Here is a 141,017-nt window from a genome sequence, read left to right as displayed (position 1 = left end):
TTGGTGCAATTAAGCTAGGATAGGAGTGAGCATTGGCCCTCACACTACCCTTGGCTTTTCTTGCCCCCAAAATGTGTTGGTCTCACTCTGGGCCTGTGGCTGTCATTGGCCACTAGCCAGAAGGGAGGAGAGGGCTGGGAGAGACGGCTGGCTTGGCTTGTTAGTGATAGAAACCTGTGGCACCTGAACCATGGCCTAATCATAACAAGAGTGAGCTGATTCATCCTTTCTAAGCCACCTGAGTGTTTCGGAGACCAGGGTACTAGGAGAGGTAGAGGCAGGGCAATGTGGCCTAAGAAGACTGACCTTAGATGACCCTTCACGGATCACTGCATACCTGCTGCCTTGATGCTTGACCTCTCTGGGCCCGGCTCCCAATCCTTGCTTGGCCTTGCTTCAGGACTTTAGTCTTGTTCTGGCATTCAGTTTTTCTATCGGTACAGTGGGGGTAGTTGCCAGCTAGCACTCTGTGGCCCCTGGGGACTCCTTCCCTGGACAGTCACACCCTCCCACCTCCCTACCTGCTTGTCCCTGGTGCTGTGCTGCCCTCATGTGCCTTGGAATACCCAACTGCAGCTTAGGGGCTGGGATGCACACAAGGCTGTCCTTCTGGACACTTTTGGGACCTTCCTGCTGGTGTCACAGCACCATCTACTGGACAGCCTTGGCTCTCCAGCTGGGGGCAGGGCCTGTACAAAGCTGTGCACCCCACTGCCTCTCCTGGGGGAATAGCCCTACCCTGTGAAACCAGGCCCAGTGTCTGTGTCACTCTGGGCTGAGGGACCTGGGTTCCAGGCTTAGCTCTGACATTTTTGATAAGACTGGCAGGTCAGAGAGTGAGAGCTGAAGAGTGTCTCAGGAAGTCTGAATTCACAGACAATGTCCAATTCCGCATCTTGGCTGCAGTGGGCACCTTGAGAACCCTATAGCATCTGCAGTGAGAGCTATAGTGGGAGGTAGGAAGCCTACCTCTTGTCCCATCTCCTTTATCAGTGACGTTGGGATGAATGCGTTTCATCCCAATATGGGGAACAGGGGTAGCCAAGTGAGCTGATCCTCAGACTGTGCTCTGTAAAGTCTGAAACCCCAAGAAAGGGGTCTTGGGAGTCATGTGGAGAGAAGCTGAACAGAAGGAGGCTCCTGGGATGGGGGTGGGGAGTATACATTGGAAATCTCTGTGTTGTATGACTCATGCGTTCATTCATTCATAGTCTTTATCGAACATCTACTAAGTGCCAAGTTCTTAGGTGTGGCAACAAGCCAGTGAAAGCAGCAGTCCTCCGTTGCTTGTCTGGAACCCGTTCTGACAGCCCCTCCCTTTCTCTCTTTCTCTTTCTCTCCCCCAGGTCAGCAGTTGAGTAGCTGGGGCCTCTGAGGGCTTGAAGCCTTCACAGTGATGGCGGAGAAGCGGCCACTGGGGACCCTGGGGCCTGTGGTATATGGCAAGCTCCCCCGCCTAGAGGCAGACTCCGGACCCGGGCACAGCCTGCCCCCCTCTGCTGGTAACCAGGACCCCTGCAGCTACAAGGGTGCCTACTTTTCCTGCCCTATGGGGGGTGCTCCCAAGGCAGGGTCTGAGCGGTTGGCATCCTGGACCCCATACCCACCCTTGTACCCTACCAGTGTGGCAGGACCCCCTCTTCGGACAGACAACCTATTGACCAGCTGCCTGCTCTACCGCCCACCAGCAGAAAGCTCTGAGAAGGTGCAGGACTCTGGCCCCGTTGAGCTCCTGCCCTTCGGTCCCCAGTCTCATTCCTACCCAGGCCCACCGTTGGCGGCCCCCAAACCTGTCTACCGTAGCCCTCTGTGTTATGGGCTCTCGACTTGCCTGGGCGAAGGGGCGGTGAAGAGGCCACTGGATGTTGATTGGACAATGGTGACTGGACCCCTGTTACCCCCGGCTGACCCGCCTTGTTCACTGACCCCAACTCCTGGCAAGAGCCAGTCTCTGGATGGCACCTTCTTGCGTGGGGTGCCGGCTGGGGGATCCGGCAAAAACTCCGTGGGCTTCTCCCCGTGTCAGGCATTCCTGGAGAAGTATCGGACCATCCACAGCACAGGCTTCCTAGCCTCCAAGTATGCGGGTCCTTACTCTGGGGACCCCAAGCAGGCATTGTCTGAGGGACCCCCAAGTCCTTGGACCCAGCTGGCCCAACCCTTGGGGCCAGCCTGCCAGGATACGGTGCCCACCCACTACCCGCTCCCTCACCCTCACCCTCCACAGGCCCTGCCTTGTCCACCAGCCTGTCGCCACCCAGACAAGCAGGGCAGCTACAGCTCAGTGCTCCCACTGCAGCCTCTGGGAGCCCACAAAGGGACTGGGTATCCAGCTGGTGGGCTGAGCAGCCCCTACCTGAGGCAGCAGGCAGCCCAGACACCCTATATGCCCCCAGTGGGCCTGGACACTTTTTCCTACCCCTCTGCCCCGCTCCCAGCACCCTCACCAGGCCTCAAGCTGGAGCCGCCTCTTGCTCCCCGGTGCCCGCTGGACTTTGCTCCCCAGACACTGGGCTTTCCTTATGCCCGGGATGACCTCTCTCTCTATGGGGCATCCCCAGGGCTCGGAGGGACGCCACCTTCCCAAAACAGTGTGCAGGCTGTGCCACAGCCCGGTGCCTTCCAGCGAGGATGCCAGCCTCTCCCTGCCAGCCAGCCATGCCCAGAGCCCGGAAGGCGTGCAGAGAAGCCGGTGCGGGAAGCAGAGGAGAAGATGTGGCTGCCCAGCTGCAGGAAAGAGCAGCTCCAGCCCCAGCTTGATGAACACCCTGGAGCGCCTATTGTCATCGAAGATAGTCCGGGCCCTCGCACCCCACCGGCACTCCCAGCCTGTGCCCAGGAGCGCCAGTCTCTTCCACAGAATCAGGGTACGCTGCCACCCAGCTCTCCACCCATGCCTGTTATTGACAATGTCTTCAGCCTGGCGCCCTACCGTGACTATCTGGATGTGCAGGCACCTGAGGACGCGGCCGAGCCTGACTCAGCCCCTGCCCCCAGGGAGAGCCCTGCCAAAGGCTGTGGGGAGCCCCTGCCAGCCCGGGAGACCCCTTCGAAGGCACGATGCTCGCTTCGAGAGGAGGTGGCACTGGACTTAAGTGTGAAGAAGCCCATGGCAGAGGCTCCAGTCAGGGTTCCTAGTCCTGCAGCGCATGCCAAGCCCCCGGCCCTGGATGCCCCCGGTGTGGGAAACACGGTCTCGGATCTGCCTGACCTGGAAAAGGTAGTCCCAGAGGCACCCGGGGTGCCAGCGACTACAGAGGCCACCCCTAGGACCAACTTCCATAGCTCCGTGGCCTTCATGTTCCGAAAGTTCAAGATCCTCCGGCCGGCACCCTTGCCTGCAGCCGTGGTCCCATCTGCGCCTACCCCGGCCCCTGCGTCTGCCCAGCCTGTACCCACGCCCACATCTGTGCCCCTTGGTCTACAGATTCTCAGCCAGCCCTTGCCCGTGGCCTGCTTCAACCTGGCGCTGCCCAGTCCTCCAGCTGTAGCCATGACGTCCCCGACCCCAGCCCCTGCTCCGGCTCCATCGCCGGCCCAGGCCCCGACTCCGGCTTCTACCCCCGCCACGGCGGACTCCCCAGAGCAACACTTTACAGGACTGCATGCGTCCCTGTGCGATGCCATCTCGGGCTCGGTGGCCCATTCCCCACCCGAGAAGCTGCGCGAGTGGCTCGAGATGGCCGGGCCGTGGGGCCGGGCAGCATGGCAGGACTGCCAGGGCGTGCAGGGGCTGCTGGGCAAGCTGCTGTCACAGCTGCAGAGTTTCGTGTGCACCCAGCAGTGCCCCTTCCCCCACGTGGTGCGGGCCGGTGCCATCTTCGTGCCTATCCACCTGGTGAAGGAGCGGCTCTTCCCACGGTTGCCCCCTGCTTCCGTGGACCATGTGTTGCAGGAGCACCGTGTGGAGCTGCGGCCCACCACGCTGTCAGAGGAGCGGGCGCTGCGCGAGCGGGCCCTGCATGGCTGTACCTCGCGCATGCTCAAGCTGCTGGCGCTGCGCCAGCTGCCCGACATCTACCCTGACCTGCTGGGCCTGCAGTGGCGTGACTGTGTGCGCCGCCAGCTGGGTGAGCATGGGGCAGCCCCAGTAGCCACCGGAGCCGTGTGAGCGAGTGACAGGTGTGTGGGCTGTGTGAATGGTCACGGCTAGGGGCTGAGGGATGCCTGGACCTTGGAAAGGGCAGGGAGGCCCAAGAACTCATGCTGGGGAGGGGGCTGGCCATCCAGGGTAGGCTCTGTGGACCCCTCACCCCAGCACCGAGAGCCTTCACAGCCTCCTCTGTAAGCCTCTGAGCATGCCAACCGCTCTGTCCCTATGGAAACTTTCTCAGCCTTCCCCGGTGCAGCACCTTCCCAGGTTCCCTCCTCCTCCTCTGCTGTGCCTTCTCTGGCTTTGGTGCAGGCTTCTCCTTTGGGTTCTAGGGCTCTGACCAGGCTGTGTTCTCTATCTGACGTCTTGCCCCACTGTGTCTGTGTCCCGCCCGGCTTCCCTTCTGGGCTTGGGCCGCAAAGAACTGAATGCATGTTGGCCTGTTGCACCTGATGTCTGTCTGACCCTTAACTCCTCCCAGACCCACGCTCCTGAGCTTCCCCCTAAGTCCTCTGCCCCCCGCCTTCTCCATCTCAGTGAATGGCACCTCATCCCCGAAAGTGGGCAGGAATCCCCCATCCCCTCCAAAACACTGTTGCCTTTTGAATGTGTAGTGTTTCAGTCCTCCCGCGTATTTATGGGTAGTGCACCCATAAGTCGGAGCAGTGTTTTGTGGTTTGCTTTTCCCCTACTAAATGATGCCTTGTGCATATTGTTCTTCAGCTCGCTCTTTTTGTGTCCTGGAGCATCATGTGCATTGGTGTGGGTAGCTTGGCCCCGCTCTCGGGAGCTGCTGTGGTGTTTCATGGTGTGTACACTCACTTCTTCGGCCAGGACTTTGGGGATGGTGCCAGGCGGTGTCCATCGTGGCCTCTCATGCATGTGGCATATTGAGGCCTGAGGCCTGTGACCCTCTCGATAGTCTTTCTTCCCTTGCTGCTTCGCCATCCCTGCCACCAAGCCTGTGTCTCCACAGGAGACTGTTTCTTGTCCCCTTGCCATGATGGCAACCTTGGCCTGGGCCCTTACCTTGTCCAAGTTTCAGGTCAGGGTGGAGAAGACCCTGAGGCAATGAGGCACAAATGTGGAGCTTGGGGTCTGGGTGACAAGCATTGCTGTCCCCTGAGCACTTAAACAGTTGGGACATTTGCCCTAATGGGTGCAAAGACCGTCTTGTTTCTGTACAATTGGGCTGTTAGGCCTAGAGAGGACAGGGCCGTATTTCCTGGACAGCTTGCTGGGCAATGGGGCCCAGGCACTTCATAGTCCCCTCCTGCTCTGACTGAGCCTGCTGGAATCTGGGGCATAGCGCAGAGTTGACTGGGACCCAGCTTCCTGCCGCTGGCTGGATTTGGCATCCCAGTCCCCACTCCCTCCCTGGGCTGTGGGTCCTCCCCTGATCCTTGGGGGGGTCCACCCTTCTGTGGGTGTCCTTAGTATTACCCTGACAGCCTCCCTTACTAGTAGGTGTGTTCTTGGTCAGAAGCCCCCCCCTTCTGTCCCCTCTGCTGCTTCCTCCACTCCAAGCTCTGGGGTGGTATGATGGAAAGATGATGGTGCTGATGTATAGCAGGGCCCTCTCTCATACCTCAGTTTCCCTGCCTGTACAGGCCAGTGGTTCCTGGCCTGTTGGCCCCTTTCCTTTTGTTCTTGCACCAGACACTTCTCCTGAGCGGTACCCTCATCAGACAGAGCTCTGGTATCACCAGGGGAGAATCACACCCTTTAGTTTGGTGGTCTGGCCTCCAGCACGTGTGGGGAAGGGTCATGATGTCTGTGACCCTGCTGGGGCCACCCAGGCCCGAGCAGAGCGGAACCACTGGTTTAGGTGGCTGGGAGGCCAGGAGATGGAACCTAAGGTGCTGGGGTCTGCAACCTGACTGTGTGTTCATTTTCCAGGTGACTTGGACACTGAGGCTGGATCTGTGCCCTCCTCAGAACCCACCATGGCCAGAGATGAGCCAGAAAGCCCAACCCTGGCCTGGAAGTCACCTGCCCCCAAGGCCAGGAAGCCGGGGAGGAAGCCACCAACCCCTGGCCCGGAGAAAGCAGAGGCAAATGCTGGGGAAGGGTCCCGCGGTGCCTCACCTACCCCTGCCACCAGCGCCAGCCCACCTGGCCCCACACTAAGGGCTCGCTTCCGCAACCTGCTGGAAACTGCCTGGCTCAATGGCCTAGCACTGCCCACTTGGGGCCACAAGGTCTCAGGGCCGGATCGGCCCGTGCCCCACCCACAGGTGTTGGGTGGCCAGAGCCATCACCTGTAGCACTGGTTGCTGTTTGGACAGCTGCTGTGTGGGGGTCACTCTGTACCCTTATCTTATAGGCCAGCGGCCCAGGGCCATCAGTGGATACACCCTTGGAGCTTCTCCAGCTCTTGCTGCCCCCACTGGGCTGGAGACCCCGCTTTTAACTTGAGGGCCTTCGTTAGAAAGAACTACTTCCTGTTTTTTTCCTTAGAGAAAATGTGTGGGCTTTGGAGCTCAACAGACTTGGGCTTGAATCCTGGCTCCTGTGTTCCTTGCTGTGTAACCAGGCAAGTCACTTCCTTCCTTGAGCTCCCAGTTCTCCATTTGTAAGATAGGACAACGCAGCCTACCTCACAGGGTTGTTGTGGGGTGATGCCTGACACACACCCATTAGGGTTTGCTCTCTGCTCCCTCCCCAGGACCGGGGCCTAAATCCCAGCCGGGGCCTGGAGTAGGAGGCTAAGGCAAGCAGAACCTTCTTCTAGAAAGTCTTTGTGTGTCATGAGACTTGGTTATTGTACAGTGTGTATGACTTACACTTTCTAGAGTCATCCCCAGGAAAGCCTGGGGCTATACCCCCTCACTTGGTGTTGGGCCCTGACCCCCCAGCCTGGAGCACTCTGGGGAAGCCTGCTTCTTTCCTCCTGCACTACAGGGGGTGCAGGGATACAGCCTGGGGCTGACATCCTTGTGTGTTTTCCCAAGAAGTTGTGTTTGCTAGAAGTCATGCAGCTGCAGGGACTCAGGGACTAGAAGAGACAGGCTGAATGACAGCTCAGTCCTGGGAGGTCTCTGAAGATATGGACTGGGGCCCCTGGCCCTCCCAAGCTAGAGCCCCATCCGTCATGCCTGCTATGAGTTACCTCCTTGCAGAGTGCTAACCTGAGCCAGAGGCTGGCAGGCTGGGCCCTTGGCCTGGCTAAGGTTTGTCATAAGGCTGTGGGCCCTGGAGGCAGGCCATTAAACATTAAAAGCAATTGGGTTGTTTTTGGACCTGGGGCCTGGCTGTGTGTTTGGCGGGGCGTCCACAGGTTTAATAGGCCATCATCAGGTGCCTAGTCCTTAGCAGTTCTCCCTGTTCCCAGCCCAGAAGGTGCCAAGGCTCTCTGGCACCACTGTGCTGGCTTGCTCTGGCCATGTGGGTCCTTGTCACACCCACTGGGCAGCCACTTCCTTGCTCGGGGAAAGCCCGTCCCCTTGTGGGTCCTGGTGGCTTTTGGTCTATAGCACACCACCCGGTGAGAAATGCTAGTCACCACACACCCCAGCACCAAGGACGTGCCCACCAAGGTGTACTTCATCTTTCACACGTGAGCTGGTGTGGGGAGACCCGGCACGCCCTCCAGAGACCCTGCCTCTGCTGGGCTCTTCCTGCAGAGGTTCGTCCTCGGGGCTGCTGTGGTGGTGTCTCACTCCATCTAGACTGGAGGCTGGTCTACTAGGGCTGGTCAGACCTGCCAGTGTCAGTCCTAGTGTTGGTGAGTCTTTCCTGAGCCCGGCTACAGGATCCCTCCTGGCTCTGCTTTGCCCCAATGGCTGAGCCCAGGCCTGTTTGGTTAGGCTTCTCTCTGACTCTGGTGGCCTCACTAGGCAAGACACTAGGTGCGTCTCTGGCCTCAGTTAATAAAAGAAAGATGGCACTCAGGTGAGCCTCCAGCTTGAGTGAGGCCCTGCCTCCTGGCTGCCCCACTTGGGGCTCTAACAAAAGGCTGAGGAGCCCGACCCACTAGCTTTGCCACCAGGAGTTAAGCCTTCAAGGTAAGTGATGGGGCAGCTTTGTCTCAGAGCTGGTGTTTTGGAAGGAAGAGAGCAGAGCTATGCCTGCCAAGGGGATTATGAACCGCCCCCCCTTGGTAATCAGGTGCTTCCTGCTCTGCCTTGTTCTCACTAAAGGGGTTGGGGTGAAAGGGCTGGGTCTCCCTAAACCCCCAGAGGGGAGATGGAGCAAGGCCCAACCCTCCTGCCTGAATGTGCCTCTTCTGACCCCACAGTCCCCCTCCTAGAGTAGTGTCTCCAGCCCATGGGCTACCCCCTAACCCGGCCCGCTGCCCCTTCAGGCCCAGCCGCAGCTGAGGAAGGCTATAGCGACATCCCAGCCAGTGAGCACCAAGCCCTGCTGTAGGCTGATCTCTGCACTCCAGACCTCTTCCCAAGCAGTTCCTTCAGCCCCCAGCCCAGCCTAGTGCAGCCCTTCCAGGCCCCAAGTCAGGGGAAGGTCCTGCAGACCCCCTCCTATCTCTAGCAAGACAAGCCCCTGGACTGAGGCTGGCAGGGAGGTGGGCTCTTCAGGGACATTGTTGCCTCCATAGGGACCCTGGCCCTGGGTGTTCTAGCTGCTGCCCCTCGGAGGTGTCTACATCTGTAGAGCGATCCATCCCATTTAACACTCCCATCCCAAACCCCCTGCCTCTGTCCCAGAGGGACCCAACTCCCAGGCTCTGTGTCTTCTTGAGGCAGTGAAAGCCTGGGCTCCTGGGAAGAGGGTGCTGGCTCCCCTGGAAGAACCTTGAGAGGCACCTCCTATGATTACTATGACTGGCAGGGGGTCCCTTGCTTCTTTCTCCACTAGCCACCAGATCAAATCCTCTGTAGACCTCTTCTCAGATGAGGGTGATGGGGCCAGAGAACGCTCCACTCCTGCCTCTAGTTTAGAGCCTGGGACTCCAGGCTTGGCAACTGCTTCTCAGACCCTATAAACCTCCCAGACCCAAGCATCCTGTCAGAAGAGCCGAAGCTTCAGCTCAGCACGGAAGCTAGAGGCTTCTGTCAGCCTCTGCCCTTCCGTTGAAGTGTCCTTGGGTTTGGGCTTGCTTGCATCCACTCTGAGTGGGCAAGAGATCCTGAAGAAAGCCCCTACTCAGAGAGGCCTGGGTCCCCTGACAGACTTGGGCCCTGCCTGCCTTCTCTGTCCCTGGTGTGAGAGAGCCAGGGTTGCCCTCTCCAGCCTTCACTGCCACCCCTCCACTTGCCACCTGCTGGCCCTGAGGACACACTAGGTGTTCCCAGCCCTGTCCACTACCAACCTACCACCCTTGGCATCACCAAGTCAGCAGGTGGCAAGGGTGTCCAACTGAAGGACTGGTCCTTGCCAGATCTGCCTGGCACTTCCTCAACACTGCCTTGCAACTCAGGGGCATCCTAGGACCCCAGCTTCTGGTAGCCTGGTCCTTTCCAGTTGTCAGCTTGGAGCCACCTTCTGGACCTGTGAATGCTGTTGCATCTGGAGTTAGCTTAGATCCCCCTCCTGGCAGCCTGGTCTCCCAGCTTTCCTCAGGACTGGTGAGGAGGCCTCTCCTGGCTCAGCTGATGCCATGCTCTGTACACCAGACTTGCTTTCCACGTAGTCCCAGCAGGTAGCCCTTTTCCCATGTGGCCCCTGCCATGTAGACCCTAAACCTCCAGCTGGGCCCACCCTTGCAGAGGAGGTACCCATGGCTTCTGTAACACTTTCATGCTGGGCTCCATCCCAGGGACCTCTCGGGGGTCTGGTGCCATGGACCCGACACAGTCCAGGCCCCCTTCCTACTCACACATCAGGGGCTCTGTGTCCACCGAGGCTCCTGACTGCTGCGAGACCCACACAAAGGCCTCACAACCACAGGCCCCTTTCTGACTGATGGTCCTTCCACAGCCTGGATATTCAAGCCTCTGGGCAGAGGTTTAATGACCTCCAGCATATTCTCAACCAGAGAAGCTACTTGGCACCAGGCCTTGGCTCTCTGGGCTGAGCTGGGTAGTGGGAGTGTCTCTGAGGCCACCTGGGCAGAGGGGCTCAGTCCTAAGCAACCAGCACTCACAACTCCCGCCATGTTCCTGTCAGCTCTCCTACCTTGGCTGCTGGGTTGCTATCCCAATTCAGCCACTGGTCATGGAGAAACTACCTCAGGAACCCACAGCCAGCTGGGAGGGTTTCTGCACCCCTTTATATGGTGTCCACTTGGGTGGGAGGGGCTTTGGGATCTGTTGGGGGGCATGGGCTACAGGTCCTCTCTTCTCCACCCCAGCTCAGAAGTCTGCCCCAGAGGATGGGACTGCCCCCCTCGCAGAGGTGATCTGAATCAGCCAGTCCCAGCCCTGCCTTCAAGCAGAGCCCGTCCAGGTTTGTTTTTCCAGCTGGCCAGCAGACCCAAAGTCCCAGTGGTGTCTGGGTGGCCTATGTCCTATCCCACTGTGTCCCTTGCCCCTGGAGAGGAGTCTGGCTCCAGTCCTGGCCTGGAAATCGGATACCTTTGGGTTGGAGGCCACATCTGGCAGGTTCCAGTACAGCCTGCCATGGCCAGGGCAGGTACCATGTCTGAAGCCCCAGGCTTGCCTGCCAAGGCTCCCATGCTCCTCTCCACTTCCATGCACATCATCTATGCACCACTCCTGATGAATCCAGGCTCTGTCTGTGTTCACCAGCTCAGCTGGGAAGTTGCATTGACAGTAAGGAGAATAGTACCATCCAAGTTGTTGACCGAGAAGGGAGAAGCCTGGTTTGGAGATGGGTGGAAGAGGGGCTGTGGCACAATGTCTGCAAGCTCCTCTCTGCTTAGCTTCCTTTTTCCTTGGCCCTCAAAGAAAGCAGTTTTCTCCATGTCTCCTACCCTGCCCCAAGCACACAACACTGCCCCTGGTCTTTCTTTCCCTAGAATGTCTTCTCCACCTCCCTGTGGGACTGACAGCTTTGTTTTGCCCTGGGATCCTTGTGAGATGTGGTTATCCCTGCTTTCCTCAACAAAGAGGGCCAACCGAGGCAGAGAGGTGGAAGCCCCCCCCCCCCCATGGCCCCAGCCCTTCTCTGGGTGGTCATGCCTAGTGGGTGCTAAGCTTAGAGGCCTCCCTCTTACCAGCCTTCTCTTAGCTCAGGCACATGCTGTCCTCACACCCAGCTTCCTAAAAGAGTCTGTTTCTAGTAAGTCTTCTTGGCTCCATGAGGCTGGATGAGGCTCTAAGCCTCGGGTTAAGGCCCTGCCCTGTCTGCCTCTCAAGCCCCTTCCAGGCTAGGGAGAGACCTGGGCCTCCATTGCTACTGATACCCACTAGCTGTGCCCTGTTCATGTCCGCTCCCTGCAGCGAGAGGTCAGTCTGGGTGCAGAGTCGGGTGGAGGCCTAGGGGTACTTTGTGCCCACTAGCTCATATCCGTGCCCTGTGGTAGCCAACATGTGCCAGCTTGTGGGCCTGGCCTCACTCAGCCCCAGTGGTGAATGGAAGGATGCTCACTATCTTCTAGAACATGCCCACCACACCTTTGTGCCTCCTGGATTCCTTGGCAGACCTGTTACCTACCCCTCTGACTGCCCTGAGGCCCAGCTCAAACCTTCCCTGCCCACAAAAACTTTTACCTGAAAGGACATCCCCACCCCTACACCCCCTCACTTCAGAGCTTTTGGTGGGAGTTCATGTTAGGGGTTGGATATTAGGGGGTAACATTTAAGAGTGGAGAGTAGGACCCAGATAGCTGTAATTCCCACAGGGCCAGGCTCTCATCTGCCGTGGCCTCTCCTTCCAGGACAGCTCAATGCCCTGCTTCCTTTGGTCTGGGGCTGGCTGGGAGCTATGGTTACCCTTGCTCAATTTGACTTCCAAGGCGGTACTGACATCCCTGTGAGACAGAGGGGAAGGCTGGCCTAGCAGGGGTTGTCAGGGGCACCACAGCCAAACAGGCTTTGGGTCTTGGCACAAGGTGGCCTAACACCCTTCTAGTTTTGTGCCCTGTAGGGTGTACCTGGAGCACCTGGAGCCCAAGAAGCTGCCCATCACTTTGGTGGTCCTGAGATCAACGCTCTGCCCATGATGAAGGCTGAACCTGCTGAGCAACCCAAAAGCAGGTGCTGTCCCTGCACCTTCCACAGCCCTGGTGTTGGGAGGGTGTTGTTCCTAGAGGCTTAGGGGATGGGAGCAGATTACAGATCGAGAGGACAGGGTATCTCCATAAGCTGTCATCTGGGCTCCTGGGTGGGACCTCTGAACCTGACCCTTCCCCTGTGAATCACATGGCTCCAAAAAAAAAAAAAAAAAAAGAGGAATTGTCCAAGGTTTACCCCGCAGTGAGGGGCAGAGTGGGACCTTGGCTCTTCCTTACTCAGATACAGCTTTCTCACCCCTCTGCAGCCAACAGAGAAGATGGGTGGGTGGGCATGTCCAGCGAAGACTTCACCTTCATTTATATCTGGAAAGGATAGGAGGGAATAGGGGGCTGGGGCTCTGCCTTCACTGCCACCTCTTCTTCCATTTGAGCACAGATGGCATCTGGGCAGTAGCTTGAGTGGCTTAGACCAGACAAGGCATCCCCCAGGTCCACAACCTGGCCTTGGGCAGAGTGCTTTTTTCTGTGTCTTGATCCAGAAGCCCAGGACTTTGAGTCTGTCTCACTAAAGGTCCTCAGGCCCCCAGACCCTGGGCATTCTCCTCTCCCAGCCCTGGAGGATCCCGGGGCATTGCCACCCCCATGGCTGCCACACCAAGACAGGCTTTGGCCACTGAAGTTTCCCCCTGGAGCCTCAAGCCATTGCCCTGCCGTCTTCCAGCCCCTGGAGGGACACTCAGCCTGTAGCTCCTGGGCCCTGGACCAGACCTGCGGCTACTTCTGTCTTGTATGACTCATCTTGGCAGATTCAACACAGCATTGCCAGATGTGCTAGGCTGGGCTTGGCCCCTTCCCCACTGCAGTGGCATCTATTTGTAGAGGTTCAAGCAGGCTGTATTCTGAGGGTGGGGGTAGGGTCTGACTTAAATGGACAAGATGTCCCAGGACATCTGCTTAAGTTCTTGGCCCCTGTGGCCTCTTTTGGGCATGACGCCTTGTCATGTGTGGGTTCCTGCATATGGCCACAGGAGCCTCCCCTACCACCCTCCCTACCTCAGGCCAGTGTCAAGGCCCCTGTGCTTCCAGGCAGAAGCCCAAGTGCAGAGCCAGGCCTGGTGAATGGTCCCCAGGTGCTGACGGTGCTGACCAACGAGCCACGGGCCTGAGCTCTCTCACTGTGGCTGGTGAGTGACACCTCTTCTTTTCCCACCCTGCTGTTCCTCCAAGGCCAGGTGTGGGCCCACCTGGCCTTTGTCTGCTTCTGGCCTCTCCTTTGCCTACCAGGCTCTCAGCTGAATGCAACAGTCTTGCCTATTCCCTTGACTGTCCTCAATAGGAAACTTATAGAGCTACTCAAACATTATGTCTGTTGTCTGCCAGGCCCTTACAAGAGACATGGCCACCCTGGTAGGCCTAGGGCCAGCTTGAGGTACCCAGAGGTCATGCTCTCCTTCTGGGACCTAGCTCCAGTGGCTCCCAGAGACCCTTCCCCATCTGAGCAATGGCCTAGTGGGCAGCTACCACTTCTCCCATGCAGGGCACCTTGCAGGAGCAGGAGACAGGGGAGGAAGGTCAGGCAAGAGCTCTGTCCCTGCCTCCACCACTTAAGGTTCATTGGAGGTGAGGTGTCCATTCCTGCCTGCCTCCCGGCTCTCTGAGCTACAGGTTTCATCTTGAGGTTCCCGGTGAGTGTCAGGGGTGGGAGGGAGGTGAGCCTCAGCACTCCTCCCTGATCTTCAGGGCCTGGGCAACCACTGGTCCAAGAGAGCCTTGGTCAGCTGGTTTCCCCATTGCCATCTCCCAATACCTGGGGCTGCATGCTCTGTCCTCTGGGTGGGCAGAAGGAAGAAGCAGTATTCCTACCTTCCACGTTCAGGTCCTAGTAAAGCCCCTGCCATGGGGATGTGGTGGTCAAGAATGCAGGCTCTGGAGTCATTCACACAGCTGGGGTTTGAACCCAGCCCTGTTACTTTGTGACTTTAATTTTTTTTAACGTTTATTCATTTTTTGATAGAGACAGAGCGTGAGTGGAGGAGGGACAGAGAGAGAGGGAGACACAGAATCTGAAGCAGGCTCCAGGCTCTGAGCTGTCAGCACAGAGCCCGACGCGGGGCTCGAACTCACGGACTGTGAGATCATGACCTGAGCTGAAGTTGGATGACTTAACCGACTGAGCCACCCAGGCACCCCACACTTTGTGACTTTAGACAAGTCACTTAACTCGTAAGCCTCCCTTTCTTCAGATGTTATATGGGGACAATAGCACCTGTTTCACAGGTACTTGATGAGCACCCAGTTGTTGGCAGGAATGGAGTCCAGAGGTGGTGACAGGTGGAGTGATTGAGGCCAGATTGCATGTCCGTCTCTCTGAACCTCTTATTCATCTGGAATAAGATGTGTGGCGCTAGGGTTGCTGCGAGAATGGTCTGTGTGCTGCTGGTCACGGGCCCTGGGAAGTGATCCTAAAGCCCCATCCTGCCCACAGGAAAGACCTGCTTAGGAAAGACTCACTCATCTGTATGGGGGAGTGGGTATTCCCGGCCCAGGCCAGACCCCTCCACCATCCTGCTGACCCTGGTGGTGACTGTCCAGCCTGACGGCCATCTGGCTGACTCACCTCCCCAGGTGGACCCTTTCTCCTTCCATGTTGCAGGTTTATCTATCACCTCCAAAGAGGTCATGCCAGGCATGAGGGTTCTCCTCTTGTGCCCCCACCGAGGGTGTGTACTGTCTGAACTATATCTTCACGCAAGGCCTCACATGAGGCTTGACACAGCCTGTTTTGTAGAGGGCCAGAAAACAAAGCCCAAAGAGGGGAGGGGCTCAGCTCACCCTCAGGCTCTGTCCCTGTCCATCCCACTGCTTTGCTCCCAGGTCGCCTACAAGGACTCCTATGGTAAATGAGGTGACTCAAGAGAACAGGGCTGCATAATCCTCCCTCCCTAGGACAAACCCTAATGGGGAAGTTTTAGATATCCTAACAGTCGGGGGAGTATTTCCCAGGGTACCCTCTTATACCCTGGCCTGCCCCGGCCCTTTTAGTCAGAAGTTGTGGGTACATGGAGAGTGGAGACTGGCTGAGGGTATGTGCATATATCAGGCTGGTCTTTGAGGGGCTGGGGTAGAACCTTGGGGGGCAGGGGCCCCTCAGGGGTATGAATGAAGGACAGAAGAACATGTCACCGACTGTAGTCAACCCGTATATGGTGACCTTCTTGCTGACCCTCTCTGGCATCTTGGTGTTGGCTGTCATCTTTGTCTAGGTCCTGGGCTCCTGGGGCACCTCATGGGGCCTGTTGGCTCTTCTGTAGGTGGGGAGCCTAAAGTAGGACTACACCTGAGTCTCTGTTTCCTTCCAGGTCACAAGTTCCAAGACCATCCCCCCTCTGCTGCCAAATCTCTCTCGTGTCCCAGTGGGCCCAGGAGCTGTTGGAGTTTTGTGAATCAAGGCCTTTTCCCACCTGGATGTCACCCAGGAGGTCACCAAACCTGCCTGCAGAGGGCATGATGCTATACATAGGAAACCCTAAAGACTCCATCAAAAAACTATTAGAATAAATACATTCAGTAAAGTTGTAGGATACAAAATTAATATACAGACATCGGTTGCATTTCTATACGCCGATAATGAAGTAGCAGAAAGAGAAATTAAGGAAACAATTTATGATTACACCAAAAAGAATGAAAGACCTGGGAATGAACTTAACCCAGGAGAGGAAAGACCCATACTCTGAAAACCATAAAACACTGATGAAAGAAATGGAGGATGACACAAGTAGGAAATAGTCCATGCTCATGTATTGGAAAGACATTAGTCAAATACAGTTAAAGTGTCCATACTACCCAAAGCAATCTACAGATTCAGTGTAATCCCTAGAAAAATACCAATAGCACTTTTCACAGAGCTAGAACAAATACTTCTAACATTTGTATAGAACCACAAAAGGCCTTGAATAGCCAACACAGTCCTGAGAAAGAACAAAGTGAGAGGTATCACAATTCCAGATTGTAAGATATACTACAAAGCTATGATAATCAAAGAGGTATGGTGCTGGCACAAAAATGGACACAAACATCAATGAAACAGAATAAAGAGCCCAGAAAGAAACCCACAATTCTATGGCCAGTTAATCTCTTACAAAGATGGTAAGAATATACAACAGAGAAAGGACAGTTTCTTTAAGAGGTGCTGGGAAAACTGGACCGCTTTCTCACACCATACACAAAAATAAAATAAGTACCTAAATGTGAGACCTAAAACCATAAAACTCTCGGAAGAGTGTTTGTCTTAGCAACAAAACATTGGTCTTAGCAACATTTTTCTAGATGTGTTTCCTCAGGCAAGGGAAACAAAAGCACAAATAAACTATTGGGACTAAAATGAAAACCTTGCACAGTGAAGGAAACCATTAACAAAACAAAAAGGCAAGTTATTGAACGGGAGAAGATACTTGTCAATGATATACCTAAAAAGGAGTTAATGTCTAAAATATATACAAACCTTCTACAACTTAAAACCAAAAAAACACAAACAAAAACAAGCAAAACCAGTTAAAATTTTAAAAACAGGGAGGTGGGGAGGTGGGGCACCTGGGTGGCTCAGTTGGTTGGGCCACCGACTTCAGCTCAGGTCATGATCTCACAGTTTGTGAGTTCGAGCCCCGCATCCGGCTCTGTGCTGACAGCTCGGAGACTGGGGCCTGCTTCAGATTCTGTGTCTCTCCCTCTCTCTACCCCTCTCCTGCTCATGCTTTGTGTCTCTCTGTCTCTCAGTAATAAATAAACGTTAAAAAATTAAAAAAAAAAACAGGGAGGGGACCTGAATAAACATTTTTCCAAAGAACACATACAGATAACAACAGACCCATGAAAAGATATTCAGGTCTCAGTCAATTGAGCACCCCACTCTTGATTTCAGCTCAGGTCATGATCCTGGGGTCTTGGGATTAAGTCCCATGTTGGGATCTGTGCTGAACGTACAGCCTGTTTACAATTCTCTCTCTCCCTCTCTCTCTTGCTGCCCCTCTCCCCCACTTGTGCGCTCTTTTTCTCTAAAATAAAAAAAATTAAAGGTATTTAACATCATGAATCATTGGGGAAGTGTAAATCAAAACCACAATGAGATATCGCCTCACAACAGAACGGCTAGTATCAAAAAGCAAGAGATAACAAGGGTTGGTGAGGATGTGGAGAAAAAGGAACCCTCATGCACCACCATTCTTGGGAATGTAAATTGGTGCAGCCATTGTGGAGTGGAAGTTCCTCAAAGATTTAAAAATAGAGATATCATATGATTCCCTTATTCCACTACTGGTTATTTACCCAAAGAAAATGGAAACACTAATTTGAAAAGATATATGCACCCATGTGTTTATTGCAGCACTATTTACAATAGCCAAGGGGCACCTGGGTGGCTCCATCGGTTAAGTGTCTGACTTCAGCTCAGGTCATGATCTCATGGTCCGTGAGTTCGAGCCCTGCGTCGGGCTCTGTGCTGACAACTCAGAGCCTGGAGCCTGCTTCGGATTCTGTGTCTCCCTCTCTCTCTGATCCTCCCCCCCATTCATGCTCTTTCTCTGTCTCAAAAATAAATAAACATTAAAAAAATAAAAAAATAATAAGTAAAACACAATCTTACAATAGCTAAGATATGGAAGCAACGTAAGTGTACATTGATAGATGAATGGATAAATATACATGATATATGTGTGATATAAATGTGATATATATGCATACATACACACAAGGGAATATTAGCCATAAGAAGGATGAGATAATCCCATTTGTAACAACATGGATGGACCTAGAAGGCATTATAATAAGCAAAATAAGTCAGAGGAAGACAAAACTATATGACTTCACTTGTGTGTGGAATGTGAAAAACCAAACAAAGGAAGCAGAAACAGGCCCAGAAATACAGAAAACAGCTGGCAGTTGCCAGATGGGATGGGTTGGGGGCATGAGCAAAATGGGCACAGGAGAGTGGGAGATACAAGCTTCTGGTTGGGGAATGTGAAAGTCATGGGGAGGAAAGGTACAGCATAACGAATACAGTCAATGACACTGTGATCGTGTTGTATGGTGACATGTGGCAGCTACACTTGCCGGGGGGCATAGCATAATATACAGTTGTGGATTTACTACGTTGTACACCTGAATCTAATGTAACATTGTGTGTCAACTGTAATTTTAAAAAAGTTTCTGTGAATGTGGTCTCCCTGTCTCTCAGAATAGCCTTTTGTACTATACTCACCCTTCTTGTGATGATATGAAATGATAAAATGCCTACATAATGACATGAAGTGAGGTGATTGACGTAGGCACTGCGACGTAGCATTAGGCTGCTTGTGACCTTCTGACATATGGCAGGATCATCTGCTTCCAGACTATGACTGACGACAGGTAACTAAAACCACAGGAAGTGAAACCACAGATGGGGGTGGAAAACCGCTGTATACATATATAAACCCACGAACATCCATCTAAATGAGTATTTTTACCTCCTTTTTATGGAAAGTTTCTATCTATATGGAAGTAAAGAAAAAAACAATCCCATCACTCACTTTCAATAATTATCAAATACAGATAATCTTGCTTCCTCTATGCTCTCCATACTCTGCTTACACTGGATTAGCTGAAGCAAATCCCAAACTTCATATTACATCATCTATAAATTCTTCAGTATGTATATCTTCAAGATAATGATTCTGTATTTTGGGGGCACCTGGGTGGCTCAGTCGGTTAAGCGTTCGACTTCAGCTCAGGTCATGATCTTACAGTTCATGAGTTCGAGCCCCATGTCGGGCTCTGTGCTGACAGCTCAGAGCCTGGAGCCTGCTTTGGATGCTGTGTCTCCCTCTCTCTGCCCCTCCCCTGCTAGCACTCTGTCTCTGTCTCTGTCTCTGTCTCTCAAAAATAAACAAACATTTAAAAAAAGTAAGTAAAATAGTATAGTGGACCTAATGGGAGATGGGGTAGGTAAAAGGGCTCTATCCTCTATATACTGGAGATCTGTGCTTTGATTGCTGATGGCTGCTTTTGACTACAGAGGTGCAGACAGAGAGGAGGGCAGCCTTTGTTGTGGCACCTTCCCCACTGTAGCAAGCCCCTTCCCTTTGACTGAAGTGACTTCCAGGAAATTTAGAGTGCTGGAGCTGTTTGCTTGTTTTTCATTTTTGGCTTTTCCCTTTCCAGAACCAGACATTCAAAAGCAGCTAGAAGATAGGGACGCCTGGGTGGCTCAGTCAGTTAAGCTTCCGACTCTTGATTTCAGTTCAGGTCATGATCTCACAGGCATGAGATCAAGCCCTGATCTCTTGAGCTCTGAGCTGAGCATGGAGCCTGCTTAAGATTCTCTCTGTCTGTGGCGCAAAAACAGGCAGATCAAAGGAGATCCCAGAAATGGACCCACAAACGTATGGCCAACTAATCTTTGACAAAGCAGGAAAGAATATCCAGTGGAATTGAGACAGTCTCTTCAGCAAGTGGTGCTGGGAAAACTGGACAGCGACATGCAGAAAAAAATGAACCCGGACCATTTTCTTACACCGTACACAAAAATAAACTCAAAATGGATGAAAGACCTCAATGTAAGACAGGAAGCCATCAAAATCCTCGAGGAGAAAGCAGGCAAAAACCTCTTTGATCTTGTCCGCAGCAACTTCTTACTCAACACGTCTCCGGAGGCAAGGGAAACAAAAGCAAAAATAAACTCTTGGGACCTCATCAAAATAAAAAGCTTCTGCACCAAGGAAACAATCAGCAAAACTAAAAGGCAACCGATGGAATGGGAGAAGATATTTGCAAATGACATATCAGATAAAGGGTCAGTATCCAAAATCTATAAAAAAAACTTATCAAACTCAACACTCAAAAAACAAATAATCCAGTGAAGAAATGGGCAGAAGACATGAATAGACACTTCTCCAAAGAAGACATCCAGATGGCCAACCGACACATGAAAAAAATGCTCCACATCACTCATCATCAGGGAAATACAAATCAAAACCACAATGAAATACCACCTCACGCCTGTCAGAATGGCTAACATTAACAACTCGGGCAACAACAGATGTTGGCGAGGATGCGGAGAAAGAGGATCTCTTTTGCATTGTTGGTGGGAATGCAAACTGGTGCAGCCACTCTGGAAAACAGTATGGAGGTTCCTCAAAAAATTAAAACAAGAACTACCCTACGACCCAGCGATTGCACTACTAGGTATTTATCCAAGGGATACAGGTGTGCTGTTTCGAAGGGACACATGCACCCCCCTGTTTATAGCAGCACTATTGACAATAGCCAACGTATGGAAAGAGCCCAAATGTCCATCGATGGATGAATGGATAAAGAAGACGTGGTATATATATACACAACGGAGTATCACTCGGCAATCAAAAAGAATGAAATCTTGCCATTTGCAACTACATGGATGGAACTAGAGGGTATTATGCTGAGCAAAATTAATCAGAGAAAGACAAATATCATGTGACTTCACTCATATGAGGACTTAAAGATACAAAACAGGTGAACATAAGGGAAGGGAAGCAAAAATAATGTAAAAACAGGGAGGGGGACAAAAACATAAGAGACTCTTAAATATGGAGAACAAACTGCGGGTTACTGGAGGGGTTGTGGGGGTGGGGAGGGGTTAAACGGGTAAGGGGCATTAAGGAATCTACTCCTGAAATCATTGTTGCGCTATATGCTAACTAACGTGGATGTAAATTTTTAAAAAATACATTAAATAAAAATTTAAAAAAAATTTACAAGGTATACAAAGAGACAGGAAAGCATAACCCATTCAAAAGAAAAGATAAATGGAGAGCCTGGGTGGCTCACTTGGTTGGGCATCTGACTCTTGACTTTTAGCTTAAGTCATGGTCCCCCAATGCAGGGCTCAAATTCATGACAGGATTAAAGTTGGCACTGGCACCACGAGACTCACCATGCCATCATGGCCCTCCATTGAGAGTGGACCTGTAGAGGGCTGGTAATAAGTGAAGCCCTGGGCAAGGTCAATCTCATAGTGGATCTAAGGGAATCATAGCTCCACCTTGTTGTCACCTCTCTTCTTTCTAAACAATTGAGATAAGTATGCCTAGAACTAAGAGTGCTCTCTTTTATTCTCTGACCTGTGGGTGGGAGCCATTATAGTAGGATGGGCCAAGTTAAAGTCTGGGACTGTCCCCTCCCCACTGCCAAGAGCAAGACGCTATTCCAGGTGGGACTGGAGAGGTTACTGCCACCCTCAGCAGTGATCCCTACTTTACGCAGCATACTTCCATTTCCCTGCTCCTGTCCTTTATACTATCCTTGCCACTGCTTTACTTCTATGCTTGTTACGTAAATGTAAAACCCACAGCATATCGTTATTACTTTTGCTTTAAACTGCCAATGTTTTTTAGAGATCAAAAATGAGAAAATGTTATCTTTTACATTCTCCCATGTATTTGTAATTTCAGTGCCCTTCATTCCTTTGTGTAGATTTCCATCTGGTATCATTTTACTTGTGACTGAAGAACATTCCTTATATGCAGGTCTGCTGGTGATTATCTCTGCTTTTGTGTGAAAAACTTTGTTTTGCTTTCATCACTATTTTTTATTTATTTTTAAACTATTTTTTAATGATGATTTATTGATTTTTTTTGAGAGAGAGAAAGAGATAAAGAATGAGTGGGGGAGGGGTAGAGAGAGAAGGAGAGAGAGAATCCCAAACAGGTGCACACTCAGCATAGAGCCCAATATGACCTGAACCGATCAAGAGTCAGGTGCTTAACCGACTGAGCCACCCAGGCGCCCCTTGCCTTCATCTTTATGTTTTTTAATTTTTTTTAGAAAGAGAGAGTGTGCTAGTGGGGGAGAGAGGCAGAGGGAGGGGAAAAGAGAAAGAGAACATTCTCTCTGAATGTTGAGCAGGCTCCACACTCAGCGCAGAGCCCGACATAGGTCTCAATCCCACAACCTGAGCTGAAACCAAGAGTCAGACACTTAATCAGCTGAGCCACCCAGGCACCCCTTGCCTTCATCTTTAAAATATTTTTTTTTTTTCTGGAGGTGCTTGAGTGGCTCAGCTGGTTAAGCGTCCAACTTCAGCTCAGGTCACGATCTCTCAGTTTGTGAGTTCAAGCCCCATGTAGGCTCCGTGCTGACAGCTCAGAGCCTGGAGCCTTCTTCGGATTCTGTGTCTTCCTCTCTCTCTGCCCCTCCCCTGCTCGTGCTCCATCTCTCTCTCTCTCTCTCACTCACAAAAAAACAAACACTGAAAAAAATTTTTAACATTTTTTTCTGACTATAGAATTCTAAGAAGATTTTTTTTTTCGCAGCACATTAAAGATAACATTAAACTATCTTTTAGCTTACGTAGTTTCTGAGGGGAAGTTTAATGTCATTTTCATTCATCTGTGCATTATAGGCCTTTACTCTCTACCTTGTATAATGAGATTTATTACTTTTTTTCTAAGCAATTTTACCATAATATGCCTTGGTATGTTTCTCTTCTCCTTGGAGTTTATTGAGGATCTTGGATCTGTGTGATTACAGTTTTCATCAATTTGGGGAAATTTTGGCTATTTCTTTAAATACTTTTCTCTGCACTCCCTCTTTCTTTCTTGGATTCCAATTCAATGTATGTTAGTCCACTTGATATTGTCTCACAAACCACTGGTGTTGTCTTCATCATTTTCAGTCTTTTTTTTTTTTTCTATCTTTCATTTTGGAAAGCTTCTATTCAAGTTCACTGTCTTCAGCTTCATTGACTTTTTTTTTTTTTTTCTGCAGTATGAATCCATTAATCCCATGTACTGTTGGGGCACCTGGGTGGCTCAGCCGGTTAAGTGTCCAACTTCGGCTCAGGTCATGATCTCGCTGTTCGTGAGTTCGAGCCCCACGTCACTCTCTGTGCTGACATCTCAGAGCCTGGAGCCTGCTTTCGATTCTGTGTCTCCCTCTCTCTCTGCTCCTCCCCTACTTTCAGTCTGTTTCTCACTCTCTCTCAAAAATAAATAAACATTAAAACATTTTTTTTTAATCCTGTGCACTGTTGACTTTTTTGTCTCTAGAAAACCCTTTTTTAAAATGTATTTTTATTTTTATTTTTATTTGAGAGAGAGAAAGTGCAATCAGGGAGATGGTACAGAGGGAGGGAGGGAGAAAGGGAGAGAGGAGAATCCCAAGCAGACTCCATGCTCAGTGCACAGCCTAATGCAGGGCTCGATCTCACAACCCCTGGGATCATTACCTGAGCTGAAATCAAGAGTTGGACGTCTGCTCACCTGACTAAGCCACTCAGGAGCCCTAGAAATTCCTTTTTAAAATATCTTCCATTTATCTCTTCTCATCATGTGTAGGTTTTTCTCTACCTTCTTGAACACATGGCATATATTTATAACCACTACTAAAATTTTTTTAATGTTTATTTATTTTTAAGAGACAGAGTGCGAGTGAGGGAGGGGCAGAGAGAGGGAGACACAGAATCCAAAGCAGTCTCCAGGCTCTGGGCTGTCAGCACAGAGCCAGACACGGGACTCAAACTCACGACCGTGAGATCATGACCTGAGCCGAAGTCAGACGCTTAACCGACTGAGCCACCCACGCGCCCCAATATAACCACTATTTTTGAATGTCCTGTTAATTACATCTCAACCATTTCAGGGCCTATTTCCATGGACAGATTTTTCTCCTGGCTGTAGGTCGTATTTTATTCCTTCTTTGCATTCCTGGTAATTTTTAACTAGATGATAGATGTGATTTTGATGTTGTGGATGCTGAATTTAGTAATTTTCTTTTAAATAGTTTTGGACTTTGTTCCCACATCATTGAAGTTACTTAACATTAGGTCTATTCAAAGCTTACTTTCAAGCTTTGTTAAGACAGTTTCAGAGCAGCCTTTATCCTCCTGTAAACTAAAGTTAATTAAAGTTCTCCTTTATCCTCCAGGCATTCCTGTTAAGATAAAACTTCTGTTTAGGGGCGCCTGGGTGGCGCAGTCGGTTAGGCGTCCGACTTCAGCCAGGTCACGATCTCGCGGTCCTCAGTTCGAGCCCCGCGTCGGGCTCTGGGCTGATGGCTCAGAGCCTGGAGCCTGTTTCCGATTCTGTGTCTCCCTCTCTCTCTGCCCCTCCCCCGTTCACGCTCTGTCTCTCTCTGTCCCAAAAATAAATAAACGTTGAAAAAAAAAATTAAAAAAAACTTCTGTTCAGTGTCCTGTGTATTAGGAGGTGTTTCTATTCTGGTTAGTGAAAATAGGAATTATTTCTAGTCTCTTGTAAGCTCTGGGAGTTGCTTGGGCTTCTGCTTTCTAGTTTTTTATCTTACACTTGTTTCCTCTCACATGTGTATATGTCAGTACTGAGCCAAATACTTCAAGAATTTTTGTATTTTTCCAGAATATACTCACTCATGCTATCTTTCTGAAGCACTGTTCTCTCTGGTATTCTGCCTCACAAATTCTATATTTGTTGACCTTCCTAACCTCTAGTCTCCCATCTCAACTCAGCAAGAGAGTTGGGCATTACTTGGATTCCCTCTCCCTGGGTGGGAGCCTGTTAGTTGCTTTCAGCAATAAACTGAGGAAGCTGTAAGTTTCACCTTCTTTTAGAAATCACAATTCTGATCTATTGTCTAATGTCTAAAAGTTGTTGTTTTATATATTTTGTCCAGTTTTTCTCATTGCTCAAGGAGGGAGGGAGTCCTAGTACCTGTTACACCATAATGGCCATAAGTAGAAGTTTCTCCATTTAGTTTTTTTTCAATTTTTTATTTTTAATTTTATTTTTAAATTTTACATCCAAGTTAGCATATAGCACAACAATGATTTCAGGAGTAGATTCCTTAATGCCCCTTACCCGTTTAACCCCTCCCCACCCCCACAACCCCTCCAGTAACCCGCAGTTTGTTCTCCATATTTAAGAGTCTCTTATGTTTTTGTCCCCCTCCCTGTTTTTACATTATTTTTGCTTCCCTTCCCTTATGTTCACCTGTTTTGTATCTTTAAGTCCTCATATGAGTGAAGTCACATGATATTTGTCTTTCTCTGATTAATTTTGCTCAGCATAATACCCTCTAGTTCCATCCATGTAGTTGCAAATGGCAAGATTTCATTCTTTTTGATTGCCGAGTGATACTCCGTTGTGTATATATATACCACGTCTTCTTTATCCATTCATCCATCGATGGACATTTGGGCTCTTTCCATACGTTGGCTATTGTCAATAGTGCTGCTATAAACAGGGGGGTGCATGTGTCCCTTCGAAACAGCACACCTGTATCCCTTGGATAAATACCTAGTAGTGCAATCGCTGGGTCGTAGGGTAGTTCTTGTTTTAATTTTTTGAGGAACCTCCATACTGTTTTCCAGAGTGGCTGCACCAGTTTGCATTCCCACCAACAATGCAAAAGAGATCCTCTTTCTCCGCATCCTCGCCAACATCTGTTGTTGCCCGAGTTGTTAATGTTAGCCATTCTGACAGGCGTGAGGTGGTATTTCATTGTGGTTTTGATTTGTATTTCCCTGATGATGAGTGATGTGGAGCATTTTTTTCATGTGTCGGTTGGCCATCTGGATGTCTTCTTTGGAGAAGTGTCTATTCATGTCTTCTGCCCATTTCTTCACTGGATTATTTGTTTTTTGAGTGTTGAGTTTGATAAGTTTTTTTATAGATTTTGGATAGTGACCCTTTATCTGATATGTCATTTGCAAATATCTTCTCCCATTCCATCGGTTGCCTTTTAGTTTTGCTGATTGTTTCCTTGGTGCAGAAGCTTTTTATTTTGATGAGGTCCCAAGAGTTTATTTTTGCTTTTGTTTCCCTTGCCTCCAGAGACGTGTTGAGTAAGAAGCTGCTGTGGACAAGATCAAAGAGGTTTTTGCCTGCTTTCTCCTCGAGGATTTTGATGGCTTCCTGTCTTACATTGAGGTCTTTCATCCATTTTGAGTTTATTTTTGTGTACGGTGTAAGAAAATGGTCCGGGTTCATTTTTTTCTGCATGTCGCTGTCCAGTTTTCCCAGCACCACTTGCTGAAGAGACTGTCTCAATTCCACTGGATATTCTTTCCTGCTTTGTCAAAGATTAGTTGGCCATACGTTTGTGGGTCTGCAAGTGGTCTGGCCTAGAGCATGGCCTCATGGGGACAATTGTGCATTGGATGGATCAGTGATAGTCATGGGGGCGCCTGGGTGGCTCAGTAGATTGGGCGTCTGACTCTTGGTTTTGGCTCAGGTCATGATCTCATGACTTGTGAGGCTGAGCCCCGCATCGGGCTCTGCAAGCCTGCTTGGAATTTCTCTCTCCCCACTTCTCTCTGCCACTGCCAGACTTGCTCTGTCTCTCTCTCAGTAAATAAACAAACATAAAAAATTATTTTAAAAAAGAGATGCTCAGTCATTTACTATGTCAAAATTGCCAGACCTTCATACTGCCAAGTACTATTTTTTACTAAATCAATTCTTTTTCATCTTGAAATCATTATAGATTCAGGAGAGATTTCAAAGATAGTGCAGGGAGGTTTCATGTATTCTTCACTCCATTTCTTCCAATGGTTACATTCGACAGAAACATAGCTCAATATGAAAACAATGTCAAATGTATAGTTCTACATCATTTTATCCCATGTTTAGGTTCATGTGACCACCTGTAATCAGGATACAGAACTGTTCCACCACCACAAAGAGTTCCCTCTGCTACTCCTTTGTAATCACACCTCCCTCCTCCCTCCCACCACCCCTTCCCCAGCAACCACTGCTCTGCTTCCCATCTCTATGATTTTGTCATTCCAATACTGTTATATAAATGGAATTATATCCTATGTGACCCTTTGAGATTGGCCTTTCTCCCCTCACTCTGCATAATACCCTTGAGATCTATCCAAGTTGTTGCATATATCTATAGTTTGTCCCTTTTTATTGCTGAGTAGTATTTCATAGAATGGATGTCAAACAGTTTGCTTGACTGTTCACTATTTGAGGGATATTTGGTTGTTTCCAGTTTGAGATTATTACAAATAAATCTGCCATGAACAACTGCGTATAGGCTTTTGTGTAGACATAATTTCTCTTTTTTTCCCTTGGGATAATTGCCCAAGAATGTAATTGCTAGGTCATATAGGAGGTATATATTTATTTTTTAATGTTTATTTTTGAGAGTGAAAGAGAGAGTGTGAGAGGGGGAAGGGCAGAGAGATGGGGAGACACAGAATCTGAAGCAGGATCCAGGCTCTGAGCTGTCAGCACAGAGCCCGACACAGGGCTTGAACTCACAGACCAAGAGATCATGACCTGAGCGGAAGACAGATGACCAACTGAATGAGCCACTCAGGCACCCCAAGGAGGTATATATTTACCCCTTTTTTTAAGGTTATTTATTTATTTTGAGAGACAGCGAGCAAGCACAAGCAGGGGAGGGGCAGAGAGAGAGGGAGAGAGAGAGAAAAACCCAAGCAGGCTCTGCACCATCAGCACAGAGCCCTACTCAAGGTTGGAACCCTTGAAGTGCAAGATCATGACCTGAGCCAGTCAAGAGTCAGTCGCTCAACCAACTGAGCCACCCAGGCGATTCCAGGTACATATTTAAAGAAACTGCCAAACTATTTCCTAGAGTATCTGCACCATTTTACATTTCCAACAGAGATCCATTTTTTAAGTTTATTTATTTATTTATTTTGAGACAGAGAGAGAGAGCATGAGCAGGAGAGGGGCAGAAAGAGAGAGCGAGAATCCAAAGCAGGCTCCCTGTTGCCAACACAGAGCCCGAGGTGGGGCTCGAACTCAGGAACTGTGAGATCTTGACCTGAGCCAAAATCAAGAGTTGGCTCCTTAACCAACTGAACCACCTGGGTGCCCCCCAGAGATCCAGTTTTAATGGCATCTGCACCAGGATTTGGTATTATCACGACTTTTTAGTTCAGCTGTTCTGATAGATATGTAGTAATATCTTACCATGGTCTTAATTTGTATTTCCCTAAAAGCTAGTGATGTTGGACATCTATTTGTGTACTTTAAATCAACTCATTTCTAACACCTAAACCAATGTATTTAAAAGGCAACCAAATTTGTGGTTCTCCATGTGTGATCTCTAAGCTGCCAGCATGGCAGTTTGCTTGACTATCATTTACTATATACAGAAGGTATCATTTACTATATATAGAAGGTAACTGTAAATATCAATTATTTATGGTTTACCACCTGAAACCATCTTGCGTACCTACAGATTCACACACCACATTCTGGGCAGGGCACGTTCATTGCCCAGTTCTGGGGGTTCCATGCCCACAGATTATGATGTGAATTCCCCTCCCCGGAATTGTGCAGTACACAGCCTATACAGCTTTATGTGACAATTCTGACTCACAGACACTGATCTACTCCTACTCACACCTCTTCCTGCCCTTAATTTGACACACACACACACACAGTAATACTACTCTTCCAGTGCTCTCACCCCTGCTAGGACTCAGGGCAGGGCTAGCACAATTCCTAGTGCGTTCAAAGCCTGCCCCTAGTCATTGCTGAGTGAAAAATCAGGTTCCAAAACAGAATACAGGGTAAGATACCATTATGAAATTTATATTAATAGTTGATAAAACAGACAATACACTGACATCAAAGGTGTTCCTCCACCAATCAATTCTCCAACACTGGCTGAATGCCCTTCAATTCAATTCAATTCAATTCAATTCTGACAGTGTCTACCTAGAGTTAGCATCAGAGCCCACAGGTTAAGGGCTCAGTCCCACAAGACTGCCCGCACTTCAGACAGCAATTGGAAGCAGTGGGTTCTCTGGTTACCCCCACTTCTGTCTGGTTTGGCAACAAATCAGGGTTTTCACCACCCTCTCAAGTTAATTTGCTACAACAGGTAACAGAAATTAGGGAAACATGCCCACCAGTTTACTATATAATAAAGGGTACAAATGAACTGTCTGATGAAGAGATACTCAAGGCAAGACCTGAAAGGGTCCCGAGTGCAGGACTTCTGTCTCCATTGAGTTGAGACATGCTACTTCCCAGCACATGGATGTGATCACAACCCGGAAGCTCTCTGCAGTTCAGAGGTTTTTATGGAAGCTTCCTCATGTAGACATGATCAGTCATTAACTCAGTCTGTAGCTTTTCTCCAAGCTTCCAATCATGGCTTGGTCTTCCTGGTGACCAGCCCCATCCTGAAGCTATCCAGGAGCCCACCAAGAGTCAAGGGACTCCTATTACCTAGGAAACTCCAAGGGATTTAGGAGCTCTGTGTCAGGAACTGAGGGCAGAGACCAAATATATATTTCTTATTAGGTCACAGTTGTGTACGTATGGAAAAAAGCCAGAAAGGGCTGTTAGAGAAGTTACCTGGGGAGAGAAGGGCTTTGCTAATTTTTTGTTGCTTTAACTTTTCTGTATTTTGTGATTTATTTACATGCCTTTTTGTGTTTATTTCAAAATGAATTACTATTTTAGGTTTTTATGTTAATCACCCAGTGCTCATCATGACAAGTGCACTCTTTAATCCCCATCACCTGTTTTACCCATTGTCCACCCACCCACCTCCCCTCTGGTAACCATCAGTTTGTTCTCTATAGTTAAGAGTCTGTTTCTTGGTTTGTCTTTCTTTTTTTTTCCCTTTGCTCATTTGTTTTGTTTCTTAAATTCCACATGAGTGAAATCATATGGTATTCGTCTTCCTCTGACTTATTTCCCTTAGCATTATACTCTCTAGCTCCATCCATTGTACATTGCAAATGACAACATTTCGTTATTGTTTATGGCTGAGTAATATTCCACTGTGTATGTGTGTACACACATTTATACACACAAACACACACACACATCCCACATCTTATCTGTTCATCAATCGATGGACACTTGACACTTGGGCTGCTTGCATTTGGATGCTTACAATTTGGCTATTGTAAATAATGCTGCTATAAACATAGGGGTGCATGTATCCCTTTGAATTAGTGTTTTTGTGTTCTTTGGGTAAATACCTAGTAACGTGGTAAATTGTAAAGCTAGTTCAAGTAACATTTTGAGGAAAAGTATTTCTAATGTGTGTTGAATTAGAGAGAAACCCTGTCAATGTTTGACAGGGTGATAAAACTGTAATCTTTGGGGTTATTTTTTCTACTAGATGGAAATCTGTAAGTTAACATATAACCTTTCAGGTACATTTTCCTACATTAGTGGTTTTCAAAGTATAGTCCCCAAAGGGGAAGCATCAGTATCACTTGGGAACTTGGTGGGAATTGCACATTTTCGGGTCCCATCCCAGACCTGTTTAATTAGAAACTCCGAGGGTGGGCACCACCTCTGTTTGCCCAAGCCCTGCCAGTGATCCTGATGCACTGTAAAGTTTGAGAACCACTGCTCTAAATAGTCAAATAATCTTTACTTGTGAAAAAAATCCGAGACAGTGCTCCAGTATGACATTAAAAGGACACACCACCCACCTTTTTGCCTTGTTTCCAGATTTAAATAATTTGTCTGATGCTAAATTTCATATTTGCTCTTTCGTTTTTCAAATACCCTATCAACTTAAGGCAGTTTCCACCTATTCCCAAATTTTCTTTTTAATCAAAACTGGTTTTGATTAAACAGTCTATCAGCTGTTTTCTTCTGTAACCTACTGATATGATGAAATAGAAACTGAGCCAGTCTTATAATGCTTAAAATGTAAGTTTTCTTTGACATCGTGTAGTATTTTAAAACACTATTGACTTAAACATGCTGACGCTTATGATTTTCAAAAAGCTCTTTATAAATGAGATCGATTTTAGCATGAATTGGGAAAGCTTTCCATCTTTTTCTATTTATGGAGAGTTTAATTGCGATGGGTTGTCCTTTGAAAGTTTGAAAGGCTGCAACAATAAAACCAGCTGGGCCTGGCTTATGGGGGCGGGATATGTCATTGAAGAGAGCTCTCAAATTGTTCAATTTCTTCTTTGGTTATTAGTCTATTCTCTAGGGTATTTTCGGTGCTGTTGCTGTTTTGTTTTTTGCTTTTACCTCTTTAAGTGAATGTTGGAAACTGTTCCTAGTTCATCCCTTGCTCAAACTCACCAGTAAGCGGACTAATGCAACTTCAAACAACTTATTCTCTTCCCATTAGAAAAACTAAGGTATAACATCTAACGTTGGCGAAGCCACAGGGGAAGTTCTGAGCATGTCAATTGTTACAGCCAATTGTAACGAAGGCAATTAAAGGGAATTCATCAAAATGAAATAAAATACGCAGGCACTCGAGGGAGCTGGGCGGGTGCTGGTGACGTGGGCTGTACAGTTTATGAAAATTCATTAAGCTTTATACTTACAGAGTGTACAATTTTCTTTATGTGTATCTTATTTCAGTAAAGTTTTTAAACTGTCTTTTGCCGCAGCCCACAGCTACCTATAACGGCACGGCTTACTGGCGGCATACACGGAACGACCTGAACCCCCCCCTTCTCAAGAGTATCATCGCAAGTGCCAAAAAGGGCTCCCGGACTCCTGCTCTCTTAAGTTGAACACATTCAATGGCTCCCTGTCGCTCTCTTCTAGCTAAACTGGGGGCGGGCGCCGGGCAGTTCCGGGAAGAGGTTCCGGGGAGACACGGAACTCGTCGCCAGCCCCCTGCAGCTCCGGACGCGCAGACGCGCGCCCGTCCCCGCCCCCGCCCGCAGAGGCCCCGCCCCGCGTCACGTGAGCGCCGCGTCAGCTGACCAGGCGCGCAGGGAAGAGAAAGGCCGGGCGGCTTTCTGGCGCGATGGTGAGGGCCGCGGGGTGTCGGGAGGCGGGGCCCCGGGGCGGGCAGGCGGGCCCCCGAGTCTCTTGGCTGCGGCCGCGGGCGGATGTCGGGACGGGCAGGTGGAGACGGCCCCGGCCCCTCGGCAGACACCTGGGTGCGGTCGTGAGGGCCGAGCGTCCGGCTGGCAGGGCTGGCTGGTTGGGTGGGCGGGCGCCCTGCGGGCTTGGTGTCCCGGGTGCTTCCTCGGCGGAAAGGAAGGGCCCGCACCCCCCGGACAGAACTGGGCTTGCCTGCGGCGGGAGGTGCCCGCTTCCCGGCCCTCCTGTGAGACCTGGAGAATAATTTGCTTGGAATTAGGCTGAGTCTTCCGCACTGTTAGGAAGCCCCTTCGCCCTTCCCAGAACCAGACAGGAGTGGAGGCTTCTCCACTCCTCCATCCATTCATTCCTTCGACAGACTTCGAGTGCCTACTCTGTACCAGGCAGGGTGCCAGGCGCTGGGACTTCAGCTGCAGGGGGCTTGAATTGGCGGTGATAGTTAGGACTTGAGGGGACGGGACCTAACGTGTGTAGTGTTAGGAAGGCTTCCTGAGCCTGACAGCAACCTGAGGAGGCGGGGGCAGGGAAGAAAGCTGGCTGGCTGCAGTGCAGTTTGTGTACCAGAGGTTAGGAAGCTTTGCGGGTGGGGGCTGTGTCTTCAGACAGAGAACAGCATGTTTAAAGACTTCAGGGGAGAGAGAGCAGGGCTGTCTAGGTAGACGCACTTCACCTATCTGGAAGGGGACCAACTGGAGGTTAGTGAAACATGAGGCTCAACAGGTAAGCAAAGACCATATCTTGCTGGGTCTTGAGAGCTGGGAAAGGAGTTTACTTTAAGAAGAGAGCACTGGGGCGCCTGGGTGGCGCAGTCGGTTAAGCGTCCGACTTCAGCCAGGTCACGATCTCGCAGTCCGTGAGTTCGAGCCCCGCGTCGGGCTCTGGGCTGATGGCTCAGAGCCTGGAGCCTGTTTCTGATTCTGTGTCTCCCTCTCTCTCTGCCCCTCCCCCGTTCATGCTCTGTCTCTCTCTGTCCCAAAAATAAATAAACGTTGAAAAAAAAAAATTAAAAAAAAAAAATAAATAAGAAGAGAGCACTGAGAAGCTAGGAAGATCCTTTCCAGCAGAAATTAGAGATATTTTCCTATTTTCGGCTGACTTGTGGTGGGAGCAGGAGGGGAGCAGAGGGCCCCAGTTAGGGCAGCAGACCCCCCAGGAAATGGTGGTGACCTGAGTTAGGGCGGAGAGAGTGGAGAAATCATCAGGGCCTAAGGACCAGAGGCTTGAGGGAAAAGGGAGAGGCAGGTGTCTGGGCTTGGTTCCCAGGTGGCTGTGCTCAGTGGGATGGGAAACCCAGGAAGGGGAGCAGGCTTCAGTGGGAAGAGCACGTTTTGCCAGGCGCTGTGGGAGGTGTCTGTGGGCCACCAGGTGCAGCTGGGAGAAGACCGTCTAGATTTCAGGGGCTAAAGCTCAGAAGAGAATCTACAGTGCAGTTATAAATTTAGGAGTCATCAGCACCAAGGTGATCACGGTAACCCTAAAAACAAGTAACCTGAGTGATGTGAGTTGGGAAGAGAGGACCTAGAGCAGAACCTTGAGAAATGCCAGCATTTTAAGAAAAGAACTCAAGAAACACGTTCTTGTAGTAAAAAAATGTAAATAATACAGAGATGGTGGAAGACTTCTGTGGGTAGAAGTCAGGGGCCCATGAACTTAGGAGAAATCTCACATCTTAATTTTCACCAACTTCAAATTGAAATTCAGCATTGCCTTCAATCATGAATGTTGGCAATAAACCCCAATATTAGCACCTCTGACTTTGTCACCAATAGAAATGAGAGATATATGCCTATCACATCACAGTTGTTGACATTGTTCATGTATGTATTTATGTTTATTTCTAAATTACAGTGGATATCAGACTTGAAACATACACTACATCACCAATTTATTTGAAGATTTTGATAACTTAGTTTCCTTTGCAATCCTATGTATTTTATGCATTTAAAAACATTGTTTTGAGGGGCGCCTGGGTGGCTCAGTCGGTTAAGCCTCCAACTTCGGCTCAGGACATGATCTCACAGTTCATGGGTTCACGGGTCCAAGCCCCATGTCAGGCTCTGTGCTGACAGCTCAGCCTGGAGCCTGCTTTGGATTCAGTGTCTCCCTCTCTCTCTGCCCCTCCCCGCTCATGCTCTGTCTCTCTCTCAAAAATTAATAAACATTTAAAAAATTAAAATTAAAATAAAAACATTCTTTTGAGAAAGGCCTGTAGGTTTTGCCAGATGCCAAATGAGTCTATGGCACCAAAATGTTAAAAACCCCTGAAATAGAGACGAGTGCAAGCCTGTCACTGCCCTTAACACCCCATCACCTCACCAACTGGTCCAGGCTCCTGCCCTGCCCCAGAGTAATGACAGCAGGTGATGTGCAAAGATCACTATTTGGGGGCGGGGGGAGGAGGGTGAGCCAGCGAATGAGACCAAGGCCAGGACCGGGAGAAGTCCAGAAGAGTATGCTGTTTCACCAGGGAGGACAGGTTTGTGTCAGATGTCACTGAGGAGTTGAGGAAGAGGAAGGCCAGATTTAGTGACAGTCATTTGTGACCATGGCTATGGGACTTCACTGGAGGCCCATATATAAGCACCAGTGCAGTAGGGTCAGGTGAAGAGGAGCAAGAGGGTTGGAGGTTGGAGGTTGAAGGGTCGTGGAGCAGGTCTGAAGTGTCTGAGAAGGTGACGGGGGGCCAAGTAGAGGACATGGTGTTTCCAGGCTGCCTGAGGGTCCAGTGGGATCAGGAGAACATGGGTTTGCGGTGTCCTCAGTTTATGCGGTTTTGTTCCCAGCAGCAGGAAGCTGCCTACAAGTAAGAGGCATGGAAGGATGGACGTGGATGTTGCTGTGCACTAGAGTCCTGCCAGGCGGACAGGAGCTGGTCTGGGGAATGGAGGGTATGGGCAAGATGTGGTTGACAGGGTGGGTTTGCATTCTAGCAGGAGACAGACCTCAAATAGATAATAAAACCTGTCTGCTGTGATAAATACTGTGGAGATCAAGAAAGAAGGAAAGAGCAATGCCTTGGGTGGCTCAGTTGGTTAAGCGCCTGACTTGATTTTGGCTCAGGTCACGATCTCACAGTTCCTGAGTTTGAGCCCCACGTCGGGCTCCATGCTGAGAGCGCAAAGCCTGCTTGGGATTCTCTGTCTCCCTGTCTGCCCCTCCCCCACTCATCCCCCCCCCCCTTCACAAAAATAAATAAATATGAAAACAAAGTAATAAAAAGGATAGGGGCTAGAGTATGATGGAGAAGAGGTATTTTATTTATTTGTTTGTTTTAAGTTTATTTAGTTTGAGAGAGAGAGAGCACGAGCAGGAAGGGGCAGAGAGAGAGAGGGAGACAGAATTCCAAGCAGGCTCCACAATGCCACAGAGCCTGAGGGGGGGGCTCAAACTCAGAAACCATGAGATCATGACCTGAGCCGAAATCAAGAGTCAGACGCTTAACTGACTGAGCTACCTGGGAGCCCCAACTATTTTATTAACAGCTTAACTGAAGTAAAGTCAGCAATATACATCTGTAAATGTACAGTTCAATAAGTTTCAACACGTATATGTTCCTGAAAACTTTACCACAATCAAGATCACTGGGGCACTGGCCCCCAGAATTGCCTTGTGTAAGGGGCTGTTTTAGAAAGTATGGTCAGAGAATGCCCATTTGAGCAGAGACCTGAATGAAAGATGAGAGAGCAGGGTGCGTAGAGGGGGTGGCAAGGACACGGGAGAGTGCCCGTTGTAACAGGAGTAGCAGGGAGGCCAGTGTGGCTGGAGCTGGAGAAGGGAAGGAGGAGGAAGTGAGAGGTCATGACTCCCTGACAAGGACTTTGTTCTATGCTGTACCCCCAGCACTTAGAGCAGGATCTGCCACAGAGAAGTTTGCCACAGTCACTGCTGAGCACATGAACACCCAGGACAGGCATCAGAACTAGGCTTGGTGGCGGGTGGGGTCAGTGAGAGGGTTCCCTAAATGGCCTGGTAATCGGAGAGAACAAGTGGCCAGACGGCATCCATCTTGGACAGGGAGCAGGGGTCCCTAAAGAACAGAATGTGGGAGACACCTGGCCACACCTCGGCACCCCCCCACCCCCTGCCCCAGCCTGACCACCTGCCTCACTCTTGTGCAGAGGTTCCGGTTCTGCGGTGATCTGGACTGTCCTGACTGGGTCCTGGCGGAGATCAGCACGCTGGCCAAGATTGTTGAGTGCATGGGATCTTTTTGAGGGTGGGAGGAGCAGGGATGGGGGATGGGGGCTTTGGGGATGAAGGGTGGTGAGGTCACTCAGAGGTTGGGGCCTCAGTGCCCTCAGCTTGTCCTAGCCTGCTGTATGACTCTGATCATGTGGCCAGTCCTCTCTGAGCCCGCCCCCCCAGCATGGAGGGGTGAGGTGGGACACTTTGACTAATGCAAGGCCTTCCCCTCCAGTCCTCCGTGAAGCTGAGGCTGCTGTGTAGCCAGGTGCTGAAAGAACTCCTGGGACAGGGGATTGACGTGAGTGCCGGGCCCAGCACCCCACTGTCCCATGAGCCTGTGACCTCTACTGCCCTGAAAGTGCACCAGACCCAGGGAGGCGGGTGATCAGGACCCTGGCTGGGGTGCAAGAGGCTGGTGAGCAGGGGTCTGGCACCCCCTGAGGGCCTCCTTTCCCCATAGTACGAGAAGATCCTGAAGCTCACCGCCGATGCCAGGTTTGGTGAGTACCCCACTGAGTCCACAGATGTTTGGGCCACTCTAGGTACTAGGCCTGGGGGTTAGCACAGAGGCCCCTCCTCCCAGCAGTCTGCCCTGATGCACTTGCCTCAGCAGAGGCGCATGAGGGGAAGAAAGGTGTTGACATCCCCCCCGCTTGCCAGTGTCCTCTTCCACTTCCTGGTGAAGCAGTAACAGTGCTCATGGGCTCAAGCAGGCCCAGGGGCTCCGAGCTGAAGATAGTAGGGCAACAAGGAGCTGGCCGAGGCCACAGTGACACCCCCTACCCCACCCATGGGTCCTCCCAGAGTCGGGCGATGTCAAGGCCACGGTGGCAGTGCTGAGTTTCATCCTCTCCAGTGCAGCCAAGCACAGCGTGGATGGCGAGTCCTTGTCCAGCGAACTGCAGCAGCTGGGGCTGCCCAAAGGTATGGGTGTGCAGGCAGCGGGCAGGTAACCTGTGTGCCAGAGGCTGCTGGGCAGCAGGCAGGGCCGGGTGGCCCTGAGAGGTTCCCTGTGAGCAGTCTGAGCCCCTACCTGCTACTTCAGGGGACCTCTATTCTGCCCCCAGAGCACGCGGCCAGCCTCTGTCGCTGTTATGAGGAGAAGCAGAGTCCCCTACAAGAGCACCTGCGGGCCTGCAGCCTGCGTGGTGAGTGTGGGGGGTGGGGTCTGGCTTCCACTCTAGAAGGTGCCTGCTGCCCGAGAGGTGCTTGACCTCAGGAAGGAGACTTGACCCTGGTCACATGTGGAGGAGTTACAGAGCTCAGGACTCCTGACTCCAGCCCAGATTTCTTTCCTCTGAGATCTGTGGATAATCTATCTAGCTTCTGATTGTGGCGTGTCTGCCCTGGGTCAGAGGGATGAGAGCTTCTCAGAGATCACGCAGCTTTGAAGGGTTGAGAGCTGATCCAGGTGTGGGCTAAGGGCTGTGTGGCTCACCAGCCTGTGATCCTGAGAGCCCCACCCCTCCCCGCAGTGAATAGACTGGCGGGCGTGGGCTGGCGCGTGGACTACACCCTGAGCTCCAGCCTGCTTCGGTCCGTGGAAGAGCCCATGGTGCATCTGAGGCTGGAGGTAGCAGCTGCCTCGGGTGCCCCGGCCCAGCCTGTGGCCATGTCCCTCTCAGCAGACAAGTTCCAGGTCCTCCTGGCAGGTGAGACTCAGCTGTACCCGGAGGGGGAAGGGCCCCTCCCAGATCCCACCCCAGTGCTGCCCACCTACCCCCGCCTCTTCCTCCCGCAGAACTGAAGCAGGCTCAGACCCTGATGAGCTCCCTAGGCTGAGGAGAATGGTGTTTGGGGCCCCTGTGGAGCCGCCTTGCCCGTGTCGAGTTGCTGCCCCCCAAACTCTTGAGGGGTGGCTCCAGCTCCAGGACCCTGGAGGCCTGGCCTCCCAGATCTCTGGCTTGCCAGGTTACCACTTGAGAATTCAGCATAAGGATTCTGAGGATTTTTCCAGCATTGCCCTCCCTCCCCCACGAGAGGCACTTGTCAACAGTTTTCACAAGCAGGAAGAATAAACAGAAGTGTAAAGGAGTGTGTGCGCAGGTTTCTTTTTGGGTTCAAATGAAAGGTTTTTGTGAGAGAAGCCAAGCAACATACAGATGTCCCCGGCCCGTCACTCTTTTTCTCTTTCTGTCTGCTGGTTGAGGCAGGTCAGGGGTGAGGCAGAACAAGGACCAAAATGAAACAGCTTGTCGGTAGACCAGAAAATCAGGGTTCTGGTTCCTAGTCCCGTGACACTCGTGGCACTGCCCTCTCAGGCTGGCAGCAAGCACGTGGCCATAGTGCCAGATGCCCCAAAGAGAGAAAGGAGAGAGCCCTGCTCTTCCTGCTGTGTCCATTTAGAAGAGAGGAAGCCTGTACCCCCTCAAACCACTCATTGTCAAGAGGAGTGGGGTAGGGACTGAATGTATGTGTCCTCCCCCCCCCCCCCCAGATGAAGCCTTAACTGCCCAATTAGATGGTTTTAGGAGATGGGGCCTTTGTAGAGTGATTAGGTTTAGATGAGGTCATGAGAGTGGGACCTTCATGATGGGATTAGGAAAGACAGAGGGACTCTCTCCACAAACATGTACAGAGAAAAGGCCACATGAGAACAGCAAAGCAGGAGAAGGCCCACCAAGAACCAAATCTTCTGGCTCCTTGATCTCAGACTTCCCAGCCTCTGGAACATGAGAAATAAATGTGGTTTGAGCCACCCAGTTTGTATTTTATTACAGCACCTTAAGCCTAAAACATCTTAGGGTGCAGGAAAGCCATCAAAGAATAGTCCTGTCAAAAGGATCCAGCATGTCCCACTGGCCAAAAATGGTTCCATTTAAGCATCAGAAAGTTTAAGGAACGACTCCACTCCTGACTTCTGCTTCTGGGAAAATGGAGCATTTTTTCCTCCCACTAAGTAGAGCTGAAAGCCTTGGACATTACTTACGAAACAAACATAAGACTCTAAAAGGTGAAGAGAAGGCAGACTGGCTAGGATCCTCAGGAACTGAAGGATCACAGCAGAGTAGGTCTTAGATTGCTTTGTGTGTCCCCGCCTGGAGGCGGGAGACTGGCAGCCTGGGACACACCAGCACACAGAAAACCCTGACAAGCATCCTCTCTTGAGCCAAAGGACCAGGAAAGGGGCCAACCAACAAGACGGGGAAACTACAGATACTCACTGCTGGCCTCCAGTCACAGCACAGAGAAACTGCAGTCCCTTTTCCACCCCTGCGCCGCACCCCCCCCCCCCCCGGAGAGGCTGAGTGGGTGCCTAGATTCCCACCCCACATAGCAACAAAAAAGTGGCATTCCCTCCTCCTTTCCTCACTGGTGCTGTGTCTGGGGAGCCCTGCTAAAAAAGAGGATCTAAATAAGATCCAGAGTCTCAATACCCCAAATGTCCAGGATTAAAAAAAAAAAAAAAAGCCAAGAACAAAGAAACTTTCAGTTTGAATGAGAAAAGACAACAGATGCCAACACCAAGAAAATACAGACTTGTATGCCAAAGATTTTATTTTTTTTAATGTTTTTATTTATTTATTTTGAGAGAGCATGTGAACAGAGGGAGGGCCAGAGAGAATCCCAAGCAGGCTCCATGCTGGCAGCACAGAGCCCAACACGGGGCTCGATCCCACAAACCATGAAATCATGACCTGAGCCAAAATCAAGAGTCTGACACCCAACCACCTGAGCCACCCAGGTGCCTCTATGCCAAGAACTTAAATTTTTTATTTTTTTATTAAAAAAATTATTAACACATCCATTTTTTTTTGACAGAGACAAGAGTGTCAGTGGGGGAGGGGCAGAGAGTGAGGGAGACACAAAATCCGAAGCAGGCTCCAGGCTCTGAGCTGTCAGCACAGAGCCTGACGGGCTCAAATTCACAAACCTGAACCAAAGTCAGCCCCTTAACCAACTGAGCCACCCAGGTGCACCTCTGCCAAGGATTTTAAAGCAGCCAATGTAAAAATGCCTCAAGTCTTAATAGAAGATACAAGGAACCAGATATAAGTTTTAGAACTGAAATCTGTAGTAATCAAAGTGAGAAATCAATAGATGGACTTATTAGAAGAAAGAATCCATGGATTTGAAGATAAATCCTAGAAATTATCCAATCCGAACAACAGAAGATAATTTGGAAAATAAGCACACAGAAACCAATAAAACAGAGTCTCGGACCTGCAGGACTAACATAAGCTCTAATATTCATGCCTTCAGAGTCTCAGAACGTGAGGAGAAAGAGGCTAGGACAGAAAAAAAATATGCAAAGAAATAATAGCTGAAAATCTCCCCAACATGGCAAAAGTTCCCTAAACCTACAGAGTCCAGAAGCTGAATGAATCCCATATGGGTTGGACCCAAAGAAATCCATGTTGAGCTACATCATACAATCAAACTTCTGCAAGCTAAAGAAGAGAAAAAAAATCTTGAAAGCAGCAAGAGAGAAATGACACTTTACCTTATGGGGGGAGAAACTGTTCGAATGATCGTGGACTTCTCACCAGAAACCATAGAGGCCAAGTGGAAGAAGCACATTTTTCAGGCCCTGAAAGAAAATTTCAACCGAGAAGTCTATATTCAGCAAAAGTCACCTCGAGAGTAAAGGGGGAAATCAAGATATTCTCTGATGAAGGGTAATTAATATAAGTTGTCACCAGCAGACCTAAAAATAAAAAGGCGAAAGGAAGATCTCTAATCAGAAGGGAAATGATGAAAGAATCTTGGAACATCGGGGAGTAAGAGCAATGGATACGGTTAGACTTGAGCATTTTCGGTTCCGTTTGACAGTTGAAGCAAAACGTGGAACACTGACGGATGTGGTTTTCAGAGTATGTAGAGGGAATATTTCAGGTTATTATAAACAGGAGAGGGTAAGGGGAGGTAAGGTTTCTACATGGCACTTAGACAAAGCGTCGATACCAGTGAACCATGACAAATACGTGTATCGTATCTAGAACAACTAGTTCAGAGGCTGTGCAATGTAATACACTCAAAAGCAACACCAAGTCAAAGTGGAATTCGAAACATTCAAGTGGCCCACGGGAGAGCAAGAAGAAGACAAAAATGGAAAAATCGAATAAACAAAAATAAAGTGGCAAAAAGTCACAAGGAAGTTCAAAGTCTCCTCAAACGTTTAATATAAGCTTGATTTCCCAGGTAGCATTCCATCCTCAGTGGGGTCACAGAATCCCACAGGTACTTCTCTCATGGCCTTATAACATGGATTGTAATTTTGTGTTTAGTCATTTGCCTCTTTTATCATTCTGAGTTTGTTAAGGATGGGAATTGTATTCCCATGTTTGTATAGCCCCAGTGCCTAATAAAGTACTCCTCCAATAGATGGGGGAAAAGATAAAGACTTGAACGGATTTAAAGATGCTGAATGTAAAAAAATCCTTGAGTCTGTAATAGAAGAATCTATAAAAGATGCAGTCCATCCCCCCAAAAGCCAAATCAGTCCTGATTTGTCACCATTGGATGTTATTGGACCAAATTTTTAGCCTGAAAATTGATAGTTAAAGGGAAAGAATTCAGATCTCTCCTGTGTTTTTAGCATTTCAGGATAACCAGATAACCTTAGTCAATGAGGTCCAGCTCTTCTTTACAGGAGATTTCTAGCTGAGGTAGAAGGAATGACAGAAAACACCATTTTGTGACTCCCAGTTAAATACTTGATTGAAGCAAGGATCATCAAGGATAATAAAGCCATAAAGTGAAATGTTTATGTGATGTGAAACTGGATATTTTGTGGTGCTAAAGAATCCCCTCCCATAAACAACCCAACCTCCTCAGTTGGTAAATGGTTGAAAACACTGGCCCAGCTACACAGTGGAATACTACTCAGAAAAGAAAAGAAAAGAAAAGAACTGATAATCATAATGACACAGATGGATCTCAAATGTACTATGCTAAGGGGCACCTCGCTGGCTCAGTTGGTGGACCTTGTAACTCTTGACCTCAGGGTAGTGAGTTCCAGCCCCACGTTGCACGTAGAGCCTACTTAAAAATGAAGTAAAAATATTTTAAAAATGCATTATGCTAAAAAACCAGACTCAAAAGACTACCTACTGAAGATTCCATTTATATGGTGTTATGGAGAAGGCAAAAACTATAGGGACAGAAAACATCAGTGGTTGCCAGCAGATGGGGTGGAAGTGTTGACCAATAAGGTTATAGGCAAATTTTGGGTGATGGAAATGTGTTATCTTTTGACTGTCGTGATGGTTATGTGAGTGTATGTATTTGTCAAAACTCACACTTTAATAGGGTGAATTTTACTATATATAAATTATACCTTAATTTAAACAAAACAACCAACAAATAAATCATCCCGTAGATTGCTCAGTGGGCACAAGGTGTGAAACATACCTTTACAAAGCAGAGGTCTGGTGACCACCTCACCTGTGATCAATTTCAGCTGCACTAAAGTGGGACAACCAGATGTTGGGTGCCTCCTAATGTGAAGCAATTTTGGAGTACAGAGCAACACCTAAGAGAGATCTATCTAAGAAAACGTTCAGACAAATCCAGAATATGATGGGGCATCTCAACTGGCTTAGACTCCAGGAAGATCAAAAAAGAAAAAGAAAAAAGGGTGAGGTGGGTGGAAGAGGGTGGTTCAGTCCAGATCAAAAATGATTAAAGCTGGCCTCCTGGGTGGCTCAGTCAGTTAAGCGTCCAACTTTTGTTTTCCGCTCAGGTCATGATCTCGAAGATCGTGAGTTTGAGTCCTGCCTTGGGCTTTGTGCTGACAGCACAGAGCCTGCTTGGGATTCTCCTTTCCCCCTCCCCTCCCAGCCCTTCCCCCACTCCTCTCTCTCGTTTTCTCTCTCTCAAAATAAATAAACCTTAAAAAATGATTAAAGAGTCATATAATCCTTGATCAGACTCTGCTTTAAGCAAACTAGCTATACAAGTCATTTTGGGGACAATTAGGGAAATCTGAATGTGGACTAGGTATTAGATGGTACTAATTTTATTAGGTATAGTAAATGTATTGTGGCTTTGTAGGATATTGCTTTTTAGAGATGCCTGTTGAGGTATTAGGGATGAAATGTCGTATTTTCCCCAGTTTACCTCAGAATACTTCCACCAAAATAAATGAGTAGATGGAGGAGGAGGAAGCAGAAGTAATAGGCAGGGGCAAATCAGGGCTATGGGTCAGGCACCTGTGCCTGCTCCACTGACGATGGAATGCAGGCTCCTTACAGAGGCCTCTTGAGACCAGACCTGACCTCACCTTGCTGTGTGTCTGTCCTCACCTCCCAGCCCTCCCCCCAGCCCCACCCCAGCCACACATGCCTTCTTTCAATGGGCCAATCCCTTTTCTGCCCGCAGGCCTTTGCAATGGCCTGTCCTTCCGTCTGGCATATCGTCCTGTCCCCCGCCAGCCAGCTGTCTCCTGAGGACTCAGCCTAAGCGTCACCTCAGAGAGTCCCTCCCCCACAGAACCATCTGAAGTGGGTTCTGCTTCTCTGCCCGCATTTTGTTGCTCGGCTGCACTTCCCACCGGGCAGGTGGTGATGATGTTTCTGTTTATGTGTTCTGTCTGTACGTTGGCATTTAGGGGCCACCACCGGGTCCCCAGGGTCTGCGTTTATCACGCACGGGTGCGCGCCCAGCGCCCAGCTGCAGGCGCCTCGGCCTCGGGCCATTGCTGCTGTTTCCTGCTGGCAGTGTCGACCCCGTCCGGGACTAGCCGGGTGACTCTCCCCGCCCCCGCCGGCCACGGAGACAGCTGCAACCCGAGACATCAGACCTGACCCCGCTGCTCGGCGCCGGCGGGAAGCCAGTTTTCCTCCTCCACCTCCCAGCCAGGTGACTGCCCCCAAACCTTTCCCGCACCCGGGGCCCCCAGCCCACCCCGCCCAGCCTCTGCCCTGCCCGAGAAACTACACTTCCCAGCAGGCGCGGGAGCGGAGACCTCAGCTCCCAGCTTGCTCTTAGGCGCGGCCCGGCCCCCGCGTTAACCCCTCAGTGGCCGCAGGCTGGCGGGAGCGGCGCGGGGCGCAGGTGTCCGGGGGCGTGGGGAAAAGCGGAGCTGAGGAGGGGATGAGATTAGAGGCCCTTGGGAAGGAAGGGACCTGGGGTTAGCCGAGGACGGGCAGCGAGGAGGAGGGTGAAGGGGAGGCGAACACTGCGGAAATTAGGAATCTGGACATTCACCTTTTCCCGAAAAACGAAACTTTTCTTTTCGGGTGCCAGCCCCTGACAGCGCTGAGGAGGTAAGGGAGTGTGCCCTAGCTAAACGGCCGCCTCTGTCCCACACACAACTTCGCCTTGATCTCGGCACGTCCAGAAAGAGGAGAGTGGCCATCTCCACTCCCTCGGCCCGGCAGGAGGGGGCGAGGGTGGGCGGGTGGAGTTTGCGTCCCTCCGCCCCGGGAGCTGACCTGGGCGTTTTCCTGTGACCCTCCTGGACCATGGCCTGGAGCTCGGGAGCCCTTCTTGTCACCCCTGTCCTCCCTCTGAGTCGTGGGGACCTGGTTCCAGCGCAGATGTGCCTGGAGATTCCTGCCTTCCCTCCTCCTTGTCCTCGCTCTGGTCCTGACCAGTAGGTGGTGGCAGGCTGGCCAAGCCCTGCCGGGGGGGGGGGGGGGGGGGGGGGGGGCTGCTCTGGGCCTCTTTATCCCAGCCCTGGCCTCCCAGGAAGGGTCAGGTTCACTCCCTCAGTAGTTGTGGACCAGATGCAGGCCAGGTCCTAAGAAGCGGAGTCATGGGCGAGTAGAGCTTGCACTCTGGGTTGGGAGTGGAGGTAGAGCCAGACAACAAGCAAGATAACTTCATATTCTGGGAGTGCCATGAAGAAAAGAACACTCTTAAGTGTCCCAGACAGAAGGGCCAGCAGAGGCAAAGACATGGGGATGGGAAGACAGTGTGCTTGGAGCAAGCGAGTGAGGGGGAGTCTGGGAGGAAGTGACATGACCGTGTGGGCCCAGGAAAGATCCGGACTTTATTCTAAAAGCGGTGGCAGCTCATGAGAGCCCCGGGAGAGTGTTAAATAAGGCAGAGTCGTGCTTCCCCAGCCTGAGCTCCATCCACAGCGCCCAGGGCTTCCCCAGCGCTTTCAGGTGGGGCCCCGGGCCAGTCCTAGCTGGCCGCCGCCCGCTCTGACCCCCACGGCTCTCCTTTGCAAAATGGGCTGAGAATGTCCACCTCACAGGGGGACACTTGACCCAACCTGCTGTCATCCTCCCCCACCCACAGGGCCCAGCCACCCCTCCCACAGAATGCCTGAGGGCCCCGAGGTGCATCTGGCCAGCCGCTTCGTGAACGACGCGTGCAGGGAGTTGGTGTTCGGCGGGTGTGTGGAGAAGTCACCCGTCAGCCGCAACCCCGAGGTGCCCTTTGAGAGCAGCGCCTACTGCATCTCATCCTCAGCCCGTGGCAAAGAGCTGCGCCTGACCCTGAGCCCCCTGCCTGGTGCCCAGCCCCCACGGGAGCCACTGGCCCTGGTCTTCCGATTTGGCATGTCCGGCTCCTTCCAGCTGGCGCCCAGCGAGGCACTGCCCGCCCACGCCCACCTGCGCTTCTACACAGCCCCACCTGGCCCCCGACTCGCCCTCTGCTTCGTGGACATCCGCCGCTTCGGCCACTGGGACATCGGGGGCGAGTGGCAGCCAGGCCGCGGGCCTTGTGTCTTGCTGGAGTATGAGCAGTTCAGGTAGGCCCAGCACCAGGTGTGATGAAGTCTTGGGCTCTGGGCCTGGCTCTCTAATTAGTGCCTCGCTGGCCCGTGAGGGGCGAGTGTAGCCCCCTCTGGCCCTCAGTCCCTTCCTGTGTAGACCAAGACGGCGTCCTTTCCTGGGACAGCTCTCTGAGCTAATGGATGTGGAACCCCCAAACTGGTATGGGGGTGGGCAAGAGGATGGCTAGGCGTACCCTGCGGACATATGGCCAGTTCGAGTCAGATCAGCATCCCACTCTTGTTTCTTGGTGCTCTCAGGAAGCTAAGAAGAAAGGTGAAGGGGCTTTAACAACCTGGTAAGAAGGGAGGCTGAGAAGGAAGGAATGGCTTCAAGGGGGTGGGCAGGGGACTGCCTAATGACATGATTTCTGCATCAGGTTTTGTGGTCTCCCACATTCTGCCTGCCCACTGGTCTGTGACAGCCCATGGTCTCCTCTGTGGGAGGGGTAACACCAGGATGTAATGCGTGTCACAGAGGATGACACGGTGGCAGCCCTTCCCTTCCTCTAAAGGTGAACTGCGTATGGGTTTCTGTTTCATGCCAAGCTCTCTTCTAGGCGTTGGGGGTACAGCAATGATCAAGATGGATGTGGCCCCTGCTCCCACAGAACTAAAGTTCAGATGGGCCAGGGGGGACAGGAGACAAAGTAGATGAATTCACATAGGTACACGCCTGAAGAAAAATCCAAGAGGTAGAGAATGACTCTAGGCTGGGTATGCGGGGGGTGGCGGGGGTTGGCCACTCTAGGTGACATTTGAGCTGAGGCCTGCCTGATAAAAAGGAGCCGGGGTTGCAAAGTTCTAGAGAAAGAGCAATATAACAGACAAGCACCACAGACACGAAGGCCCACAGTGGACCTGGCAAGTCCTCCCTTCCTTGGGGACGGCGTGCTTTCTGTTGGCCCTCAGACTTGGTTGCCCGTGGGTCAGGGCGTCTCTAGCACCACAGAAGCCACTTGAAGGAGTCATGGTCCAGGCATGACCCCCAGTGCTCCCCAGGGAAGTGTCTGTCCTGGTCCTGGATTCCTCCCATCTTATCTTTCCTGGGAAGTCATGCCACAAGTTAACTCTTTGCCAGCTGGCTCTGAAGTTCCTGTCACACGAGGAGGCATATTGGCCGTTTCTTTGGTCTCACAGCTGGGGAGCCTGCAGGGATCTGCTCCTCTCAGTGATCTGACCACCTAGGCTGATGTCCACTCTTACCTTCACCCCACACTCTGTCTTCTGGCCCCTACTTCATATGCTCCTCATGCCCATTCCTGAGTCAGTCTTGCCATGGTCTTTCCCCACAAAGAAACAAGATGCGTTTCCTCTTCGTGGTGGTGAGAAAGGATCCATGACCCCTGGAGGTGGGGTGGGGGCTGCTGGGACACTCACTAGCCAGGACTTGCCTTCCACACCTGCTACACAGAACCAGTCCCAGCTTCCTTGGAGATCTTCAGGGTCTTGAGAAAAGTTGACCCCACCAAAGTCAAATCCTCAGAGCTAACCAATCAGAACTTCTAGACAGGGAGTTTCAGACTGCAGGCAGAGCCTTGAATCTGAGGACTTTGGTGATATACCCACAACATATACAGACTCGTGTATTTCCTTGAACACATTGCTTTTGATTGGTACTTTTCACCTTTCATTGTGAATTACAGTCTTATTCTGATGTTCCCATTTGATGGATAGGAAAATGGAGGTTCCTGCTGCCAAACTAGCACTGAGGTTGGGGAAAGGGGAACGGGGACTCCCGTGTTCCTTCCTCTTGCACCCAGGAATAGACACTCCCAGCCCCTCTCCCCTATCCTGCAGCAAGGCATTAGGGATGGGGGTAGAGAATGGGTCTCACGGGCCCAGGCTGTGTTCTTCCAGGGAGAATGTGTTACGAAACCTAGCGGACAAGGTCTTTGACAAGCCCATCTGTGAGGCCCTCTTGGACCAGAGGTTCTTCAACGGCATTGGCAACTATCTTCGGGCAGAGATCCTGTTCCGGTCAGCAGGCAAGCCACGAGGACTAGGGAGGGCTGGGTGCACCCACATTCCCTACTACTTAGCCTGGCTCCCTCTCCACCCCACTTCAGATTGAAGATACCCCCCTTCGAGAAAGCCCGCGAGGTTCTGGAGGCGCTGCAGCAGCACAGGCCGGTGAGAGTGCAGGAAGGAATGTGCATGTACCTATCAGAGCAGGCCAACAAGTGTATGGCTGGGTCAGGTGTCTCCAGCTTAGCTCAAGTACATCCTTTCTTGGCTTTGGGTCCATTTCCCTTTCCCTGCAGTGTGGGGAGTAGGGGGTTGGGCGGGGGGTTGCTGCTAAGGCATGGTCTCTGAGTCCTGTCAAGCTCAGGGGTTCTGCTTCCCGGGACTCAGCTGCCTTCTCAGTGATCCTGCGTCAAGCTGACAGCCAGGTCCTGCCCTGTCCCTTCTCCAGAGCCCGGAGCTAACCCTGAGCCAGAAGATCAGGGCGAAGCTGCAGAACCCAGACCTGCTGGAACTGTGTCACTCAGTGCCCAAGGAAGTGGTCCAGCTGGGTGAGGCCTGGGAGGCAAAGATGGCTAACTACCTGTGCTTCAGCATGTTGTGTAACCTCAGGGCAATTCCTGCCCCACCTGGGGCATGGATGTTTGTAGATCTAGTTGTTGCTGAATGGACTAGGCCTACTCACTTGTCAGGTATCTGTATCCTCTGAGGTGCCCATGAGGCAGGCAGGACAAGGATTACCAACCCCACTCCAGGTTGGGAAAGCCATGGCCCAGAGTGGGGAAGACACCAGCCCGAGGGCACACACAGCTGGAGGAGGGAGAGCCTCGGCCCTCTGACTCAGCCCATCAGCTATATAGCTGAGGTCTGGGCCAAGTTGACCAGGCTCCCCCTTCTCTCAGCCCGAGTCAGCCCTCTGACTTCCGCCTGGTTCCTCTGTCCCACAGGGGGCAAAGGTTACGGGCCGGAGAGCGGAGAGGAGGACTTCGCTGCCTTTCGGGCATGGCTACAGTGCTATGGCATGCCGGGCATGAGCTCCCTGCAGGACGGGCGTGGCCGCACCATCTGGTTCCAGGTTTGGGCCCTAATCTCACACAGTCAAATGGAGATCCCAAGGAAGCTAGTGGGGCAGACAGATCTGGGGTCACAGTGGGGCAGGAGCTGGGGTCTCCGAAGTGGAGATGCCCAGGGCCTGTCATGACCCCCAAGGATCACACTGTTCTGCATGGTCTATGTCTTCCCTGTGTTATGCCCCTCCCCTCCTCAATCCAAGGGTCCCAGCTAGTACAGCAGCCCAAGGCACGGTGGCCTTGTTGGTGTCCTTCACCTGGGGAAGAGGGGGTGGTCAGAGAGGCTTCTCACCTGAGGAGAAGCTCCACCGATCTGGAAGGATGGTATGAGCTCTGCCTCTCCAAGAGAAGGTACCCCTGCCCCAACCAGGTTGATTCCTCAATTCTCCTTATTCCATTTCAGGGGGATCCCGGACCCCTGGCACCCAAAGGTAGGCTACTCCTATTGTAACAAGCTAGGACAGCACAAAGAACTAGATGGCCTGCAAGAACTACCTCACCCTTCTCCACCCCAGTCCCCATTCCACTCCCAGAGTGGGAGAGTCTGCAGAAAGGGGGCTGAGGCCGCAGGTCCCTCCAAGCCCAGTGTCAATGTCCTGCAGGGGGCAAGTCCCGCAAGAAGAAATCCAAGGGAGCACAGCAGGGTACTGAGCACGGATCAGAGGTATGGCTCTCTCCTCTGCCGTGGTAGCAGCTCCCAGGTGCCCTCCCTTGACAATGGGGGGCAGTGGTGGGTCCTCATCAACCTCTGAACTGCTCACTGAGCCCCTTGAGGACCTGGCTGTCCTCTACTCAGGACCCTCTCCTTCCAAGCACGGCCCCTTCCAGAACACGTGGGGCACAGAGAGGCCTTTCTGAGCAAACTACAGCCTGGCAGCCCGAGGGGACCAGCCTCTCGCAGGACCCAGAAGTCCCCCTAGTCCCTAAGAAAGGAAGAAGGAGGGGGAGACCAACAACCTCAGGTGGGCAACAGGCCTTCCTCAGCATTGTCCTCTGGGGAGAGGAGGGGCACCACCAAATGGGCTGTGCAGGAGGCAGGGGTGGGGGTTTGGGGGGAGTCCTCAGCCTGTGGTCTGAGCTGCCATCTCACCTGTCCTCCTCCCAGGCCCCCGCAGACCCCAAAAGATCAAAGCTGAGAATGGGGAGACCTGAGCCTCTTAGCAGGAGGGTCTCCCTGCTTGCATCCACCCCTTCCCTTTGCCTTGCCCTGGATCGAGGGGCCTGTGTAGCTTGCTGGAAGCAGACTGGAGCTGAAGGTGCCTGGATGCCCCTGTGGCTGTTCCCTGCACAGCTATGATGTTTTACTGTACCCCACCTTCCCCATTTTTTAAGCCCATGTGAAAGATACTGTAATTTTTTTATAAACTAATAAACTTGAGCTTCTTGGCACTTCTTGGGCTGGCTGCAGAAGGCCAAGTTGGGAGGACCTGCTGCCTGACCCTGGAGACAGGAGAGCCACTGGGGCAAGGCAGACTGAGCCCCATCCCCGTCCTCAGGGCCCTGGCCCTCATGCAATAGTCTGCCTCTGCAGGTACAGCCTGCAGTCAGAGGTAGCACAGAGATCCCGGCCCTCAGCAGGCCCTCCAGTCCAGAATTCCCAGCACTGACATTGGTCAGTGCTCCTCTCCTAGTGGGTGGCTCATCAGAAGCCCTGGCTTCCTCCCCAGGGGAGGAACTTCTTCTCACAGATCCCCTAGCCACCCTGTGGTCACTGAAATCCCAAATCTCTCCCGGGGGCTGCAACCCAGACCCTGTAGATCTTGCCCTTGCCCCCAAATGCCTGGGGAAAAGTCTTCCTCCCTTGGGAGTCTGGGGATAGGCCCTTCGGGAGTGCAGGGACTATAGCAGGGTTCCTGAGTCAAGGGTTTATTGTTCAAGAGGTGATGAATCAGGCTGGGGAGGTGGAAGTGAGCACCGCCCCCCCAGGCCTTCCACAAACAAAACCCCACCCTCAAGAGGCTCAGTTTGGTGGGGGTTGCAGCACCAGCAACAGGGACTGCACTTGGAAGGGAGAAAAGGTGAGCTTCAGGCGGTCGTCCTGAAGGGGCAGGTGGCCAGCGGGGTCGCGCCGCTCCAGGAGGTCGCAGCTGGAGAACAGGAGGGGTCACGAGGTCCCCGCGAGGGCAGGACTCCTACCCCCACCCCACGCCCCCACTCACAGGACTGCCTCCTGAACCGGCAGCGACGTGTGCAGCCAGCAGTCGACGTGGCTGCCGTGGGCCTCGTACAGCCGGAGGACCAGCGTGCGGCCCTGGGGGCTGGTCTCCGCCTGCGGAGGGAGGCGGGCGGTGGGCGGGGCCGAGGGTGGACCCAGCCGGGGGCCCCGCCCCCGGCGCCACGCGGCCCCTTGCCTGTTTGACCGTCTCCAACACTACCGCAGGCGAGGACACCGAGAAGGCGCTCCAGGCGGCAGCGGGCGCCGGGCCCGGGGCAGGCAGCGCCAACAGGGGGAAGTTGAGGCTGTAGGCAGCGGGGATAACGCCAGCGTCCTGGAATGAGCCTGGAGATGGGGGTACGGGCGTTGAGTGTGCTGGCGTTTTCCTCACCGGCCGTTGCGAGAAACCGGCTCAGAGAAGGGCAGAGAAGCGCCCGGCAGCAGCCCTCACCTTTGTGCGGCATCAGCGCATAGGTGAACTCGTGGCGTCCCATGTCAGCGGTGGCGTCGGGGGCCTTAGGTGCCCGCAAGCTGGGGTGGGGAGGGTGGGTATGGGCCGGGCTGGAGCTGCTTCAGCTAGGAAGACCTGCGCCCCCACACCAGCACCCCGGGCCTGGCGGGCACTCCACTCACAGTGAGAGGCTGAGGACGTTGCCTCGGACTGAGGCGCCATACTTGCAGTCATTGAGCAGGGCCAGCCCGAAGCCGTGCTCCGACAGATCCATCCAGCGGTGGGCCCACACCTGGAGGGCAGACCCCAGACTCACTTGGTGGCCCTGTCTCCTCGTGCTCCAGAGCTCCTGTCACTACCCTGAGGGCCAGCCCTGGGGACCACAGGATTGAATTCCAGCTCTCACTACGGGAGACCCTGGGCACACCATCCAACCTGTCCGGGCCTCAGTTCTTCCTCTGCGAAATGGCCTAACAGAATTTACCCCACCAAATGCGCATGAGTGTCAAACTAAACAAAGCATTTAGCAACAATGCCTAGCACAAAGTAGGAGCCAGCAAATCTTGATCAAACCGTGAATTCAATCCTTGATCACGGTTTGCTGACCCTACACCACACAACCACGCCCTCCCCAGCTGGGCAGGATCCAAACCCCCACCCCACCCCATGTCAGACCTCAAATCGAGCCCAGTCCCAGGAGGTGTTGTGGTGGGTGGGCCGCTGCAGATGCCCGAACTGGACCTCATAGGTGGCCTGGGGGCTCCGCACACGGGCGGGGAACTCCACCTTCAGGAACTTGTGGGCCTCGTGCCAGTGCACCTGGAGTGGGAGGCCAGACGCACACAGGCCTGGGCGGCTCCCCCCTCACCAGCCACACTGGGGGAGGACGCCCACCACGCTGCCCTCTGCTACCTCGGTGTGGAAGCGGACGTAGGGGCAGCCAACATCCAGCACAACCTCCTGGCTGAGCCGACTGTTGGGGCTGATCTGCAGCAGGAACCAGGCACTGCCCCGCATGCCACCCTCGATGCCCACTGCCAAGGTCCCTGCCTGGCCCCGCACTGGCTTCCTGTGGGGCGGGGTGGCAGACCTGAGCCAGGGCAGGCTGATGGAGGGGGCCCACCACCGCCCGGGTCCTGCCCATGCCGTACCGTGTCTCCAAATGGTAGTCCATGACATCCCATGCATCCCAGTACAGGGGGACATCATCGAACAGCACAAACTGATTCCCCACGGTGCCCTCAGCAATGGCTTCCCTAGAAGGACACGGGGTTGGTGCTTTTGAACTTTATGACCTTGGTCTCTCCAGCTGCTTAAGGTGGGGTGGGGGCAGGGAGAGTAGGCCCAAAGGACAAGGGGATTCCTAGCCCAGTCTGCCCTGCTTCATGTGTGGGTTGCAGTCCAGACCCACTGAAGGACTGCCGTGGGTAGTGCTGTGGCCAGGAGACAGAGGGAACAGGGTCTGGGGTCTACTTGTCAGGCACCGGAAGAGGGCAATAAGGAGTTGGCACCTGCCAGAGGCCACCAGCACCAGGGACGTCAGGCAGCCGGTTGGGTCCAGCCTCACCCGGATGATGCCGTTGTCCAGAGTCACAGAACCGTCAGTCTTGGTGGGAGGGGTCCTTGAAGCTGAGTCTGCAGGGGCTTCCCACAACCAACAGCACCCCCAGCCCAGCCCCACCTCACCACTTGCTCCGGGCTGGGGAGCTCAGCATCCCCATGTTGTTAGGGACGGCCCAGGACGGGCCCTGCCCACCAGGACGTGCCTACACTTACCTCTTGCACTACAAACACGGGCTGCTGGGGCGGCAGGGGCTGCAATGAGGTGGGGGCAGGAGCATAGCCCATGCTGGGCACTGTCACCAGGGCTGGGGATGAGGCGTAGGTATCAGTGCAGCCTCCCTGCCCTTCTAGGAGCCTTGTTCAGGGGGGCGGGAGGAGGGGCAGATACTTCCACTACTATTCTCCAGCCTGGGGCACCCCAGGGCAGCAACCCCCAGGGCAGCATCCCCAACTCTGGGTCGGGCCTCGGTCCCTCCTACTGCAGTGGCAGCTTTTCTCTCCAGCTCATACCTAGGCTGTGGGCCCCACCAGGCCTGGGCAGGGCCAACACTTCAGTGCGCTTCCAAGGCAGCGTGTTGACAATGAGGAGGCCCTCAGGACCTGGCTCCCCAGCACACAGGGCTGCGGCTGCAGCACTGAGCAGTGTGTTGCCATGGGCACGGATGTCTGAGGAGAGACTGGCTGGTCACGGGTGGGCAGTGGGTCTGGGACGACCCCTGAGTATCCCATAGGACACCCTCAGGGCTCCACCCTTGGCATCGGGGACAGCGGCGGGAATGTCATCAGCCTCACCTTCATAGTGGCACATGGCTTCCTCTGCCACCAGCTCGATGCAGCTACCGGTCACCACATCATGGAACTGGTTTAGGAGCAGGAGCCTGCAGGAGCCAAGGACAGGGATGGGGAAGGCCGGGAAGGGTGGCCACAGAGGTGTCGGGGAGGAGGTCAGGTTGGTGGCAGGGGCCAGAAGCCAGGCTGACCTCCAGAGGTCCTGCAGCTGGGCTGCCGGGTACAGGAACTGGGCGCTGCGGGCCACGACCAGGCTGCTGAGCAGCTCCACGTCATGCAGGATCCGCTCACACTCCCGGTTTCCCTTCTTGATCTGAGCAGGGATGGGGGGGATCTGTCCCAGGACACCTTCCAAGCCCTCCCCTGCTCAGAACCTGAGGCTCCCCAGGGCCTTCCGGATAAAGCCTCTTGTGGCTGACCTGCCCCGCATGCCTTCATCCTCTCCCCTCAGCCCACACCCACCCTTCTTCAGGGACACCCAGCCCTGTCTCTCCTCCAGGCCCCTGACCCACTCAGCTCCGGTACTTTTCTCCCCTCAGTGCCTCCCTGGAACACAAACCTCTTCCCCCAGGTCTAGACTAGACTCTATCCCCCACTTCCTCCTCTAACCCTCTGCAGACCCTCCCCGCTGGGCTCAATGACCAGCTCCTGACCTGGGCATGGGTGGTGTAGGTGCCATTATGTAACTCCAGAAAGAGCTCCCCAACCCATGTGCACAGCTGCCCTGAGTCGGTCTCCAGTGCCGAGAAGAGTCTCCCCGGAGAAGACAGCTGCACCCTGAGGGGGACCACAGCCTGGGTCTCCCAGTCTTGGGGCTACTACGTGGCTCACCCTTCCTCCACGCCAGAGTGGACAAGAGATCCAGCCCCAACAGAAAGGAACCACCCCCAGAAAGTTCCCTGTCCACACAAAGCCAGTTCTGGACACGCCAGGAGAGTTCTCTCTCTGGTAGATTTAAGCTCCTTCCCACCATCAGCTTTTTCCCCACCCCTCCCCCAGGGTGGGAGCTGGGAAGGGCCAGTGGTCCGGGATTGGAGCAGGAAAAGGTCCAGTGGAGGAGTTGGACCCGATGTTTGAGCAGAAAGCAGGGCTGCGCAAGGGCAGAGGGAACAGAGAGGGCTGCTGGAGGGCCAGGTCCAACCTGGGCAGCCCATCTGTGTTGTGCAGCCGCTTCAAGCGGTCCACCATCGTCTGGGTGGGGCCACCACCCCCATCCCCAAAGCCGAAGAGGAAGGCACTGTGGTTGGTCCGCCCCTTGTCCCTGTTTTTGACCACGGTCTTCAGCACCTGGACAGGTGGGGATAGGTCAACATGGGTCAGCTGAGAACAGGACACCCAGCCCTCTCCGGCCTGCCGCCCCCGCCCCCCCCCCCAACCTCAGCCACTAGGTGCCCCCTCACCTCCTCCACACTGCCCTGCATCCCATATGAGTCGCCAGGTGGGAAGTGGGCCAGCACACGGGAGCCATCCAGCCCCTCCCAGAAAAAAGTATGGTGCTGCGGGTAGGGAGATAGGAGAGCGGCCAGAGTCAGGGCATTCCGGACCTGTTCTACCTTTGTGTAACCCTGGGGGGGCACGGCCTCTCTGGGTGGGGGTTGGGTGGTCTGTCCAGGACCCCTTAATGAGGGGGAGATGAACGTTCCATGTGGGGCCCCTGGCCCCCTGAGGTCTGCTCACCGGGAAGGAGTTCACCAAGTTCCAGCTCAGTTTTTGGGTCAGGAAGTGCCGGATGCCACAGCTGCGCATGATCTGGGGGAGCTGTGCCGAGTAGCCAAACGTGTCTGGCAGCCAGAACTGCGGGGAAGAGGGCCTCTGGGACAGGGGAACCAGGGCTCTTGGTGGAACAGCCCCAGCCTCAGCCTCTCAAGGTCAAGCTCCAACCCCATCTGCCTGCAGGTGCAGCAGCTCCCAGCCTACCTCAGAGCACATTTTCCCAAACTCCTGCAGGAAGAAGTTCTGGCCCTGTAGGAACTGCCTCACCATGGCCTCTCCACTGGGAAGGTTCCCATCCTGGCAGTGAGTGAAGACGGAGGTAGCCGGCGTCAGCATAGATGGGGAATAGGCAGGAGATCTGGCCACCCCCACCTCACGTGTAAGAGAAACCGCGGCTGACATAGGGGTTACAGCCAGTGCCCAGAGGGGCCCATCTCCTCCCATCAGGCCCAACTGTCTGCCTGCTGGAAGGGGAGGTATCCAGGGTGGAGTCACGAAGACAGCCCGCCACAGTACTTGAGGCCCTCCTCCCCCTTGGGGTCCCGGGCCTTGGGATTCCGTGGACTAGTAAGTGCTGCCACAGAGGGGGTATGAAGGGCATGCAGAAAGCCACCTACCGGCAAGGCCGAGTGGGGAAGGCTATTTTGACAGTGTGGCCTGAGGTGGAGGGGGTGCAGATGGTACTTACCATCTCCACCCAGGTGCCCCCCACAGGCACAAACTGCCCGCGGCAGGCAAACTCCTGGAGTCGGGCATGCAGGCCAGGATAGTGGCTCTTTACCCACTCGAGCTGCTGCGCCTGTGGGCAGATGGGGCCCGAGCCGGTCAGAAGTGACCAGGACACCACCCAGGCCTGAGCGTCTGGAGCCAGTGGGCAGCTGAAGGATGGGAAGAGTGCTCCTCCTAAGAAGCCCTCAGAACCTCACCCTTGGACCTACTGGGCTCCAGGTGCCCCCACACGGCTGTCCCTCTGACCTGGGAGCAGGCAAAGATGAATTCAGGGTTCTGCTCCATGAGCTGCACAGCTGTCACCCAGCTCCGGGCACATTTTCGCACAGTCTCCTTGAAGGGCCAAAGCCAGGCTGGACAGGAGAGGCGCAGAGGTGGAGGGAGAGCAGCAAGGTCCACAACTCCTCACAGATCTCCAGCCTCATCCCTGGCTCCCAGCACCAGACCAGGCCCAGCCTGGGCCTCCAGAGGGCTGTCCCCCTACCACCCCAGGCCCCTTTCCCTGCAAGGCCCTGTGGCACCCCTCCTGAGCTCTCAGTTCAAAACATGCCGGCAAGGTGCAAGTAGGGGGTGGGGAAAGGAGGCTGTCAGCTTTATAGGTCAGGAAATGGAGGCCCCACACCCTGAAATAGCCTCACTCTGAGGCTGAGACCCCACCCCACCTCTGAAAGGATTCTATAAAAGGTGGCAGGGTGTTAACACATTGAGGGATATCCCAGAACAGGGGGGCACAGCATCCCAAGATGGACCTGCTGGGACCAGCTATCCTGCGTGAAGCCCTCCAGCCTCCTGGCCTCTAGGCCTCAGATCCTTCCTTACCAGCCCAGAACCCCCACACTCCACTGCAAACCTTGGCACAGCAGAGAAAGCCCTTGTTCCGTGGTTCAGAAATGTTAGCTGCATCGGAATCAGTACCTTGGGGAGCTTTAAAAATGTAGATTTCCCATAAGCCTCACAGATGCTGCAAACTCATCAAGTCCAAAGCTAGAAGCCTGCCCCTGCGCTTGAGCCCCTATCTTAATTACTTCTAGGCCAGTCCTGTCTGAGGACTTGGACACTCTTGTCAAACTTACTCATTCTCACTCAGTTCCAAGATCACCTCCTACAGGGAGCCTCTCTTGAGTTCTCCTGACCTTCCTCCGTTATGGCCCCATCTCTGTCTGCCTATTTTACAGTCACCAGTCTCTATAATCCTACCTCCCACTATCTGGCAGGGGGCCACATGGGGCATCAGATTTTGTCGAAAGAATAAATGAAGCGACACAGTGCAGGCCCCTGACCCCATTTTACAAATGGGGAAAACTGAGGTCCAATAGGGGTAAGAATTTGCTGGGGATGACACAGTGCTTCCAGGGCACATCCAGGGCTTCAAGGGCACTCCTGCTTCCCCCACCAACCTGGCCAGCTGCTGCCCTACCTGTATCAATGTGGCAGTGCCCCATGGCATGGATGGTATGTTGACTTTCTCCTCCACGTTGGCCAAAGAACCTGGAGGCCAGGGCCTGCGCCACTGGGAAGGTCTCAGGCTGGGCAGGGTCACACACGTTCACCATCTGGTTGGCTGTGTACAGGGCCTGGAAGCTGCGCTGGTTGTCCTCCCCAAGGCCCTGCAGCAGGGTTCTGTCCCTTAATCCCAGTCTCAACCAAGTTGAGTCTCCAGAATTAGGCCCTGGCTGACCTCTCAATGGCTCTCAGCAAAGCTCCTCCCTACCTCTGACCCTTTGCTCCTTCTGGTTTCCCCTGCTTAGCACTGTCTCCCTCCTCCCCTTTGCATAGGGAAATCCTTTCAATACTCAAGCAGGCAGAAACACTCTCCCTAATCTGGATTCCCAGACTCCCAACTATCTGACACAAGAAATAACCTGCTCCTGGGGGCCAGGAAGGGCTCTAGAGTGACTAGGTGGGACAGGGGTGTCGATTACCTTGGCTATGCCCAGTAGCAGCTCTAGATCCACCAGGAGCCTGTGGACATCCCGGCGGAACACAGCCAGCTCAGCCCGGCTCACCTGGAACATCTTCTCTGGGTCAGGGGCTGCGATCATGCTTCCCTTCCCGGCCCCCAGGAGCCCATTGCAGGCTACTTCCACGTAGAGGGTCAGGCTACGAATGTGGACAGGCAACCTCAGGCCAAGGGACTAGCAGAAGATCCTGGGGGCTTGGGGAGCCAGAACCAAGGGAGCATCCATCTGGCCTCTCCCTGTTCGCCTCCAGGATCCACTACCCAGATCCCACAGTATCTGAGGTGTGTGGACAAGAAGGTCATGTTCTGCTGATGAGGGTCCTGCTTTGGGCAGGGACAATGAGTAGCCAAGTTCGGAACTGTGTGAATTATGCTGCTGCTTAGCCTTTTGTTTCCATTTCCACAGCTGTCTTTACAATATACTCCCTTGGTCTCAGAACCCTCTTTGCCGATTAAAAACGTGTTTGGATCCTCCAGGTCCAATCCTTCAGAGCAAAGAGCCAGCAGCCAACATGGGGCAGGGCCGTTCTTTGGAGTGGCACAGTAGTCTGTGTTGTGGTTCTACTTAGACTTCAGTGAACAAACACGACTTCCTTGGGGAAGCCTTCCCTAATCCACCTCCCACCCCTCTCCTAAATCTGGAACAGCTTTCCCATATTGAGCTCCCAGTATTTGCATTCAGAGCCGCCATTGGTTTTGTAATTTTGTAAGTATCTGTGAGTCCCCCTTGCTGTCAAGGACCAGATTACTCGCTAACCCTGTCCTAGTATCTGGAAGCATCAGATACAGTGTTCAGTAAATATTAGAGGGGCACCTGGGTGGCTCAGTTAGTTAAGCATCCAACTCTTGACTTTGGCTCAGGTCATGATCTCATGGTTCGTGAGTTCAAGTCCTATGTCAGGTTCTGCTCTGACAGCACCCTGCTTGGGATTCTCTCTCCCTCTCTCTCTGCCCTTCCCTCATTAGACGCATATGTGTGTGCACACTCTCTCTCTCAAAATAAATGAACATATAAAAAAATAAAAAACATAAAATAAATAAAAATAGGGGCACCTGGGTGGCTCAGCCAGTTAAGCATCCAACTTTGGCTCAGGTCATGATCTCCCCGGTTCGTGGGTTAGAGCCCTGTGTCAGGCTCTGTGCTTATAGCTCAGAGCCTGGAGCCTGCTTGGGATTCTGTCTCCCTTTCTCTCTGCCCCTCCCCCACTCACCCTCAGTCTATCTCTTTCTCTAAAAAATAAATAAAAATAAAACAATAAAAATAAATATTAGAAAATATAATAATATTATGTTGGAGTTTTTAATGGTGACATAAAATGCCCATGTTATAATATGGGATGGAAAAAATCAGAATGCAAAATATCAAAGAAATACAACCTTAACTAGTAAGAACTATGCCTGAATGAGTTCCTGTGGTGAAGGCTGAAATGTTAATAAGGGTCATCTCTAGGTGATGGGATAATGGGAGTCATTTACTTCTTTGTGCTTTCCTGTATTTACCACAAGAAGGCAGATATTATCTTTCTAGGCAGGAAAAAAAATCCTATTCTTTAAAAACTGTGAGATTTGAGGATGCTTGTGTTGGAGGTTGGTGTTTCTGGGTCACGCTGGACTTCAGCTCTTCCTCAACCACTGGTGGTCAACTAGAGCACAGGAACTCACTCACCTCCGGGGGTCTCCTTCTTCCAGCCTGTCAGTCAGGACATAGCTGGTCTTCTCTCCCTCTTTGGTCAAACCCTTATGGGGAATGAAGTGAGAGACAGGGCCTGAGGCTTTTGAACAGTTCAGGTGAAGTTTAAGCTGAGGGAGGCCAGCCCTCTCTGCCTAGTCCTCAGCCCTGGCTCCTCTCTCCCATGCAAGGCCAGGATTGACAAATTGGGGACCCCTGATAGCCAGTGCCCAACCCCTACAGAAGCTGGAGTGCCATGAGCACGAATGGCACCCGTTTACCAGCAGAAAAGCCCCTGCTCTTATGGGAAGAGTCCTGGGCAGGTATTAGGATGTCTGGGTATGGCTTCTGGTGGCCTCTGTACCACTGAATAAGTATCTGAAGGGGAACTCTATGAAGTCAGATGCAGGGTTGCCTCATTCCTTGCTAAATCCCCAGTGCTTAGTACAGGGCCTGGCCCAGAGAGGGCACTCAGGAGACATCTGCTGAGCCAATGGAAGGAGAGAGAGAGAGGGATGGAGGGAGGGGTTTGCCATCTTTCCATACAAAAAGAACAAGAGTCCTAACCTGAGACAGAAAGTTAGTCTAATTGGAATGGAGGCTGAGCAAGTGAACTGACCGCTAGATCTCAGTTTCTTCATCTGTAAATGGGCATAAAGACCCACCACATAGGACTGTAAAGATTAAACCTGATATGGGTGGATGCATAAACAAGACAGTCAATAGTTATATCTGGGGAACTGGGAATGGTGTGGCAGGGAGAGAGCCATTACTTCAGGGGAAGAGGACTTGCATTTATACTTTATACCATCGAGAACCATTTGAAAGTCTCCCCTCGTAAGTATATGCTACATATAATAAAAACTAGGTTATGAAAAACTTAAAAGTGTTATGTTCTGCAAAGCCAGCAGTCTTGGCACCTGGCACCTAGTAGAGGGTTAATAAATGGATCTGCTGTATTTATTATTATTGTACTTGATTAGCAACTATATTCAGCCCAGAATGGGAAGGTGGCCAGTCAGTGGCAGCTGTTGGTTTAGCACTAATTGTGTTAGGACCTAAAACCATCCACTGAACTTCCCACTATGAGAGGGACCAATTACACTGGGGCCCAAGTGACAACTTCCCCAATCCTGATATCCTGATACCACCCTTGCAGGCAGAGCCACTAAGCTGTGGCTTCTTCACAGACAAGGGCTGAAATGGGGCCCTACCTATCCCTAGGGCAGGGCTCCTCACCTGGACAGGCTCTCCATCTCTCCACACCAGGCCTTCTCCATCACTTTCCCAGCGAAGGTGAACTTCCTGACCCACCCATGCCTCCGGAATGGTCAGCTCCACCCGAAACCAACAGGTCCACCATCTGCAAGACAGCCATTGAGATGGGCCTAGGGGGTCGAAACCCTGTCCTTTTGCCACACTTCCTCGGATTAAGGGTCAGCAGGGACTGGAGACTGTCTCCAAGCATCTGCAGCGTCACAAGGTAGTCAGCTTTGATCCACAAGAAAGGAGCAACAAGGTGTGCAGCAAGGTGAGGGGAAAAGGCAGAGAAGTCAGGGGTCTGTAATCCGTGCTAGAGTGCCTTTCCTAACGGGTAGGCTCTAGGTACTGGGAGGAGGGAGGGGCGGGGGATGAAAACTCTCCCACGGAAACTGAGAGACCAGGGAGCTGTTTCCAGCAGAGGGCGCTGCTCCTCCCCAAGCGGCTGTCTAGGACCTAGGGCCGCAATGGAGGTGTGGCCCTTAGAGGGGGTGAGCGAGAGGGGAGGGGCGCTGCCCGCTGGCCCCACCCTGCCCCCGGGCGTTACCCACGTGGGTCCAAAGCTGTCGCCGATCTGCGCGGGGCGGAACTCCTGCCGGACCGCCTCCTGGTATGGTAGCCTCTCGGGCGTCTGGAAGCTGGAGAGCGCGGCCACCGGGCAGCTGTCCCCGAAGAGCCTGGGCGGGAGGGACGGGTGGGCGCGGGCTCGAGGCCGCCCCTTGCCGCCCGTGGGCCAGTCGGCGGATGGGGACGCGCGTTCCCTTGACCCGTCGCCGAGAAGGCTGCCCCACAGCACAGCGTCTCCCGACCCCTCCTCCCGGGCCCTTGCCCAGTCGGCGGCGGGCACTTCATCCCTCGGCCCCGGTGGCCGCAGCTTGAGTTTCCCCCCGGAAGGGAAGGCTGAGGCGCGCGGCCGCGGCCGGCCGGCGCCCTGGGCGGGAGGAACCCCACCTGCCGTGGAGGTTACAGTCGGTAAAGTAGAGCGGCGACACGAATTTCTCCACCCGCTCCAGCGTAGTGCGCCAGTGCTTCAGGGCCGGCGCCGCCATCGTCGCGCGCCCACTCCTCTCCCCGGAAGGCCCCTGTCGCTGCCGGCGCGGCCCACGGTCGGGAACCAAAGGTTCCGGGGCCGAAGGGCGCCTTCCAGCCCCGGGCAGCTTTTCTTGGAACACTGGCGGCTCTCGGAAGTCCCGCTACACTGAATCTTGAACGTGCAGCTGAAAGCCAAGAGCCGGCTTCCGAGGCTCTCTATCTCGTCTGAACTGGCAGGCCACTGGGCAAATCCCTCAATAAAACGGCAAGTTTGACGCCGCTTAGATTCTCCGAAAGAACCGAGACAGAGACCGGGGATTTTAGGCACGACGGGTGAGAGCCTCGGCTGTTGCAGACGCAGGTCACCAGGGCTAAGAAGCAGCGAGTGGGAACTGGCTAGTTCTCCACGCCTAGCGCGACTTCTGGCTCTGTCTTCGAAAACCTGTTGTCTGCTTAACGTGTGAAGAGCCAGGAGCCAGGGCTGGTGCTTTGACGCTAATTGGCAGACATCTGTTTAAATAGGGAGGGCTTTGCACCCCCAGTAACCTGAGCTTCCTCTCCTACATGTTTTGTGTATATAGCTGTCAGTTATCACCAGAAACCCTGGGAGTATTTTGATGTGAGATGGCAGATCAGTCATAGCATTCAAAATCCTAATTGAATAACGTATTTCACCACACAGGACTGGAGAGTTCAGAAAAGTCTGATCCAAGAAACACCTCCAGTTTCATCCTTACCTTAGTAGCCCACTGGTATTTTTTTTTCCTTCTAGAATTGCCAGTGCTTGTCTATAAAATCATTACTAAGAAAAATTACATACACACTAGCCCTGATATTTTTTAATGGAGATACTGACCAAGTTCACATTTCAAGTGTAGGTCACAGGGAAAAGTGACTAAGTGCAGAGTACCAAACATGATTTAAAATAAAGCTAACTCACTGCTACAATACAGGCTGGGTTTAGAGCTTGGAGCTCAATTTTCAGAAGGCAGGAGGGATAAAGATGGGGCTTGTGAAAACCCTGGGTGTAGGTGAGGCTCCCTCCTTTTTTGGTTGCACTGGTGGGTTGGGTTTTGTCCTGGACTGACCCTGAAACCCTATCCTGACCTGTAAGCAGTGCAGGGACAGCAACAGCTGGGGCTACCCCTGGTCAGACCCCATGAATTTCCTCCACAATTCCAGGTTAACACAATCTTTCTTGAGTGAGCAGAGGGTGACAGGTGAGCTATTGCTGGAAAAAGCTGGAAGAGCCTTCCCCTCAGTCAATAATGTATGTGCCTCCAGGTCTGGCACTGGCCCAGCTTCATCCTAGAATCTGCTGCCACAAGGCTCTTTGACCACCCCCTACACTTCCGGGTTCAGAGTCTCCTGTTACCTCTGCAACAAAAAAGTCTAAAAGCAGAGAAATCTATACCATGTGTTTTGAAAGTTCAGAAGCCAAAAAATTTGTAGTTTGTGGTGGTGGTGGTTTTAATTAAGCAAACAAGTCCACACAAAACATGTTGGTTACTTTATAACTAAGACTAGGGTAATGGTTGATGGAGAAAAATCTATCAGACTACTGGGAGGGGTTCAGTATGTCTTTGTTCATAAACTCCAGGCTGAAGACAGAAAAATCCTAATCAGTTTATCTGGTTTGCTAGTCTAAATTTATGCAATTATATATATATAATATATAAAAATCCATTTGCAGTTGCTAATAATGTAGCAAATTTTTTCTCTCCCAACCCTATTTAGGCCATACACCTTGTACATATTTCTTTTAAATACTGGTTTTGTGTTTAAGTTGTTCACCCCCATTTCCAATTAAGGATTTTATATATATATACATATATATATATGTATGTATATATATATGTATATATATATGTATGTATATATATATGTATGTATATATATATGTATATATATATATATAAACACACACTTACACACAGAGAAATGCAAATAGCTGGACAACTTGCCGAAATACAAAATATTTCCAAACAGTTGAAATAAGGGGTAAAACATGTACTAAAAGAATTAAGTATTCTATCTGAAAATTTTGGAATATTTTGATTTGGGACAAGTGCAATGAATCGCTATTTAAAGCAAATTCTTGTTTGTGCTGAGGATAAGGAACTGAAGCCCAAATCCCTACTCCACAATAGTTCTCTGGTGAGGACAAGGGACTTGGGTTGAGAGTTCATTCCTTAAGTAAGAACCAAGCTTTATTTATTTACAAAAAAAACAAAAAACAAAAAACCCAAGAAAGAAAAAAAGAAAGAAAAAGAAAAAAGAAAGAAAAAAAAAAGTTGGGGCAAGAGGGAAGACAAGTTTTACACAAAAGTACTACAACGGTAACTCCCTTTGGTAAAAAGTGTAATAAATGTCTTGTACATCTGTTCATAGGTACTAAATCTGAAGCCACATAGAACTATGGTACACAAGAAGCTAGAGCAGTTATGCTAGCACATCAAAGCATATTTCTTTTAATAAAAAATCGACAGTATGTACATTATTTACAAAAAAAAAAAGAAAAACCAAGTTAAAATTGTGTGTGTGTGTGTGTGTGTGTGTGTGTGTGTGTGTGTGTCAGAGAGTAAAGCTGGTGGATGGCACTAGGGTAGACTAGTAAAGAAGCAGGTACAAAACAGTTCCACGGGAGCTAAAAAGGACGACGGATTTGAACTTGCTGAGGTTGAGAACCAGAGGAGAGAGTAAAGGGTGGGCAGCGAGGGATTCGTCAGGAAAAACCCACAAGATGATCAATCCCAAAGCCAAACTGCAGGTCCCAGATAAAATCTAACAGGTGATCTAGATGTGCTCGAGTGACCAGGAAGAAAAAAAAAAAAAAAAAAAAAAAAAAAATCAAATCCAGTTTTTTTTTCCTTTTGGGGGGAGGGGAGAGGAGCAGTGACCATCAGAGTTACAATCCATCTGAGCGGTGAGTCCTTCCCCAGTCTGTCAGTGCATGCCCATCCAGTCAAGGTGTGAACAGCATCTGGCTCCTTCATCGAAGGTCAGGCCCCAGGAGACTCCAGTCTTAGCTCTGCTGGTGTGTGCAAGCAAGCTGCATGTCTCTGTGCTTGCATGGATTTCCTTCCCCTCCAGAGCAGGGTGATACCCCAAACCCCTTGGGAAAAGTTCCAGCTCCGGCTTTGTAAGGTATCCACGTTCCTTATATGTAGCCCACTTGGTGCCAGGTTGCACCAGCCACACACTGATCAGGTGGCCATGTCCCAGAGAGGCCCAGTGAGGCTTGAAAGGCATCTTCCTTGTTTCTTCAGTGTGTGTGAGTGCAAGTGCTCCCCACACACACCCCCCTCAAGTTATCTGCTCTGGCTTTGCAGTTATGGGGCTTTGAACACTGTGCCATATTTGACACGGTACTTGTTAATGCTCACAAAGTGCAGGGTCTCTGTGTCACAGGTGGTGGTACAGGGCACCAGGCCCTCCAGCCCCTCACCCATGAGCCACTTGCTGGTCTCTGCTGCCATTTCACGGGGCACATGCTCCTTGGTCCATTTATCTACCCAGGCCTGGAACCTCTGATGTAGCCGCTTGCTTACACGCTCATGGGACTGCAAAACAGAACAACGAAAAAAAACCATGAACTAAGACAAACAAAACAAAACAAAAAACAAAACAAAAAACCTCTTCAAATACAAAGCCTAATTTTTTTCTAAAGTAGAAGAGGAAAAGGTGTGGGGTCAAGCCTTGATACCTCTGGTTAGTGAGGAGTCCCTGTTTAAAGAAGAAAATTGAAAGAGATTAAGAACATGGAGTATATAAAGAGTTGGAATCCATAAAGCCCCTAAAGAAATGCCAACATGGGGTCTGAGCAGAACTAGCTCAGCACTTCTCGCTTTTAGCATTCATCAGGATCAATCTGTGATAAAAACACAGATTTCCTTGTTTCCATCAATCTGCATTGAAAAAAAAAAAAAACTGAGAGGGCACGTAAACAGGGAAGGGGTAGAGAGGGAAAGCGAGAATCCCAAACAAGCTCTGTGCTGTCAGTGCAGAGCCTGACACAGGGTTCGATCTCACGATCAAGAGTTAGACGCCTGGGATGCCTGGATGGCTCAGTTGGTTAAGCGTCTGACTCTTGGTTTCAGCTTAGGTCATGATCTTGCAGTTTCGTGGGTTTGAGCTCCACATTGGGCTCTGTGCTGACAGTTGCAAAGCCTGCTTGGCATTCATTCTCATTCTCATTCTCTCTCTCTCTCTCTCTCTCTCTCTCTCTCTCTCTCTCTCCCTCCCTCCCTCTCTCTCTCTCTCTCTCCCCCTCTCTGTCCCTCCCCCCACTTGCACTGTCTCTCAAACTTTTAAAAAGGAGGGGCGCCTGAGTGGCCCAGTCAGTTAAGCGTCCAAATTTGGCTTTGGTTAGGGTGTTATGGTTCACAAGTTTGAGCCCTGCATCGGGCTCTGGGATAGTTCAGAGCCTGAAGCCTGCTTCAGATTCTGTGTGTCCCTCTCTCTCTGTCCCTCCCCCACTTGTGCTCTCTCTCTCAAAAAGAAACAAAGATGCTTAACTGACTGAGCCACCCAGGCGCCCCCCCCCCCCCGCCCCCCATTTTGAAACTAGCATCACAGGTGCTTCTAGCATACCCTGAATGAGACCCTATGAGTTGCAGCTGTTAGGTCACCCTGGCAGTGTGACCATCCACTTCTAAGTAAAACAGTGCAAAGGCAAAGGGCTTAAAACCCACTTTCTCTTCACAGTATTACCCCACCCTGCCCAGCAGAGCATGAGGACACAGCAGATCTTCAGGGGAGGTTTATGCTTTCACCTACCCACCTGGTAAATATTTATTGGGGCCTATGTGCAAGGCAGAGTAGGGGATACAAAGATGAATTAGGTGTTACTTAGCTCCCCAAATAATCTGGCATCGAACATACAACACACAGCATCATGAGAGAAGTCCATTAAAACACCCATCCAACATTCTCCTGTGTAGTCCTTTCAAAAAAAAATTTTTTTTTAACATTTATCTTTGAGAGACAGAGAGTGACAGGGCACAAGCAGGGGAGGGACAGAGAGACAGAGAGAGAGACACAGAATCCGAAGCAGGCTCTAGGCTCTGAGCTGTCAGCACAGGGCCTGACACGGGGGCAAACCCACGAACCATGACATCACGACCTGAGCTGAAGTTGGATGCTTAACCGACTGAGCCACCCAGGCGCCCCTGTAGTCCTTTCAAACATAACCAGTTCAGGGGCGCTTGGGTGGCTCAGTCGGTTAAGCATCAGACTCTTGGTTTCAGCTCAAGTCATGGTCTTGGCGGTTAGTGAGACTGAGCCCCACGTTGGGGTTGACAGCACGGACCCTGCTTGGGATTCTCTCTCTCCCTCTCTCTCTCTCTACCCCTCCCCTGCTCTCTCTTTCAAAATAAATAAATAAACATTAAAAAAAAACCCAAAAACAGTTCAAAACACAGTGCCTTATATGCCCCCTAACCCACCTCCGTATTAACAGATTGTATCCCTAAACTTCTGATTTACTCAAGCAAAAACAAAAACCAAAAAAACAAAAACCACCAGGCATCATCCTTGATGTTCTCTTTTCTCTTACCTTCTCACATCCGATCATGACCACATCCTGACAATTACATCTCCAAACTGATCTAATTCTTACAATTCCACTGCCACCCTGATAGCCCAGGTCACCATCACATCTCATTTGGACAAGAGCAGTCTTTCAAGCAGTCTCTGCCTTTCCAGCATCATGCCTCAAGTCACCCCACTGTCCTCACAGCAGTTCGAGCCATCTTTGTCAACAATGTCCCAATGTACCACAAACAAAATCCCAACCATGGTCTATGAGACTAGCAATGATGTCTTCCCCCACCCTTCGACCTCAAACATGCCACTCTCCCTATGGCTCAACGCACACTGATGCTTCTAGCTTCTCAAACATGCCGAGTCCTTTCCTCCCTTCCAGCGTTGCATTTGCCTGTTTCCTTTGCCTGGAAAGTACCAACCTCTGACTCTTCCCCAGGCTGGATCCTTGTCATTGTTCAGACCTCAAGCGTTTCCTCTTTAGAGAGGTCTCCCCCAACAAAAACAGGGCCTGTGTGCCAGTTACCCACAATCACTTCACCCAGTTTCTTTCTCTCATAGTGCATATATGCTCTACTCCTTGGTTGTGTCCCAGGGCCTAGCACAATACCCGGTATATAACTGCATCAGGAAGCTTCACAATTGAGACAGCATGTGAAAACGGATAGAATTCAAATAAGCAATACCACTTGAAATATAAATGCTGGGAGTAGCTTCATTTCACTGAGGTGCCACCAGCTGTTATGGGGTGAACTGTGTTCCCTACAAGTCACTGTGTTAAAGTCTTCACCCCAGTACCTGAGAATGTGACCTGAGAAATAAGGTTGTTGCAGATGTAATTAGTTAGGATAGGTCACACTATAGCAGGGTGAACCCATAGTCCAGTATGACTGGCACCCTTTAAAAAGGGTAAATTGGGTTCGTGGGTTCGAGCCCCGCGTCGGGCTCTGTGCTGACAGCTCAGAGCCAGGAGCCTGCTTCAGATTCGGTGTCTCCCTCTCTCTCTGCCCCTTCCCCATTCATGCTGTATCTCTCAAAAATGAATGAACGTTAACAAAAAAAAAATTTTTTTTAAGGGTAAATTGGAGGCACCAGGGTGGCTCAGTCAGTTGAGTGTCTGACTCGATTTCTGCTCAAGTCACAATCCCAGAGTTGCGGGATCAAGCCCGATGTCCACGCTCAGCGTGGAGCCTACTTGGGATTCTCCCACCCACCCCCCCTCTGCTCCTCTCCCCAGCTTGCACTCTAAACATAAAAATTTAAATAAGTAAGTAAATAAATAAATAAATAAATAGGGTAAATTGGACACAGGCACATAGGAAAAACACCATGTGAAGATGAAGGCAGAGACCTGAAAGCCAGGAAGGCCAAAGACTGCCAGCAAACACCAGGGGCTAGGAGAGGAGGCAGGGAGCAGATTCTCCTTCACAGCCCTGGTTCAGAGCAACTCTGCCAAACGCTTCAATTTTTGACTTCTAGCCTCCAGAACTGTAGGACAAAAAATTTCTGTTGTTTAAGGCGCAGTCTGTGGTTCTTTGTTTGGACATTTTTTTTAAGTTTATTTATTTACTTTTAAGAGAGCAAGCAAGTCAGCAAGTGGGGGTGGGGGGGGTGGGGCAGAGAGAGAAGGAAAGAGAGAATCACAAGCAGGGTCTGTGCTGTCAGCATAGAGTCCAAAGTGGAGCTAGACCTCAGGAACTGTGAGAACATGACTTGAGCCAATTACCAAGAGTTAGACACTTAACTGACTGAGCTACCCAGGTGCCCCCTGACATCTTTAATAGACTAATACACCTGCTTACTCAACAATTCTCAAATCTGCGAGGTGGTTTTCATAAAGGGAGAGAAGCAATCAGAAGCCTCTGGGGTAGGTCTGGGCCTGGCTGGGGAAGGAGGGGTGTGGAGAAATTCAGTTACTCGTTCTTACCTGATGAGCCCGGAGCAAGGCAGTTCTCCGATACATGTAGTCCTCTGACTTGATCACATACACCATCTTGTAGGAATTCAGCTTGAATCTACACTCCAGTTTATCCAGGCTATCCACATTCTCCATGGTCTTCTTGCTGTTTCCTTCCTTCCCTTCCTTTTCCTGCTGTTCTCGACCACGCTGACATTTCCGGATCCGCCTCAGATTCCTACAATGCAGAGAAGCCATGCCGGATGAGAGCTCATCCAGACGCAGATTCCCAGAAGTCCCCTCAGAGGGGTTTTCCTTATCATATATATGTCTTCATAGCACTTACCAGGATTTTACATATAATGCCCAATGGTTTCATTGTAAAAAAAAAAAAAAAAAAAAAACGTTCAAATGCAGAGATACATAGAATAAAAACTAGGAATCTGTAACCATCTCCTACCCCTGATTTTCCAAATCCCACGTGCCTTGGCAGAGATAGCCACGGATAGCAGTTTTTGATTTAAAAACTTCTAGGTCTCTCTGAATCAGTAACATATGTAATCACTTGCTATAGTTCTGTTTTGGGATTTGTTTTTTAAGACAAAACATGATCATACTATAAATATTATTCTCAACTTTTCACTTAATGTGAAGATATCGTCAATTCATCACACAAAGATTTGTCACATTTTCTTGAACTGCTGCAGAGAACATGCCTTAACCATTCCTTAATAAAAATCAATTAGGGCTCCTCACCTGAACCACAGACCAAAGAAAATTATTTGAATGCCTATTTTTTCAATTCCCCCAAAGAGAGTACTTAATTCCTGCTATTCTACACGCATAGTTAAGAAGACAATTCATATCAGTGGATGTCTTGGCAGGTATTTAGTGCTGAATCCTCTCTGCCAGTAAGCAGAAAGACTATCAGCTAGACAATTCTATTGTTTCCAATACTATGCTATGAAAAACACTGCTTCAGTGAGTATCTTTGTATACATGTATTTCTGCAGGACGGCAGTTCTTTGGTCCAAGGACCTCTGCGGGTTCCAAGACACTTTTTAGGAGGTCTAGGAGATCAAAACTATTTTCATAATAATACTAAAATGTACTAACACGGAAACATGTATAAAAAAACTTTTTTTTCCTAGGGCACGTGGGTGGCTCAGTCATTTAAGTGTCCAACTTTTGATTTCGGCTCGGGTTGTGATCTCACAGGTGTGAGATGGAGCCCCGCTTTGGGCTCCACCCTTGGCATGGAGCCTGCTTAAGATTCTCTCTATCCCTCTCCCTCTCTCAAAAAAATGAAACTTTTTTTTTTCCTGTGTTAACATTTGCACTGGCAGTGCAAAAGGTAATGGTGAATAAAAATGCTGGTGGCACCAAACTGTCTTCAGGAATCTTTGTGTTCTCACTGGCCATGCTCTGGCAGTTGAAAGATTCCCATCTTTTTCATACGCTGTGCAATAAAATGGGAACTGCACATAAAGCACCCTAGTGTGCCGAAACACAATGGGATTCTTACAGAAAAGCACTTGAGCACTGCTTGAGTCGCAAATGGATCACTATTTTTACCTGAAAGAACAATGGGCTAGCCAGCCTGGAGTATCTGGTAGCTATTTTCTCAAAAAATGTACAATGAGGTCTGGCACTTCCAAGAAAACAACTGAAAATGTTTGCTGCCAATGAGAAGGTTTAACCTTTCAAGTAAAACTTTAAAATTTGGTAAACTAGCATTGGCCACCACAAGCTGACAGCTTCCTATTACTTACAAATGTGTTTGATGAGGTCAAGGGTGATATTAATAAACATGAGGTTTTTATGGGGGGAGGAGGAGATGGCAAAATGAACATGTGTCAACATCTGGTAGGTCTGCATAACTTAGTGAATTAATATTTTCCAAATAACCAACCGCATGAACTTACAAAAAATCATGCATGAAAAAAAGATTCATTCAAAGTACAAGGTAAACCCACAGATTCTGACCTAACTGTATGAAAAACTCATTGATATTTTCACTGATCCTGCAACTAACCTTTAAGAAACTACCACTTGGAAGAGTTTTGATGTCATGTCAAAGAATATCCACAATTACCTGAAAGCATATGAAAATACTTTTTTCCAGCTACATATCTGAGTAAGGCCACATTTTCTTCACATATTTCAACCTAACAACATACTGCAACAGATTGAATATAAAAGCAGAGATGAGAAACCAGCTGTTTTTTTATTAAATCTGACATGAAACAGATTTGGAAAAATGGAAAGCAATGCCACTATTTGTACTAATTTTTGTTTTAAAATCGCTTTTCATTAAAATATATTTTTTTAATTTTTAAAAATTATTTATTTCTGAGAGAGAACGAATTCTTTATTTCAGCTCGTGCACAAGCTGGGGAGGGGCAGAGAGAGAGAGAGAGAGAGAGGGAGACACAGAATCTGAAGCAGGCTCCAGGTTCTGAGCTGTCAGCACAGAGCCCGACACTGGGCTTAAACCCACAAACTGTGAGATCATGACCTGAGACTAAGCTGGACATTCAACCGACTGAGCCACCCAGGTGCCCCATCATTAAAATATTATTTATGATAATATATAATGGATTTAATATTTTTCAAATAACATTTTAAATATTTCTGTTCTAATTTTGAACATAAATATTACTAAATATAATCCACATAAACAAAAGATTTTTGGGATATTCCTTTTCTAAGAATATAGGTCTCACTGAAAACCTTAGCTAGAATAGGTGTAAGGCAAATTATTAGAAACCAAAGTTATAGGGTAAAGGTCCCATACAATTTATCTGCCCTGACCCCAGAATGATTCTATCAATTCATATTCCACCCCCCACCCCGCCCACAGTATATGAAAGTGCTTTCCTTCCACATACCCTCTACTATACAGGTTACAAATATTTAAAAAATTTGGCTGACCTGTGAGAAATACATGATATGTTTATTGTACTATTTCATAAACATGGAGACTAAGTCTGTTTTGTTGAAGAGTGGCCTGGCACAGAACAGCTGCTCGAAGTCTGCTGAATGAATCAAGGAATGGAAGAGCCTGGCGGGGCCCTTCTGCTCACACCCTTTTCCATGTTTTATTTAGGACTAAGTCTAATAACACATCTTCCTGGACTTAGGGGCTACATCCTGATAAGTAGTTGAAAATACTGTATGTCAAAAATGCATTTTATAAGCCTAAACCTACTAAACATCATAATTTGGCCTAACCCACTTTAAAGTGCTCAGAACACTTACTTTAGCCTACATTTGGGCAAGATCATCTAACACAAAGCCTATTTTATAATGAAGTGTTACATAACTCATGTAATTTATTGACTACTGTAAAGAAAATGAAAACAGGGGCGCCTGGGTGGCTCAGTTGGTTGAGTGTCCGACTTTGGCTCAGGTCACGATCTCATGATTCTTGAGTTAGAGCTCCGCACTGGGCTCTCTGCCGTCAGCACAGAGTCTCCTTCACATCCTCTGTCTCCCTCTCTCTCTGCCCTCTCCCCCACTCACGTTCTCTCTTTCAAAAATGAACAAACATTAAAAAGAAAGAAAGAAAATGAAAACAAAGTGATTGTATGGGTACAGAAAGATTGTATCAATTCTTGACCCTCCTCCCAGTCATCATGAGGTGGACTGGGAGCTGCAGCCCCTGCCCAGCATCTTGAGAGGGTCGCACCACAGATCACTAGCCTGGGAAAAGACCCAAATTCAAAATTTGAAGTATGGTTTCTATTGAGTGTGTATCGCTTTTACATCATTGTAAAGTCCTATCATTTAAGACAAACTATCATAAGTCGGGGATCGTCTGTATTGGGATAATACATTTCTGGAAATGTAAGATGTGAGATTTCAATTCCAAGCTCTTGGGAAGGAAGAGAGTCACTCTACTACAGCAAAACCTCTTTTCTACTTCTGAAACTCCACTTTCATCCTCAGAAAGAAGACCAACAATATGCTTTGCCCATAAATAGGGAGATTTTTAAAAATTCTGGAGTGAATGCAGCAGGCCTAAGACCTCTATCTTTGAGTTTTTTCCTATCGTCGTAAGAGAGCTCTACTTTCTTACTATTTTTCAACCTTAATTCTGGTATAGGTAACATACAGGGTTGTATTAGCTGCAAGTGTACTGCAACTAATAGTTCACTATTAGTGAACTAATCACTAATAGCGCATCACTAACAGTGACTCAACAATTCCATATAACACTCTGTGCGCATCATGACAAGTGTACTCCTTAATCCCTATCACCTGTTTCACCCAATCCACCCACCCCTCCCCACTCACATAACCATCAGTTTGTTCTCTATATTTGAGAGTTTATTTCTTGGTTTGTCTTTTTTTTCCCTTTGGTCATTTGTTCCTTAAATTCCACATGAGTGAAATCCTATGGTATCTGTCTTTCTCTGAACGACGTCCTTCACTTAGGGTAATACTTTCTAGCTCCATCCATGTCATTGAAAATGGCAGGATTTCACTCTTTCTTGTGGCTAAATAATAATCTGTTGTACATTTATACCACATCTTTTCTTTATCCACTCATTTATCAACGGGCAACTGGGCTGCTTCCAGATCTTGGTTCTTGTAAATAATGCTGCAATAAACATAGGGCTGCATGTACTCCTTTGATTGTTTTTGCATTCTTTGGGTAAATACCTAGTAGCACAATTACTGGATTGTAAGGTAGTTCTATTTTTAACTTTTAGAGGTACCTTCATACTGTTTTCCATAGTGGCTGCACCAGTTTGCATTCCTACCAACACTGCATGAGGGTTCTTTTTTCTCCACATCCTTGCCAATACCTGTTGTTTCTTGTGTTGTTGATTTTAGCCATTCTGACAGATGTGAGGTGATATGTCATTGTAATTTTAACGTGCATTTCCCTGATGATCAGTGATGTTGAGCATCTTTTCATGTCTGTTGGCCTTCTGTATGTCTTCTCTGGAGAAATGTCTATTCATGTCTTCTGCTCATTTTTAACTGGATTATTTGTAGGTTTATTTTAAGTTTATTTATTTTGAGTGAGTGAGTGAGAGAGAGAGAAAGAGAGAGAGAGAGAGAGAGAGAGCGCGCGGCATGCAAGCAGAAGAGAAGCAGAGAGAGAATCCCAAGCAGGCTCCATGCTATCAGTGCAGAGACCAACACGGGCCTCGATCTCACAAACTGTGAGATCATGATCTGAGTCCATATCAAGAGTTGGATGCTTAACGAACTGAGTCACTCAGGCACCCCTGAATTATTTGTTTTTTAGGTGCTGAGTTATGCAAGTTCCTAATATACTCTCGATACTAGTCCTTTATCAGATATGTCCTTTGCAAATATCTTCTCCCATTCTGTAGGTTGCCTTTGAGTTTTGTGGATTATTTCCTTCACTGTGCAGAAGCTTTTTATTTTGGTATAGTCCCAATAGTTTTTCTTTTTATTTCCCTTGCCTCATGAGACATATCTAGAAAAATGTTGCTATGGTCCATGCCAGAGAATTTACTGCCTGTGTTCTCATATAGGATTTTTATGGTTTCAGGTCTCAGGGTTAGGTCTGAAATCCATTTCAAATTTGCTTTTGTATATAGTATAAGAAAGTGGTCCAGTTTCATTCTTTGTCATGTTGCTGTCCAATTTTCAACACCACTTGTTGAAGAGACTTTTTTCCATTGTGCATTCTTTCTTTGTCGAAGTTAATTGACCATATAATCATGGATTTATTACTGGGTTTTCTATTCTGTCCCACTGAGCTATTTGTCTATTTTTGTGCCAGTACCATACTATTTTGATGCCTGTAGCTTTGTAATAGAACTTGAAGTCTGGAATTACGAGGCCTCTAGCTTTGCTTTTCTTTTTCAAAACTGCTTTGGCTACTTGGGTCTTTTGTGATTCTGTACAAATTCAAGGATTCTTTTTGTTCTAGTTCTGTGAAAAATGCTGGTAGTAGTTTGACAGAGGTTGCATTAAATCTGTAGACTGCTGCAGTATAGACACTTTAACAATATTTGTCCTTCCAATCTGTAAGCATGGAATATCTTTCCATTTCTTTGTGTCTTCTTCAATTTCTTTCATCAGTGTTTTATAGTTTTCAGAATACAGCTCTTTCACCTATTTAGTTACATTTATTCCTAGGTATTTTACTATTTTTGGTAAGACTGCTATCTTTTGAAAGCCCCACTTTCAAGGTTGTCCCTTGCTTGGGTTCTGGAATCTTGAATCTGGGGAGAGCTTCCGCTATTCCCTAAACAATAAAAGTGGTTCACTGTACCCCAGCTGTTTTGTTTATGCTGAAAACCTGCTTTCTTTCTGGGAGTCTGGCCTATATGACTAGCACCCAATAAAAAACCTTGGCACTGAGTCTCCTAATGAGCCTCCGCTGGTAGACAGCGTTTCAAACATATCGTCATAATTTGCTGCTGGAGGAATTAAGAGCGTCCTGTGTGGCTACAATGGAAGAGGACTCTTGGAAGCTTGCGCCTGGCTTCCTTGAATTTTGTCACAGACGCCTTTCCCCCTTGCTGATTTAGCTCTGCATGCTTTTGCCATAATAAATCATCACTGGGAATATGACTACACGTGGAGTCCTTGAGTCTTTCTAGTGAATCATCAAAACTTGGAGACTCCGACACACAGTCCTATCTGACATAGGCAAATTACTGCTACATCTCTAAAACTCTCACTTCTCTGATGCTTCTTTGGCACATGCTCCAGGTAAGCTCATGGTGTAACAGCCATAGAAACCTTGAATTAGTGTCCTCAGTGTCCCCGCTGTCCAGCAGACAGAGCAATGAAGTGAGTGAAAACCAAGGATCTGAAAGCCATTTCACTCTCCGTTCCTCAGCCGTGTACCAGTACACATTGCCAACCTGTGACTTCGTTCACTCACCTCGGGAGAAATACTGGTTTCCGTGCCAGATGCTCACGCAGCTCAGGAGAGGTAGTATCAGAGTTCATGTATCGCTCCACATAGTCTGACCAACGCTAGGATTATAAACACAAAATGGGGGTGGAGAGAGAGCACAAAAACTGGACTCCACCCTCCTCAGGTATTCTAGCAAATTCTACGACTAACATGTCAGAAATCCTTAAGTTTTAAGATCAAAAAAATCTTGCCATAGTGACATGCTGGTACGTATTGACACACAGCTTCAAAATTCTGGTACATGACAAACCCAAAGTTTGTCTGAGATACTTAAAAGTTACCAGAAGTCATAAATGGGTAGAAACTGGCTCACTGACAAGTTTTATTTCACCACAGAGGGTTTTGTTAAAGAACAAAATACACAGTGGCAAATGTTTGAAAATCGGGATCTTTCACATTACAATCTGGCCTTCTGGCATCTCAAATTTTTTTTTCCCCAAAGATTTGGCACCCAGGAACCAATATTCCCACAGAACAACAATCTCCCTTCCCTATCTCAACATCATATGCATGGCTTGCATCTCTCATTAACATTACCTGCCAGGCCCAGCTAGGATAACCAACTCACTCTACCCACTCTGCAGGCTTGAGAGCTCCTGGCTTCACCTAGCCCAATAAAAAGTAAACATGACACAGAGTCAGGATGATACCAGGCAGATGGCACCTCATTTGTTGTTTCTTATACTTTAAAAGAAAAACAGGAAAGCTGCCAAACAGGACATTTCCTGAGAGACGGATTTACTGAGAGCTAGATGAGACTGCCATCAACCCTAAGTATCTACCATCAGGCAGCCCCCTTCTCTTCTGCTGAACTGGCCTATACTTCAGGCATCAGGTTCTGACCCTTAACAGGTCTGAGGCTGTCTTGGCCTTCTAGAAGATCATCCCTAGGCAGAGCCTCAGGACATGATGGCCCTCTAAGCACACGGTTTCTGTAATATACTTGTCCATACCTCTGCTTCTACAGGGTCATCCGAGTTCTCCTCTTCTGTGTCCAGGAGCTCAATGGTCAGCTGAACCTGGCCTTGGCTCTGAATAAACATAAGCTGCAAATAAGAAACCAGGGTGTAAACAAAAGACCATCTCCAAAGCTGTAATAATCTAGCTGCTCAAGGGTTGGGAGGTAGGGAGGCAATAAACTTATAAAACTTTGCTCTGATTGAAGGGATGAGGCAGACACTCCAAAGCTTAGGAGGCAGATGATAAAAAAGGCAAAAGTCCAATCTTGCTACCAGCAAAATGAAAGGTTAGAGCAAAAAGTATCATTCCATGTTTCATACCTCTTATATTAGCTAAAACAATAGTCAATGTCAAGAATGCTTTAAAATTATTTTGTTCGTTAGAAAGAAATATAGCATAAAGCCAGATCCGTAAAACATCAATGCCATTTCACCTGATAATCCCATTTCTGGAACACAATACAAAGATGTTAATGACCCTCTAGCATTAAAGAAAGAGAAGAAAAGAAAAATGAAACAGAAAGGAAGGAAGGGAAGGAGGGAGGGAAACTTCTAACAGAAAGTGAAGTGGAAAACGTCAAACCCAACAGAGAGCAGCAATCACATTTTTACAGCAGTAAAGACTCCCCAAGGAGGTGCCTGGCTGGCTCAGTCAGTGGAGCATATGACTCTTGATCTTGGGATTGTGAGTTTGAGCCCCACGTTGGGTGTAGAGATTACTTAAAAATAAAATCTAAGAAAAAAATAAGAAGACCATCCAAAGCATCACAAACTCTGTGGTGTAAGGAACACAAAACATCAACATATTAATAAGTGATCTGCTGTAATGGTATCAATCATATTTGAGGTTCTTAATATTTTGAGTTCTGCAAACTTTATTTCTGAGAGAGAGAACACATGAGCATGAATCTGGGAAAGGCAGAGAGAGAGAGAGACAGAATCTGAAGCAGGCTCCACACTGTCAGCATAGAGCCCGCTGCAGGACTCAAACTCACAAACCATGAGATCATGATCTGAGCCAAAGTCATAGATGCTTAACCGACGGAGTCACTCAGGTGCCCCTTAAAAATTCATATTTAAAAGCAATACACTGACAGGGGCAAAAAAAAAAGTCATATTTTGCACAAAAGAACTATGAAATGGTGGTGGCACATGGGATCTCCCCGTCAGAATCCCAAGACTCTCAATGCCCTTACCCTAAAGGCTTGCTGCAGACAAGCTCACTGTCCAAATCACAAGGAGAAGAGCAGAGCATATAAGGAAGCTTGAGAATCATTTATTTCAACCTTCTTCATTTTACACAGGGAAAAACCTAAAGTTCAGAGTTCTGACTTCTCAAAGCCACACAGCCAGTAAACAAACAGGACCAGAAGCCAGTTCTGATTCCCAGTGCTCTTCCAAAGCAGCTTTAAAAACTCCTATCTGTGGAGCACCCAGGGGGCTCAGTTGGTTAAGTGTCTTTTTTTTTTTCTTTTTTAAAGTCTATTTTGAGAGAGAGAGAGAGAGAGAGCGCGTGTGTGCACACGCAAGAGAGAGAGAAGAGAGCACAGGTGAGCATTCTCTCACAAAATAGATTAAAAAAAAAATCCCTATCAGGGGCACCTGCGTGGCTCAGTCAGTTAAGCCCCTGACTTCGGCTCAGGTCATGGCCTCATGGGTCGTGAGTTCGAACCCCACATAGGGCTCTGTGCTGACAGCTCAGAGCCTGGAGCCTGCTTCAGACTCTGTCCCTCTCTCTCTGCCCCTCCCCTGCTCATGCTCGCTCGCTCTCTCTCTCTCTCTCTCTCTCTCAAGAATAAATAAACATTAAAAAAAAAAAATTCCTATCCACTAGTAAAATTTAGAACATGACAGGAACATAATACACGCAACATAAATATAAAACCACAGTTATCTCTAAAACATTTCAAAAACACTGCCCCTAGGAGTTTGCTCCCCACCAACACCTAATCTAGGATGACCTAGAGTATCAAGATTTGTTCTACTTCTTAACCAACTCACCCTTTGAAACAATACTAAGACCATCTCCTCTCTACTTGAAACTGAACTTCATTTCACCTCAACAGGCTCCTCCACCTGCCACCTGTCTTCTTAGGCCCTTTACCAGGTGTTTACCCTGGCTCTCTGCACTCTGCAACCACTCCCCAGTTCTTGACTAGCTTCATTATCTGACTGCCCACATCCATAACCCAAACGGTAACTACCTACAGTTGTAAACGTACCTCTGGTTTCTCCACTCCTCCTTTCTCAGGGCTACCATACTGATCTTCCTGAAAGCTCAAATCCAGTGGGACATTTAGTCCCTAAAAATGCCTTACCGCTTACCAACCACAAGAAACTTCACACCTTTTACTTAGTATGGCCGAGGATCCTCATTTGGACCCTCGTTCTACACACCTCCTTCACCAATATTCTATACTTCAGTCACTCAACATGTGGTCACTTAATGTGTATCCTCAGGCACCTATAGAAGAGAACACAGTTTCTAGCTTGGAGGAGCCCAATTTAGTAAAGGAAACAGGAATATAAAGAGCTATATTTATGGGGCACCTGGGTGGCTCAGCTGGTTAAGCATCTAACCGGCTCAGGTCACAATCTCTCGGTTTGTGGGTTTGAGCCTGGCATCAGGCTCTGTGCGGACAGCTTGAAGCCTGGAGCCTGTTCCAGATTCTGTGTCTCCCTCCCCTCTCCCTCTCCGTGGATCTCTCTCTCTCAAAAATAAACATTAAAAAAATACTAAAAAAAAAATAAAAGAGCTATTATTTACATTAAAACTAAGGTAACTACTGGGGCACCTGGGTGGCTCAGTTGGTTAGGCATATGACTTCGGCTCAGGTTATCATCTCATGGTTTGTGGATTCGAGCCCCTCGTTGGGCTCTGTGATTACAGGACAGAGCCTGCTTCAGATCCTCTGTCTCCCCCCTCTCTCTCAAAAGTAACATTAAAAAAAAAAAAGGAAGGAAAAAAAAAAAAAACTAAGGTAACTACCAAGGTACTATTCTAGAGACATGGGCAATACCCTGTGAGAATAAACAATTTCTCCTCAGTGAGCTGAAAAAGATTTCACGTCACTGAAATGGCACTCAGGTGGTCACTGAAGGATAGGGGAATACCAATCCATTTCAGAAAAACTACAACAGAGAAAACCCTATTTTTAAAAGTACATAAAAAGAGGGGAGGGCTGCCATGTTTGGCTCAGTCAGTTAAATGGCCAACTCTTGATTTTGGCTCAGATCATGATCTCATGGTTCATGAGTTCGAGCCCCGAGTAGGGCTCTGCACTGGGTGTGTGGAGCCTGCTTGGGATTCTCTCTCTCTGCCCCTCCCTCATGTTCTCCCTCTTTCTCTCTCTCCCTCTCAAAATATATAAATAAAACTTAAATAACTTTACACCCCTTACAAAACCAGGGTGAAGGATATGAACAGGCAATACCCAGAAAAAGAAATGGGCAATGGCAGAAAACAGGAAAATATGAATTAAAATAATTTTCTGGGGCTCCTGGGTGGCTCAGTTGGTTAAGCATCTGATTCCTGATTTTGGTTCAGGTCGTGATCTCACGGTTTGTGAACTTGAGCCCCTTGTCAGGCTCTGTGCTAACAGCACGGAGCCTGCTTGGATATTCTCTGTCTCCCTCTTTCTCTGTCCCTCCTCTGCTCGTGTTCTCTTCCTCCCTCTGTCTCTCTTTCTCTGCCTCTCAAAAATAACATTAATATATATATATATATATATATATATACATATATACATATACATATACATATAATATATATATAAATAATATATATAAATATGTTATATATATATATAAATAATATATATAAATAAATATAAATATATAAATTATATATATATATAAATTTCTAACCATCCAAATGGCCAAAATAAAGAAGTTTGATAATACCCAGAGTTGACTAAGGATGGGAAAATAAATGCTCTTATGAAACTGTACCCTAGTATATATAGCTTGTTGCTGTGGAGAATAAAATGGCGATATCCATTAAAATTTAACATTTAGGGGTGCCTGGCTTGTTCAGCTGGTAGAGCATGAGACTCTTGATCTCAGGTTCGTGAGTTCAGGCCCCATGTTGGGTGTAGAGCCTACTTAAAATACATATAATATATGTACATTTTTAATTTTTTTAAATATGCACATCCTTTGACCCAGTAATTTCATTTCTTTGTCCCTACCTTAGACAAAGACTAACACATGCACACTAGGATATAAGCACTAGGATGCAGCACTATTTGAGACAGTAAAAAATGGAAATAGTTTTGGGGCGCCTGGGTGGCGCAGTCGGTTAAGCCTCCGACTTCAGCCAGGTCACGATCTCGCGGTCCGGGAGTTCGAGCCCCACGTCAGGCTCTGGGCTGATGGCTCAGAGCCTGGAGCCTGTTTCCGATTCTGTGTCTCCCTCTCTCTCTGCCCCTCCCCCGTTCATGCTCTGTCTCTCTCTGTCCCAAAAATAAATAAACGTTGAAAAAAAAAAAAAATTAAAAAAAAATGGAAATAGTTTAAATGTTCGCCCTGAAGGGAATATCTTTTAAAACTATGATACATTTTTACTCTTAGGTATGACAAAGCAGTTGTAAAATTGAGCTAGACTTCTATAAACCAAAACAGAGAAATTCTAAGCCAGACTAAGTGAAAAAAGCATGATGCAGAATATGCAGTGTAATATGTATTTCCACATATACACACACACATATGCATGTAAAGGCACAGAAGATGGTCTGAACAGGTACACAGAGAGCTACACATGGCTGGGTTTTTGAAAAGCAGTGTACAGAGGCAGCTGGATGGCTCAGTCGGTTAAGTGTCTGACTCTTGAGTTTGGCTCACGTCATGATCTCACAGTTGTGAGACCAAGCCCCGAGTCAGGCTCCATGCTCAGTGTGGAGCCTGCCTGGGATTCTCTCTCTTCCTCTTTGTCCCTCCTCTGCTCACACGTCCAAGTGCATGCTCTCTCTCTCTCTCTCTCAAAATAAACTTAATAAATAAATAAATAAATAAATAAATAAATAAATAAATAAATAAATAAAAGCAGTGTACAATGCACACAGAAACAAAATGGAGAGGAGGCTGGGGGTCAGAGGTGGGCAGGAGATCTGAAGGGCTGCTTGTGCTTAGCTTAATGTTAATGCTATCCACTTTTATTTTCCGTGTGAACATTTTAAAGGATCACTGTCATGGCATAATTTTTCTGGTTACGAAGCCTTTGTTCCCGCTGTTCCCTCTGCCACTCTGACAACTGTTCTTATCCGTAGGGTGACTCTACCTATTCCTTCGTAGGCCTTCACCACACAATTTAATCCATTGTTAACTCACGGTGGGTGGGGATGGCAATTCTGTTCACCAGGGAACAACACACTGAACTCCTACTAAACATTTATAGATTTAAAACGTTGGAAAACAAACAAACCAATCCTGAAAAGCTTAGGAAATTTCTTCTGTACTGCAAACAGTGTAGGTGACAGATTAGAAACTAAAGAAATAGCTGAAAGTAGAAGCAGACAACTAGGTGGAAGATTTGGGGTCAGATCCTAAAAGTACATGGAATATATCCATGGGGCGCCCAGGTGGCTCAGTGGGTTGTGTCTGACTTTTGGTTTCAGCTCAGGTCACAATCTGATGCTTCATGAGTTCAAGCCCCACGTAGGGCTCTGTGCTGCCAGTGTGGAGCCTGCTTTGGATTCTCATTCTCTCTCTCTGCCCCTCCCCCACTCACATGGGCTTCCTCTCTCTCGAACTAAATAGATAAACTTCAAAACAATAAATGGCAGCGGGGGGGGGGGGGGGGGGAGGTGGCAGGGAGCGCCTGGGTGGCTCAGTCTGTTAAGTGTCCAACTTTGGCTCAGGTCATGATCTCACAGTTCATGAGTTCGAGCCCCTCCTCGGGCTCTGTGCTGACAGCTCAAGCCTGGAGCCTTCTTTCGATTCTGCGTCTCCCTCTCTCTCTGCCCCTCCCCTGCTTGTTCTCTCTCTCAAAAATAAATAAATAAACTTTAAATAAATAAGTAAAATAAAAGCACATGTAACACATCCAACAAGGATATGTTAGCTCTCTCTGCTCAGCCAACTACAAACCTTATTCTGGGCCACCAAAACCATCCTTCTTATGTAAATACATACAAGTTTTGTTCAGCCATACTATATTCATTACATAGCTGCAATCATAATACACATACTTTTGTCTCCTTTTATTTGCTTCGGTATTTTTATAATTTATAATTAACTTTTAAGGGCTGCAAAATGTGCCACCCAGCATTCACAAAATAGGCTGCCATTATCCATTCCCACAGTGGGTTGGACATCAAGGCTGTTTCCAACTATTTGCTTTCTTAACTAGCAACAACAGTGGAGTAACGGAAAAATGGGAACCACCTAAATGCCCGACGAGGCAGGCATAATTCTCTGTAAGATGAAATATCAACGTCATGAAAAGATGCTAAAGACCCAAGGTTGCTAACTGAGCAAAATAAGTTACAGATTATTTTGCCCAGTATACTCTCTTTTAAATCCAAGCATAGAGTCTAGAAATGTCATCAGTAATTATTTCTGGGAAGCACTCCAGGTGACAACTTTTTTCTTTTCTCTACATTTCCTATCTTTTCTATAATGATCATAGATTACATGTATTAACATATTTATTTATTTATTAAATTTATTTTCTTTTTAGTAATCTCTACCCCCAACGTGGGGCTCCAACTCACGACCCTGAGATCAAGAGTTGTGTGCTCTGAGGAGCCTGGGTGGCTCAGTCAGTTAAGTTTCCAACTTCGGCTCAGGTCATGATCTCGTGATTCTTGAGTTCAAAGCCCTGAGTCCAGCTCTGTGCAGAAAGCTCAGAGCCTGGAGCCTACTTCAGATTCTGTGTCTTCCTCTCTCTCTGCCCTCCCCTGTTCGCACACTCTCTATAAAAAATAAACAAACATTAAGAGCTACATGGTTTTCAGACTGAGCCAGCCAGGTGCCCCTTTGTATTAACATTTTTATTTATTTTTTTTAAGGTTTATTTATTTATTTTGAGAGAGACAGAGACAGCACGAACTGGGGACGGGCAGAGAGAAGGGAGACAGAGAATCCCAACCAGGCTCCGCACCATCAGCACAGAGCCCGACATGGGGCTCAAACTTACGAAACTGTGAGATCATGACCTGAGACGAAACGAATAGTCAGATGGTTAAACCAACTAAACCACCCAGGCGCCACTGTGTTAACATTTTTAAACAGAATATTATAATATTTACAAAGCATTATACTATGAAAAAATATTCACAAGAGAAAAACGCAGAATACAAAACTGTAAAAATCACACACAACAACTAATGTTTTTGTTTTGTTTTGTTTTTGAGTAGGCTTCACTCCCAGGTTGGAGCCCAATGTGGGGTTTGAACTCATGACCCTGAGATCAAGACCTGAGCTGAAATCAAGAGTTGGATGGGGTGCTGGGGTGGCTCAGTTGATTAAGCACCCGACTTTGGCTCAGGTCATCATCTCGTGGTTTCTGAGTTTGAGACCCGGATTGGGCTCTGTGCTGACAGCTCAGAGCCTGGAGCCTGTTTGGATTTTGCGTCTCCCTCTCTCTCTCAAAAAATAAATAAACATTAAAAAAAAAATTAGAGGGGCGCCTGGGTGGCACAGTCGGTTAAGCGTCCGACTTCAGCCAGGTCACGATCTCGCAGTCCGTGAGTTCGAGCCCCGCGTCGGGCTCTGGGCTGATGGCTCAGAGCCTGGAGCCTGTTTCCGATTCTGTGTCTCCCTCTCTCTCTGCCCCTCCCCCGTTCATGCTCTGTCTCTCTCTGTCCCAAAAATAAATTTAAAAACGTTGAAAAAAAAAAAAAATTAGAGTTGGATGCTTAACTGACTGGGCCACCCAAGCACCCCCAACTAATTTTTTTTTTTAAAGGTAGGGAAGTAACAGACTATCCAAGGGAGACTTTACCTTCATTTTTTTTTTTTTTTTTAATTCCCTCCAGTGAGCTCATAGGAACTCTAAGGAGTTCTAGGAGTAGAATCACTGGATCAAAGTACCCTGGCATGGCTTTTATTTCTGGTGGAGACAGTTCCAACAATGTCTGCTGTCACCAGCATGGTCCTTGACTCCATGAGTAACTCTCACCTTAAAGCAATTCTCATCTGACATGAGTTGCTCAGCCTTCCGCTGATACGTTGACTCCAGGAGACTCCTGGAGGTCTGTGTGTTCAGTTGGCCTCCTGTGGCCCCATTATTGTTTTCTGCCAGGTAAAGGTCAGTCACCTGTACACAGATCTCGTCACTCACAATGTGCTGCAGCTGAAATCAAGCAAAGGCAAGCTGTCAGTGAACCAAGAAAATATTTCTCCTTGTCGTACAGTCAACCTTCCTCTGATGGTTCCAGTCAGTCAGCTTAAAAAGACTTCTGGTTGGTAATTTTAGAAAATTAATCACACAGAACCAGTATTTTATATTCTTGGAGAATAAGCCTAAACCTTCAAGAGTAACACTGGGCCATGAAAAAAGCTTTTCTATGTATTTAAAAGCAAAAGCATAGGCAGTTCATGTTAATATGCTGCTTATTTAAAGTTCTAAGGAAATGTAAAAACTAAAAAAAATTGTTACATGAAAGAGAAATCTCATGGCTTTCTGTTTTTATGGTGCTTCTTTACGGTTTACAACTTGGTTTCACGCACATTCTCATTTGCTCTATGCAACCAGCCCGGGGAGCAGGCTGAAGTGGGACATCCAGTTACAGTGGAGACAAATGTCCATTTTAGATGAGAAAACTCACTGTGTGCCAAGGTGAGGTCAGGGGCCTTGGTAAACCATGAAAGCTAGACCCCTGTCTATATGTTCCCAGCCCTAGCACAAAGTCGGAAACTCATTAGGTAGTTGAGAATTGGTTGCTGAATCAATTACTCAAGGGCACTCAGTTGAAGGAGCACAGTTAGGACTAATATTCAAGATTCCTGACCCTTTTGCTATTCTAATACGTTACTTCTGCTTCTACATCTGATAAAAAATACAGTCCTTAAATTGTAAACACTATTAATTAACTCAATTTCAACACAGGTCAATCATGAGTGATTACTGGTAATTATTGTGATTACATTCTTAAACTATCTAATGACTAGAAAATTGAACCTTTCAGAGTTTCCATTCTCATAGGTCATGATGATCTTTCTATTGTGAAATAAAAATTCCCCTCAAATGAAACTTTACCCATAAAAATGCCAGAGAATGTGAAAAACCTACAAGCAGAGAAAAGCAAGATGTTAACTGCACTATCATTTTGTCTATTTTACTTTAAAATTCTCAAAAACCACCAAGCCATTCTATTTTTAGGAAGATACATCCTTTTTGAAGCACTAGTAACTATGACAACTACTTATTTTTAACATTTAAAAAAGTCTTAAGTGACAAGTATGTGTACTTGTAGATAAATGGACACAGCGCAAGGTCAGAAGGGTGACTGATTTGACAGTGGTTTAAAGGCCAGCAACTGGAGATGGCTGAATTACAATTAGCCCAGACAATGGATTCTAATGTGACCATTAAAATAATGTCTATGATAACCTGATAAGAGAGAGAGCAGCTTAAGATATAGTGTTTAAGGGGGCGGGTGGAGGGGGAAAGCAGTGTAATAAAAGTGTATCTAAAGCATGGTGCATACCACGTAGACACTTCCACTCAAGACCTTCTTACTAAAGTAAACTCACTGATTCCCTATTCACACCCTCTTCTTGGATATTTGGCCCCTCCTAGAGTTTTTGGAAAAGGCAGACCTAAAATATCAGGGACAACTGGACAGCTTACACTCCCAAGGTAGGTTGCTCAGATTCTCTCTCCTGCTAATTTGAAATGACACAATGAACATGTTTGGTAGACATTTTACAGAGGAGCATCTACATGGAAAGGTCAATGCTAGGGCCAGAGGCACTGGCATAGCAAGCCAAAGCTCCAGGGGAGCTGGAGAAGCTTTGAGTATGTGGCCAAATATCTATTTGCAGAGAAAAGCATGAGAATGAAGTAGATGTTCAGAAAGAAGGCATGCAGGAGAGGAAAAAAAAAAAAAAAAAAGATTCCCAGCCCAATCCCTACATTGGCCATTTTCTGAGTTCTCTACTAGCTATCTGTGAGACCACCTGTTGTGTTAAGACAAATCCCTATTAAACCATAGTAGATCCTTGAACAACGTGAGGGTTAGGGGCACCAACCCTCCATGCAGTGGAAAATCCACATATAACTTCTGACTCCCCCCAAACCTAACTACTAATAGTCTACTAGTGACCAAAAAGCCTTACCAATAACCTAAATAGTTAGTAAACAAGTATTTTTTGTTAGATGTATTATACACTATACATCTTTACAAAAAAGTTAGAGAAAAAGTATTATTAAGAAAATCATAAGGAAGAGAAAATGCATTTACAGTATTATGCTGTGTTTATTGAAAACAATCTGCATGGAAGTGGACCAGCACAGTTCAAATTCAAAGCCCTGTTGTTCAAGCATCAACTGTAGTCTGGAAAAGATAAATGTATGGCCTGACCTTGAAATATATGTTCTGCCTCCAGTCAGGAATAATCTCTGGGAGAACATCAAACAAGATGGGGAGAATGAGAGAAGATATGCCTCCAACTGAGGAGTTAAGATGAGAAGCATGAACATATGTTTTAAAAACACTGGATTTGGGTATCTGGACAAAACCTGTTTCTTAAAAAGATTAGACATTATGTGTTACTGACTCAAAATTGCAACCAGGTGCTTCTAATGTATGGATTAATTATATCTATTGTTTCAAAAACCAAGCTCGGGTTTATAAAAAGTTAATTTTCCTGGATTTCTAAAATTGCTGTGCTGGCAGTGTGGGAGACCTTACTTCCAGCCGTAGCAGCAATACGCAGCAGCAGAAGCACATGACAACTGGAGGCTTTATTTTACATACGTTCAGAAGGTGTTAACAAAGATCAGTCTCTCAAAATTAGGACCAGAGCTGTTGGCACCCATGTAATGATTTCGCTCAGTCACCATACAGACTCCTTATGGGAAGGCCTATTAACATCTTTGACTTTCAGGAAAAAACCTGTATACCTGACAACCTTCCTGAAGATGCCAAGATTCAGTTACGTGAAGTGTTCTTCCTTGACCCTGAGCAGATCCTGCGACAGGGTGCAGAACCTTTCCAACATGTCCTTCCGACATCAAGGCAAAGGCATGGGTACTTTGCAAAGGATTCCACATTTCACTCCAAGAAAGTACCGAGCCACACAAGCTTTCCACCCCGCCCTCCCCATAGTGGCAGTGAGGACTCCAGAATGTTCTTTGTACAAGTTTTCACTTTAAAGAAAGTAGTGCACCAACAACAGATTCTGAGCCCTTCACAATGCAGACCTTAAGCCAAAAGAGTGGAAACCTGACTACCCAATTGCTATAAAATTATCACTGCTGTGAAGAACAACATATTTACAAAGTTCCAGGGTGCCACAGGAACAAACCACAAAACCAACCACAAATTCAACTCAAATGGAACCTCAGATAGTGAGGTGGGCACAGTATTATAGAAGATGTTGTATGAAACCCTTCCCACAAAAGGAACTTTAAATCTTAAAAGGAGGAAAGTACACAGAATTAAACCAACACCTACAGAAGAGGAAGAGTTACCCACTGAGAGCCCCCCACTGGGAGCCAAGGTAAGAGCCGGGCCAGTACCAACACTCACTCTATAGGCAGGTAGTGAGAACAGGGCAAAACATCAGGTCTGCTGTAGACTCATTCAACTGTGAGAGCATACTGAGCAAAGCGAAGGAGTCAATTTAGCGGCTGAAGTACTCCCACTCTGTTAACACGAGATCCATAATCACATTAACCTCCCCCTTTCCTCTAGAGAACCGGACATTTGTAAACATCATTACATGCGCAAACTGCCCTTTTAATTCCAACCGAAATCTTGCCTTTCCTCTTTGCCTCATCCATCTTTAGGTAAGGACTTCTTCCCTCGCCAAACCTAGCCTCCACCGTGCCCTCACCTGTCTGACAATGCTCTGGATTAGTTTGTCCATGGTGAAGGCAATGTAGGCGTGAATGGTGAACATCTCTCTCAGCGAATCTTCGTACTGTGACGAGTCTATGTTGCCATCTAGCAGGCTCCGCACCATGTCCAGGAAAGCTGGGTAATAATCTTCTACATCAACATCCACTGTGGGAGAGATGGGAGAGGTGGGAGAGGTGAGGCCTTACCCTGCTACGAAAAGATTGGGAGAGAGGGCAAGGCAAATCCCACAGCTGGCCTAAAGAGCATTTGAAAGAACGAACCCTAGGTATTCAGACATACCCTCTCAATCTGCTGCAGGCAGAGATGAGATCTGACAGGTGGCTACAATGGCCAGCGCTGGCTATCAGAGGACAGTGACCCTGCAACTTTAACAGGGGCTCTGACACTCTGTCCATGCTAGAAAGACACTAAATTACAGTACGACTGGGCTCTGCCTCAGGAGAGCAGAATATCCCAGGGAAGAAGTTTCTTCAACAGTTGTTGGCTCTCCTTCTGAGAGAGAAACCTACTCTCCCGGCCTGCACAGAGCATTCCTCACACGGGTCACTTGCTCATAAAGCTATTTCAATGAAGCATCAAGTGCAGATGAGAAAAGGCAGACAGCGCCACACTCAAGTCCTGGGAAACCTCTCGGGAACAGAAAAATAGAAGTGCAAATTAAATCCCCTATGAATAATGAAGTAATCTGCATTTGTCAAAGTCCTTTTGTTTAAAAATGGATTCCCAACGTTGTACTTCACAAATTGCATTAAATGATCTGTACTTGCTGCACATGAATCACTTCAACCAGCAGCTGGAATCTTATCAGTTGTCACAGAGACATTTGGCAACTTGCAGAGTACAAAAGGAAGCATGAAAGTACTCTGCCTTTAGCTTGTTTAAGACCCATTTACTGATCTCCAGTGCTAGCAATCAAGACAGTGGCATGAGGGGGCCACTGGGGTATCGGTTATGTTGTTTCCTGACCCAGGTGCTGGTTACACAGGTGTGTTCACTTTGTAAAAATTCACTATTCAATTTGGATTTGTAGATTTTCCTGTACATATGTTGCACTTCAACAAAAAGTTCACTAAAATGAAAAAAAATTCACAAGAACTCTTTGTCACTGACATCTGGTTACCCATTTGTAAAGTTTATATAGAGAAAACAGGCGCAGAGCAAAAACCTAAATCCTTCCCCATTTATCTGAAGTGTGATGGCTCACTGAAGACCATGCAAAACAGAACAATTAACTGTTGAAAAGAAGCAACTGGCTAGACTTTCATCACAGAATATCACCTTGTTCAGACCCACAGCACAGGCACAGGCTGTGCTACTGCTGTGCAGGTGCTTTTATGCCAGAATAAAGCTAGGGGCACAGGCGACACTTGTGCCCACAAGCTATGATCAGTGTGAGGCTTGGCGTTACCACTCAAGACACAATGTAAGCTTCAAACCAGGTTAAGTCAGTGGTCAAGCCAGGATTAGGCCATTTGCTTTCTCATTTCTACCCAAGCAGATGGAATTCACCACACTGAGGTCCAAAAGCGATCTCTCTCAAGCTAGGATTAATCCAGGCAAAGGCTTTTAAAATTAATATCTCTATGAGCTCTTCAACAGAAAGTTAGGGCCACACATGGGCTACTTACATCAGCAACAGCTAACAAAATTTTAAGATAATTCACTCCATTAAAAAAAAAAAGTCTTAAAAAAAAGAGCCTGTGTGGCTCAGTCGGTTAAGCGTCGGACTTAGGCTCAGGTCACGATCTCACGGTTCGTGAATTCAAGCCCCACAACAGGCTCTCTGCTGTCAGCACGGAGCCCACTTTGGATCCTCCGTCCCCCTCTCTCCCTGCCTCTCCCCCACTTGTGCACTCTTCTCTCTCTCAAAAATAAACATTAAAAAAAGTCTTAAAGATAATTCATTCCACAAACTGGCTATTTCTTCAAGGGCACAGAAGAAAAGCTCCACGGAAAAGTTTTTGGCTTACAGCTCAAGAACCTAATTACGAACAGGACAGTTATCTAGAAGCAGGCAACAGAGAATTCCGTAAAGCACACGGAGGCTTCCTTAGCCCCTGTTTATTTTCCTTTTCCTGTGATCTCTAACTGCACTCCTGTTCTTCATGGTCTGCTGCTTCACACCATCTCTTGACTTCCAATCTCCTTTCCATAAAGTATTTCTATTCATTAGGAATGAGCCATGAACCCTATTGGCTAAAGAGAAGTCTAGCCCAAACATATCTGAGAAAATTCACATCTGGCTCAGGCATGAACAACTAGGAATTTATGTTCCGTCACGCAGCAGAACCGACAGTGACGTTTTAGTCCCACCCTGTCCTTTAAAACATTCTGCAATACTCCAGAGAGCTGCCATTTGGGAAACTGATGGCAACTGACACCCCCTGCCCAGGTGTCCACAGTAGGAACCACTGAGAGCATCCGTGATCCAAGCCCTGCAGAGGGTGCTTTGCATATTCTCCCCGATTCTCCCAACAACTCCACAAGGTATTAAGGAGTGCCTCCATTTTACAGGTAAACAGGTAAGGGGAGTTGAAGTAAGGTCACACGACCAGTAAATTGCAGACCTAGGATCTGAACCCTGGTCAGGCTCTGAGGCTGTATGTATAAAAGAAAGCAGTCCCAAATCTAATTTGGCTCTGAGGCCCCCAACCCCTCACACCATCCAGAAACCAACAGTCTAAGCACTCACTAGGTTCTTTGAGACGCAACTGGATAGCAGGACTGTCACTCTTGTCTCGCTTTATGCCCAACACTTCCCGTTCCCACTCTCTCTCTCGGTTTTCTTCTTCAATTTGTCTTTCAGCTTGGGAACAAATCCGCAGCAGCCGCAAGCAGAGAATCTGGTGCAGTCGCATAAAGATATACCAGTTGTTATTAACATAGAAGAGGTTGTATACTTCATCCATCCCTCTTAACTTCTGAGCTGCTGTGTTACTAAACAGTAGCTTAGACTTAGGGGGACTGCCCCCAACACCATTGTGCTTCTTAGCTGCCCCTGTGGCTTCATCTACATCCATCTCTTCTTCTTCCTCTTCCTCCACATCCGAGAGATCACCTCTCTGAGCAAAGAGCAGATCTGGAATGAAATGATGCATGATTTGCTTGATTTTATACTTGTCCTCCTTTTGAATGCCCGTCTGCCTCTTCACATGGTGGATAATCAAAGCAGCGGCATCTTCCAGGATCTGTTTGTCTTCATAGGCAAGCGAGAGGTGTGGGCCGACAGGTACACCGGCATTTTCTTCTGTAGCCTGCTCCTGCCTCTGACAGGAGAGAGATGCAAAGTATTACCACAACAACAGTCAACAGAGCTGTGCGACTGTGCCAGCAGTACATGCCGTTATCAACCACAGTGTCTATTATTTTCCAACCGGACACTTCCAGAAACAGAAAGATAAGGTGAGAGATGTGGTCTGACACCAAGGTATTGGTATCTTCTAGACTGAGAAGACTTACTGGGACAATGGGACAAAACTGGGACCATCTTTTAAAATTCTGTAGTAGTGTTTATGGATATGGAGGATACAACATGAGGTCTAGGACTAGAGGTCTACAATCTGGGGTGGGAGTGTGGAAGGTGACAGATGTGATAAAACTGGCAAAACAGGGATGCTTTTTTTTTTTTTTTTTTTAATTTTTTAAAATGCTTATTTATTTTTAAGAGACAGAGAGAGACAGAATGTGAGTGGGGGAGGGCAGAAAGAGAGGAGACACAGAATCCGAAGCAGGCTCCAGGCTCGGAGCTGTCAGCACAGAGCCTGACGTGGGGCTTTAGCTCACCAGCTGTGAGATCATGACCCAAACCAAAGTCAGATGCTCAACCGACTGAGCCACGCAGGCACCCAACAGGGGTGCTAATTTAAGAGCTCGTTTTACCACTCTTTCCCCCTTTTCATGTACTTTAACATGTTCATAATAAAACGTTTTTTTTAATTCAAGATCATACAACTTTTAGGAATGCTCAATCACACTATATTTATGTTTCTATCCATCCCCCATGACTGTAAGCTCCAAGAAAGCAGGATTAATTTCTTAATCATCTCTGTATCCTGGCTCCCAGTACTATATACACTCCTGGTAAGTATGCTGAGTAAACACGGATTAGAAAGCGTCTGGGGATTAAGGCTCAGTGTTTCACCTGTGGAAAGTTGAGAAGGGTTACATGAATGAAGACAAGGTACCATTTGGAGGGAGAGAGACAGGAAGACAAGTGGAAGAGGGAGGTGGCAGGCACAGACTGAAGTCAGGATGTTAAACTGGGAAACCAGTAAAGCCACTTAGTCATAAAGGTGAGGCTTAGATTTAAAATGACAGAATCAAGGGGCACCTGGGTGGCTCAGTCACTTAAGCGTCTTGGCTCTCGACCTTGGCTCAGGTCATGATCTCAACAGTTGTGAGACTGAGCCCCGAGCTGGGCTCCGCCGGGCATGGAACCTGCTTAAGATTCTCTCTCTTCTCCCTCTGCCCCTCCCCGCTCTCACTCATTCTCAAAAATGAACGAATGAATGAATTAATTAAATGGCAAAATCAGGAACAGAGAAGTCTGTGACAGTTAGGAAGCAAGAATCAACATGTCTTGGAGGGTCTCACTTTCATGTAACAAATGTAATTTCCAGGAATCAAAGCCATGCTCTCACAGATGTAGAAACCTCCAGCTCACCTCATCATAGATACTCTCAATCTCGTTGAGTAAACTCTTAGACCTCAGGACCTTGGTGTCATTCTGTTTAAAGTTGATGCCCTGGTGGTCCAGAGACTTCAAGTAGTACTTCTCATTCTGCTCTCTCCACACCTTGTTAAAGCCTCTCTGAGCTTCCCGCCATTCTTCCTCTTTCATCTTCAACCTGGGGGGTGAGGGGGGAGAAACAACCAGACATGGGAATTATAAGGGAGAGACTTAAACTCTTTGGCTTTGAATCCTGGCTCTGCTCTACTAGACTCTGTTTTCTTACCGGTAAAACAGAGATAACGACACCTACTCTCTAAGGGTTTAGAGGTGAGAAATATGCCAGACTTACTTTATTTCAAAAGTCAGAAGATACAATAGGTCTGTCATAATTATTGGCAACTTGGGATATTGTTATTCAAATTGTTATATTGTTATTCAAACCAGGCTTGAACTGTTACACGAGGAAATTACTCATCCAGGACTTATTTTGAAGAAGTAATTTGTCCCAAACTCAGAAATCTTACCTAGAATTTATTTCTCAACAGCATTCCATAGAATACCCTTGAAAGGGAGGGTGCTCTTTCTTGGCCAGCTAAAATAAGCTATAGGACTTCTGCAAACATTTGCTATGCTAACTAACATAAATGCAGAAGTGCAGAGCAGAGAACTTGCATTTGCACTGGAAGGCTCCTCTGCACATGGTCTGGGAATTTCTGATGGCAACGACTGATCCGAGCATTCCAGTAGAGAGGAGAAGAAAATCAAAACCAGCATTAGAGCTGAAGAATACCCTACATCTCAAAGCCAAAAGTTAAATGCTATGGGCATGGCAAGAAGAGGAACACCTAGGCCGGCTCCTGAGGAGAGGGCTAGGGAGGCACAATAAAATCTGGGCATTTGCACACTGTGCAGCAGACAAGAATCCCTTCCCACTGTTTCAGGTGGTACTAAGAGAGGACCCGTCTGTTAGCTGGGATTCACACTGTGGTCCAGAGTGCCATGGACTTGAAGGAGCCCGGGCTCAGCCCTAGCCCTGGCCTCCTCCTTGATGCCTGGTCTAGGTGAGTACAATAGCCCTCAACACTTGAGGCTGAAGGCTTTTCAGGAGAAAAAAAGTAAGACATTCTTGGTAAAAGTGGTGAGCTAGTGGGGCGCCTGGGTGGCTCAGTTGGTTGAGCGTCCGCTTCAGTTAGGGACATGATCTCACGGTTCGTGAGTTCGAGCCCCGTGTCAGGCTCCGTGCTGACAGCTCAGAGCCTGGAGCCTGCTTCGGATTTTGTGTCTCCCTCTCTCTCTCTCTGCCCCTCCCTAGCTTGCACTCTGTCTCTCTCTCTCTCAAAAGTAAATAAACATCTAAAAAAAAAAAAAAAAAAAGTGGTGAGCTAGTAAGTCTTTTTAAATAAAATATAAATTTTACAAAAAGTGATTTTCCTTACTAAAAACAAAGGTGTTAACAAATGGTTAGTACTGAGTGGCAGGAATGTGGGTGGTTGTTTTCTTTGTCCTTTTCTGTATTTCAAAATACTCCCTTAAACACACAGAGCATTCCACTATGGACTTTCAAGGTCTGTTCTCTACTGCTGGTCTCACAGAAGTTCCACTATCCCAAGCTGCACCTGACTTCCAACAACCAGGGTTGGGGAGATATGGAGGTCTCATGGGATAATACCCAGGTCGAAAATGAGGGCCTTATTTAATAGGACACTGAATCTGTCATCAAGCACACTAAAGCACAAAGGGCACATTCAGTCAGTTACCTTTTAAGGACAATTGGGACAGCGATGGAGGGGTTCTTCCTCAGACCGTCAATGATGTCAGCTGCTTTATCAGCATATATCCTCTGGAGTGCTTTTCGATGAATAACTTCCGACGTGCCCCCAAGGGTGTTGTCCAAGCGAAATTTGGCTTGTTCCTCAGCAGACAAGCGAGAGAGCTTCTTCTGAATTGCTTCCAGAACCCGGATCGTTGCCAGATTGGTCTCTAAAACTACATCAAGCTAAAGCAAAAGACAAAGTGTGCTCAGGACCCAAACCAGAACAGAATAGAGGTCAGGAGTGTGAAGTAAGGAGTCAAGTTCCTTGGATGTGAATCCTAAGCTCTGGTGTAGCAGCCACACAAAAGTCTATTTCCTTACCAATAAAATAGGGATAACACCACCTACTCTCATAAGGTGGTTTTCTAGATTAAACAATACAATCCACATAAAGGATTTAGTGCAAGGTCTGGCATATAACATGCAACAAATGATAGATAAGTGGTAGTTGTTACTTCTAACACCATCAGTGCACTTTCCTTAGGACTACTGACCCCAGACCAGAGGAATCACACAGGGGGGCAACCTTACCGACACTTCCATCCCTCTGAACTTTCCTGGATTGCTAAGATCGGTTACAAATGATAAAACAAAACAAAACAAACAAAATACAACAATCCCCAGAAGACCATTCAAGATGATAAATCAGTCTTAGGTGTAAGGTTTTTCAGGGTAACTTGAAATATTCAAATGTTTAATAGCTTTGCTCTACATCCACTAAGAGCAGTGACTATCATTCCTTAAGGACTTCGATGTTGGGGCACGTGGGTGGCTCAGTCAGTTGAGCATCTGACTTTGGCTCAGGTCGTGATCCCGTGGTTGTGACTTTGAGCCCCGCACTGGGCTCTGTGCTAACAGCTCAGAGCCTGGAGCCTGCTTCGGATTCTGTCTCCCTCTCTCTCTCCCCTCCCTGACTTGTGCTCTGTCTCTCTCTTTCTCTCAAAGATAAGTCAACATTAAAAAAGGGGGAGGGGAAGGGTGGCGCGTGGGTGGCTCAGTTGGGTGAAGCTTCCAGCTTTGGCTCAGGTCTCATGGTTTGTATGTTTGCGCCCTGCATCGGGCCCTAGGCTGACAGCTCGGAGCCTGAGGCTTTCTTCGGATTCTGTGTCTCCCTCTCTCTCTGCCCTGCCCCACTTGTGCTCTGTCTCTGTCTCTCAAAAATAAATGTTACACAAAAAACATTTTTTTAAAAAGGACTTCAATGTTGTATCTGTAGGTAACCATCTAAATTCTAACGGAATTCCTGGAACTTACTTTGTGGCAAGGGCCTAGTCGACCTGGTTAAGGATAGGACAGGCAACCTTTGAGCTAACTTTTTTCCTAGGCTTAACACAAGATTCTCTAAATGAGAAACAGAAAATGAAGTAAACGAGCAATCTTAGGGCCCTATGACCAAATGTCTATAGAAGTACTCCCTAAATTTTCTAGTTTAGGGACTGTGGTAGTAATTTTGTACAAAATTTCTGGTCCCTCTTCCGATTATGGACAAATGATGAACTGAACCTCCCGGCTCCCTTGTGAAAAGACAGGGCCATCTAACTAGTTCTGGCAAATGAGTATGGGCAGGTAAATTGAAGCAGTGTTTGCTACTTCTGAGCAAGACCCTCCTGAGCTCTTTTCCCTCTAGTGATTGGCAATATTCAAGATGGTAGCACTTGGTCAGCCTAGTTCCCTGAAGTAATTCTGATGAGCAGGATCCCCTACTAAACATTAATGCAATGTAGCATGATCAAGAAATAAATCTGTTTTGGGGCGCCTGGGTGGCGCAGTCAGTTAAGCGTCCGACTTCAGCCAGGTCACGATCTCGCGGTCCGTGAGTTTGAGCCCCGCGTCGGGCTCTGGGCTGATGGCTCAGAGCCTGGAGCCTGTTTCCGATTCTGTGTCTCCCTCTCTCTCTGCCCCTTCCCCGTTCATGCTCTGTCTCTCTCTGTCCCAAAAATAAATAAACGTTGAAAAAAAAATTAAAAAAAAAAAAAAAGAAATAAATCTGTTTTTTCAAGCCACTGAACTTTGGGGGTTGTCTACACTACACGATCACTAACGTATCCTGAGGTATAAAGGAATGCTCCATCAAACTAGCCCCCAATCCTTCATCATCATGCCTATAATCAGAAATGGGAAATGAGGATGTTGCCTTTTTCAGGCATACCATTTGAGAATAGGAACACCCTGTCAGAAGAAGATGCCAATCTCTGCTTTCTAACTCATCATGTACCCTTACTCAACACAGGTAACAAAGAAATGCTTTCTTCAGCCTGATAAAACTTTCCATGGCATCTGTCATGATTTCACTTTATGCAAAAGGTTGAAACTCCTCATGAACACTGGGGCCAGTCACCTGCCAGAGGCCAAGCAACATGTGGCTCTTCATTCAAAATATGCCAGAAACAGCTAAATCAAGCATGAAGAGGGATGGCCGGCAGAGTGAAATCATATGGATTTTAAAAAAGAGCAAGCTATCTTCTATCTATATGAATAAGCAGAGACAGTCACTTTTTAAGTAATAAATGCATTAAATAGGATACACATCATTTTACCTCTTTAAACACAATGAACAGTCCCTTTTCTATTGATGAGATCAGCGAACTAGCCATTTTTACACTCTCAGTACTCCTACTTGCTGGTACAGAGGCTCTATCAGCTCACTTATTCACTCGGGTTCTTCCCTTCCCAACTACTTTAAATTTTTTTTTTTTCAACGTTTATTTATTTTGGGACAGGGAGAGACACAGCATGAACAGGGGAGGGGCAGAGAGAGAGGGAGACACAGAATCGAAACAGGCTCCAGGCTCTGAGCCATCAGCCCAGAGCCTGACGCGGGGCTCGAACTCACGAACCGCGAGACCGTGACCTGGCTGAAGTCGGAGGCTTAACCGACTGCGCCACCCAGGCGCCCCTTTCCCAACTACTTTAAAATGAAGCCCTAATTTGCTTTCTTTCATAAGGAGCCAAATCAATCAGATATAGATAGGAGAGAAGAATTCCAGTTCTCACAGGAGAGCTGCTTTGCTAATAACCGTATCAAGATACCTGCTAAGAATAACAATACGCACTTCAAAATAAATAATTCAACCTCTTTACGACAACCCAGACAGCCTTAAACGATACTGTTTTAGATACCCTGTAAAACGCAGTAACTTTTAAAAGGCCGTTAAAAATTTAAGGGATTATTACACAGCCATCAATAGATAACTTTACTCTAAAGGTTAAAGTGGCCTAGATAGCTCACATTCGCCATAAAACATTACTAATATATTTGACGAACTTGTAAAGCATGGTAAATACGACAATAAGCATTTACTACTGAAGGATACAAGCCTCTGGCTCTTCCGTCTTAAAAGCCAAGCCTCACAGACATTTAAGATAGCTTAGCATTCAGCACCTCCCATTTCCCCAACCTCCAAATGATAAAGGAGCTTGTACCTCAAAGCGTTCATCTTCACAACGATAGATATGTTCTTCATACTGGGTTTTCTTGGAACTAACAAAGGTGGAGTCCTCAGACCAGGAAGGGAAGGAAACCCACGTATCATTTAAAACCTTGGAGTAAAGGAAGAGAAATTGAAGGCAAGCCTAAAAGCTTTCTGGTGATTAAGCATTCTCAACAAAAAGACACAACTCTAGGGGATGGAAGGAACCATCAACATTGCCAACTTTCACCTCTAGTAAGTTTGCAAAAGATGGAAAATATGGATATAAGTATAAAACAATTTCTTCTGAAAAAAGAGAAGGATCTTGATTTCCTCATTTATATAAATTCTTGATCCCTGGTACCACTCCCTCTGGAGGAAGCTGAGTCGTCAGGACTGATCCTTTCCAAAGAAAGCCTTACCTCTTTACAGAGAGGAGTCCGTCCTGTACACTTGGGCTGCTGGTAACTCTTTGGTAGGGCCCGATAGCTGGAGCCCAACCGTTTACAAGAGGCATAATCTATCTCCATGGCAATGCCCTCTGTGGCTCGTTCCTTTGGAAAGGTTTCCAGATGTACAGACTCCTTATAGCCCAGAAAGTTTTTAAACCAATTAAACAATTCAGGGAATTTCCTGAAGAATCAAAACCAAAAACTGGTGAGCAATTAGAAGCATGATGTAGTTACCCTGAGGTATGGCTATTTGGTGTTGGGTCAGAATTCTGCTACTAGGGACAAATTCCAATGACAATTATTATTTCCTGCCTAAGAAGCACTGCTTCTGAGCATCTGGCTTCCCCTTTTCTTATCGAGTATTCCAAAACTAGTTAGGGTGCTGATGGAGGAGCTGCACTGAAATTAAGCAATACCCAGCTGTTCTTCTAATCAAGAAGACCACTTTAATGTTCAGATAATTCTTAGGTTGTCAAATACAGTCAAGATTCTAGAACCCTGGAAGAGACTGGTCTCTACAAACATCCAACATTGGTCAGGGGATCAAGAGACCCCCTAGTCTTAGCCGATGCCCTATTTTTCCATCTTTAGAGTTAAACTAGAAGAACTCCCAGAGGATTCTTGTGACTCTGACATTATATGAGTCAACAGACCCATTGTGATCAAATTATTTTTGCCTATCATATACCCTCACCTCCATACCACACATCAGGGCTAAGCCCCTCTCTCCACTTACCCCAGGAAAGGAGAGACTAACTGGACAAGCTCAGCCCGAGAGATCACCTCCTGGTTAAAGATAACAAGACAGCGCAGGAAATTTTCATAGGCCTCAGCACTCCGAAGAGCCTTTCGGACCTTATGGAGACACCAGAAGAGAAACAGTTAAATGGGGAATTAGGAGATCCTGGATTGCTTTTAGAAGATTGGGGAAATTTGGGGGTGTCTGGGTGACTCGGCTGAGCATCTGACACTTGATCTTGATTCAGGGTCATGGGATCGAGCCCTGAGTCAGGCTCTGTGCTGACAGCTCAGAGCCAGCTTGAGATTCTCTCTCTCTCCCTCTCTCTGTTCCCTTCCCCTGCTCACACACTCTTTCTCTCTCAAAATAAATAAATAAATAAATAAATAAATAAATAAATAAATAAATAATATTTTTTAAAAAAGAAAACTTGGTAAAATATTTATGTATGAAATAATATAATATCTGGGATTTGTCTCCAAATAACCCACGGTAGGTTAGAGTACATATGAAACAAGTACACTGGCTAGGAGGTGGAAACTGCTGAAGCTGGATGATGGGTACATCTTACTCCTCTCCTTAATTTCACACGTTTAAAATTTTCTATAATAAAAAATTTTTAATCAAGATCCTAGAGTATATAGTACATTTATCTACTTATATGCTTGATTCTCCAACCATATCAGAGTTACCCAAGTTTTTGCCACTGCTCCTAACAGATGTTTATGGCGAGAATCTTTGTCAGTACTGTTTTTAAACTCTGGTAATCTCGAATAATGATTTTCTAAATAAGACACGTCTGTCCTCTGAGCTGATCCTTTCCCTTCCTCCACCTACTATGCTGAACACTTCAACATCCGAAAACCTAAAAACCTTCAATGGTATACACACAGTAAAACCAGCCTGACTAGATGAGCAATTTGGAGTTTCAATTCCAAAAGTGAATATTTAGCACTGTGGTACTTTAGTGAGGACTGCAAACAGATCCTCACCAAACCAAGTAGTTTAGCAACAACCTCTTCTTCAGGCTCCTGTATATTTTTATAACGATTTGTCAGTAGACATTATATGGCATATGCATTTTCAAAGCCAAAGATGAAAGAGAACCGTATTTCTTGTACTATACACCAGATTCACTTACTTTTAATTTTTTATTAGCCTTTAAACATGCACAAAAGTAGACAGAATAGTCTAATGAACCCCCTGTACTTACCTAGCCTCAATGATCAATATAAAGTAAATTCTATTTCATCAATAACCATTTTCCCCACCAACGAATTTTAAAGCAATTTTAGGGGTGCCTGGGTGGCTGAGTCGGTTAAGCATGCAACTTCGGCTCAGGTCATGATCTCACAGTTCATGAGTTCGAGCCCCACCAGGTTCTATGCTGAAAGCTCAGAGCCTGAAGCCTGATTCGGATTCTGTGTCTCCCTCTCTCTCTCTCTCTCTCTCTGCCCCTTCCCAGCTTGCGTGCACGCTTTCTCTCTCAAAAATGAACAAACATTAAAAAAAAAAAAAAAAAATTAAAGCAAATTTCAGACACTTCATCTGTACAGCTGACCCTTGAACAACATGGGTTTAAACTGCACCGGTCCATTTATATGCAGATTTTGATAATACAGTACTGTAAATGTATGTTCCCTTTCTTATGATTTTAAGTAATTTCTCTACCTTATTATTAGCATATCATACATACAGCATAAAAAATATGTATTAACCCATGGTTTACATTATTGGTAAGGCTTTTCTGGTCAAAAGGAAATTTTGGGGGAGTCACAAGTTATACTCAGATTTTCAATCCACAGTGTTTAAGGGTCAACGATATATCAGTATATATCTCTAAGAAATAAGTGCTCCAAAAATTTTTTTTAAAAATACAAAAAACAAAAAACTGACATCGCTCATTACAAAATTAACTTATTCACACCCTACCCTCTACTCTTTCGTTGTCATGTAATGGTTGTGACCTGGACTTCCAAATTTCCCTTAGAAGTACCAAGTCCCCAGGCAGCCCTCAGAAATTGCTCAAGTCAGAGCCAGGGACTTGGCTGTCAGACAGGACAGCTTACACAGGCACAGCAGGCTAGAGAGATCAGGAGGCACCAATCATGGGGATGCTAAAACACCTGCCCTTTTGCAAAAACCCAAAGGTGCAAGACAGGGTAAATCTGTACCAGACCAATCCAGGCTGGCTCCTGCCAGTGAGAAGTCTGACAGTTGCCAATTACCTTGATAAAAACAGCCCGCTAATCATCAAGTTGACTCCAAGGAGGAAGTCAGACACAGGAAGAAGTCAAACTAATACACCACACAACACGGTTGACACCAGTAAGCTCAACCCTGGCAGCTTATCAGGATCACCTGGGGAACTTTGACAACAAATCAGAATTCCCACAAACCCTATATTCGATACTGCAAATAAGTACCACAAGCAATGAGAAGATTATAAGTCATCTTAAGTCCTCGACAACTGGTACAGACCTGGAAGTCTACAACAGGGAGCTCCAAACATCTTCCAAGAGTAACATCATGCATTTTTTCTTTCTTTTCTTTCTTTCTCTCTCTCTTTTTTTTTTAATGCTTATTTATTTTTGAGAGAGAGCGAGCGCGCCCACTAGCAGGGGAGGAGCAGAAAATCTGAAGCGGGCTCTGTGCTGACAGCAGACAGCCTGATGTGAGGCTTGAACTCAGGAACTGCGAGACCATGACCTGAGCTGAAGTTGGACACTTAACCAACTCAGCCACACAGGCGTCCCATGAGTAACCTCATGTATTTTTCAAAAGCATCTTCCACCATGGAAAGTGCTGTAAACTACTTCACAAAAGTAACACAGACAATGCTACTATTTCTCAGCTGTGCTAATGGTTCCAGTAGTCTGAAAGGACCTACAACTTAAAAACTATGTTAATAAGCAGAAAGTCTTCATCAGCTTGATGCAACTCAAAACAAAATCCTCTTGAGGACAGGGTAATTTGCTTGTGGCATTAATAATCAATATTAAATATAATTCAACAATTACCTTATCAAAAAATAACGACTCGGTTCCTACACCATGTTTACTGGCATCTGCCATAGAAGAATCCTTTAGGCTGAGCAGTTTAGGTTTCTTCTGCAAAAAAGAAAAAATACAAACACGTAAGATTCAGAGTTCTCAGAGTCTGATTTTCATCTGTGTTCAATGGGTCCATCACTGACCACCGCTGATGAATAATTTGCAACAAATGAGAGAATTCAAATCACTCACTCGCTTTATACCCCCAAAAGATTTCCACCTATCTTCTCTATCCCGGTTTGCCTATCAGGGTTCCCCCCACTCCCCCCCAAAGATTCACAGATATTCTCTCTACAAATGGTCTCAGCATTACTGTGATAACAGAATATCCTTACTTTTTCCATTAGCCAAAAGTAACTTTATTTGGAATCCAGTGCCACTACCTCACCTCCCTAGCTGTGGAGGCAAAGAGTTAGAGCACAATGCCAGACCTAGATAGAAATCAATCTTTAACCTTTAATTATAGTTCAATTTAAAGATCCCTGAAAAAAAGCAGAGTTTATTTCCCTAAGAGAAGGAATGACTATCTTGTCAGCAATATCCACTCAGACCAATTTAACATTGCTTCTTCAAAGGGAATAAACAAGCCATGACATAATTATCAGCAAGAATTCACTTTTCAAAAGCCATCTCAACTACCTGTGAAGAAATGTACAAACTTTGGGAGAAAGTATGCACACTTACCCTGATCACCTCAGAGTACACCCTTTCAAGAGCCAAAGCTGCTTACAATGCCTAAGGAGAAAACAGGTAGGGAATTCTAATCCCTCTTTCTAGTGTTTCCACCTGAGGGTAATCAAGTGTGGGAGGAGACCAACGCAAGAGTGGGGCTTAACTGCCAACCTGATTCTGGTTACCCATATAACCCACACTCTTTCCTCAAGTGAATATAAACTATTACTACATTCAACTTGCCTTCAAAAGGAAAAGCCATTACAAGCACTAAAAAACAGTCCTTCTAAAGTGTGAGCAACACCTAACGTTGCTAGTCCTTGTAGGCATCTGCTTGTTCACCAGTCACTTTCTACTGTTAAAAATTACACTAGCTTTTTATTCTTTAGATCCTGCAGACATGGCCATCTCTTCCACATTACATACTGCTTTAGAAATCACTGAAGCAACATCCAGTACATACACCTAACTCTCTCCCCAGCACAGCTGCACTACATCCGAGAGGAAGGGAGCAGGCTTAGCTCTCTGCAGGCAGACCATCAGCATTTACTGTAACAAGAAGCATTGTATGACAGGTCACTAACAGAAGTTTAAGATCTCCCTCTGCTATAGCCCAAAGGTCCTGCCTTAGAGATTAGGATGATACAGATAAGATCTGGCAACCCAACAAAGAATCCTGGGCAGGCTGGGTGTCTCAACCAAAGAGATCTCACAATGTATAGACACTTTACTCACAGGAGGACTTAGAGATCACTGACTTAGTTGTGAAACAATTATCAAGCTTAATAACCATCCTTCTCAGCACAAGGCAGGCTGAAGATCAAATCAGAAGAAGGGAAAAATCAGTGTAAGTCTCAAACTTCTGGCAGCAAACAAAAAGAGACATGACAGCAAATAGCAAAGAAAAGAGAAAATACTAAAAACCCAAAAAGTAATCTGTGCAATTAGTGATACTCTAACATTCTTTTGCAAAGCCAGATAAGAAGCTTTGCATCAAGTTTCTGTGACATATACCAACTCACTGAGTTTCCAGGATCCAACTTTCAACACACTTAGGATAAGATCAACCCTCGAATACTTGTCCATGAAAACTTCTCCCAGAAGTCAAAATGCACAGGTGCCACCCTTTCTCACCTTCACCGGAGGGGTGGCTCCCGTTCCAGAGTGCCTTCGGATCTGGCAGCCATTCTGGTTGGGCCTCTGTGGCTTGTTGTTCAGCTGGGGCTTCTTCACAGTGCCTCCATGGTCATTTCTCACAGAATCAACCTTCTCAGCTGTGGTTTTGCTTAAAAGCTAATTAAGACAGATGAAAGAGATTAATTCTCTTACCAAAGCAAGTATATCATTTAGAGGAAGTCCCCTCCTATTTCCAGCTTCCTAACTTATTTAAGATGATAATTCTAAATAGTACAGTTCTTTCTAAATAAAACTTACCACAGAGCTGTTGGCATCTGGTAGGAACTGTCCAAACTCTGACAACAGATCTTCCTGATTTTTAAAAAGACGAGCCACCTGGGCATACACCTCCTGCTCGGTCAATGCTGGAGTGTAGTTTCCTCCAGCTTCCTTGGCATTTCGCTGCTCTTTCTGACAGGAAATTGCAAATAGGAAGATACCATATTAGAGGGCCACTGTTTCGAATGACTCCCCTTTGCACACTTTCTGGGATGTCTGAGAGGAGCTCTGTATGTTATCTACTTGGGCTGTAGTTAAGAAAAAAGTCTATGTTCTTAGCACTGTTTTAACTGCAAGCTTTTAAGTTGAGAAATGAGTAGAAGGTGGTGACTGACAATTTTTTAAAACTACAACGGGGGTGGGGCACCTGGGTAGCTCAGTCAGTTAAGTGTGTGACTCTTGATTTCAGCTCAGGTCATGATCTCATGGCTCATGGGTTTGAGCCCTGCATGGAGCTCTGTGCTGACAGTGGGGAGGCTGCTTGGGATTCTCTCTCTCCCTCTCTCTGCTGCTTTCCCCTCCATCTATCTCAAAACAAATAAAAAAAACTTAAAAAAAAAAAACAAAAACAAAATCTAGGACAGGGCACCTGGCTGGCTAGTTCAGAAGAGCATGCAACTCTTGATCTCAGGGTCATGAGTTTGATCCCCATGCTGAGTGTAGAGATTACTGAAATACATAAATAAGCTTAAAAAAACAAAAAAACTAGGACAGTATATGTGAATGCTCAGGGGACCACTACCAACCAATAAAACACAAAACCTTAGAGAAATGTCTCCTACTGCAGATGAACTACACTATGTAAACCACCCTCTTACTGTCCAGATAATAAGCATCCCTTTCATAGTGCAGTAACTTAAAAATCCTGTAAATCCTGTTACAAGGCAATTAAAGTCAGGCACATCAAATTGGCTTTATAAACACACATCAGTTTCTAACCTGTTGACTTCCAGTAGTAATTAGGGGACATAATAATGGGTATTCAAGTTCTTCTCAGCCCAGATGCCCTCGGCACGTGACCTGGTTAAGAAAGGCTGAAAGGGCAACACTCATACCTGATATGTGTGCAAAATCTCCAGGAACGCTTTGTAGATGTCTGGTTGGCCCTGGAACCTGTTCTTGATTTTATTAACATAGTTGATGGCGTGATTAAACTCCACAGGCTGATTGTTCTGCAAGGATGGGGCCGTTCCCAATGAGATTGTCACTGGTGTATGAGGCTGGACAGGTGGAGAACGCGGGGATGCATATGGTGGGAGAGGGGGAGTCTGCTGACTGGCTGGAGTATGTGCTTGTAGTTGGGAAGGCTAAAAAGAAGAAAGTCATTATTCTCCTCAGGAACACAGATGGTCTGACATAGGAAATAAAAGGTCAAACTAAAGAGAAACAAAGTGTCTAATCAACATATGTCCTTTATTTACTCTGGCCAGGCCATTTAGCCCAACTGAAATCACACTGGGCAGGGGTGGGGAGAGTAGAGAGTTCACACATTTTAATACAGGTATTTCAGTCTCAAATTTTCTAAATGCAACCTTAAAAATGGCGACATCTCCAATTACAGGGGAGAATATTTTCTAATGCAGTGTTTAAGCTCACTCAACAGGTGCAAACAGAATAGAAAAAAAAAAAACCAACCTCACTCTCCATAAATCTTTAGTGTCAAAAGACAATTGTTGCAGAAGCTCCACATAAAAACCTTCTAAACCACCTCTGTCCAGTAGAACTGAGATGATGTAAGTGTTATTTGCACTGTCCTGTACAATAGCCACCAAGCCACATGAGGCTACTGAGTACTTAAAATGTAGCTGGTACAACTGAGAAACTGAATTTATTTTATATTTTAATTAGTTTAAATTTAAACAGTCACATGTGGCTAGTGGCTACTATATCAGACAATACAGATGCAGACCAAGAACATACCCCCGCCATCATCACCTCCATCAATAGGATCTTCTGCTTGGCCTGATATGACCTAATTTGATAAATGGAGTGACTTTATAAAAATGAGGACCATAAGGGCAGTAGCATAATCTGATCACAGGATGACCATTTCTGCCTGTGCTGTCAAAGTACTACCGTACAAATAAAGTTGCTATCTGTTGGGATGCTCATGGGTTTACTATGCAGGAGGTGGGGACAAAAAGAATCCTTGTAGGTTGCTAATGTGTTGATTTAAACAGATATCGAAGTATGTGGAAGGTAAATGTGAACCATCTTCTAGGGATGTGACTATAGCATCTTCTCTAATAAAATCACTGCAACTGATGTCTCTGAGACTTAAATAAAGGGGAAATGTCCAAGGAGGGTGCTTTCTAGGGATGTATTTTACATGAGGTAAAGTTCCCAAGTGCTCACCTTGCTGACTTTGGCAGGTGGGGGCTGAGGAGCTGGCTGGGCAGGAGCTGGGGCTGACTGGGCTGAAGGCTGGGAAGGATGTTGGGGTGGTGGCTGAGGCTGGGGCTGGATGCCATGGGTAGGGATCTGATGAACCTGGCCAGGAGTTGTCACGTTCACCATGTCATTGGTTTGCACCTCAATCTTGTAGCCAGGGGGCAAGAAGGTATTGAAGCCCATAATCAGGTCGGGGTGGCCTTTGAACAGCTGGGACACACGACTAATCACTCCTGGAGTGTCAATGCTGATTGAAAACAAAACAAAACAAAACAACACAACAACAACAACAACAAAACACATATACACACATGGAAAAAAAAACCCACAAAAATTAAAGTGGCAAGCTTGACCAACACCATAGTAAGAAAAAAATTCACATTCCACTAGGTTCTCTAAACAGTAAGACAGGTAAAAATCAACCTGTGTATTACAAAATCAACAAAACACAAAGAACTCTCAAATTCCAAAGCCATTTTAGCCTCATATTCAATGAGACTTGGTCACAATTTTGAACAGAATATACATTCATGATAATGGTCCTATCTAAAGCTGCTATTCCCATACAAGATCCACCCTCTGACACACCAGTATCAATCATTATGTGTCTACATTTTTCATGGGTTACTCTAACAGTGAACCATGCCAGAATATTAGTGTATCCTAAAATGACTCAAAGAGCTGGTAGCCTAATCATTACCAGTCTACTTCCCTAGACTGAGAAAAATTTTAGTTATGAAAAATTTACCAATATGGAGGCTACAAAGGTCTAGAGCCCATCGTTTTCATCAATAAAGCAATCCATAAATAAAGGCATGACACTAAAACTTACCCCCCCCAAAGGAGGCATCCTTTATCTTTCAGCATATGAGAATAAGCCATATCCTCCCTCCAAAATTAACATTTCAAGTGCAAAGCTTGAATACAACCACATATATCTTTTACCTCTGAGATTTAAATTCCTTCATGATGTCAAGGAAATCATTGTAGACCTGAGGCTGACTACCAAACTGCAGCTTCACCTGGTCAAGATAGGACAGCGCATCCTCCACCTGAGGCAGGGATAAATCTCAAGGTTATGAAAAGAAAATAAGCCAAGAATTTAAAAAAAAAACAAATGATTTATGCCTAAATAAAATTAACGCAGTAAATGAAAGAAAAAGATCTAGTAAATGTACATGAAAATATTAAAAGTTAGCATGGACGCCAATAATAAAACCTGAGCCTAAAATAAAAATCAAGTCATAAAGTCTGTAGCCTTGTGTTAAATAATTCTGGGGAGCGTGATTAGTGAAAAATCATCACGTTAATATTATTCACTTATTCATTCGTTTATTCATTTCACAAATATCTACTAAGCTAAAAACATACCACACCAGGCCCAACATGAGATACTAATGAGTCAATGACAAACAGGCCACAAGTCTCTGCTCTATAGAAGTTCATTCTCATCTAGTTGGGAATCCTAATACACTGGGGTAGGTAGGTGGTCACCGAATGCCCAGAGAGCACATGGGGAGGGCACCTCTGCACTAAGAAAAACCCACGGGGACAGAAGGGAAGGCGGCCCCAAGAAGTGATGCCTAAACTGAGTCCTAAGAATGAGTACAAGCCAGCAAAAGTGAAGACAGTGCAGATCTACAAAGACAGTCAGAGGAAGCAGCATGAGCAATATCCCAGACAGGACATCATCTGGTACACTGGGAAAACTGAAAACACTTTAGTTTGGCTGAAGGATCTGTGCTGAAGAGGAGCAATGGTGGCAGCAAGAGGTGACAAAAGAGGAGACAAGAGAGGAAGCAGGACCTAGATCCCAAAAGGCCTTGTAAATCTTATTGAAAAGCAGTTTAGATTTTAACATCTGCATGTTAGTGTACTCAATTTGGCTACAGAGTTGACAGTGAATTGGTGTAAAGGAAGGATATATTGAAAGGAGGCAGGACAACCAATTGTGTGAACGACAGTGGCTTGAATTATAGTACCAACCAAAGGAATAGAGAGAACAGGACAAACTCAAAAGCTTTTTAGGAGGTAGAAGTGACAGGGTTTGGGGACTGACTGGATATGGGAGATAAGGGAGAGGGAATATTCACTAAATTATAAATTATTTGGCCATTCACAAAGAGGACAAAAGACTGAAGGTCTTTCTAGTTAGGAGTCTGATTTAGGACAACTTAATTTTTAGTTACTCAGGAGACATCCAAGGAAACTACTTACTAGGTGTTTCCGATATACTCTGGGGATTATTTAAATTGTACAAAATATCGAGTTTGAGGAAGTTTCAGAAATAAACATGATTTGGTAAGTCCTACTTTTGTGATATATTGTAAAATAGAACATTTATGTTCACATAAGCCACTAAATGGTATTTCAAGAGTTGCCCAAACTTCCATTATGGGAAGCTCCATTATGGGTACCATTATGCCATGGTTAATCAGAGTATTTCAGTGTTGCTAGAGCACAATTTGTATACTTTGTCAATGCCCACTCATTTTATGGTTGGTTTTTCTGTACCTTAGAAATAACACAACAATTTTTGTTGAAATTCAATGGACTATTTAATTCATATTCAGAACATTCCATATTGAAATGTTACCTTAAGGACCAAACTGATCAACATAAAACTCATTAAGTTTGCAAAAGAAACAAAGACTGTGGGTGGCTCAGTAAACTGAGCGCCCGGCTTCAGCTCAGGTCATGATCTCAGAGTTTGTGGGTTCGAGCCCCATGTCAGGCTCTGTGCTAATAGCTTAGAGCCTGGAGCCTGCTTTTGATTCTGTGTCTCCCTCTCTGCTCCTCCCCCACTCATGCTCTGTCTCTGTCTCTCTCTCCTTTAAAAATGAATAAAAACATTAAAAAAAAGAAAAGAAACAAAGACTTTGGAAGATATGTACAAATAGCATTCACCACGACATGACAAAGGAGAAATTATCAAAAATAGCATGACCGGGCACCTGGGTGTCTCAGTCCATTAAGCGTCCCACTCTTGATTTAGAGTCAGGTCATGATCTCACGGTAGTGAGTTTGAGCCCTGCGTGGGGCTCTGCACTGACAGCATGGAGCCTGCTTAAGATTCTCTCTCTCCCGGGGCGCCTCAGTGGCTCGGTTGGTCAAGCATCCGACTTCAGCTCAGGTCATGATCTCACGGTTTGTGAGTTCGAGCCCCACGTCGGGGTCTGTGCTGACAGCTCAGAGACTGGAGCCTGCTTCGGATTCTGTGTCTCCTCCTCTCTCTGCCTCTCCCATGCTCATGCTCTGTCTCTCTCTGTCTCTCAATAATAAATAAAATTTTTTTTTTTTAACGTTTACTTATTTTTGAGACAGAGAGAGACAGAGCATGAATGGGGGAGGGTCAGAGAGAGGGAGACACAGAATCTGAAACAGGCTCCAGGCTCCGAGCTGTCAGCACAGAGCCCGACGCGGGACTCGAACTCATGGACCGCGAGATCATGACCTGAGCTGAAGTCGGCTGCCTAACCGACTGAGCCACCCAGGCACCCCAATAAATAAATGTTTAAAAAAATTAAAAAAAAAAAAAAAAAAAGATACTCTCTCTCCCTCTGCCCCTCTCCTGTTCACACTCTCTCTCAAAAAATAAAAATAAACACAAAATTTTGAATAAAAAAATAAACAAGCACGCTATGGCATAATAATAATTACTATAGAGAGAGAAAAACTGCAAAACCTGAATGAAAGAAATTATATGTGATATGTGTATGTCTGGTCACAGTGAACTGGTGTGAACTAATTTACTGTTTAAATTAGTTATAATTCTATGCTTAAAAACATCCAGCAGGATGGGGCACCTGGGTGGCTCAGTCAGTTAAACATCCAACTCTTGATTTCAGCTCAGGTCACGATCTCACGGTTCGCGAGATCGAATCCTGCACGCTGAGCTCTTTGCTGACAGTGCAGAGCCTGCTTGAGACTCTCTCTCTCCCTCTCTCTTCCCCTTCCCTGGCTCGCACGTGCTCTCTCAAAATAAATAAATGAACATTAAAAAACAAAAAACATCCAGCATGACAATCACATTATAAATGAACTATTTGCATGTAAGAATAGTGAGGAAATTGTCTCATTGCCTAGAAGTATAGATCAACTCTTTATAATATGCGGCTCTGGGAACCACAACTTAGAAGAAAACAACCCGGAGGTAGCCCTTCAGAAGCTACAGATTTAGGAAAGCACTTAGGGAGGCTTCCAGGCTGTGGATGCATTTTCTTGGCTCACTTCCACAGCCATTTATCGAGGTCCCTACCCTCTGGAAGTTCACAATCTTGGGGAAGACAAACACAAACAATTATAAAGAGAACTTGCTAGAGATGTGCCAAACATCTATGCTGCTAACATTCAACAAGTAGCTAAATCACACCATATATGCCTCAAATTATTCAAATCCTCCTTGTCATCAACCTGCCAAAGACAGACAAGAAAGTATAGACAATGCTGATGCTTGAAATAACCTAAGTATTTTCACTGAACACTTCCTTATTATAGAATATAAACGGTTTATTGAAGTTGATTCGAATGCTTGTAAAGCATTTTAAGACTTATCCAAAAATGGCAGGCAATGTGGGAATACTGAATGAAGCTACATGGAGGCACAGAAGGCATTTTACCTCTCCTCGTCAGAAGGGAAATTCAACAAGTTATTGCACACAGGAATTAAGAGCAAGATGAGAAAGAGCACAAAGTCCTGCTTCTTGTCTGCCCATGACTCACTCTATCTATAACCCCAACTCCAAAGCCTTTTCTTGCTTTCTTGACAGTTTCTGTAAAACAGACAAAGCACAATCTATATACTTATACCCAAGTGAGGGAGGTGAGTAAAATCAGTGTTGTGCTTTGACAGGATTGGCTGAAAAAGGATATACAAATATATATTTTTGTTAGTTTCATAGCACGTTTGCAAGCTCTTTTGCAACATTAGGATATTAACTGCTGAACACAGTATTAATATGGAATTAAATCATACCAATACAACTTTAAAAAATATTTTCAGGACTTTGTGAAGTGCGAAATTCACAGCAATAATACAGTTTGGTACACAGCCATCACTCTACAAGCAGTCAACCATCAATATATTACACAAATTTTCCCAAAGACAGAGCCGAGAGTGAAGTTTCAGGCCCAAATAATTTGTACTCTCTTTAAAGACTATGCTTAAGTATGGTCAACTCTTCATTACTTAAGCTAATACAGACAAAGTAAATTTTACAAAATCCCTCTATATAGCTTAACTTTGGTATGCTTTATATTTATGTAGCATTTAATTTCCTTAGGCCAATATTAAACAAGTTCCTGAGGACCCAAACAAATGAGGGCAGGAATCGGGGAGAACTAGATAAAGTACCAAGGAAAACAGAAGGCTGAAATGTTTGCTACACATGGATGTGTTCTTCAAGGGCATAGTGTTCATTCCTACCTGGAAGCTATTTAATTATGCTAATATGACCACATAAAGACCCAACATCTTATCTCTTTATAGTTCTTCAATTCTGTATTTCCTGCACTTGATTTTAAATTTTATGTAAATGTAAAATTAGAAAAATTGAAATCTGGAACATTTGCTGCAACAATCACATACTTTGAAAAGTAACATTCAAGGAAGCACAGAGAGAGGGTTAGCTGGGAACACAAGCTTCACTTCTCCACAGATGCCTCATGAATTTCAAAAGCACTGAAAACCTACAGCACATACTCAGCAGAACAGATGAAAACACTGACACTTCATTCACAATTCTAGTCTTCCCCAATCTTTATAAAGGTTCCCAAAAAAGGAGCATGTGTTTTACTAACGATGGACTTGAAGATGACAGCCCATTCAACTATTTATAAACAGGGATAAAAAGATTAAATCCTAAGATAATACTGGACCCAGTTACTGTACAGTACGGCAGCCAACCATGTGTATGCTCAATAAAACCTTATGCCATGCTAAGAACTAAGAGTTCAAAAGGAGGTATCTAAAAAATGGACTTTGTTTATTTCGTATGAAAACAGTCCCTCAATCCTGGACATGTCTGAGTACTACGCATTCATACATTCCAAAAACATTTCTTGAATATATTCTCTGGATCAGGCACTGATCCTAAAATGGGAAATCTAAGTAGGTCTCAAAACAGAAACAAAGTAAAACTCCTTGTAATTCAATCCCTCATCTAGCATGTTAAAAGTTATAATGTCACTACTAATAGGCTGAAGCCAGTGCTTCCTGCTGAGAGAGAAAACTTTTTAATGGAAGAAGAGGAGCTGAATATCACCTTAAGCCTCTGAAACTGCTGCTGTCCCTGCACTGGTGCAACTGGTGGGGCTGGATGAGCATGACTCTGGACCACCTGGCCTCCGTGGGGCTGCACAGCTGTTGGGTGATGATGGCTGCTGTGAACCGCTGCGATGGCGGGCCCGTGACTGCCAGAGCTCTGTGGCACTGCTGAAACCTGGGGTGGACAAAATGCAGACAAGAAACTTCAAGGCTTCTGCATTCTTCCCCAGATGCATCTAAAAGTCATGCATGCATATCTTTGCACACACAAAGATAATTACAGATCTTCCTTGACTAAATCCATTTTAAGTTGAAAATATCCTAAGTTGAAAATGCATTTAATACACCTACCCTATTGAACGTCACAGCTTAGCCTACTACCTTAAATGTGCTCAGAACACTGACGGTAGACACAGTTGGGCAAAATTATCTCACACAAAGCCTGTTTTATAGGAAAGTGTTGAGTATCTCATGTGATATGTTGAATACTATACTAAAAGTGAAAAGCAGAATGCAATGGTCATAAGGGTATAAGCATCTGACTCTTGATTTCAGCTCAGGTCATGATCTCACAGGTTCGTGAGTTTGAGCCCCACATGGGACTCTTGGGCTGACAGCACGGAAGCTGCTTGGGATTCTCTGTCTCCCTCTCTCTCTCTGCCCTTCCCCTGCCTGTGTGTGTGCATGTGCTCTCACTCTCAAAATAAATAAACTTTTTTTTAAAAATCCAGATTTAAAATCCCAAGTATGGTTTCTACTGCACATCACTTTTGCACTACCATAAAGTCAAAAAACTGGAAGTCACACTATCCTAAATAGTGAACTATCTGTAATTAGAAACCCAAAGTTCCCACAAAAGGGAACTGGTGAAATAAATTATAGTCCACCCATATTATAACAGAATTCTCTGCCAAAAATTATATGGCTCAATACTTCTCAAACTATCTATGGCAAAGGACCAGTTTTTTCTTAAATTCCAATCCATCATGGGGCACTACTTTTAATAAAATACTATAAAAATGAATTACTAGAGAAGTGAAATAAAAAAATACATAAGCTCAAAATTTTCATTACATTTTACAGATATATTACAAAATTACTGTGTCCAAATCGCTAAGTTTCTAAACATTCTCAATTTCTATACTTATGTCATTATAGACTAGTAAGAAAGTATACACATCAACCATCTGTGGACCACACTTGGAACAGCACTGATACAGATGCATAGATTTTAACATTATAAAATGTTCACAATCCATAAGTTGAATGTATTCGTGTGTTGTACACAGTCTTAAACTTAAATGTTTCTTAGAAAGCACATTAAAAAGCAGTATCTAAAAATCAATAAAAAGATTTTAAACCTTAGATGATGAACATACAGCAAAACGTTAGCATTTTATCTTGTGGTGGGATTAGAGAAGATTTTTACTTTGTTTTATTTTGCTTATCCTTATTTGCTACTTTTATCCCTATTTGTTTATTTTGTTTATCCTCATTTGCTAAACAAAACTTTCTTCCAAACTGTTAGTGGTTTGGCCTCAAACATAATTATTTTCTATTCTTTCTCTCATCCTCTTGTAAGATCAGAGTGAAATAAAGCCCAAGCTCCTTTCCTTCCATTTCTATTGCAGAAAATGCTACATAAAATTTCCAAAGCTTTTTTCATTTTCCTATTTCAGAACTGTTAATCACCACAGAAGACAACTAAGGACAAGATACCTGATTTGCCATGTCTCCACAATAAGGAGTCTAAACAACCTGAGACTTCGTCTAAACAATGGAAGTTGTATACCACAACTTAAGAGAGGATGTTTCCCCCCTCACCCAGACCCCATAAATTTATAAGGATTCCCCTAGACAGAGGGGAGGGTGGGAGACAGACGACTACTTACAAATCCATACAAACAATACAATACACATTAGGAGTAAAAAGACACTATGTAGACAATTCTAAATGCTCTAATATGTCTCCTGCAAGAAGGGTTATTATTCTGAGCTTCTATATTCCAACATGCATGTTTTGAACAGTTTTTTAAAAGACTATTAATTGGAGCTTATAAACACTTGAGATGACAGGTTTTATGTGAGCACATTATAGTTTCTAGCATGTGAATATATGTGATCATCCCAAGTGTAGGAAATAGTCCCAAGGAAAACAAGCAGCCTTTCTTTCTTCTAAGACCAAACCTAAAGATTCGATTTGTAGCGGTCCTCTGACTGCAGTCCTCAGCCCCATATGAGGGCATGACACTGCTTCAAGGGGGACTCCTGAGAAAGAATGACACCTAAGGACTCACCAATACCTACTTCACCTGGATTTCCATCTTCTTTGTTTTCTTATACTAAATTCTGAGAAATTTATGGAATTATGAATTGTTAGGTCAAAATGGAATTAAAGATTCTGACACAAACTGTCAAATTGCTCTCAAGAAAGATTACACCAATTTATGTTCCCCGTACCAGCCATATTGTTCTAAAAGTCACTAATGAGTTAGGCTGAATAACACCTCTCTCTCCAGACCAGTTAAATAAATTATGGTTCAGACTGACCTAGAATGGAGGAATATAAACGCAGTGATTTTTTAAAAAATTACTTAAATCTATACATATGTATTCAAGTGGAAAGTTGTCCGCTATATATTAAGTGAAAAGAGCAAATAGCAGAACAATGTATACTGTATCATACAAATTATGTAAAAAGAAGTGTATCCAGATAGGTAGGCAGGTAAATACAGATACGCCTGTATATGCATACAGTTTTGGACACCCAAGAAATGCACAAATCAGTTAAAGCCTGAAAAGTCAGAGGAAGAAGTCATCTTATATCTTTAAAAAAAATAAATAAATAACCACGGTGATATTTACTTTCATAATTAAAAAGGGCAAAACCCAAATTCCTTCCATTTCCACAAAACAGAGTAAACACAGAAGAGATGAAAGATCATCATCGGCCAGGACATGGACGAAAGGAATATACAATGCTGGTGGAAATATAAATTGGTACAACTCTGAAAAACAATTTGACGTTACCTGCTAAAGGTGAAGTCGCTCACACTCTATGACCCAGCAATCCCTCTCTCTCCTAGATACCCAAGAAAGTCTTCTTCATGTGCCCTCAAACCTACTGAGCGGTCTGCAAGATAAGAAGGAGTTTGCACCAGAATGTAAACCAACTATTTCACTAATAAGTACACTGTTTAATTCAGCTGTCTTTTTTTCCCCCATGGCAAGGGTTTTTTTAATTAAAAAAAAGTAGCACATTGATTTAAATTCTGATGCAAGCTTATCTTGTCATGGATTGCCACCATGAGCACCACTGCACTAGGAGAAATACCTAAAATCAGCCACACAGCACCTTTAAAACAATGAAAATCTGGAACAGCCTGATTGTGCAGCAACAGAAAAATTGATAAATGGAATATACTCATGTAATTAATAACAGCAAAAATGACTCAATTATTTACACACAGAAATACAGGTAAGTCTTGGGAACCACACTGAGAGAAAAAAAGTGAGTTAAAGAATATAGGGGCGCCTGTCTGGCTCAGTGGAAAGGGTATGTGACTCTTGATCTCAGGGTTGTGAGTTCGAATCCCAAGTTGGGTGTGGAGATTACTTAAAAATAAAACCTTAAAAAAAAAAGAAGAAGAAAATATATGTTTTCATTTACATAACATTCAAAAATACCAAACTAAACAATTTTATTGTCTAGCAGTATAAACAAAATGATTTAGGGGCACTTGGCTGGCTTAGTCAGTGGTGCATGCAACTCTTGATCTTGGGGTTGTGAGTTTAAGCCCCAGGTAGGGTACAGAGATTACTTAAAAACACTTAAAAAATAAAAATAATTTTAAAAAGTCTGTGAGGTAGGTACACAAGTATACATTATTTTTTTAATTGGATGAAATCACCAATGCTCCTCCCTTACACCTAGTCCCTTGGTAGGCTCCAGTTTACCTGATAGCTGGGTGTCACAGAGTACTGAATTCCCGTGGCTGACTGCATGGTCTCAGACACTGCTTCATATACAGGAGGGGCAGGGGCAAGTACCCGGTGCTGGTGAGGAAAAGCCTCTGTGCTACCAGGGATCCGACGCTGCTGGGCCGCATACACCGGTGACTCCTGGTCATCCAAACGTCGCTTCATTCTGTGCTCATGCTCAGTGATGCACTACAAAACCTGCAGAAACCAAAAACATTGACATGCAAACCAAATTCACACTCCAATGTGATGTACACAACTTAGATGGAGAGTCAGATGCTCTTCCGGCTGAGCCACCCAGGTGCCCCTGATGTGTACAACTTAGGACAAGTCACCCAAATTTATTATAAGCTCAACTCCCAGAACCAACTGTCTATTCCATGCTGGAGATGTGATCACTGGCTAGTTTAAGTGCACGACTGCACACACAGCCCCCACAGTAGATAGTGTTCCACAACCAAAAGACAGAAATGTAAATAATCACATAGTCTGAATTTGGGACTACACAGTTGAAAAATAACCTCCAATTTAAAAAGACAAAAGTACACCTTTCTTTTCTTTATTCTCTAGTTTTCTCCTCAAATGCCATCATTCCTAATATTAATTACATGTTTACATGCTACACAAAAACATTCAAGTGCTTCTTCGTAACTCCACTCAAAACCTAGTACTATAATTGTGGTCTAATTTTTAAAATATCAATTGTTTAACAATTAAATGGTATCATGAGAGAGCACCAGGCCAGGAGTAAGAGGACAATGGTGCTAGACTTGCTAATTTAAGGGGCTATGTACATTTCAACAACTTCCTCATTCCATGTGAGTTTGTTTCTCCAACTACAAAATGAGAAGGTTGGAAAAGATCATTTCTAAGATTTCTTCTGACTCTAACAATCCTTAACACTGAGGAGATTCCAGAGTCCCTTGTTAATATTCCTCTGTGGAAGGACCCTTTCTTTCCTACAGGATACAAACAGTCTAATAATATTCTGGCTGGGAATCCAGTCTGTTCTTCTCAGGGCTTTCCCAACATCTATAAGCTTCTTCTAGGTAGGGTCCTTTCAACTTTGTCTGCATTGCCCACAGTCCTCTCACAGACACTCAAATACTGACCATGCAGAGGGAAAGAATAACAATAATAGTTAACATAATAATAGCATATCTGGATTGCCTGGGTGGCTCAGTCGGTTAAGAGTCCAATTCTTGGCTTCAGTTTGGGTCATGATCTCACAGCCATAGAACTAAGCTCCTCATCAGGCTCTGCACCAACAGCACAGAGCCTGCTTGAGATTCTCTCTCCCCCTCTCTCTGCTCCTGCCCTGCTCATGTTCTCTCTCTCCTAAAGTAAATAAACTTTAAAAAATAGCATATAATGAAACCCAAGGACCATTCTACACAGTTTACAAATATTATCATAATCCCCACAACCCTATAAGCAAGGTGCTATTATTCTCTATTTTGTGAAAGAAGAAACTGAAATACAAAGATTAAGTAAACTGCTCAAGGCTGCACAGCTAACAGGCAAAGCTGGAATAGCAATTTGCCAAATCTGCCTCCAGAGCCTGAATTCTTACCCACTTCACTATCTCCTATCTCTCACAGAAGAAGAAATAAAGGAGGAAGAGTCCCTTTACTTATTTAAGACACACATGCACTGAGCAACTTCAGCTTTCTTTAACCTCTCCCACACTAGGCTCATTCATCCTTTTTTTCAGCCTCAACCCAACAGAGTAAGAAAGCTTTTGCAACATTCATTTATTCAATTAGCAAATTCAGGGAGCATACATGAAGGTGTTAGGTGCCCTATAAAAGCTTAGAAACTAGTTGGGAAGACCACATACAGCCTCACTAGTAATCAAAGAAATATAAAGTAAAATGATAACTTACCCCAAAGCAACAGGCAAAAATTAAAAGAAAATGATGATACTGAGTGTGGGTAAGGGTATAGGGAAATACTACTGGTAGAAGTTTTAAAATTGGACTGTTTGGTTGGCAACTTGCGGCATTCACTAAATTTTTAAATTAAATTTAAAATGGGCAGGGGCACATGGGTGGCCCAGTCGGTTAAGTGTCCAACTTTGGCCCAGGTCATGCTCTAACGGTGTGAGTTCAAGCCCCACATTGGGCTCTGTGCTGACAGATCAGAGCCTGGCGCCTGCTTCGGGTTCTGTGTCTCCCTCTCTCTCTCTCTCTCTCTGCCCCTCCCCAGCTCACACTCTGTTTCTCTCTCTCTCTCTCAAAAATAAGCATTAAAAAAAACCATTAAATTTAAAATGGGCATACCCTCTCACCTAGCAATTCTACTTCTAAGTATCTTATACATCTGCCAAGTATATTTACTAGAGCAAAGTAAGAAAAATCTAAATATCCATCAATAACTGAATAAACTTGATACATTGATATTAGGAAAACTATGTAGCAATTAGAAAGACTGGGGTTCCTCTATAAAGAAAACCCTCCAAAACATACTATTAAGTGAAAAGAACAAGCTACAGAATATATACAGTGTGATCTCAACACCCACACACTATGTACTCTTAAGATTTGTGCATTTTATTGCAAATTTCGCATCAGAAGGAAAAAGCTATAAACAAATACTAAACTCTAGATAAGGACACGCATATTCCAGTAATTAGGTAAAAATGTGCTAATGTTTGAAACTTACTTTGAAATATATCAAGAAATTAGTTTGGATTAATAGATGGAGGACTGGACAGATGGATATATGGCAAAGTAAGTACTGTAAAAACAGTAATGTAAAATCTAAGCAGTGTGTACATGGGTGTTCCCTATAAAATTCTATCAACTTTGCTGTATATTTGAAATTGTTCTTAATACGATGTTAGGAGAAAAGGCTAACAATACAAACCAACTCTAAGTGCTACAAGTAAGTACTACAAATTTGGAAAGGAGTAGACATGTGTATACTCGGAAAAAAAAAAAAACAACTCTACAGAGAAGGTAAATATTTGGTTATGTCTTGAAAATTAAGGATGAATTGAGGCATAGCAGGTATACAGGATGAGATTAAAATATTGCAGTAATTTGGTACTTACAAGTATAAAGAGCATTTACAGTCTTTGCCAATTAATTTATTCCACAAATAATTCCTGACAATCTACACGTACCAGACCCTTTGCTTCCTGCTGGGGCACCAGCACTGAATAGGGCAGATTTCCCTGCCCCACAACAACCAAGTCTTCCAAACAGGACTGGTACAAGTTACTGTGCTCCTCCCCACAGTCCTGTCAGATGGGTATACCCAGAACACGATTTAGAAGGAAACTGATTCGCAAAGAAATTAAGTGATTTGTTCAAGGTCACACGGCAAGAGGCTAGACTTTCCTTGGAATACGTGACCAATCTGGAGTAGAAATACTGGACAGACAATAGTAACCTGCTTGCAGAGAGGGACAGTGAAATTCCAGACTATAAAGTATTTGAATGCCAATAATGGAGCCACAAGAGTCAGACACAAAGCTACTTTCAAGCCCTGCTTCAGCTGACATGATTTTCATCTGCCACTTTGGTCTCCAACTGTTCCAGATTTGGGGCTTACACTGTTATCAGAACTCCAGTCTATGAAGACAGAATTTAAACAAGGAAAAGCACTTTGAGAGATAGAAACTAGTGAAGACAGACCAATGTGAACAAACAATGGCAGCAGAACACTAAAAAGTCATCTGGCCATGTGTTACAATAAAAAGTGGGAATAGCTCCGTATCATCCCGCAAAGAAATCGTAACACCCAAATAAAGCAAGGAGAGCAGGGTAACTGTGATACTGCAAGGCAGTCTTCTGGGAAAGGGTAGAACAACTGGGGAGAGCGAATGTGTCACATTTTAGACAAATTTAAGAAAGGCAGAGGTAAAAGCTAACCCTTTCTGAATGATAAAAATAAAAAAACATTTTTCCAGTTCTACAACCAAAAATGTCTTCATTCACAGTAAAAAGTTGGCCTCCTAGAAACCCAGACAGTTCTCCATGATTATTTAAATCCAAATGAAAAATCCAACTTTAAAGGAATCTTATCTTTTCATTTAGATTAAATTTCACAAATTAGTTTAAAGAGAAACAACAGAATTATTTTAGCCAAGATAAGCTCAAAGTAGGAAAGTGTATGGAACAAACCAAACTACCCTATTCCGGAGGCTTTTAAGTATACAAAACTTTCTTTTTGAAATTTTTAAATTTATGGTTGACCCTTTAGTGTCTCTTAATTTTGTATTGTTATCTTGAATTAGACACATTTTTAAGTTCCTTTATTTATGTAATAATGAAAAAATCCTCTGAAATTATTCTCTTATTGATGGTCAGCATCACGTAAAATCACATTAAAATGTAAAATTTATTTACATCAATAAATGCTGTGGAAAAATGTAAAGTTTCTTTTTAAAAGCAAAGAAATTTGTATCAAAGCATAAAGTGAAATGTAATTACACTCTTCGATCTCCTGCGATTGCCCACCATAGTCTACTTCAAAACCTATCCGAATCCAGTTCTGGATTTAAATCTGCTGGGAAATAAAAAGTATCCCAGAATAAATGAAAAAGGCAACCTATTTAGATTTCCCATTTTACACAGAAATTAACAACCCATCATTTTTTTTTTAATTTTTTTTTTAATGTTTATTTATTTTTGACAGAGAGAGAGAGAGAAAGACATAGCATGAGTGGGGAGGGGCAGAGAGAGAGGGAGACACAGAATCTGAAGCAGGCTTCAGGCTCCGAGCTGTCAGCACAGAGCCCGAGGTGGGGCTTGAACTCACAGACCGCAAGATCATGACCTGAGCCGAAGTCGGACACTCAACTGACTGAGCCACTCAGGCACCCCAACAACCCATTCTTAACACACTACACATCTAATACCCAAGCCTCCCCAAACTCAGTCTTACATTCTTCTTCTAATGATGTGGGCCTCAACCAGGAGAGTTTGCCCCTGGGGCACATTTGGCAATGTCAGAAGACATTTTTGGTTGTCACAGTTAAGGCATCTCATGAATTCCCAAACATGCTACAATGCACAGGATAACCCTCCACAACAAAGAATTATTCGGCCAAAATATTAATAGTGCCAAATTGAGAAACCTGGATCTAATTAATGACAACATCATTTGGCACATACCTTTTATGAGCTTTGGCGGAATTATGTCATACTGTGGTATGACAATTTTTACCAAGGTAGCTCAGGATAGTCATCTTGGTTGTGCAAAAGATATCCTTGCTTTTATGACATGTGATTCACCTTGAACCCTTGGTTGTATCAGAAAAAACGTATCATTTACCATTTGAATGAAAAGCAACTTTATTAGAAACCTCAGTAAGAATTTAAATAGCAAATCCAAATTTTTATTACCTATTTTCCTGGTTTTGAAGATATAAATATCTCAACTAGGCAATATCCTTTAAAGTGCAACTGATTAGTCATCAACTATCATGCATGAAGTTGGAACACAGTCATTCTGTAAATCTGTAAATTTTAATTCCAGATACATCTCTAATAAAGTTCTAGCTTATCATCACTAATGCTACAGAATGACATCTTTTTTCTTTCATCACCAAACATAATACTTTGAAAATTAATTTTTAATTTTGTTGAAGAGGGGACAATCATGTTTTTTGTTCCATAACTGCAAGCATTCTCAGTTTTAGGCTACTAAATACCAATTAGAATGATCAATCCAGAGGTGCCTGGGTGGCTCAGTTGGTTAAGCACTGGACTCTTGATTTCAGCTCAGGTCCTCACAGTTCATGAGTTCAAGCCCCATGCTGGGCTCTGCGCTGACAGTGTGGACTCTGCTTGGGATTCCCTTTCTCTCTCTCTCTCAAAATAAATAAACATTAAAAAAAAAAAAAAAAAGGGCACCTGGGTGGCTCAGTTGGTTAAATGTCTAACTCTCAATTTTGGCTCGGGTCATGATCTCATGGTTCATGAGTCTGAGCCCTGCACTGAGCTCTGCACTGACGGTGCGGAGCCTGCTTGGGATTCTCTTTCCCTCTCTCTCTGCCCCTTCTCCCCACACCTCTCTCTCTTTAAAATAAATTAAAAAAAAAAATTTTAATGCTCAATCCAATGATGTGTTTTCATTTCTATATCCTGTTTCCTTCCAATCACCTCTGTACACCTGCCTTTAGCATGTGTCCACTTACAAGTTAGTTTTGGTGCATGAACATCCTAGAAGAATACACTTGTATACCCTTTAAGCAGACTGAAATAGCTTTGATTCATGTTGAAATGCTGTGTTTCAAAGTCCTTCCTGCTGAACTACCTGGATGAGGACATCATTATTTATCCCCCCCCCTCAAAAATACATTGTGCACTCATAAGGTCTTCAGTCTGAGAAAATTCATCATATTGTCATCTAAAGACTACGCAGTTTGCAAACTGGCTCCCAATCAATTTCACCATCATCATCCCAGTCTAGCCTGCTGTCTGCTGGACTGTATCTATCCACTAGCTCCTCCAGTTGCTGCGTAATATCTTCCTCTGTTAGTTTTCCTCTCTTTGCCATTACAGGGGGGGAAAAATTCTGAACTACCAAATATATTTACCAAAAGCTTTAAAAAGTTGTAAATAGTATAAGAAATGGTCATATATCCTTCACTCAGATTCTCCAAATGCTAACATCTTACAGAATGTTTAAGATGGCATCTCCCAATTCTTGTAGACTTTCTTGAAAGATGCTGTAATGCTTCAGGCAGAGCAGTAAGAAAACTGAAGTGTAATAGTGATGATTTATTTTACCACTGCATTATCTTTCTAGGCAATGCTATCAGTCTTCCCTTTTCTTATCATTTTAATCTTTTTTTTTTTTTAACTTTTAAGGTTTATTTATTTTTGAGAGAGAGAGAGAGAACGAGAGGCAGAGAGACATAGAATCCGAAGCAGGCTCCAGGCTCTGAGCTGTTAGCACAGAGCCTGACATGGGGCTTGAACTCAGAGCGCAAGATCATGACCCGAGCTGAAGTCAGAGGCCCAACTGACTGAGCCACCCAGGCGCCCCTTAGTCTTTTTAAGCATAGTTAGGAATATCTGATGAGCAATGATGAAATACTTCCTAAGATGATGTAATACCAAAATGTTTCAAGCTATAGAAAAATGAAGATCATTAAGATCCCATAATATAGGTTGGAATTATAAATGGTAATAGCTAAAATGAGTTTATTACATTAAAAAGAAAGTAAGTAAATTCTGTTTGTTTGCTTATGTTGATGTTTATTCACTTTTGGAGAGAGAGACAGAGCATTAACAGGGAGGGGCAGAGAGAGAGGGAAACACAGAATCTGAAGCAGGTTCCAGGCTCTGAGCTGTCAGCACAAAGCTCAACACAAACCAGGAACCATGAGACCATGACCTGAGCTGAAGCTGGATGCCCAACCAACGGAGCCACCCAGGTACCCCTCTCTTTCTTCTTTTAAAGACCTATATAATAAAGAATAAAAGTCATGAAATATAAACCTTTACAAGCAGTTAGCACTGCTCAAAAAGAAACTCAAAGGGGCACCTGGGTAGCTACGTTGCTTAAGCATCTGACTTCGGCTCAGGTCATTATCTCATGGTTTGTGAATTCAAGCCCCATGTTGGGCTCTGTGCTGACAGCCCAGAGCCTGGAGCCTGTTTCGGATTCTGTGTCTCCCTCTCTCTCTGCCCTCCCCCCACCCCCACCACTTGCACTCTCTCTCTCAAATATAAATACATATTTTTAATTTTTTTAATGTTTATTTTATTTTTGAGAGACAGACAGACAGACAGACAGATTCTGTAGGCAAAAAATGACCAGGAAACTTTAGTTCAACTCAAAATGTATTAAAAACTGCATCAATGTTAACTTTTTGATCTAACTCACTGTACTAGTTTTGTAAGATGCATTAGGGAGATCTGGATGAACGATACATAACAACTTTTTTTTTTTTTTTTTTAGTGCTTATTTATTTTTGAGAGAGAGAGAGAATGAGAATGAGCAGGGGAAGGGCAGAGAGAGATGGAGACAGAATCTGAAGCAGAGTCCAGGAGCTCAGCTGTCAGCACAGAGCCCAACGTGGGGCTCAAACTCAAAAGCTGTGACATCATGACCTAACCAAAGTTCAAGACACTTAATGGGCTGAGCCGCCAAGGCACCCCATACGACAATTCTTTGTATTACTTTTGCAACTTCTTTTGAAGTCTAAAATTATTTCAAAATAAAAAGTTTAAAAAAGTTTAAGCATTAACAGTAGAATATGAAAGAAGGAAATCATCCTGTGTCTCTGTTCTAAAGGACACATTTAGTTTATGTGACAAGTTTTGTATAAATTAGCTGAGAATGGTATAAAACAACAGACTGAGTTTAACAGAAGGTAACTAGCTAAAGAAAGCATTGCAGGGGCACCTAGGTGGCTCAACTGGTTAAGTGTCCAACTGTGGCTCAGGTCATATTCTCACGGTTCATGGGTTCGGGCCCCACGTCAGGCTCTGTGCTAACAGCTCAGAGCCTGTTTCAGATTCTGTGCCTCCCCCTCTATCTGCCCCTTGTGCTCTCTCTCCTTCTCAAAAACAAATAAACATTAAAAAAAAAAAAAAAAGGAAGCACTGTAAAGAATAGGACTGGAGACAGTTAAAGGGATAAGTAGGGGTAGGTAGATGTGTCACTTACCTCATCCTTCCTTTATCCTATTAGCTATAGGTGTGCCCCCACACAAGCACGGGCACATATACACTTTTAACCAGCTTTGTATCCTCCACTGTGCATAGCATACGGTCTTGTCTATGGTGGAAATCAAATCATTCACTCATTCATTCATGCATGCACCCTCTAATATTTGAGTACATACTATGTGTCAGGTGTTGCTCTAGAGGCTGGGGATATAGCAGTAAACCAAACAAAAATCTCCTCCCTCACAAAATTTATATTTTAGTGGCAGAAAAGACAATATACCAAGTGCTCAGAATACTAGACAGTGGCAAGCACTAAGAAGAAAAAGAAGAGAAGGGTTTTTGAAATTTTACATACAAATGACCAAAGAATACCTCACTGATAAGGTAACTTTTGAGTAAAGGAAGTGAAGACCTAGCCATGTAGAAATCTGCGAGGAAGCATTGTATGTGGAAGGAACAGGAAATGCAAAGACCCTGATGCATACATGTGCTTGATAGTTTCCAAGAACAGCAAAAAGGCTGTGTAACCGGAGCAGAATGGAGGAAAGACAGACTGGTAGCAAATGAATCAGAGAGGTAATGGGCGGTGGGGAGGACAGTAGGTAGGGAGCATATGTATTTGTTCTCAGAGGTCATAAGGACTCGAGCTTAATAATCAGACTGAAATGGGAAGCCATTGGTGGCTCTGAAGCAGAAAAATGTCATAGTCTGAGTTAAAAGAAGTTTTAAAAGACTCACTTGGGGAGCACCTGGTGGCTCAGTTGGTTAAGTGTCCAACTCTTCCACTCAGGTCATGATCTCACGGTTCGTTATTTCGAGCCCCCAGTCCAACTCTGAGCTGACAGTACGGAGCCTCCTTGGGATTCTCTTTCTCTCGCTCTCTCTCTCTCTCTCTCTCTCCCCCCTCCCCTCCCCTCCCCTGCTTACATTCTCTCTCAAAAGAAAAAAATAAATAAATAAACTTTAAAAAGTAAATAAATAAAAGACTCACTTGGATTGCTGTGCTAAGACCAGACTGAAGAGAGGCAATAACTAAGCAAGAGAGAACAATTAAGGTAACTGAAATAATTCAAGCTAGAGATGTAGTTGCATTTACTGCCATAGCTGGGAGTAGGGTGGTAGTGGTGGTGGCATTACATGATCAATACAGAGCAAATAGGGGGATTGTTGAAGACCAAATATGAAAAAGACAGAGAAAGAGAAGTCGTGATGCCTATTAAATATCCAAGAGGAAATATGAAGTGGGCCGCTGGTTATGCTTATCTATAGTACAGGGGAGAGGTCCCCAGTTAAAGAAATTTGGGAGGTACCAGCATGGTTTGGATTTTAGGAAGGTAATTCTCCTTAATTAAGTGCATTCAGATTTCTGCACCAAGTATGACAGCCTAAACCAGGTTGTGGCCCTTAATTAGTTGTGGAACCAAGTTTATTTAGTTGTGGAACCAAATTTATCAAAAACCAAAACAAAAATTCTTGCATTTCAGAGCTGCAGGTTAGGGATTATGGGCCTGTATATCCTTCAATAGCCCACAAGTCAGCAAGCCTCGCCCTGGAGGACGGAAGAAGTGCCCTCAGCCATGATGCTCTAAGCACAAATAACACGCAGACACACAAGACAGAAAGTCGTGGGTAACAGGAAAGCAAAAGAAGGGAGGGGCAAAAAAGAGAGGTTTGACTTAGAAACTGCTACTCATAAATGCCTAACTTTGAAGCCAATTGCAACTAAACAGAAGTAGCCTCTAGTTAACAAACTTTAAAATGCAATTAGAGTTCAGTTTGTAGGGGCGCCTGGGTGGCTCAGTCGGTTAAGTGTCCGACTTCAGCTCAGGTCATGATCTCGCACTCCGTGAGTTCAAGCCCCGCATCGGGCTCTGTGCTGACAGCTCAGAGCCTGGAGCCTGTTTCGGATTCTGTGTCTCCCTCTCTCTGACCCTCCCCTGTTCATGCTCTGACTCTCTCTGTCTCAAAAATAAATAAATGTTAAAAAAAAAAAAAATTTTAGAGTTCAGTTTGTATACTTTTTATCACCTACTGTGTACCAATCTTATCCTAGGCACTGAGGCCACCACAAAAAGTTAAGTTCCAGTCTAGATGGACTGTTATTGGCGCAGCTCTCGCTGAGGAAAGCCAGTTAGTTGCCCCACAAATGTTTAAGAACAAAAACCTCTATGCACTTGGTTATGAATGACAATGAATCACACTAGGTACGTCTTTTGGAGAAAAAGGACCAAAAAGAAAATTACAGAATTAAAGGAAGCCAAGGTTTTTTGGTATTTTTAATGTCTTGTTAAAAGACAAGACAGGTACCTGTTGGGGCACCTGGGTGGCGCAGTCGGTTAAATGCCAACTCTTGATCTTAGCTCAGGTCATGATCTCACAGTTCATGAGTTTGAGCCCCACATTGGGCTCTGTGGTGACAGCACAGAACCTGCTTGGGATTCTGTCCCCCTCTCTCTGCGCCCCTCCTCCGCCTCTCAAAAATAAATAAACATTTAAAAAGAAAAAAAAGGTTAATTTTCTAAAGATAATTAGAATTCATATTTAAAAAGAGGGCCAACTGGGTGGCTCAGTCATTTGAGCATCGATCGGACTCTTGGACCCTTGATTTCCGCTGGGATCATGGTCCCAGGGTCGTGGAACTGAGCTGTATGCACTGGGCTCCATGCTGAGTATGGAGCCTGCTTGGGATTCTCTCTCCTTCCCTCTCTGCCCCTCTCCTCCACTTATGCACACATACTCTCTCTTGAAAGAAAGAAAGAAGGAAGGAAGGAAGGAAGGAAGGAAGGAAGGAAAGAAAGAGAGATGGCATGAAAACAAAATTCCTTGAAATACTGGAAAAGAATAGACGTAATAAATGACAGAATGACAGACTACCCAAGTATGCTGTTGGCTAATCTTATCCTCAACAAAAGACAAACATCCAGAATTATTTACTAAATCTGTAACAAGATAAAAATCCTTAAGACATTACTTCTACTACTCACTTATTGAAGTAGAAACAAGAAGACATGTGAAGGAAAAGTATTAGGAAACAACAGTTGACCATATTAATATATCTTGAGCTTGACAGGGTAGCAGTAACACATGTGCCAAGTCCATAATTTCTTCACTATCATTCTTAAATACCTCCCAAAGCAGCAGAAGCAATCAGGTCTGCAAACTGAAGAGAACAGGATTCACAAACTCTGGAAGAGACTACAATTCATGTGCTAATTTCAACATAATGCCACCCCTTCTAACACCCCCAAAGCACTTTCTGGGAGTACTCTGAGATGTCTAAGGCCATTCATTCAACAACCAATTCAACTGGATCTATGATTTCAGACTTCACCCTCCTGTTGCTCATTCAGTGTCCTCTCTTCCTCCACCCCTAAGGCAGGCTCTCCTTCCTCTGAATTCCTTTCAGCTCTTTGTACTTGACTCTTATGGCACTCAACCTAAACTAATATGTAGTAAAATTTACCATGTGTATATTTGCCTTTCCTTCTAAGAACATAAACTTTTCCGGGACAAACTCTTCCTGTGTCAGCCCAGAGCTGTTTAAGAAGGTGGTCAATAAACGGGTGTTGACTCTATTTCCCTTTAGAATCTGAGTCCCAATTTTTTCCCTGTTGAGGGAAAAAGCACACTGCTGGTTCCTTAAAAAATTAAACAGAATTACCATATGATCTAGTAATTCCATTTCTGGGTATATATCCAAAAAAATTCAAAGCAGGTACTTGGAGAGGTATTTATACTCCCATGTTCATCGCAGCATTATTCACAATAGCCAGTAGATGGAAACAACCCAAATGTCCACGGACACATGAATAAAACAAAAGATACATACATGTAATGGAATATTACACACCATTAAAAAGGAAAGTAAGTCTGACACATGCTGCAACATGAGTGAACCCTGAAGACATCATTCTAAGTTAAATAAGCCAGACACAAAAGGACAAATATGGCATGATTCCACTTACATAAGATACCTAGAGTAGTCAAACACACAGGTTGTTGCTAGGGGCTGGATAGAGATTTAAAGGGCCTATTGTTTAATGGGTAGAGTTTCAGTTTGGGAAGATGAAAAAGTTCTGGAGACAGATGGTGGCAATGGCTGCACAACAAAGTGAGTGTACTGAATGCCACTGAATTGTACACTTAAAAATGGTTAAAATGGGGGCACCTGGGTGGCTCAGTTGTTCGAGCGTCCGACTTCGGCTCAGGTCATGTTCTCACAGTCATCAGTTCGAGCCCCACACAGGGCTCACTGCTGTCAGTACAGAGCCCACTTCAGATCTTTGTCCCTCCCCACTTCTGCCCCTCTCCCAATTGTGCTCTCTCAAAAATAAATATTTAAAAAAAGTAAAATAAATTTAAAAAATGGTTAAAATGGTAAGTTTTGTTATATATATTTTACCACAATTGTTTTTAAAAGCACACTGCTCCTTCTGTTTACTATCCTTAGATGAGACACAGAGTTAAGAACATGGACTCTGGAACCAGAACACCAGGATTCACACCCTAGTGTAGCTACTTACTCTCTGTGTCACTGTTTCTGGATCTTTAAAACATGGATTCCATAGTACCCACTAGACAGGGTTATGAAGAGTAAGTGGATTAATAAATGAACAGTATCCAACTCCGCACCTGGGACATAATAAGGGCTCAATAAATGAAAGTTATAACTCAAGGAGACAGAAGATATAGTTTTTAAAAGCATGTTAACTTTCATTTTTAGAAGAATCGACAGAAAGTAAAGCTTAACAAACTCTTAATAATGGCATTATTCAGAAGAGTGAGAAAGCCCTTTAAAGCACTTCACTAGATTACTGAACGCCATGGACGTAATCTTTTAATTCCGACTAAAATTCGCAGCCATTAACATCTGCTTTGCAAAGATCTCCAGTTATCGTTTGCGCTGAAGATGAAGATGTCAACAGGACTATGTTTTGCCAGGAATCTTATCAAATTACTACATACCTCTTTCCTTAAAAAAAAGAAAAAAAATCTTACTCTTTAAGTGAAATCTTCTTAATTACAAAATGCCAACAATCTATCTGGGGTCTTTAACTCTGGCAAACCTATAAGGTGTGGAGATTATATATATATACACACACACACACACATATATATATATATATATATATACATATATATATATATACACACACACATACATACACATATATATCTCAGATATTTGAAGAGATAAGAAGCATTTACGAAAACTTTCCTAACATACATAGTATATCCAGGTTCTTACTTGAATCCTTACAGTCATCGTGGGACTTCCGATCCTGGTGCACCAACAGACAACATATTCTTTAAAGGCATGAATTAGGTCTCCCATGTTTCCCAACAGACAACATCACAAATGGTGGAAACAACTATGTTGACCAAACCTTCCTCCATGGTAAATTCTCCACTGCCTTCCATATCTTTGTCAGTTTATGCACCAGAAAAAAAAACCCAGGTTTTTTTGTCTCCACAGCAATTCTAATACAGTCACCATTACTCAAATGGAAAAGCTACCTTTGCCATTGCTACTGCCTTAACTGAAATTGAGACTCTCTTCACATGCGTATAGCACAGGGCCAAGCTCTCAGTCCCAAATGAGCAAAGCACAAATCCAGAGTTTAACTTCAGTTCAGATTATCAGCCAGAGGGCTTGCTCAGATATTAGTCCATAAATACATATTCCTTCCATTTTTATTTTCTCATGAAAAATATAAAAAATACGTTAAGTAATTTCTCTTAAGAAAAGAGAATGTACCAAGTCAGAGCAAAAACTTAATGTAAAATTAAAATAGTTCATTAAAAATGAAATGCCCTAGGGCAACTCCCCAATACAGGTCGGAGAGCACTGCTACCAAAGTCACATACACAAAGCTACACTAGTCCTCGACTACACCCTCTCTGTAATAAAACAGGACAAGAGCACTGTATTTTATAGAATATAAACAGAAAGTGATCTAGATGTTCTAACAGAATTGCATTAAAGCCAGAAGAGATTTTTTAAGAACACCTATAGTTACCTAAATTGCAACTTATTTCTTTGTGAAATTAAGCTTACATAGCAGAACCATCTGTACAATGAAAACATTCAAAAATGCAAGAATCGAAGAAATCAGAGTATTTTATTCAGTCTGAGGGTTTTTTTAAACTACTATCTTTTATAAACAGGTCATTTTAAATAGTAAAATGTAAACCCAACCCTCCCTTTTCTAAATTTCAGCCTTGTTAAGACTTCTGGCTAACTCGGTTTGAAGTCCTAAGGCACCTAAACAGTGGCCAAGTCTAACTACCCACCACCCTATTGGCTCCAAGGAAACCCCGCCCCGTACAGCCACAGTAACTGAACATTCAAGGGAACTCCAAGAAAGGTTGTCCCCGGCCACATTTCTAGTCTCTGCTAACTCTCCGCCCCTCCCCCCACCATCACCGCTGCGGAAGCATGGTCACAGCAGGAGCAGCCACTCCACCGCAGACTCCAACGAAAGGACCTTGAGCACCGCGCCCCAATAATTACAATCCGGGGGGAGTGGCGGTGACCATGCTCCCACCCTCCAAGGCTGCATGCTGCCATCTACGCTGCATGGAACTAAGCAGAGACAACAGCTCTGGCACAGGCCCTTCTGCCCTAGGCAAAAGGCATGGCCGAGCCACAAGAGTAAGTCCTGACACCTCCGCAGCTCAGAGTCGGCGGGAGCCCCTCCCACCCCACGGAGACGTAGGGCGGGGCAGATCTGGGCGCCGCGACTCCCAGCCCGACCGGACAGCGGGCTTTCCCGAACCCCGCCTCATTTGCCAAGGAGGCGGAAACCGGGGGGAGGGGGAGACGGCCAGGAGGAGTGGCATCACGGCTCTGTACGGCCCCTCCGGCCAACCGGATCCCGAGAAGGCGGAGGAAAGCAGACTTCACGCCCCTCCCTGCCGCGCCCCGAAGCCACACGCGGGAGACCCCTTGCCCGTCCCCCAACCCCAGCATGCCAGAGCGCGGCTGCCCAGCCGAGGCCCCGCCCACCTCGGGAGGACAGGAGGGGTGGTCGACCGCAAACAGCACTTAGCCAGGGCCGGCTCCGCCCCTTTCTCCACAATCGCACGCGCGCGCCGGCCCCGCCCCTGAGCGGCGGCGCGAGAGCCCGCCCCCTCCGCGCGCACCGGGACTACGCTCTCCTCCCCCTCCCGCACGAAGATCTACCCCGCTCCGCCCCCCACCCCCCTCACACATCCACACACCTCCCGCCCGCCTGCTCTACGGGAAGCCGAGGAGGTCAGCCCCCCCTAAAAATACACACCCTCGAGTCCGGTGTTACCCGCCACTAGGCTCCCCGCCCCGACCCCGGCCCGGCGTGCTCTCACCGCAAAGCTGCTTCGGCCGCTCCTCACTGCGTGTCCCTCTCGGCGTGAGCCTTGGGCTCAGCAGGGAGGCCCCGAGAACGGAGCAGGGCACAGGCCCGCCGAAGCGGACTGGCAGCCTCCTCTCCGCTAACGAAACGGTCACAGGCCCCGGTGCCCAGACTGGGAAGGAGGGAGGGAGGGAGGGAGGGAAACTCCGAGGGGGGAAGGGGAGGGGGGGAAAGATGGAGAAACCGTCTCCGCCGCCTCTACCGCCGCGGCCGCTTCTCTGTTACCCGGGAAATCCCGCCCACTCCCCCGGCCCGCCCCGCAGAGGGAAGACTCAACTTCGCTCCACCACAGGCCGCATTATCCGCCCGTCAAAGACTTAACCAATCCCAGCACCCTGCTTGCCGGCTGCCCGCCCCTTCCCCCTCTGCTGGGAAGGGGGGGGAGCCGCTCACCTTCTCCACGCCCCTATTGGCGGGGAGCTTCCCTAACTCAACCCCGCCTATTGGAGACGAATTGCTGAATCCCACCCCCAAGCCTCAACACTATTGGAGGAAGCAGGGGAGCTCTTCACGTCTCATTGGAGGACTCCACACATCCCGCCCCGTGCGGGCTCAGCCACAGGCCCAACAAGTCGGCTCCCGCCCTCGCCGGTCATCGCATTGGAAGGCTACCCCTGGCTCTCTCGCTGCCCCAGGAAGGTAAGTAACCGATGTGGGGTAAAATGTCCGTAAGTGAGACAGGCCCCGCCCCCAACTATCTGATTGGATATCTCGGCGCCGGTAGCAGCCTCCATTGGCCAGGACGTCCGTCTAGGAAGGAGTTGACTCCGCCCCGCGCTAGGAGGCTGAACCTTAGCAGTCCTTTTGTGGAATGTTTACACTAGAGACTGAAGTGCAGAGAGTTCCAGGGCCCGAAACAGGAGGGGGCGCGGAGCTCAGCGGCCGGGATCCCATGCCCTGGGACTTGAAAGGGAGAGGCAGAGCACTACCACCGTGGAGGACCCCCTTACCAAAAAAAAAAAAAAAAAAAAAAAAGAGAGAGAGAGAGAAAGAAAGAACCTCATCCTATCGAATTCTTTCTTTACAATTTACATTTCCGCACGCTGCCTCCTTGTAAACACAAATATCCGGAGCAACCGGATCCGTACAGCTTTCAGTACGTACAGAATTAAGCGCTGGAGACCAAAGCCGAAAAATCGCCCCAGTGGTTGCCAGCCCGCAGTTGGGGTGGCTGCACACTTCTAACACCGACAATCCCTAAACTTCAGTATGCAGTTCTAAGAGGGCGGGGATAATCAAAATGAAGGCAGGGCCCTAACAGCCACCGCCCTGGCAAGCCTCCGGAAGGCGGAGCGTGAGGTGTAAGGCATTTGCGATCTCCGGGGTAGATCTTGTAGGCACATTCGGACTCGAACTGAAGGAGACCAAACAGCCCACGACATAAATGAACCTTCACCCCACACTTCATAGAAAGAATAAAAATTCCAGAGTTAGTGACAAAAGATAAGAACGACTGTTCACCTTACTCCTTTGGCCAACGAGGATTAATGGAAGTTCCTAGGCCGTCTCTGTGTACATTATAATGCTTCAAACACAAAAGGTGCTTGCAACGTCTAACTTGCTTTTATTTATTTTACCAAAATCGGGCGGAGAACGGTCGCTGGACCTGCTTTGGGGGGCGCTCAAGGAGCGCCAGGAAAGGAGGGGGCGGGACTAGAGTTTTCCCGCTCTCTAGCAAAAAAGGCTACTCCCCCAAGAGAGCCGTGTCAGTCCCCAAGTGGCAGGCCCCTGGGAACCCATTCCCAGGTCCTATCTTGTCCTCCCTCCGCAACCCAGTGGAGATGGCAAAGAAACCATCGCTGGCAACAGGTGGGCCTGACTCTAAGGATGGCTTCGAATCGCAAGGACAAGGCAGTAAACTGGGAACTCCATGAGTAACTAACAGATGAGATCCAAGCCCTGTAGCAGGTCGGAGCTCTAAAAATAAGTCACACCAACTGAAGCGACCCTCGGGCCAAGCCTCTAGGAGGTTAGGAAGAAGCGGCACTTTTACAGAACTTTCGAGGGTTACCTTTCACTCTAGGACGTCCCCTGCTCCTTGGAACTGGGTGCCACACGACGCTCCCATCTGCATCTCAAGAACTACTTCGAATCTAAGGAGGATTGGGCCACCCCCGACTTCTTTGTCAACAGGAGATGAACTGCCCTGGATCTTGCCTAAAGGCATCCAGGCCAATCTTAGGTTGCTCAGATTTACATAAAGCCAACTAAGGACAGGCTGCCAGTGTCCGCGGCGTTCTCAAGCTTAAGCTCAGAGCGATCTCCGGGAAATCAAGAGGCGCGGGAATAGCCAAGCCTCAGGGTCAGAACTTAGTATTTGGCCAGGAAGGCCAGATCCTACCCCTCTTTCTAGCCTCTGCAGACCCCTGGAGCCGGGCCCCTCCAAATCCACTCATGCTGTCAAACCAACTTCATCGCAAAGCTACCAGATCTCCAGCTTTAGAGAAATCATTGTGTGCCTTCTCCGCCCTCCTCACCCCCCCCCCCCCCCCCCGCCCCTTGCCAAGGACTCCAAACCCGGGACTTCCGGGCGGGAGGACAGTTCGAAGGAGCAAGGCGGGACTCACACATGTGCCGAGCGCGCACACAGGCTAGGGGAGGGGGCGGAGAACAGAGGGTGGACTTCCCCCCTCTCCTAGCTCACCCTGCCGGAGGGGGCGGGACTATCCGTCTCACCAATCAGGAGTGGGGGTGGGACCTTGCGCCTCACGTAAGCCGCAGGAATCCTCCCTCCGCCCTTCACGGAAAAAAAATCCTAGCAACTTAAACTCCAGCCCGGCCTCCGATAGGCGGAGCTCAAGAGAATGTCATCCAGTCGAGAACCGAGAAGGCAAAAAGGGAGTCTCGCCCAGCCAGTGGAAGACAAGAGAAGGCGGGCCCTCTGGAGGAGCCCGAGGTGGGTGGAAGAGAGAGGGAAAGGCCCCGCCCCTCAGCTCCCCTCCAGGCGGGTTGCACAAGCGGCGGCTGGAGTAGATAGTAAACAGGCTAGGCCAAGGAGTGGAGGCAGGGGCAGCCCGGCGCTCCGTGGGCTCGGGCCCCGGCACCTCCTCTCCCGGCTGCGCCCCGCCCGACCCCGGCGGTTAGCGCCGGCGCCCCGCCTTCCAGCCCGCGGCCGCCATCCCGGCTGACAGGCGCGCCCCCCGCGCCCCTCCCCGCCCGCTGATGCATTTCCTTTTCCCGATTCCGAGCGTGGAGACTGTTTTCCCAGTTTCCGACCTTCACTGCCCCTTTCAGGCCACCCCCTCGTGGGCGCGCTCACACGCCCGCGCCCCCGCCCCCGCACCATCCGCGGGCAAGCGGCACGGCCGGGGGAGGGGAAGGGAGCCGCCACCGCCTTGGGGTGGGCGGGGAAGGAGGCAGCTCCATGTTTGCAAGGGGATCAGCTGGGGCCGCGGGTCGAAGCCGCCGCCGAGTTCCTGGAGGTTTTCCACACCCCCGGGCCGAGTTCCGCGCGGGCTCGCGGCCTGGTGGGTTCCGGCGCCGAATGCTGGCTCTACTGCCACGGCCCGGGAGTTCGGAGAACACAGACCGACACGCGAGGCTAGTGCCCAGGCGCCAGGGGCTCTTTCCGGTGGCCTCCTCCCCCGGCCGCCCCTCCCGCAAGTCCGGCGTTGCCCCCGCCCCCAGAGTCCATAACAACCGCGGCCCACGGCGCCCGCGCCTTTCCGAATCGCGCCCACCGCCCCCTCCTACAAGTTTGCGGACCGAAACAAAACCCTCCCCGCGGCTGCCGCCCTCGCCCAGCATGGTTAGCGGGGAAAGCCGCGGGCTCCGGCTGGCTCGCTAACTCCAGCTCTCGACCAACTCCCGGCGCCGCGGGCTCAGTGGGCCTGGCCCGCCGGGCTCAGGCCGCCGCCCCCTGCCGAGCCCGCGCGCCGCAGCCCGGGCTCAGTTCCCATCGGTGTACGGAATATCCCCTATTTTCTTCTTTACAATATGTTTTTTTAAGGCATTCCAGGAGCGAGGTGGGGGGAAATCTCCCCCTGCCCGCCCCTTTACCCAGTCCGCCGCCGAAACCTACCGAAACCGACTGCTCGGTGAAATAAACTAGGCAGCACGGCCGGCGCACTGGCGACCCCAGGCCTGGCCGACCCCCTCCCCACGAATCCGGCCCGGCTTGGAAACACACACACTGGTGAGCGGGCGGCGCCAAGAGCTCTCCTTCCTGGCCTGCCCCGAGCCTCCCTCGGCCGCCGGACTCCGAACCTCCCCTAGCTCCGTCCCGGGGCCCGCGGCGCCCGCACCGTGGCGGACCGGCCAGAGCGACAGGCCAACGAGCTAGCCCCCCAAACGCCTGAGATTGGGGAGACCAAATTAAAAGCAGCTGTTTAACATACCTTCCGAGCCAGGCGAGGAGTCCTGAATGGGGGGGAACGCCCCCCACGGGCCATTGGCTCCCCAGCACTAGCGTCAGTCAGCCTGGGCACGCCTCCTCCCCTCGCTCCACCTCTTCCCCTTCATTGAACGCTCCCTCCCTCCAAAAACACATAAATAAATAAATTAAACTACCCGCGAGTGCGAAGCGCATCCGTGGCAGAGACCCCTATCTCTCCGGTACCGCCACTTCGAGTTTGAGACCCTAGGACTGCAAGGGGACCTGAGACTCAGAGATCCGCAGGGTGGACTAGGAGGAGGAGCTAGCGGAGCTACCCGGCCCCACTTCCTTCACACTCACACCCCATTTGGAGCTGGGTAGGGGGAGGTTGGTAGGGACACCCTAGCGACTGGCTGGAAGGTCCCCCGACTCCCCTGGCTGTGCAACCTAACCTTGTCCGGCCCATTCTGTTAGGCGGCTGCCTAAAAATGAATGGTGTAAGCAGGAAGTCCGGCGTTCAGGCAACAGGCGCTTCTCTGAGCACCTATCGTGGGCGAGGCAGACACATTCATACCGCATCTGCTTCTGAGTGCAATTACAGAGGCTGGATGAGATGCTCACTCTACACCCTTCAACAGTAGACCTAGGCTACTAGGTTGATGCTATGGCAAGAACTAAGTAAGGCAAGGCAAGGCAGAAATGTATGTATAAATAGACATTTATAAGAACTCAGAGCAGAGAGATTCATCCAGTTGAGGAAAACTGGGACAGTCTTCATGGAGGAGATGGCACTCACGTAGGGTCTTAGAGCTTTCATCAGGCAGAAATGAAGGGGCAGGTAATTTTCAGCAAAGGGCAGAAAGGGCATTATTAAGGATCTTCGAGTGTGGCTGTGGTCGTGAAAATCATGGTTGAAAAGATGGAAGCAAACAGCAGAAGACTTTAATACCTGGTTAAAATTCTTAGACTTGCACAACACAATGTCCAAGCAGCACAGTCCCAGGACTGCAGGCCCAGAACTATGGTTTAAGATGGTCACCATCCCAGTAGCTAGACAGGGGCTGAGAATAGTTGAGTGAGAGGTGCCTGTAGGCAGTGAAGGCAGAGCACAAAGGCTGTCGTTAATACTGGGTTTGGAGACCAGAGGTACATCTTCTGGGGGGATGCATAGGTGATGGAGCCAAAGGAAAATTGCTTTTCTCTCTCCCAGCCACCCAATGCAGAAAGCTCTGCCTACTTTCAGAAGCCCTCAAGTCAAAAGCTCTGACTCAGATCCTTCCCTGAATCATTTGCAGTGTTTGTCCTAACTTTCAACCAGAAGTTGAAAGAAGCTACCCTACATATCTGTGCTCAACAGAGCTGAGCCTGGGGTCAGAGCACACAGAGTGAGCAAGAAAGACCTATTGACTGAGGCATCAAGGAAAGGAAGTTAGTGTGGCCGATGTGGGGTGTGCAGAATGTGAAGGGGTTAGAGTCCTGTGGGCAGAGTGGGGCCTGATGCCAGTTAGGTTGCCCAATAACTCAGGTGAGCTGTAACGAGGACTTGACCAGAGCAGTGGCAATAGGAAGCAAAAAGAATAAAAAAGGAGAGATGTATTTGAGAGAGATTCAAGGGGCCTGAGTGGCTAATTCAGTATGGGTGATGGAGGGAGTTAGTGGCCTGGTGTGTGAAGAGGTGGGAGAGTTTGAGGCTAACGGTTGGATAATCTGGGTTCTAGACTTCGCCTGGCCAGTGACTGGTGATATATCTTTAGGCAAGTACTTCTTCCCCTTTGGGGCTGTTTCCCTCCTGTGAAATGGGGATGGAAATTGAAGTAGAAAGGCCCAAAGGACTCTTCCTCCACTCAGGGTCCATAGGGAAGGGCGTTTTCTGCTGGGGAGGGAAGCTTGCCACTAAGGGGAGAGGACAGATGGGAAGAAATACTGATTTGGAAAGGGCAGTGGTCATCCCAGGTGAAGTGGGGACTAGAATTTGGGAGGTAACTTGGTTGATGAGATCATTGAAGGAAAGGGCGTGGAGGCTGGAAGGCCAGGATGTGAGGACTGTGTATTCAGTGGGAGGCCTAGCACCTGGCAGGGCCATGGAGGTTGAAGTTCATTTCAGACTGGGGGTTCCCTAGGGTGAGAACCAAATTTTCCTAATTCAGAACAGAGACCCCCTGATGCCTGGAGCCCCATCTCAGATTTCTATTCTATTTCCCAAGAGGTTCCACCCTAGATGAAGGCATAACAGTTACTGTGTGAATGCATCTGTAGACACAGATGAGGCAGAGTGGTAGAGCC

At 47.0% G+C, this 141,017-nt stretch overlaps 5 protein-coding genes and 1 long non-coding RNA gene across 16 annotated transcripts in view; 4 read left to right on the top strand and 2 right to left on the bottom strand.

Moving 5' to 3' along the window:
- The window catches only part of CB3H15orf39 (chromosome B3 C15orf39 homolog), a 10,132-nt gene extending 2,146 nt beyond the window's left edge, over nt 1–7,986 (top strand). Inside the window, exons 2-3 of one of the 2 annotated variants that reach the window (XM_047863459.1) lie at nt 1,347–4,070; nt 5,993–7,986. In XM_047863459.1, coding sequence (XP_047719415.1) covers nt 1,397–4,070; nt 5,993–6,360 — 3,042 coding nt within the window. In that variant the 5' untranslated portion in view covers nt 1,347–1,396 and the 3' untranslated portion in view covers nt 6,361–7,986. Of the gene's footprint in view, nt 1–1,346; nt 4,123–5,992 lie in introns of both variants that reach the window. The other variant, XM_047863460.1, reaches the window with a different exon arrangement.
- Nucleotides 7,987–14,294: 6,308 nt separating this feature from the next.
- On the top strand, nt 14,295–15,723 carry LOC125168377 (uncharacterized). Its single transcript, XR_007153113.1, has 2 exons — nt 14,295–14,354; nt 15,491–15,723. It is a non-coding gene; the product is annotated as an uncharacterized LOC125168377 (long non-coding RNA).
- A 16,039-nt stretch (nt 15,724–31,762) lies between these two features.
- On the top strand, nt 31,763–38,150 carry COMMD4 (COMM domain containing 4). 2 transcript variants are annotated; one of them, XM_047864548.1, is made up of 8 exons: nt 31,763–31,853; nt 36,049–36,120; nt 36,348–36,413; nt 36,576–36,615; nt 36,977–37,039; nt 37,183–37,263; nt 37,591–37,767; nt 37,857–38,150. In XM_047864548.1, exons 1-8 carry the CDS (start codon nt 31,851–31,853, stop codon nt 37,895–37,897), a joined length of 543 nt encoding a protein of 180 aa, XP_047720504.1. In that variant the 5' UTR covers nt 31,763–31,850; the 3' UTR covers nt 37,898–38,150. The 2 variants fall into 2 exon arrangements, with proteins under 2 accessions (XP_047720504.1, XP_047720503.1); XM_047864547.1 differs by having other exon boundaries at nt 36,920–37,039.
- A 5,300-nt stretch (nt 38,151–43,450) lies between these two features.
- On the top strand, nt 43,451–50,209 carry NEIL1 (nei like DNA glycosylase 1). Of its 5 annotated transcripts, none has more exons than XM_047864018.1 (11): nt 43,451–43,560; nt 43,668–43,918; nt 45,308–45,764; nt 47,646–47,765; nt 47,855–47,918; nt 48,202–48,301; nt 48,698–48,825; nt 49,224–49,251; nt 49,423–49,484; nt 49,617–49,782; nt 49,926–50,209. In XM_047864018.1, the coding sequence occupies exons 3-11, from the start codon at nt 45,331–45,333 to the stop codon at nt 49,970–49,972; spliced, it is 1,149 nt and encodes a 382-aa protein (XP_047719974.1). In that variant the 5' UTR covers nt 43,451–43,560; nt 43,668–43,918; nt 45,308–45,330; the 3' UTR covers nt 49,973–50,209. The 5 variants fall into 5 exon arrangements, with proteins under 5 accessions (XP_047719974.1, XP_047719972.1, XP_047719975.1 ...); XM_047864019.1 differs by lacking the exons at nt 43,451–43,560; nt 43,668–43,918 and adding exons at nt 44,066–44,113; nt 44,306–44,325; XM_047864016.1 differs by having other exon boundaries at nt 43,500–43,918.
- Nucleotides 50,210–50,677: 468 nt separating this feature from the next.
- On the bottom strand, nt 50,678–62,202 carry MAN2C1 (mannosidase alpha class 2C member 1). Its single transcript, XM_047864014.1, has 26 exons — nt 62,061–62,202; nt 61,661–61,786; nt 61,089–61,212; nt 59,847–59,917; nt 58,143–58,320; nt 57,638–57,827; nt 56,467–56,573; nt 56,180–56,290; nt 55,696–55,788; nt 55,456–55,572; nt 55,179–55,274; nt 54,920–55,065; nt 54,432–54,555; nt 53,970–54,091; nt 53,782–53,867; nt 53,500–53,655; nt 53,203–53,294; nt 52,938–53,032; nt 52,578–52,682; nt 52,339–52,495; nt 52,102–52,245; nt 51,609–51,718; nt 51,427–51,506; nt 51,172–51,320; nt 50,980–51,089; nt 50,678–50,907 (listed from the first exon to the last, which is right to left on the bottom strand). The coding sequence occupies exons 1-26, from the start codon at nt 62,156–62,158 to the stop codon at nt 50,781–50,783; spliced, it is 3,114 nt and encodes a 1,037-aa protein (XP_047719970.1). The 5' UTR covers nt 62,159–62,202; the 3' UTR covers nt 50,678–50,780.
- A 2,127-nt stretch (nt 62,203–64,329) lies between these two features.
- On the bottom strand, nt 64,330–138,779 carry SIN3A (SIN3 transcription regulator family member A). 5 transcript variants are annotated; one of them, XM_047863469.1, is made up of 21 exons: nt 138,757–138,779; nt 118,369–118,590; nt 114,410–114,586; nt 109,092–109,198; nt 108,111–108,393; nt 106,811–107,062; nt 105,735–105,887; nt 105,435–105,593; nt 103,596–103,685; nt 100,573–100,691; nt 99,807–100,017; nt 99,398–99,514; nt 95,919–96,157; nt 94,153–94,336; nt 92,182–92,755; nt 89,464–89,633; nt 85,580–85,753; nt 77,452–77,544; nt 76,463–76,557; nt 69,613–69,820; nt 64,330–65,704 (listed from the first exon to the last, which is right to left on the bottom strand). In XM_047863469.1, the coding sequence occupies exons 2-21, from the start codon at nt 118,555–118,557 to the stop codon at nt 65,474–65,476; spliced, it is 3,825 nt and encodes a 1,274-aa protein (XP_047719425.1). In that variant the 5' UTR covers nt 118,558–118,590; nt 138,757–138,779; the 3' UTR covers nt 64,330–65,473. The 5 variants fall into 5 exon arrangements, with proteins under 5 accessions (XP_047719425.1, XP_047719421.1, XP_047719424.1 ...); XM_047863465.1 differs by lacking the exon at nt 138,757–138,779 and adding an exon at nt 134,373–134,656; XM_047863468.1 differs by lacking the exon at nt 138,757–138,779 and adding an exon at nt 131,549–131,654.
- Between the last annotated feature and the right edge of the window lie 2,238 nt (nt 138,780–141,017).

Source organism: Prionailurus viverrinus, chromosome B3 (genome assembly GCF_022837055.1).
Source record: "Prionailurus viverrinus isolate Anna chromosome B3, UM_Priviv_1.0, whole genome shotgun sequence".
NCBI classification, from domain to species: Eukaryota; Metazoa; Chordata; class Mammalia; order Carnivora; family Felidae; genus Prionailurus; species Prionailurus viverrinus.
The sequence above is the reverse complement of the archived record's forward strand: the minus strand, read 5'-3'. Positions and strand labels throughout refer to the sequence as shown.

Coding starts and splice junctions, on each gene's coding strand:
- SIN3A (XM_047863469.1), bottom strand. CDS start 118,557: ATGAAGCGACGTTTGGATGACCAGGAGTCACCGGTGTATGCGGCCCAG. Junction 107,063..108,110: donor CACCTGCCAAAGTCAGCAAG/GTGAGCACTTGG, acceptor TCTTCTTTTTAG/CCTTCCCAACTACAAGCACA. Junction 77,545..85,579: donor CAGATGAGAATTGCTTTAAG/GTGAGAGTTACT, acceptor TCTTATTTGCAG/CTTATGTTTATTCAGAGCCA.
- NEIL1 (XM_047864018.1), top strand. CDS start 45,331: ATGCCTGAGGGCCCCGAGGTGCATCTGGCCAGCCGCTTCGTGAACGAC. Junction 48,826..49,223: donor GCCGCACCATCTGGTTCCAG/GTTTGGGCCCTA, acceptor ATTCCATTTCAG/GGGGATCCCGGACCCCTGGC. Junction 49,783..49,925: donor GGGGAGACCAACAACCTCAG/GTGGGCAACAGG, acceptor TCCTCCTCCCAG/GCCCCCGCAGACCCCAAAAG.
- MAN2C1 (XM_047864014.1), bottom strand. CDS start 62,158: ATGGCGGCGCCGGCCCTGAAGCACTGGCGCACTACGCTGGAGCGGGTG. Junction 56,574..57,637: donor GCACTGCCACATTGATACAG/GTAGGGCAGCAG, acceptor TCTCCTGTCCAG/CCTGGCTTTGGCCCTTCAAG. Junction 51,507..51,608: donor AACGTCCTCAGCCTCTCACT/GTGAGTGGAGTG, acceptor TCCCCACCCCAG/CTTGCGGGCACCTAAGGCCC.
- COMMD4 (XM_047864547.1), top strand. Junction 36,616..36,919: donor CACCGCCGATGCCAGGTTTG/GTGAGTACCCCA, acceptor GGGTCCTCCCAG/AGTCGGGCGATGTCAAGGCC. Junction 37,264..37,590: donor GCGGGCCTGCAGCCTGCGTG/GTGAGTGTGGGG, acceptor CCCTCCCCGCAG/TGAATAGACTGGCGGGCGTG.